Source organism: Salmo trutta, chromosome 36, assembly GCF_901001165.1.
Source record: "Salmo trutta chromosome 36, fSalTru1.1, whole genome shotgun sequence".
NCBI lineage: Eukaryota > Metazoa > Chordata > Actinopteri > Salmoniformes > Salmonidae > Salmo > Salmo trutta.
The window spans coordinates 35,074,463-35,202,243 of NC_042992.1; the positions used below are offsets into that span (position 1 = coordinate 35,074,463).

Sequence of the window (127,781 nt, forward strand, 5' to 3'; positions counted from 1 at the left end):
TGTTTTTTTTAAAGGCAGTAAATGAGGCTGAATGAACTGTTTCGCTGCCAGACAAGGCTCCACTGATAGCCAGATGTAATAGTGGTAAGATTTCACTCCATGGTGCTGAAAAGCAAGCTCTGCTGTTGGGATAGCTTTATTTAAACAGTTTGTGGGCACTGTTTGTCGCCGTTATAGTGCAATTCATGTATTGTTTAGTGTTGTGTAGTTGCTTTGCTGGCAGGCGTTTATTTATTTTTGCCCCACCAAGATTTACATGCTAAAATCGCCACTGCAGATCACACTTTAGTTTTTGTTGTCCTAGGCTACCTGGTTAAAATGCTTCCTCGCTAGCCTAGCTTCCTTTCATGGGCAACAACGCGACAGGCTAGTTTCTTAACATTAGCCTACTACATTTTACATTTACATTTAAGTCATTTAGCAGACGCTCTTATCCAGAGCGACTTACAAATTACATCTAGCTACATATTGAACTTCCATCCTCTCAGGCCAGGGGCACAATGTATGAATTTATGGTTAGATCAGAATCGCAGTTATAATCATTGGCCAGTACGGATAATTAAGTAAAACCACAAGTCCATATCCCTATCTCCATCCATGGCTAACTTAGGAAAGGGACAATTTTAGCAAGCTAGCTAGCCACCGGAGGACAACGACACAAGGAGATGCAACAAGTTTTTTCTGTAAATGATGTTTGGCTTGTGATTGGTGTAAAGCCAAATCCAAACTGGTTACCCTTGACACTTTGTTTTGGTGAGCCAGGACCATATACAGTTGAGCTCACTCAGTTTAGCTCAATGCTGATTGGCTATTATGTTATAAAAAAATATATAAATGGAAGCCAAATGTTCTCTGGTGTCCCTTGCATTCAATGTCATACTCTTTTTAACTAGACAGTATCAGATAGGTGGCCTACAGATACAGAAGGGCACTGTTTCGCTCGCTCTGATGTTTTCTCTGGTAAAATACATTCAGCCTCTTGCGAAATGGAGGAAAGTAATGAAACACAGAGATGAAAGATTTAAAAAATATATATTTCTTGGTAAAATAATTGCCTGGCTGCCCTTGGCATCCATGAATGCATGCCACTGAAAATAAATGGTGGGGAAATTATTGGAACCATTTCCTTGTTTAACCACTAGGTTGTTTGTGTATTATGACATACTGTGGTACTCTGTTCATCAGTTAGTCATCCATCTTAGTTATGCCATTACATTATTTTTGATTTCAGAAATTGCCATCACCTTTCCCGCCATACATTATTTATATAATATTTTTTACAGATTTTGGAAGGGCCTACCGTAAAACAGATTTCAACACCGACAGACCAGCAACTCTCTTATAGGACTGCAAGGAACAAGGATTTAATTTACACACACCATATTAGAAAATATAAGATCATACATGCAGGACAAGTGATACATAATAATGTTTATTTAAATGTTTGTCATGAAGTACAAGTATGAAGAACGTATGAAAATGTATGCACTACTGTAAGTCGCTCTGGATAAGAGCGTCTGTTAAATGACTAAAATGTAAATGTACATTGGAGTAGTGAACAGAAGTAGTTAACAATACATTGCGTAGCTACTATATTCTTGGTAATTTGCATAATTGTCAGTGCATTCGGAAAGTATTCAGACTATTCAGGAACAGTTTAGAATAAGGCTGCAACATAACAAAATGTGGAAAAAGGGAAGGGGTCTGAATACTTCCCGAATGCACTGTATATACAAATCCAATTTTTTAAACTTTTGGGCTAAATGTTTCATTGTGTTTGTCTAGAGCAAAGACATGATTTAGAGAGAAATACAAATCTGGAATCCTATCCTACGTTATACTGTTTCAAAATGGCGTACCATTTTCTACAGCTGCATGTCGTTTTACCACCATCTGCTGTAGATAGACTGTCTCTGCCACCTTCCTACCACCGATGGGCAGGACAGACACCTCTACAGGAGGTAAAAAACATAGACAAGAGCCACAACAAAAGCCACAATTTTGAATATTTGCGCAAAGGATTTCATCTCAACAACTTGGGGTGGCAGGATGACAGGATACTGGATAACAGGAGTCTGCTGTACAACAGGGGAAAGCTGGGGCTGGGAGTCACTGTGGGAGTGTACTGCCAGTGGTGGGGCAGGAGCCGGGGGCATTAAAAGGGGAAGCCCCTGTCTCCTCTGCTCCTCCAGAGCCTCAATCAGAAACACCAAAGCTTTGCGCGGGAAGGTTGGTGGGGCGAAGAGGTTGGAGGTGGGGACAAAGAAGTGGGGGAGCAGACCACTGCTTGCGTGGCCCTCCAGGGCCCTTAGGAGGTACATGAAGCAGGCAGGCAGCTGACGGGGCGTCCAGAGGGAGTCCTGGGCCCTGATGGAGAGGGTGTGTAGGAAGGCTGTCTTCCCGTGGTAGGAGCACAGAGCATCCAGCTCCTGAGGGTAGCGTTGCTTCAGTCCCTCGATCAGGCACTTAAGGAGCTTGAAGCACTGCTTACTAAAGGAGAGGAGGAGAGAAAGAGAGGCATTGTTCATAATATCGATCACTTCACATAAAGTTATTTGTTCGGTATTAGGGCTAAATGAGTCACAGGTGATAGTAAACGGTGTAGTCGAGTGAATTCTGACCGGCAACACTTGGTGGCAGAGCTCTCACAGCAGGTCCTCTTGTTCCCATGAGTCTTGATCAGTTCCTTTTCTATGTGAGAAAAGGAAATCCTCCAACTCTCTGCATGAGACAAAGCAGCAACATTTCAATCAAAGGGAAAATATCATTCACATTCAGTGTATCAATCATGTATCAGTCACAAAAACTATACAGAGTCATGCACCAATGGCTCTGACACAAAACAACAATGTTCCGCACACCTTTAGCTGCCTCACTAAGGTTTCGTCCCGGTGGTTTCTTGGGCACAAAGAAGCAAGTTTGGTGGGTGAGAGAGCGCCGGGTCTTCTTCCCCAGCCAGTTATCCACATCTGGGCCGGCGCGGGCAGCCAGAGGCCAGCCCTGTGAGGAGGGCACTTCCAGGGCGGGCACCACATCCACAGAAAGTAGTTCCTGTTTCCCATTATCCACTTCCAACAGGGAAAGGGTCACCGCTGGTGAGTTTGGACGCTTCCTATTCACAACCCAATGCCAGCTATTTCCAGGCACTGGTGATCAAAGAACACACAAAAGCATACAGGCAACGTTATATCCTGCCTGTTTGGCCCTGTCCGGGGGTATCATCGGATGGGGCCACAGTGTCTTCTGATCCCTCCTGTCTCAGCCTCCAGTATTTATGCTGCAGTAGTTTATGTGTCGGGGGGCTAGGGTCAGTCTGTTACATCTGGAGTATTCTCTTGTCTTATCCGGTGTCCTGTGTGAATGTAAATATGCTCTCTCTAATTCTCTCTTTCTTTCTTTCTTTCTTTCTCTCGGAGGACCTGAGCCCTAGGACTACCTGGCATGATGACTCCTTGCTGTCCCCAGTCCACCTGGCCATGCTGCTGCTCCAGTTTCAACTGTTCTGCCTGCGGCTACGGAACCCTGACCTGTTCACCGGACGTGCTTGTTGCACCCTCGACAATTACTATGATTATTATTATTTGACCATGCTGGTCATTTACGAACATTTTAACATCTTGACCATGTTCTGTTATAATATCCACCCGGCACAGCCAGAAGAGGACTGGCCACCCCTCATAGCCTGGTTCCTCTCTAGGTTTCTTCCTAGGTTTTTGGCCTTTCTCAGGAGTTTTTCCTAGGGAGTTTTTCCCAGCCACCGTGCTTCTTTCACATGCATTGCTTGCTGTTTGGGGTTTTAGGCTGGGTTTCTGTACAGCACTTTGAGATTTCAGCTGATGTACGAAGGGCTATATAAATAAATTTGATTTGATTTGATTTGGTCATGTCATATTTAGACAAAACAATGCCCCAGGTGGTTGGAGATGTGGACTACGACCACTGACCTCAAAAGCTCAAATAATCATATTGACCCCTCAACAACATAGCATCTACAGACAAACCAGTTGTACAAGATATACAGTATGGGTATGTGAGCATTTGTATGACTGCATTCATATACTCTCAGGTGAATATAGACCAGTTACCACACCTCTGTAGGTGCTGATGAACTTGCGGACCAGACGGTGCATTTCACTTATGATCTTGCTGGCTGAGATGGTGAGCCCATCGTCCAAAAGGAAAGACCGTATGTGGGAACGGGTCGGTCGGGATAGGGCGACTTCGTAGAAGAGGCCATGGTATTGGTCCAGCTCAGTCATTTTGAGGCGGGAAGGAGACTGGAGCTTCAGCATCATGTCAAACTCATTTGGGTTGAGTATCTGTTGGCACACAATGGCAATAAGTACTATTTACTATTTATATACAATTTAGTTTCATTCACAGGATTATAATAAAAGTAAAGTATACTCACTGAATGCAAAGGGCAGGTTTGACTGACCCAGATGAACTTAAAAACAGCAACACTTGACATTCAACACAAGAAGAACAAGGACCTCCATGTTTGCATGTCATATTTCCCTAGTATGTACAGTATGTGATACTACAGTTGAAGTCAGAAGTTTACATACACTTAGATTGGAGTCATTAAAACTCGTTTTTCAACCACTCCACAAATTTCTTGTTAACAAACTATAGTTTTGGCAAGTCGGTTAGGACATCTACTTTGTGCATGACACAAGTCATTTTTCCAAAAATTGTTTACAGACAGATTATTTCACTTATAATTCACTGTATCACAATTCCAGAGGCTCAGAAGTTTACATACACTAAGATGACTGTGCCTTTAAACAGCTTGGAAAATTCCTGAAAATTATGTCTTGGCTTTAGAAGCTTCTGATAGGCTAATTGACATAATTTGAGTCAATTGGAGGTGTACCTGTGGATGTATTTCAAGGCCTACCTTCAAACTCAATGCCTCTTTCCTTGAGATCATGGGAAAATCAAAAGAAATCAGCCAAGACCTCAGAAAAAACATTGTAGACCTCCACAAGTCTGGTTCATCCTTGGGAGCAATTTCCAAATGCCTGAAGGTACCACGTTCATCTGTACAAACAATAGTACGCAGGTATAAACACCATGGGACCACAGCCGTCATACCGCTCAGGAAGGAGACGCGTTCTGTCTCCTAGAGATGAACGTACTTTGGTGCGAAAAGTGCAAATCAATCCCAGAACAACAGCAAAGGACCTTGTGAATATGCTGGAGGAAACAGGTACAAAAGTATCTAAACTCAGCAAAAAAAAGAAACGTCCTCTCACTGTCAACTGCGTTTATTTTCAGCAAACTTAACATGTGTAAATATTTGTATGAGCATAACAAGATTCAACAACTGAGACATAAACTGAATAAGTTCCACAGACATGTGACTAACAGAAATGGAATAACGTGTCCCTGAACAAAGGGGGGTCAAAATCAAAAGTAACAGTCAGTATTTGGTGTGGCCACCAGCTGCATTAAGTACTGCAGTACTAAGTACTGACATTTCTAGGGGGAATGGCCCTAGCTCTCACCCTCCGATCCAACAGGTCCCAGACGTGCTCAATGGGATTGAGATACGGGCTCTTCGCTGGCCATGGCAGAACACTGACATTCCTGTCTTGCAGGAAATCACGCACAGAACGAGCAGTATGGCTGGTGGCATTGTCATGCTGGAGGGTCATCTCAGGATGAGCCTGCAGGAAGGGTACCACATGAGGCAGGAGGATATCTACCCTGTAACGCACAGCGTTGAGATTGTCTGCAATGACAACAGGCTCAGTCCGATGATGCTGTGACACACTGCCCCAGACCATGACGGACCCTCCAGTCCTGTCTGGTCCATCGACGGTGGGTTTGTGCCCATAGGCAACGTTGTTGCCAGTGATGTCTGGTGAGGACCTGCCTTACAACAGGCCTACAAGCCCTCAGTCCAGCCTCTCTCAGCCTATTGCGGACAGTCTGAGCCCTGATGGAGGGATTGTGCGTTCTTGGTGTAACTCGGGCAGTTGTTGTTGCCATCCTGTACCTGTCCCGCAGGTGTGATGTTCGGATGTACCGATCTTGTGCAGGTGTTGTTACCCGTGGTCTGCCATTGCGAGGACGATCAGCTGTCCATCCTGTTTACCTGTAGCTCTGTCTTAGGCTTCTCACAGTACGGACATTGCAATTTATTTCCCTGGCCACATCTGCAGTCCTCATGCCTCCCTGCAGCATGTCTAAGGCACGTTCACGCAGATGAGCAGGGACCCTGGGCATCTTTCTTTTCGTGTTTTTCAGAGTCAGCAGAAAGGCGTCTTTAGTGTCCTAAGTTTTCATAACTGTGACCTTAATTGCCTACCGTCTGTAAGCTGTTCCACAGGTGCATGTTCATTAATTGTTTATGGTTCATTGAACAAGGATGGGAAACAGTGTTTAATCCCTTTACAATGAAGATCTGTGAAGTTACTTGGATTTTTACGAATTATCTTTGAAAAACAGGGTCCTAAAAAAGGGACGTTTCTTATTTTGCTGAGTTTATAGCCACAGTAAAACGAGTCCTATATCGACATAACCAGAAAGGCCGCTCAGCAAGGAAGAAGCCACTGCTCCAAAACTGACATAAAAAAGCCAGACTACGGTTTGCAACTGCATATGGAGACAAAGATCGTGCTTTTTGGAGAAATGTCCTCTGGTCTGATGAAACAAAAATAGAACTGTTTGGCCATAATGACCATCATTATGTTTGGAGGAAAAAGGGGGAGGCTTGCAAGCCGAATAACACCATCCCAACCGTGAAGCACAGGGGTGGCAGGCAGCATCATGTTGTGGGGATGCTTTGCTGCAGGAGGGACTGGTGCACTTCACAAAATAGATGGCATCATGAGGTAGGAAAATGATGTGGATATATTGAAGCAACATCTCAAGACATCAGTCAGGAAGTTAAAGCTTGGTCTAAAATGGGTCTTCCAAATGGACAATGACCCCAAGCATACTTCCAAAGTTGTGGCAAAATGGCTCAAGGTATTGGAGTGGCCATCACAAAGCCCTGACCTCAATCCTATAGACAATTTGTGGGCAGAACTGAAAAAGCATGTCTGAGCAAGGAGGCCTACAAACCTGACTCCGTTACACCAGCTCTGCCAGGAGGAATGGGCCAAAATTCACCCAACTTATTGTGGGAAGCTTGTGGAAGGCTACCCAAAACGTTTGACCCAAGTTAAACAATTTAAAGGCAATGCTACCAAATACCCACTGGGAATGTGATGAAAGAAATAAAAGCTGAAATAAATCATTCTCTCTACTATTACTCTGACATTTCACATTCTTAAAATAAAGTGGTGATCCTAATTGACCTAACACTGGAATTTTTACTAGGATTAAATGTCAGGAATTTTGAAAAACTGAGTTTAAATGTATTTGGCTAAGGTGTATGTAAACTTCTTACTTCAACTGTATATGTTTGGGGGTGAGGATTTTTTATGTTGCTGTATATGTTTGTGGAAAGAATTTGTTGACGGACAGTAAACATTCCTATCAGTGTTAAGGTGTGGCATTGGTGAGGGGGTAAGAGATTTACCGGTAATGCAGGACAGGCAGCCATATTGCAGTATTGGCACATCGATACTGCCTAATCAGTCACTCAAGGTTAATCCATGTTTTTTAAAACACACCTTAAGTGGAAATGTGGATCATTTGTTCTCTTGTGTTTTAAATGAGCCGACAGCCAGAGACATATCCTGTCTCATTGTGTGAGTTACCTTGACCATCTCGTAGTATGAACCACTGCTCAGCACAGAGGCTGACTGGAAGTAGGGCTGCTCGTCACTGCTCTTGAGGAAGATCAGCAGGCTTTCCCGGAGATGGTTGACCAGGTCCACGGCCCACTGGCGGTCACTCTGGCGGAGCTTGAGGTCCTGGGCCCGAAGCCTGATCCAGCGGGCCAGCTCTGGGGAGATAGGGACCAGCTCGTCCCCTGGGTTGGGTTTCTCGGCTGTGGGCAGATTAATGTATTGGCTGGACTGTCTCAGATGAGCATAGTATTGAAGCATGAATGGTGTAATTTTCACCCTGTTTTACAGGATTATGCACATGTAACAGTGTAGGTTCCGTCCCTCTCTTCGCCCCAACCTGGGCTCGAACCAGGGACCCTTGCACACATCAACAACTGACACCCACGAAGCATCGTTACCCATTGCGCCACAAAAGCCGCAGCCCTTGCAACACAAGGGGAAACCCTACTTCAAGTCTCAGAACGAGTGACGTCACTGATTGAAATGCTATTAGCGCGCACCACCGCTAACTAACTAGCCATTTCACATTGGTTACACACACATGAACTTCATCTACAAAACATATTTCTGTCTCAGAGGCAAAAACTCACTCAACTCAGAATATCAATTCTGGCTAGATTTATGAATATAACATGTTACTGATTGTCTTTGCATCTTTGACATACACTGATACACACATCAGATGAGGACAATCAACAATAGCATTGAAGCGAGCAGGTCTACCATGCTATTACCTGCCAGGTGTGGTCTCTGCCTAGGGAGGTGTGAGGTGAGTGTGGCTGGGATACTGGCATTTCCATCATTCTGACCCAGCAATGCCCCAGTCTGAGAGTCCTCTATAGGGCTACCTCCAGCTCCATCCAGAAACCCACCCTCCTCTGCCTCTCTGCCCAGGCTAGGTTGGAGGTCAATAGGGGTGGATGGGGTCCTTCTGAGGGCCCGTGATGGAGTTGTCTGGTGCTCTCCAGAGGGTGTGGATGGAACTGAGCTCTGTCTCCTGGAGGATAATCCCCTCTGAGGTGTGCTTCTGTTCATCTTTCTACTTTGATCAACGCACACAAACACAAATCAATTCAGAGAAACTATATCTGCAAGTATGACATAAATATAATTTGAATATCCTCTTCCTTCTAGGTTGAATGTATATGGGATAGGACTGCACAATAATAAAAACTACCTCACTCAACCTTTAGTGGGTGCTTATAAACATAGCACCACAGAGATCAGAATAAATTACAAAATTATATGTAATTTTAGTACAATGAAAGTAATGCTGAGGTCCTGCCATGAGGAATGAACATAATTGTTGTTTCCAAGACCTTACCCGAACCACAATGACCCCAGCCCAGGCTACATGTTACTCAAGACATTTTATTCATCCCAGACTGATTGTTAAAGAATCATTCAACCATTGTGAAATGTTACACGGGTTGTGAAGATTTACCTGCTGTTGTCGTCTTTGTCACAAATATCAGCTTGGTAGGGTGACAGACAGACGTCGCTATTGCTCTTCTCCGTGTCAGCTCACTTACTGTGTTCCTTCTCTCTGTGACAGCACATCCCCGTTTCCTGCCACTATTCCCATTTTCGCTTTCTTTTCCCCAAGTATGATGTCAAATATGAAACAAAGATAAAAGAGCTTTGCCCCGCCTGTCTTTTTAGCAGTGGATTACGGGTCGCACAAATGCATTCCAGGTGACGGGTTGATACTGAACGTGAAACTGTAAGAAAGAGGGTTTCACCAGAGGATTGTATAGGTACCGTCATAAAAATGTTATGCTCTACTAGGTTCGTGAAAGCTTGCCATTTTGTGCGAAAGCTTTAATATTAAGAGAAAAAAAACCCACTGGCAATTAGTTTATCTTTCAGTCACAACCCCATAACTTAACAGTAGCCGATATTTACTGGTGTACAATTTCATACAGGGCAAACACTTTTCTGAAAGTATGCATCTACAGTATTGACATGTTTAGCAACATCACTTAACATTTCTGAAGTAACTCAAAGGAGAAAAACCGAGGCAGTGAATCATATCTATTGAATATTCCCCAAAGAAATGGATAGGTATTATTTTCTGTTTGTAGTCAATATTGTAAACCAATGGAACGTTTTCAGCAAATCAATCCAAAATCTGACAACTAGCTCGATGTTTCACAGCAACAGAAATCAGACTTTATTTTCATATTCTAACACAACATATAATTTCATGATAGATACCAGTATGTATCCAACAGTAACTGATTCAGCGTTTGGCTTATGAGAAACAAGAAACAGCAGCGTTTTGGCAGTTAATGTTCATGTTTTTTTATTTTTGGTTTTATCATAATTTTCCCTAAAGCATTATTCTTCGAACATTTGCTTTCCTTTCCTGCGAAAACTTTTGCGATGGGTTTTTATTAGCATTAGCCAGTCCTTGAGTAGAGAGCTCAGGTTCTGAGACACTGCAGGATGGGATGCCGGTGACACGCCTTGTTGTTGCTGGATGTCTGGAGCAGGAATTCATTTGGCTTTTGTGGCCTTAATGGCAGACTTGGTCACCTTGCCAGTGCTGGCAGCCTTCTTGTCGACGGCCTTGATGACACCAACGGCAACGGTCTGTCTCATGTCACGCACGGCAAAACGACCTGCAACAGCGAAGAGAAATGGTTACTGGACGGGGCTGAATGATTTTCTGTGTAGTTTTGCTAAATGGAGGTGTCAGCATATTCCAGAAGTCATTGAAGTTCCTACTTCACTGTTTTTGTAAGTGACATTGTAAGGTTGAGACTAGTAAGATCTCTTCACCATCTTACAAGCAATGCAACAGTAAATGTGTGGAGAATTCTTTCAACACCAAAAGGCTGCATTACTCAGATGGGTCCTATACAGTGATGGGAACCAACACGTAACATTCCGGTTTTCAATAGCACTGTATAAATAAAACCCACAATCGTCATCATTAGGCATTTGTGTGTGACTCACCAAGGGGAGGGTAGGCGGCAAAGCTCTCCACACACATGGGCTTTCCTGGCACCATGACAATGATGGCGGCGTCTCCAGACTTCAGGGCTTTGGGGTTGTCCTCAAGCTTCTTGCCGGAACGACGGTCGATCTTCTCCTTGAGCTCGCTGAACTTGCAGGCGATGTGAGCGGTGTGGCAATCCAGCACGGGGGCATAGCCCTGGGAGATCTGGCCAGGGTGGTTCAGGATGATGACCTGAAGATTGGGGTAAAGTTTGGGTAAGGATGGGCTGGACTCTAGAACTACAGTGAAAGGGGGTTGGGACGTGGCAAAACTGAATTCAGAAAGTGCACTTAAAAAAATATGTTTTTATGAAAGTTTATGGCCAGAAACGAGACATGTAGTAAAGTAGACTTAGAATATTAGTATTTTGTATAATCTTTCCAAAAACTACATTCAAAATCAGTTCCATCTCTCACCTGAGCGGTGAAGTTGCCGGCCTCCATTGGAGGGTCATTCTTGCTGTCTCCAGCCACGTTGCCACGACGGATATCCTTGACAGATACGTTCTTGACGTTGAAGCCGACATTGTCACCGGGGAGAGCCGCTTCCAGGGTCTCGTGGTGCATCTCCACAGACTTCACCTCAGTGGTGACATTAGCGGGGGCGAAGGTGACGATCATACCGGCCTTCAGGGTGCCTGTCTCCACACGGCCCACTGGTACTGTTCCAATACCTGATGGGAAACAAGTATTTAACCACAAGACACATACCCATTCATGTCTAAAGAAAATAACCAGTACATTCAAACATATTGATCTATGACTGGTTCTTACCGCCGATTTTGTAGACGTCCTGAAGGGGCAGACGGAGGGGCTTGTCAGTGGGGCGGGAGGGGGCCAGGATAGAGTCCAGAGCCTCCAGAAGGGTCACACCGCTAGCCCCACCCTCCTTACGCTCGACTTTCCATCCCTTGAACCAGCCCATCTGCAATGGGCAACAGAAGAAACAAGATCAAAATTACACAGACTTGCTTACCTGTCAGAGTTTATCCTTCTATAAAGTTCCAGCCCTGATCATTTATGCATATAACCACCTAGACCTACATTGCTGTGGTTTAGTGTACCGTGTGTGGATGGGCTACTCACGTTGGGGCTAGCCTCCAGCATGTTGTCCCCATGCCATCCAGAGATGGGCACAAAGGCGACGGTGGCAGGGTTGTAGCCAATCTTCTTGATGTAGGTGCTGACCTCCTTCTGGATCTCCTCAAACCGCTTCTGGCTGTAGGGGGGTTCAGTAGAGTCCATCTTGTTGACTCCAACAATGAGCTGCTTCACTCCCAGAGTGTAGGCGAGGAGAGCGTGCTCACGGGTCTGGCCGTTCTTGGAGATACCAGCCTCAAACTCACCCACACCACCAGCAACAATCAGCACAGCGCAATCAGCCTGAGAAGATGAAGTCATAGATATTGACACTCCAAACCTTGTGGTAAAATGCCACTACTGATATATCCTTTCAGTTAGGAAACAGATTGGACATTAAAGCTCGTCTTTACCTGAGAGGTACCAGTGATCATGTTCTTGATAAAGTCTCTGTGTCCAGGGGCATCAATGATGGTGACGTAGTACTTGGCAGTCTCGAACTTCCACAGGGAAATGTCGATGGTGATACCACGCTCCCTCTCAGCCTTCAGCTTGTCCAGCACCCAGGCATACTTGAAAGAGCCCTTGCCCATCTACACAACCAGAAAAAAAGTTTGCTTTTATTGCACTTAAGATGTCTACACAGTTCTGTAATGTTTTTTTGTTGATCAAATCGATCCAATTACACCTACTACAAAAGTATAGAATTTTGTACTAGTTTGTCAGTTAATGAAATGCAATCACAATAAGAATTTCATCCATTAACAGTATTACTCGTGAATTGCAAGTTGACAATCCATCCCATCAACAAAATTACTCCAAAAATGACTGCCTTATCAGATAAACTTCTGCTAGCTGAGCAATAAATCAGTCCCATTAACAAAATCCATATTTGTCTTGACTAAAGTCAAACTGATCACTCAATCCCATTTGCTAACATTCATGTGTGTGTTCCCCAATACTCTTCATAATGCACTGACAAAAAAATAGATTTAAGATTTTAATCAGTTAAATAACATCAATATATTCCATTTGCCTTTAGTGCACAATGGCCTTAACACATTTGGTACAGTAGATGGCGCTCGTGTCAAGGCAATCAGTTGAAGGATTTTCTGTTCTAGCCACACCCGTTATGGAACGTCGCAATTCATAGCAACATTAGCTAACTCAGAATCCCTGGAAAATGTCAGGGCTCCCAAACATACCTCAGCAGCCTCCTTCTCGAACTTCTCAATGGTTCTCTTGTCAATGCCTCCGCATTTGTAGATCAGATGACCTGTGGTGGTTGACTTGCCGGAGTCGACATGGCCAATGACCACGATGTTAATGTGGATCTTTTCCTTTCCCATGATTTACTGATGAAAAGGAAACTGACATAACTACCGATGTACAATTTTATTTACACAAAATACACACATGGCCGACATGGCTGCAGGAGTAGAAATTAATGGTGTAATCAATTGATGAATTCGACAGATTGCCGACAGGCGCCACTGACTCATGCACCATGTGCTATCCACAAATCATTCCCCTCCCACCGCCCTCCATGTTCAGTCATAAGACTAGCAAGCCGGCCATGTTGAGGCAAATCAACGACACCCGCTGTATGGCCGTGAAGGCAGTCGTGCACAGCCGACTAAAATTCTAGCTAGGCAATATTACAGCAATGCAGTTAAACTTCATTTCCATGAACGAATTTCAATTACCCACTAAACTTAGTGGTCTGCAATGAGACTGACCAATTTTTATAAAACAGTTAAGTCATCTTAAATCAAACCGGTCCTAAAAATCATGCGCCCCCTCCCAAAAAAAAGAGGCTGCCACAACACTTTCATAACCATGCCGCAATTTTAGTGTAGCAGTATTGAGGTATTTAGTTTAGCTACGTAACAATTACATCCTGAAATGAGCATTTTCTTCACTAACCTGAAACAATACAGATAACGGGTATTCCTGCTTTAGACCGGAGAAAAAGGACAGAATATGAGCCCACATCTCTTTTTATACCGGTGTAGTGGGAGGCGGGCGCTACAGCCCTGGTGTCACGAGAAATAAAGTGCCATTGGTTATGCCAGTGTAACCCCACCTAGGTGATTGGCTGGCAAAAACCATCACTGGGCACAGCCGTGCAGCAGTCAGGGATAGCTTGTGTCAAAACAGCTGCAAAGACCAAGTTAGATACAGTGCTGCACTTGTTCTATCCTATGGCACAGCTCCCACTCTACAACAAGAACAAGGAAAACGACAGAGCAAGCTTTTTGGTCAAGACATTTAAAGACCTTTATTAGTTACCAGCAGCTTTCTTCCAATTTAATTGTGGCATCAAACAGGTGCAGTTCTAAACCATTAACTCAAATGAAACTGACAGAGGCACTGTCAGTCATATGACAAAGTGTATCTGCGTTGGGTTCTTTTCCTGCGAAAACTTTTACGATGGGTTTTAATCAGCATTAACCAGTCCTTAAGTATAGAGCTCAGGTTTTGAGACTCCGCAGGATGTAGGGCTGCAGACCGCACCACCCGAGGGACGTCCTGTGGGAGGAGAATTCACTTTTTACCAGCCTTAACGGCGGATTTGGTGACCTTGCCGCTGGAGGCAGCCTTCTTGTCGACGGCCTTGATGACACCAACAGCAACAGTCTGCCTCATGTCACGCACAGCGAAACGACCTGAGGGAAAGAGAAAATTAGGAACGAGGCCTTCTCCAAGCATAGAAGATACTTAAAAATGGAACGTCTTTGGTAAGAGGGCTTGTGGATTACTTACCAAGAGGAGGGTATTCCTGGAAGCTCTCCACACACATGGGCTTGCCGGGGATCATGTCAACGATGGCAGCGTCTCCAGACTTCAGGAACTTGGGGGCATCCTCAAGTTTCTTGCCGGAACGACGGTCGATCTTCTCCTTGAGCTCGCTGAACTTGCAGGCGATGTGAGCAGTGTGGCAATCCAGCACGGGGGCATAGCCCTGGGAGATCTGGCCAGGGTGGTTCAGGATGATGACCTGTAAAAACAAGACATGGTCGATTAGAGCATGAAAACAATTAAATTGTCAAGGGAAGACAGCTCACCCACCCAACAATTTTAAACAGCATGCCTACCTGAGCGGTGAAGGTGCCGGCCTCCATTGGGGGGTCGTTTTTGCTGTCTCCAGCCACGTTGCCACGACGGATATCCTTGACGGACACGTTCTTGACGTTGAAGCCGACATTGTCACCGGGCATAGCCGATTCTAGGGTCTCGTGGTGCATCTCCACAGACTTCACCTCAGTGGTGACATTAGCGGGGGCGAAGGTGACGATCATACCGGCCTTCAGGGTGCCAGTCTCCACACGGCCCACGGGTACTGTTCCAATACCTGATGGGGAAACCAGGGGAGAATAGATTAACGATCAAGAGCAGAAGCAAGCCTTTGCAAGTATACAGTCCGTATACAAACACGAAGTGTAGGACTGGTTCTTACCGCCGATTTTGTAGACATCCTGGAGGGGCAGACGAAGGGGCTTATCTGTGGGGCGGGAGGGGGGCAGGATTGAGTCCAGGGCCTCCAGCAGAGTCACACCGTTGGCGTTACCATCCTTACGTTCGACCTTCCATCCCTTGAACCAGCCCATCTAGAATAGGAGAATTTCTGTTTATGTACAAGGCATGACATATGCAAGTGACAGGGTGAGACTTTCAATGTAGTAGAATGCACTGAGGATAGGCTACTCACATTGGCACTGGCTTCCAGCATGTTGTCCCCATGCCATCCAGAGATGGGCACAAAGGCAACAGTGGCAGGGTTGTAGCCAATCTTCTTGATGTAGGTGGTGACCTCCTTCTGGATCTCCTCAAACCGCTTCTGGCTGTAGGGGGGTTCAGTAGAGTCCATCTTGTTGACTCCAACAATGAGCTGCTTCACTCCCAGAGTGTAGGCGAGGAGAGCGTGCTCACGGGTCTGGCCGTTCTTGGAGATACCAGCCTCAAACTCACCCACACCACCAGCAACAATCAGCACAGCGCAATCAGCCTGGAGGGGGACAAGTCATGTCAGCCCAACACACTTGTTCATTTATCACCTTAATTTGTCAGGTTTACAGTATATTCTGATTGTACTGGGGGCCCAATTACCTGAGAGGTACCAGTGATCATGTTCTTGATGAAATCTCTGTGTCCAGGGGCATCAATGATTGTGACGTAGTACCTGCCGGTCTCGAACTTCCACAGGGAAATGTCGATGGTGATACCACGCTCCCTCTCAGCCTTCAGCTTGTCCAGCACCCAGGCATACTTGAAAGAGCCCTTGCCCATCTAAAATTAGAGGAAAGGCACATTGTTCAATAATTCATTTTACCAGTGAACTATGCTACACAGCAAAAATATATAGTGAGCAAGTAGCTCATTTAGGGTTATGCCTTAATTGGATTTGGGAAACAAGGCCCAACTCATTAACAGAATTTAACAGATTGATGTATGCAACAACTTTAGTGTAGAGAACGCATTATACGGGATAGCTTTTGTCTGTAGCAGGTTAATAAGTATGTCAAGGTTTAAGTTACAAATATATTTGAGATGTAAATATGTAAACTGTATCCCTCCTAGCCAAGACCGCTATAAAGTACTCAGCCGCCATTACACAAAGTGCATCGTCATTACCCGGACGCTAGGCCTGCGCAAGCACCCTGCGCGCACCCGTTACCCACACCCACACCAGTTTATAAAAAAAATGCTGTCGCCGCCATCTTTGATCCAAACTAACGTAACCAGAACAGAAAGCCCCAACAAACAGAAAAAAACCCGCTTACCTCAGCTGCTTCCTTCTCGAACTTTTCAATGGTTCTTTTGTCAATGCCTCCGCACTTGTAGATCAGATGACCTGTGGTGGTTGACTTGCCGGAGTCGACATGGCCAATGACCACGATGTTAATGTGGATCTTTTCCTTTCCCATGGTTGCTTAATTCGTTTCTGAAATAAAATGAGCAGAGATACCACTTAACTAGGCAACATTGACGTTAATGTAACAATTTGCTTGGGGAACAAGGGTGCAGCATTAAAACGCCGGGTCACTCAGACTATGCATTCGATCATTTTTGTCGATGGGCCATGAAAAAAATAAAATTTAAAGTCCACATCCCATTAAAATTATATTGAGAGAAAAAAAAAAAAAGTAAACTGACAGCTAACTACTCAGTCGTTAAACTCATCCGACTAAGGGTGAGCGAGCTACGATCACGTACTGTTGGGCCTCAGTCGGCCATGGGCCAAAAGCGACACGTGTTACTTCCAGGCCACATCGTATAGAGTTACAGAAAGAACTCCAAATATCCAGAAGGAATTTATCCCTACTAGACAACAGTCGCCTGGGTTTTCGTACAGTTGTTCAGATCATGGAATACATTCCATTTAGCTACCTACTCATCCTCACAGGCCACCGCTTTAGTATCCTTTGTCCCCCCCCCCCCCCCCCCAGTTCCCCCTCCCCAAGTTGAAAAACGTTCTCCCGGCAAAATATAACTTGGAAGTTCACTAAAAACCACATCGCCATTTTATAAGGTAACTTAAATGAACGTTAAATAATCCCTACACCATCCAATTCACTTTAATTGAAACATTGTCCACACCATTAAATACTATCGGAAATAGCTTACGTTTTCGCAATGTGTCTAACAAGTTACAAAAACAAACGTGCTAACATGTTAGGCCTGTTTTTGAAACCACTAGAGGCTAAATAGGATAAACGCGCTTACCGGTGTTACTGTGCGCTCACTCGACCACTGCTGATGCCCCTACCCAGGTAACAAAAAGAGAAAGAAAGCTGGTTGAGTTTGAGTTTTTATACACTGGGAGGTGGCTAGACTGGGTTGCGTCCCCGCTTCCCTTCCCCCTCCCTACTCGAACCCTCAAATCACACACAATTCAGCGAAAAACTATGCCCGTCCGTCGTGATACGTCATGATGTTTGAAACATTTTCCAATTTTGAACGAAATCCTTTCTGATTCAACCAAAAGGTCTAAAAACAATATAGCTAGGTAATTGATAAATTGATTAAATAACCACATGTGGTCAAGTACACTCTTTATTGGCACAAGAAAAAAATGACCAGAGACTCATTCAATAACTCAATTGACAAGAGTTTAACAAAAATCTGACAGTAGATTACCCCACTGTATGTTGAGTGTGGTTAGATATCTCAACAAACCAATCCCCATTGTCTCATAACCCTGAGTGAGATTATTAAAACCTGCTTTCTGGAAATGAAATGATATTATTTCATCAATTTGGTTTCAACATGAGTACATAGCATTTACAATTGTCATATCATATTTTTTATTTAGTCAGTTTACTGTAGACCTACAAGAGTATTCAAATTCAGAGATTTAGATTATACAGTTTTCTCAATGGACTATAAACTGTCTTGGATTATTGCCTTAGGAGCAGGCGTGTAGGAAATGGCCCGGTATTGATTCTAGGTGACCCAATCAGTATAACAAGAGTATTCAAATTCAGAGATTTGCACTCAAACAGTGTACTCAGAAGGGAGACCCAGACTCCTTGTTTCAATGACCTGGAGGGCACCTTCACACACATTCAGATTCAAAAAGAGGTTCAGACCAGGCCAAGGTGAGTGACTACAGTGATCAATAAGTGTGAGGGAGTCCTGATAGATTCTCCATTCACATTGTAATGCTGAGTGCTTTCTAAACCTCTCCTTGCTGTAGGCCTATGTGTTGCCCACCCAGTCCAAAAGCAATGTTACATTCAATAACACTGCAGCAAAGTTGGGTGATGTAACTGTGATTGCAGTTCTACATTCTACATTTCATTCTACAGTCTACATTTCCTTTTCCCCATACCCTAGTCAGTGACTGTGTTTTATGACAAATAGTGATAAAAATGACTCTGCGTGTTTTTTTTTTACAACATTTCAGTCAACCTTTTTCAAAAGAACAGTCGACAACAATGTAAACATTGATGTATCTCATCTCCAGCATCACAAAGATGTGGTGATGTGCATATTGCTATTTCCCAATAAATCAAATCAAATCAAATTTATTTATATAGCCCTTCGTACATCAGCTGATATCTCAAAGTGCTGTACAGAAACCCAGCCTAAAACCCCAAACAGCAAGCAATGCATGTGAAAGAAGCACGGTGGCTAGGAAAAACTCCCTAGGAAAAACTCCCTAGAAAGGCCAAAAACCTAGGAAGAAACCTAGAGAGGAACCAGGCTATGAGGGGTGGCCAGTCCTCTTCTGGCTGTGCCGGGTGGATATTATAACAGAACATGGTCAAGATGTTAAAATGTTCATAAATGACCAGCATGGTCAAATAATAATAATCATAGTAGTTGTCGAGGGTGCAACAAGCACGTCCGGTGAACAGGTCAGGGTTCCATAGCCGCAGGCAGAACAGTTGAAACTGGAGCAGCAGCATGGCCAGGTGGACTGGGGACAGCAAGGAGTCATCATGCCAGGTAGTCCTGAGGCATGGTCCTAGGGCTCAGGTCCTCCGAGAGAAAGAAAGAAAGAGAGAATTAGAGAGAGCATATTTAAATTCACACAGGACACCGGATAAGACAAGAGAAATACTCCAGATGTAACAGACTGACCCTAGCCCCCCGACACATAAACTACTGCAGCATAAATACTGGAGGCTGAGACAGGAGGGATCAGAAGACACTGTGGCCCCATCCGATGATACCCCCGGACAGGGCCAAACAGGCAGGATATAACCCCACCCACTTTGCCAAAGCACAGCCCCCACACCACTAGAGGGATGTCTCCAACCACCAACTTACAGTCCTAAGACAAGGCCGAGTATAGCCCACAAAGATCTCCGCCACGGCACAACCCAGGGGGGGGGGGGGGGGGGGGGGGGGCGCCAACCCAGACAGGAAGATCAATATATTCTAATCTATAGAGCCTGTTCCAAAGGATGTTGTGGAAGTCCATTCTGTGTTTTGGGTGCTGTGGAGAGGTCAGACTCAGGGCCTTGCAGTCTCCTTGCTGTCCCCATCACTGTTGAATTCCCGACATAGGACAGCTGTCATCCCTTGGCGCGTTGACGGCTCTCCCCAACTATCTCTTCCTCCCTCAGTTCAGGTAACAGCCACTAAGAAAGCAGCTGCTGCTTTCAATCAGCTCACAGCGCAGTGAGTGGGGGAGAGAGAGAGAGCAGGTGAGAGAGAGAAAGAGAGAGAGGGGGAGAGACTGAGTGCGAGGGTGAAGGGTACTCGCAAACCGTACCACAGATAGTGGGTGAATAATAATAATACATTTTATTTAAATTGCTTTTCACGACACCCAAAGTCACTTTACATACACAAGAAAATCATCAGGATTAAAAGCTATAAAATCACACATTAAAATAAGTAAGTATGTGAAAGTCCACTAAACATAAGGATAGACTAACCATGGAGGACACTAACATGATGGCAGACTAACCAAGGAAGTGAATTAGACATAGGAGAAAAGCTAAGACAACAGAGAATCCAGGTAAGCCTGTGTGAAGAGGTGTGTCTTATGTGTGGACTTGAATATGTGTATGGATTGTGAGGTTCTGACATGGAGAGGGAGGGAGTTCCAGAGTTGGGGAGGAGGCCAGTGTCAGAGTAGGGCAGCGAATAGGTGGGAGTGTAGGGGTGCAAAAGGTCAGTATGAACGCTGCCGCAACTGCACTGTGTCTGAGGAAGAGGGGAGATATAGGATGGGAAGCCAGGAGAGGTTAAAAAAACAGAGAAGGAAGCAAAGGAGAAAAGAAGCAGAGAGGCATTGGCCAGGAACAGGATTTCAGGAAGCCAGAAATAAACATCTTACCCCAGGTTAAAGATGACTATCCCAGAGAAGAAATTAGATATCAACATTGATCTTAAGGTTTATCCAGGGCAAACTAATAGGCTTACAATTCAGTGTGTTAGACGCCTTCCTCAGAGCTACAGAGACTTCTGGAGGGTCTGTTATAAAGTGTTGGCGTGATACATCGTAAAAATAGGACAAATGGTTTATTCTATAAAAGTTTCCCCATGACATTATACTGGCCCACATATTCGGCTGGGTTTTATGTGGAAAAAATGTTAAAGCACTTATCATAAATACACTAAACACAGGAAATGTGCACTGGTTGTCTCTAATCCCCAAAGATTATACAGTACTGTATTTTCCTTTTAGAATGAGGAAGGAGCTAGTATAGTGAAAAAGCCAACAAGTAAAGGGTGGTTGCAGCACTAAAACCAGAAGATCAAGCACATGTAACTGAACTACATAATTCTTTACAAAAGGGCTATTTGTTAAAGCTACAGCCTTGGGTTGTCTTGCTGACGTCCAATACCACCCAAACTTGTATAATTAAACCATTGCTAAACCACACCCAACAATGTTATGAAAAGATATTCTCTTGGGCTCCTAGATACAGTCCTGTTTGAATAAGGAAGCAGTGACAAAAATAAGCATGCAGCTTTAACATGTGACATAACAGTTATGATAATAAAATATGACAAATAACATGTTCCTATGTAGTATTATGAATATTTAGTTAAGTTTATTAGCACGTGTGACTGATAAAGAGGAACTAGGAGAAAATGATGCTGTAATAGACGTCCTCCAGTGATTTTTGAACTTTTCCTGTTGAAAAGCAATTTCCCAGGTATAAATACATTCAAGTACACACACTAAAGGGTAAAAAAATACATATTTTTAGCAAAATAGTGTATTTTAGATACAACTACAAACTTCAAGGAGTAGGGCATTCAAGGAGTTGGTTTGATGGGAAGTCGTGTTGTCATCGGCCTTCCCCCTTGCTTGAGGAACAATAGGGGAGCAATAGAGAACAAAAGAGGAAAGGTCCACCCCCCACTTGTGCTATGTCATAATTTACCTGGATCAGCTGTTGCGATTTGCCTTTGTTAAATGAGGTGAAACGAAGGCTGGAGTGCCACTTTAACGACAGGGTTTACCCCAAATAGACTACTTTTAGCTACTGTCATTTTGTCTTAGGGCCTCACTAAACTGACGCTAAAATGACAAGTTTTGCCTTATTTGTCTAATACATCATGTTGTATTTGTACATCATGTACATCACATTGACAAGGCAGATAACTGTTTAATTGGGGCAGAACCCTACTTTAACTGTTCTCTACAGCAAAAAACAGAAGTTGCCTGTAAGTCCAGTTACCAGTACAGCAGACTCAGAGAGAGAGAGAGGGAAATTAGTTTTACTGAGGGCTGAGCATTCCAAGTGGCCAGCAGAAGTGCTAGAGAGGTGGAGCGCAGACATTGGCAAAGACCCAAGTTGAGCTCAAGCACTCAAAGTGACACCCAGATAATGAACACGTCCGCAAACACAGTTACCCACACACCGACACACACACTCTCTCTCACACACACACACAGACACACAGACACACAGAAACACACACACTGAAGAGCAGTGGATAACTTAACTGAGGGAGATTGGATGCAGTTGAAGGGAATAACTGCAGCTGTCCGTGTGGCTGGCTAGAGAACACACACAGCCCTCCCCATTCCTAGACACATACTTGCGCTCACCAATTAGTCAGGATGTCCCTGAGTGGCTCACACCAGCATATAAATATCACACAACCTTTGTCCCCTGTCGGGTGCCACTGTCGATGAGAAACTCATGACTTTCCGGCCGCCTCACACACAGGCGACACTATTATAAGTCAACCTCAGACAGTGATTCCAATTCAGTGCTGAGGTTATGATTTGATTTAATGTCAGTAGCACACACAGCTACAACAAACGACAGCTGAGGTCTTATTTCACACACTAACTCAGGAAGAGAGAGTGGACGGTGTCTGGCAGAGTGTCAGTGAGGATGTCATGGTGCTAGCTGTGCCCTCTTCAGAGTTCCTGCTCACAGCGCAGGGTTGAACCTTCTGTTCCAGATGACTAAACAGGCAGTTAAGATTGTGACTGCTAGCAACAGTATTGTTATCTTAGTGTGGCTTATTAAGCAATAGACAGTATAGATTCCAATCTTAATGGAATGGAAACATTAGTTATGCAGTTACATAAGACTGGGTCATGCAGTTACATAAGTGTCAGCATAGAATGTTAGTGAAATAACAATCATGTTCTTCATATAGCCTACTGATAAAGCCATACACTTAAAGTATTGATATCTGAAATATATGTGTGAGGTACACATACACATTTTACCTTCAGGGGTCTAATTGCTAATGCAAATAGAATGTTTTGCAAGGCAGTGCCCTCCTGTCAATTCATTGGGCTTTATTGGCATGGGAAACATGTTTACATTGCCAAAGCCAGTGAAATAGATAAACAAAAGTGAAATGAACAGTAAAAAATGACACTCAGAATCGATCCAAAGGAATAGAGACCTTTCAAATGTCTTATTATGGCTATACACAGTGTTGTAACAATGTGCAAATAGTTAAAGTACAAAAGGAAAATAAATTAAAATATATATGGGTTGTACAGTTGAAGTCGGAAGTTTACATACACTTAGGTTGGAGTCATTAAAACTCGTTTTTCAACCACTCCACAAATGTCTTGTTAACAAACTATAGTTTTGGAAAGTCAGTTAGGACATCTACTTCGTGCATGACACAAGTAACGTTTCCAACAATTGTTTACAGACAGATTATTTCACTTATAATTCACTGACATTTAAAGCGTGTGCGATCAAGAAGGCCTTACAAACCTGACTCAGTTACACCAGCTCTGTCAGGAGGAATGGGCCAAAATTCACCCAACTTATTGTGGGAAGCTTGTGGAAGGCTACCTGAAACGTTTGACCCAAGTTAAACAATTTAAAGGCAATGCTACCAAGTACTAATTGAGTGAATGTAAACTTCTGACCCACTGGGAATGTGATGAAAGAAATAAAAGCTGAAATAAATAATTCTCTACTATTATTCTGACATTTCACATTCTTAAAATAAAGTGGTGATTCCAACTGACCTAAGACAGGGAATTTTTACTAGGATTAAATGTCAGGAATTGTGAAAAACTGAGTTTAAATGTATTTGGCTAAGGTGTATGTAAACTTCCGACTTCAACTGTATTTACAATGGTGTTTGTTCGTCACTGGTTGCCCTTTTCTTGTGGTTACATATCTTGCTGCTGTGATGGCACAATATGGTATTTCACCCAATAGATATGGGAGTTTATCAAAATTAGATTTTTTTCGAATGCTTTGTGGGTCTGTGTAATCTGAGGGAAATATGTGTCTCTAATATAGTCATGCACAGTAGCGATTTTAGCATGTAAATCTTGGTGAGGTAAACATTTTTTTTAATGCATTCCAGCAAAACGACAACACTAAACAATACATTCATTGCACTATAACGATAACAAACGGTGCTCACAAACTGTTAGGTAACAAACGGTAACCCCAAACAGCATGCAATGCAGATGTAGAAGCATGGTGGCTAGGAAAAACATCTTAGAAAGGCAGGAATTTAGGAAGAAACCTAGAGAGGATCCAGGCTCTGAGAGGTGGCCAGTCCTTTTCTGTTCGTGCCGGGTGGAGATTATAACAGTACATGGCCAAGATGTTGAAACGTTCATAGATGACCAGCAGGGTCAAATAATAATCACAGTGGTTGTAGAGGGTGCAACAGGAAAGCACCCTAGGAGTAAATGTCAGATGGCTTTTCATAGCCAAGCATTCAGAGGTCGAGACAGCAGGTGCGGTAGAGAGAGTTGTAAACAGCAGGTCCGGGACAGGGTAGCACATCCGGTGAACAGGTCAGGGTTCCCTAGCCACAGGCAGAACAGTTGAAACTGGAGCAGCAGCATGACCAGGTGGACTGGGGACAGCCAGGAGTCATCAGGCCAGGTAGTCCTGAGGCATGATCCTAGGGCTCAGGTCCTCCGGGAGGGGAGGGAGAGAGGAAGAGAGAGAGAATTAGAGGGAGCATACTTAAATTCACACAGGACACCAGATAAGACAGGAGAATTACACCAGATATAACAGAATGTGCCTAGCCCACGGGCACATAGTATCAGGTATGAAGGTAAGACCCAGATGCAGACAACGTCGAATTAACAAAATGTAATAATCCAACAGGGGCAGGAAGGGAGAGAGAATTAGAGGGAGCATACTTAAATTCACACAGGACACCAGATAAGACAGGAGAATTACACCAGATATAACAGACTGTGCCTAGCCCACCGGCACATAGTATCAGGTGTGAAGGTAAGACCCAGATGCAGACAACGTCGAATTAACAAAGTTTAATAATCCAACAGGGGCAGGCAATAGACAGGTCAAGGCAGGCAGACTCAGGTGGGGCAACGGTAGAGGACGGCAGGCAGGCTCAGGGTAGGCAGAGGTCAATAATCCAGAGGTAGGGGCAAGGTACAGGTTGTAGGCAGGCTCAGGGGCAGGCAGAGTGGTCAGGCAGGTGGGCTCAGAGTCAGGACAGGCAAGGGTCAAAACCAGGAGGGTGAGAAAAAGAGAGTCTGGGAACAGCAGGCACTGAGACACAAAAACGTTTGTTGACTTGACAAACAAGATGAACTGGCAACAGACAAACAGAGAACACAGAGACAATCACAAAGACAGGTGAAACAGATCAGGGTGTGACATATAGACAATTGCAGCATAGATACTGGAGACAGGGGTGGGTCAGGGGACACTGTGGCCCCGTGGGACGGCATGGAAGAGCACTAGTATGCCAGTGACTCAGCCCCCGTAATAGGGTCAGAGGCAGAGAATCCCAGTGGAGAGAGGGGAGCCGGCCAGGCAGAGACAGCAAGGGCAGTTCGTCACTCCAGTGCCTTGCTGTTCACCTTCGCACCCCTGGGCCAGACTACACTCAATCATAGGACCTACTGAACAGATGAGTCTTCAGTAAAGACTTAAAGATCGAGACCGAGTCTGAGTCTCTCACATGGATGTGCAGATATTTCCATAAAAATGTAGCTCTATAGGAGAAAGCCCTGCCTCCAGCTGTTTTATATGGCTGACTTGCTTAAGCAAATGTGGTTTCTACTGACAATTGAGATGCACAAACTATGGCATAAGGGAACGATAAGAGGCATTCCGTAATTTAGATTAAGACATTAATGAGTGATCTAGGACAAATGTACTCAATATAATAATTTGTTCAGCACTTATGGAATGTACAGCAACAGAATTCAGAACATGGGCCATTCTTACAGTATTCTCTCTGTACACCAAGTCAGAACCGTAGGATAAATAAAGGGGGCATATAAGCAGACAATGAAAGCTCTTAAAATATTAAATGATTACATTTCTCGAAAACAGGCTATAGGTTACATGTGCACCACCAAGTCAGAACAGTAGGCTAAGTTATGAGGGGGAAAGGGAGCAAATTATTAGCGTGAGGCATATGGCTACTTACAGCTTACTACATAATATACAATTATTATTACTTTCTGACTCACCTTGTTGTACTGTGCTCACTTCAAAAGGAAGGTGGCGTGGCAACCCTTCTTGTGGGCAAATGTTGTCATCAAACTTTGTCATCAAAGTCTGGCATTCTCTGGATTTATGGTGCTTTCAAGACAACTGGGAACTGGAAAAAAAACAAGCTAGAATCACAATGTCAGTGATCTTCAGGTTAGAGCTATAGAAAGAGGCCTGTGTTTCCGACTTGGAATTCTGAGTTGGATGACCATTCAAAAACTTATTTTCCCAGTAAGAGTTTGTTTTTTCCATAGTTCCCATTTGTCTTGAACTCACTGAAGTCTGAGATTTCCCAGTTCTGAGTTTCCAGTTGTTTTGAACACGGCAGAAGTCATGCTGGATTGACAGCATTGCCAAGGTATTCAACCTTTTTCTGGCCCATGGTGTTGCATATGAATGTTTATCCTTTTAAGCTTGAAAAAGAGACCCTTAAACCCAGACTCCACTGAATCGCAGGCTAGTGATTGCTTTGCAATGCTTGCAGTTAGCCACTGATTCCTTCCAAACCACTCATTGTTGAATTTGCGATTTCCAACTTGTTGTGTAATGTTTGTGTCCAATGGCCGATGAGCACCGATACGTTTTATCTATAATTTCTTTTCATGTAACAATTATTGAAAAGGATTTGCCAGTAGATTGTTGACTAGATTCACAATGATGACTGCTTGTCTAGCTTACTTGCTAATATTTTGAAAGTATGATGTTGACATGCTACGGTAGATATAATGTGATTTGACGTCATTTTATCTGTGGCCAATGACCTTGAGCTTTCTTGGATGGGCACTTCTAATGTAAATCTATGGCAGCACCCAAGAGGCTTTTATTTTCAAGCTCTCCCTGTAGATTTTACTGTGACGTAGTGTCCCCATGAGTGACAGAACACTGAGCCAATCACGTCGCAACTAGAGAACATTACCAACCCCTATGCTCCATATTTTCCACTGGCTGTCCCACCACCACAGAAAGCACTGAGCTAGACTGAAACACCTGCATTTTGGAGCTGCCTTACTCAAGAAAGCAAAAAAGAGACCATGTTTGTATGCGGCTTTATTAACTCAATTATTATTATTTTTATATTGTTTGCAAATCGCTATGTTTTTTTTTTAGTTAAACAGGTGGGGCTCAAAACAGGTGGGGCAGAGTGCACTGGATGACTGGTCGTCACTGAGTGCGCACATAGCCTGTCTTCTCTTGAGAGCCAGGTCTGTCTACGGCATCTTCTCTCAATAGCAAGAAAGGCTATGCTCACTGAGTCTGAGCAATCTGTACAGTCTGTCACCCTCTGGCAATATCAAGGAGTTGATTCACACATGCAAACAAAGTCCATTTGGTCAGCCTTTTCTTTTGTTTGGTCTCAGGCCAAGTGTGAAGGGTGAAAGTCTTAACACAGAACATACAGTGCATTTGGAAAGTATTCAGACCCCTTGACTTTTTACACATTTTGTTATGTTAAAGCCTTATTCTAAAATTGATGAAATAGTTTTTTTTACACACAATACCCCATAATCAAAAAGGGAAAAAAGGTTTTTAGAATTTTTTGAAAATGTATTAAAAATAAAAACGGAAATATGACATTTACATAAATATTCAGACCCTTTACTCATTACTTTGTTGAAGCACCTTTGGCAGCGATTACAGCCTTGAGTCTTCTTGGGTATGACACTACAAGCTTGGCACACCTGTATTTGGGGAGCTTCTCCCATTCTTCTCTGCAGATCCTTTCAAGTTCATGTTTCCCTCTATCCTGACTAGTCTTCCTGTCCCTGCCACTGAAAAACATCCCCACAGCGTAATGCTGCCACCACAATGCTTCACAGTGACCATCAGGTTATTGCATGGTGTTGGTGAAGCATGGTGGTGGAAGCATCATGCTGTGGGGAGATTTTTCAGCGGCAGGGACTGGGAAACTAGATGAACGGAGCAAAGTTCAGAGAGATCCTTGATGAAAACCTGATACAAAGTGCTCAGGACCTCAGACTGGGGAGAAGGTTCACCTTCCAACAGGACAACAACCCTGAGCACACAGCCAAGACAATGCAGGAGTGGCTTCGGAACAAGTCTCTGAATGTCCTTGACTGGCCCAGCCAGAGCCCAGACTTGAACTCGATCAAACATCTCTGGAGAAACCTGACGCTCCCCATTCAACCTGACAGAGCTTGAGTGGATGTGCAGAGAAGAATGGGAGAAACTCCCCAAATACAGGTGTGCCAAGCTTGTACCGTCTTACCCAAGAAGACTCAAGGCTGTAATCGCTGCCAAAGGTGCTTCAACAAAGTACTTAATAGAGGGTCTGAATACTTATGTAAATGTGATATTTCAGTTTTTAATTTTTTATAAATTAGCAAACATTTCTAAAAACCTGTTTTTGCTTTGTCATTGTGGAATATTGTGTGTAGATTGATGAGGGGGAAAAAACTATTGAATAAATTTTAGAATAAGGCTGCAACGTAACAAAATGTGGAAAAAGTGAAGGGGTCTGGATACTTTCCGAAGGCACTGTACATGTAGGTAGAGGTAGAAGTGACTAGGCAATCAGGATAGATAATAAACAGAGTAGCAGCAGCGTGTGTGAAAAGTGTGAAAGTGTGTATATGTGTGTGTGTGTGGCATCAATATGCATGTGTGTGTGTGTGTGTGTGTGTGTGTGTGTGTGTGTGTGTGTGAGAGAGTGTGTGTGTGTGGCATCAATATGCATGTGTGTGTGAGCATATGTAGTGTGTGTGTGTGTGTGTGTGTGTGTGTGTGTGTGTGTGTGTGTGTGTGTGTGTGTGTGTGTGTGTGTGTGTGTGTGTGTGTGTGTGTGTGTGTGTGTGTGTGTGTTGGAGTGTCAGTGTAGTATGTGTGAGTGTGTGGGTAGAGTCCAGTGAGTATGCCTACCGTAGAGCCAGCGCAGGAGAATCAGTGCAAAAAAAAGGGGGTCAATGCAAATTGTCCCTGTAGCCATTTGATTAACTGCTCAGCAGTCTTGCAGCTTGGGGGTAGAAGCTGTTCAGGAGCCTTTTGGTCCCAGACTTGGTGCTCTGGTGCCGCTTGGGCGGAGTAAATCCGGCCAAGCTTTGCCTCTTTCTCTCTGACCAAATGTAAAACGAGGCCAAATTAGGAAGTGCAGTCACCCTTTAAGTTATTACTGATTATGTCCATGTATCCATTTGACTGTAGTGAGAATCCGGTTTTATATAGGTTTTATAAGTGACAGCCAGGTCACAGAACAGTTAGGCCTACTCAAAGGGACAATTTTGGAAATAAATGAAGTTGTTGTCTCAGAGCACGAATGACACATTTTCCCCAATGACTTTGTGTCTGCAGACACATCAGCATGATCTAAAAAGGTATGGGCAGTGGGTGGTGTTGGGTCTACTGGTTTGTGTAGTCAGAGAGGAAGAGGCGAAGCGAGAGGGTTTACTCTGCTCAAAATCTGTCCACGAATTAACAAAAATAAGATCCCTAAGGTAGGAATTTTTGTATGGAGGTCAATCAGTGTCATGGTTGAATGAATAAAATATGCAGTTGAGAAGTTGCTAGGAGAGGCTTATTGATCGAGTAGATGCTTTGTAATGGTTAGGTTGTCACAAACACACTGATGTAAGTTGACAAACGTGGCATTTCTGCAACTTTGAAAAAATATACTTTATATTGGAGTTGTGCCTGTTGGTCACCCTCGTATCTGCCCTCTCATTGGCTACCATTGTCCCACTTGATCGCGCCTCCTTCCGCCTGCCTTCCATCTTTGAGGACACGGAATTTCCATTGTTAGAACAGTCACTCGAGTATCTTGTCAATATAATATAAAATCTGTGGCGTAACGTTTCTATACAGTGACGCAAATGAATAGTTTACGCAAGTTGACTTCTTATTATAGCTCAGTGACGTTTACGCACGACCGAGCCAGGCAATGTACATCCGGATCATTCACAATATCTGAGGCAAGCGCCTGACACACAGAATAGAAACGTCTTTATTCATTGCCCTCTTGTGGGAGTTTAAGCAACTGTCGCAATCTCAAAATGTAACTATTTTATAATTTGGTATTATTTATTGCAACAATAAAAACAATATTACAAATCAATACAGGGACATTCCTGTGAATGCAATGAAAAAATAAAACGAATCCCGACCAATTAAAAAAAAAAAGAATTCAGGACATAATTTATATGTGACAAAGCAATGAGACATTAACAGACATTCAGAGACATGACTTCTAATAATGTTCCCAACTTTTTAAGTTTTATAAAATTGTAACAGTTTTATGAAAAAAACTACAAAATAAGGCATTTTTCCACCCCATTTACATTTGTGAATATAATATTTTGCCAAGAGAATAATAATGTTAATTAAATAGTTATTTTCGGAATTACAAGGATAAGCATAATGCCATTTAACCTCATCAAAGGTAAACATAGGTCATTCTGGAGATTTGATACACAACCATTCATGAATTTCAAGCTATAGTTTACTAGAATGGCGGCATGAAAAAAAGAAATGCTCTATAGATTCTGAATCAGAGGAACAAAAAACGAACCCTTTTGTGCAAGAAACCATTAACAGGGTAGATAGAAGAAAATATTTTAAAATTAGTTTCTTTAACTTTTGGGATAACTGGACAATGAAGGTAAAAAGTTGTCGCTTTTGACCATAGCATGGGTTGGTCACTTCCATAGAAATATATTTAATTATAATCACAAAAAATTACTTCATTAACTGCCAATTGTATCCACTTCTTGTTTCAAGTCATTAAAAGTGGGAACAACCTCATAATATAGCAAAGTGTTCTTAATATGTTTAAGTAAAGGAAGTGGATTTGCTTTGCAAACCTTAATATACTCTGAGTAATATTAACCAGACATTTACCAATGAACTCATCAAACGGCAGAAACTCCCCAGTGTTGTCTAACAAATCACATACAAAATGAATACCCTTGTCAAACCAAAGGCCTTTGAAAATGGATTTCCAATTAATTTTAATTATATTCCAAATCAAGGTTTTATAAGGGGGAAAATTGTGCTTGAATATCTTTTTCCAGAATTATTTTTTTTTACTGGGGAAACTTTGGAGGGTCAAAATGGTAGTTGCTATCAGGGATTCCTGGGACAGCCCAACTCTGATGTCACCCATTGACGTTGACGTTTAAAATGGTTAGGTTAGCGTTAGATTAAGGATAGGTTAGAAGTTAAGGTTCCGAGTAGGTACGTCCCAAGAATAGCACTAACCATCTCAAAATTACGCACACAATTGAATTTGGAAAGACAGAAGCCTTGCTGCCCACCTTCAACATGTATAATTGATTGATTGCCCAAACTTTAATCTATTTATTTTAGCATGTGCAGTCAGTCAGAGTCCTATTTAGTTGTTCGGTGTTTATTTTGTCTCAAACGTTGTTTATTTTGGAGATTAAAATATTATTATTATTATTAATCCAAAGTAAGCTATAACACCTTTTATTTTACATGCGTAACCTTCATGCTTAACCTACATTTTGTTCACTCGTTTTGGTTACACATTACATACAGTCAGTACTTGTTTGTAAATTCAATGTAAACAACGACCACATAACTTCATCCATCATCAAACTCTGTAGCCTATACTTATATATTCATGAAGCTTTGCCCAGCTGATATGCTGCAGTCATGTTGAGGTAGTAGGCCACTTGCTTTGTATGTGATGAAAATGCAGCCAATGCATCAACATCTGTCTTCATAGTTCGTGCGCCATATTCCGTCCGTGTGGGCTTTTACGCATGCTGCAAACTTGGGGATTTTGGAAAGTGTCCTGCTACTAACATTTGTGGCAGACGATTATTTTCTTCGCTGTCTTCGCGCACTTTCCACAAACATGCAGTTGAAGTCTGAAGTTTACATACACTTAGGTTGGAGTCATTAAAACTTGTTTTTAACCACTCCACAAATGTCTTGTTAACAAACTATAGTTTTGGCAAGTCGGTTAGGACATCTACTTTGTGCATGGCACAAGTAATTTTTCCAACAATTGTTTACAGACAGATTATTTCACTTATAATTCACTGTATCACAATTCCAGTGGCTCAGAAGTTTACATACACTAAATTGACTGTACCTTTAAACAGCTTGGAAAATTTGAGAAAATGATGTCATGGCTTTAGAAGCCTGGTTCATCCTTGGGAGCAATTTCCAAATGCCTGAAGGTGCCACGTTCATCTGTACAAACAATAGTACGCAAGTATAAACACCATGGGACCATGCAGCCGTCTGTAACGGCAGTCGTCAGAATGAGACCAAGGTGCAGCGGAGGATGAGTTTATCTTAAATGATTTTAATGACCGAATGAACACTTGCAAAAGAAAACACGAAAATGACAGCCAAACAGTTCTGTCAGGAATAACAAAACACTAGACAGAAAACATTCACCCACAAACCCCAAAGGAAAAACAGGCTGCCTATGTATGACTCTCAATCAGCAACAACGATCTACACCTGTTCCTGATTGAGAGCCATACACGGCCGAAACAAAGAAAACCACCAACATAGAAAAAGAAACCTAGAACGCCCACCCATGTCACACCCTGGCCTAACCAAAAATAGAGAACAAAAAACCCTCTCTATGGCCAGGGCGTTACAGTACCCCCCCAAAGGTGCGGACTCCGGCTGCAAAACCTGACTCTAAAGGGGAAGGTCCGGGTGGGACTTCCTACGGCGGCGGCTCTGATGAGAGACGTGGACCCCGCTCCACCCTCGGCTTAGCCCACTTATGTGGCGTCCCTGGCTGCGCCGGAGGACTGGCGGCCGACCCTGGCTGCGCCGGAGGAATGGCGGCTGACCCTGGCTGCTTTGGACAGGCGGGCGACCCTGGCGGCTCCGGACAGTCGGGCGACCCTGGCGGCTCCGGACAGGCGGGCGGCCCTGGCGGCTCCGGACAGGCGGGCGGCCCTGGCGGCTCCGGACAGGCGGGCGGCTCTTGCGGCTCTGGCCAGGATTCACCAGGCTGGGGAGACATGCAAGAGGCCTGGCTCTGGGCGCAGGCACAGGACTCACCAGGCTGGGAAGACATACAGGAGGCCTGGTTCTGGGCGCAGGCTCAGGATTCCCCTGGCTGGGGAGACATGCAGGAGGCCTGGCTCTGGGCGTAGGCACAGGACTCACCAGGCTGGGGAGACATGCAGGAGGCCTGGCTCTGGGCGCAGGCACAAGATTCCCCCGGCTGGGGAGACATGCAGGAGGCCTGGCTCTGGGCGTAGGCACAGGATTCACCAGGCTGGGGAGACATGCAGGAGGCCTGGCTCTGGGCGTAGGCACAGGACTCACCAGGCTGGGGAGACATGCAGGAGGCCTGGCTCTGGGCGCAGGCACAGGACTCACCAGGCTGGGAAGACATGCAGGAGGCCTGGTTCTGGGCGCAGGCACAGGATTCCCCCGGCTGGGGAGACATGCAGGAGGCCTGGCTCTGGGCGTAGGCACAGGACTCACCAGGCTGGGGAGACATGCAGGAGGCCTGGCTCTGGGTGCAGGCACAGGACTCACCAGGCTGGGAAGACATGCAGGAGGCCTGGCTCTGGGCGCAGGCGCAGGATAGACCGGGTCCTGAAGACGCACTGGAGGTCTAGAGCGCACGGCCTGCACAACCCGTCCTGGCTCGATGCTCACTCTAGCATGGCACTTGCGGGGGGCTGGGATGTAGCGCACCGGGCTATGAGCGCGCACTGGAGACATCGTGCGCTCTACCGCATAACACGGTGCCTGACCAGTACCACACCGCTTCCGGTAAGCACGTGGAGTTGGCCCAGAATTCCATCCTGGCTCTGCCACACTCCCCGTGTGCCCCCCCTCCCCTGCCTCTCGTGCCTGTTGCGCTCCATTGCCTCATACCATCGCCTCTCCGCTCTCGCTACCTCGATCTCCCACTGCGGGCGAAAACCACCAACATAGAAAAAGAAACCTAGAACGCTCACCCATGTCACACCCTGGCCTAACCAAAAATAGAGAACAAAAAACCCTCTCTATGGCCAGGGCGTTACACCGTCATACCGCTCAGGAAGGAGACGCGTTCTGTCTCCTAGAGATTAACGTACTTTGGTGTGAAAAGTGCAGAACAACAACAAAGGACCTTGTGAAGATGCTGGAGGAAACAGGTACAAAAGTATCTATATCCACAGTAAAACGAGTCCTATATCGACATAACCTGAAAGGCCGCTCAGCAAGGAAGAAGCCACTGCTCCAAAACCGTTATAAAAAAAGCCAGACTACGGTTTGCAACTGCACATGGGGACAAAGATGGAACTTTTTGTTTAAATGTTCTCTGGTCTCATGAAACAAAAATATTACTGTTTGGCCATAATAACCATTGTTATGTTTGGAGGAAAAAGGGGGATGCTTGCAAGCCGAAGAACACCATCCCAACCATGAAGCACAGGGGTGGCAGCACCATGTTGTGGGGGTGCTTTTGCTGCAGGAGGGTCTGGTGCACTTCACAAAATAGATGGCATCATGAGGCAGGAAAATTATGTAGATATATTGAAGCAACATCTTAAGACATCAGTCAGGAAGTTAAAGCTTGGTTGCAAATGGGTCTTCCAAATGGACAATGACCCCAATCATATTTCCAAAGTTGTGGCAAAATGGCTTAAGGACAACAAATTCAAGGTATTGGAGTGGCCATCACAAGCCCTAACCTCAATCCTATAGAAAATTTGTGGGCAGAACTGGAAAAGCGTGTGCGAGCAAGGAGGCCTACAAACCTGACTCAGTTACACCAGCTCTGTCAGGAGGAATGGGCCAAAATTCCCCCAACTTATTGTGGGAAGCTTGTGGAAGGCTAACTGAAACGTTTGACCCAAGTTAAACAATTTAAAGGCAATGCTACCAAGTACTAATTGAGTGAATGTAAACTTCTGACCCACTGGGAATGTGATGAAAGAAATAAAAGCTGAAATAAACCATTCTCTCTACTATTATTCTGACATTTCACATTCTTAAAATAAAGTGGTAATCCTAACTGACCTAAGACAGGGAATTTTTACTTGGATTAAATATCAGGAATTGTGAAAAAATGAGTTTAAATGTTTTTGGCTAAGGTGTATGTAAACTTCCGGCTTCAACTGTATCTGCTACATTCCGAACATACCTCAAGAGTTCTGTTCCTACATTTAGTCCTAGCCCATTAATGTGGAGCTGGTCCCCCATTTGTATCTATAACAGCCTCCACTCTTCTGGGTAGCCTCCACTAGATATTGGAACATTGCTACAGGACTGATGTTGGGCGATTAGGCCTGGCTCTCAGTCAGCGTTCCAATTCATCCCAAAGGTTTTTGATGGGGTTGAGGTCAGGGCTCTGTGCAGGCCAGTCAAGTTCTTCCACACCAATCTCGACAATCATTTCTGTATGGACCTCGCTTTGTGCACGGGGGAATTGTCATGCTGAAACAGGAAAGGGGCTTCCCCAAACTGTTGCCACAAAGTTGAAAGCACAGAATCATCTACAATGTCATTGTATGCTGTAGCGTTAAGATTTCCCTTCATTGAAACGAAGGGGCCTAGCCTGAACCATGAAAAACAGCCGAAGACCATTATTCCTGCTCCACCAAACTTTTGTCCGCCAAACCCAGATTCGTCCGTCGGACTGCCAGATGGTGATGCGTGATTCATCACTCCAGAGAACGCGTTTCCACTGCTGCAGAGTCCAATGGCAGCAAGCTTTACATCCCTCCAGCCGACACTTGGCATTGTGCATGTTGATCTTAGACTTGTGTGAGGCTGCTCGGCCATGGAAACCCATATAATAAAGCTCCCGATGAACAGTACTTGTGCTTACATTGCTTCCAGAGGCAGTTTGGAACTCTGTAGTGAGTGTTGCAACCGAGGACAGACGATTTTTACTCGCTGCGCGCTTCAGCACTCGGAGGTCCCGTTCTGTGAGCTTGTGTGGCCTACCATTTCGCGTCTGAGCCGTTGTTGCTCCTAGACTTTTCCACTTCACAATAACAGCACTTACAGTTGACCGGGGCAGCTCTAGCAAGGCAGAAATTTAATGAACTGACTTGTTGGAAAGGTGGCATCCTAAGACGGTGCCACGTTGAAAGTGACTGAGCTCTTCAGTAAGGCCATTCAACTACCAATGTTTGTCTATGGAGATTGCATCGCTGTGTGCTCGATTTTATACACCTGTTAGCAACGGGTGTGGCTAAATTAGCCGAATCCACTGATTTGAAGGGGTGTCCACATACTTTTGTATATATAATGTAGTTTGCCCAAAGCTCTGATGCTAGCTTCAGGATAAACTCTCTCCTGGTATATCGCACAGTGTCCCACATGCTCTCTTTGTAAAGCACATAGGCATTGATGACTGTCAAGTACAGGAATTTGTAGAAGACGGCCATTGGCCATCGCTTGGAGCCCACCTTCACACTATACATGTGCGCATGTCTGTCCAACACATTCACCCGACTTGTAAAAAGTCAGAGTTTTGGCGGTTTTCTTTCTGCCGGTACTAGTGCCAACAGACAGGTGCAGGGTGCTGAGTCCACTGATGGTCTTCACTGGCTTACACCTGTACACAGTCAGCATTGCGTCATTGTGTTTCAGAACTGCACTTGAATAAAGCCCTGTTTCTTTGATTCTGCTGGCAGATGGTGGCAGCTCCCATCGGCATTTGTAAATCTTTCCAACCAGGGCGGTTTCTTATGCAGTAACTTATTTGCCAGTTCATGTGAAGTGGTCACATTTCTTCCTTAGGGATAGCCCTCTTTTCTTTTTATTCGCCTAAAAATGACATACCAAATCTAACTGCCTGTAGCTCAGGTCCTGAAGCAAGGATTTGCATATTCTTGGTACCATTTGAAAGGAAACACTTTTAAGTTTGTGGAAATGTGAATTTAATGTAGGAAAATATAACACAATAGATCTGGTAGAAGAAAATACAAAGAAAAAAAACCAACCATTTTTTTACCACCATCTTTGAAAGGCAAGAGAAAGGTCCCAGTTCTAGCTATCACTCTGGTTGTAATTCCGATGGTGTCCACAAGATGACAGCAGTGTATGCGCAAGGTTTCAGTTGGATAACTTGAAGAATGAGTGAACTACATGACATTTAGTGTGAAGTCACCCAGGTACATTTGGGCAAATCGTGAAGGAGACATTGGCATTCATATAACATTTTTTCTGCAAGAATATTGTCAAATCTGTGTACTTGGACTTCGATTTAGCTTTTCCAGTATTAGTAGCCATATTATAAGTTCAACATTTGCAAAACAACTTCATAACTCGGAATATTCTTATACTTTTTGTCCAAGAGGAAAAGGCATGCTGTCGCAAAAGGTTAGCACCTACATTTTGTGACAGAGACAGGGTTTCCGGATACTCCCGTAAAGCCCAGCTCATTGGCTATCTAGCTAACTTTGTTTGACCCCCATTGGTGCTTATTTGACAAAGATCAGTTGCTCAAATGAAGACCGACCGCGTCATTGGCGTGCCATGAAGGCGTCGCTCTATGACCAAATTTGATGTCCTATAGGATATATGACACCCCTAATGATATAGTGAAGTCTGGTTACATCCTAGGATCTCTGAGGAATACATACGAACGTGAATTGACTGGTTGAAACAAAGTTTAGGGTTAGATTTTCACAGATTCCTTTCTTTGCAAATTGAACGAGTGGAAATACAAAATCGATCGTGCATGCTATATGGACCTTTTTAGGATATGAAAAACAAAACGACACTTCACGTTATCTCTGGGACCCTTTGGATGATAAATCCGAGCAAGATTTCAGAATGTAAGTACACATTTCACCTTCAGAGGTGAATTTATCAAACCAATTGCGGTGAAAAAAGTGTTTTGTTGTTAGGAGCTCTCCTCAAACAATAGCATGGCATTTATTCGCAGTAATAGCTACTGTAAATTGGACAGTGCAGTTATATTAACAAGAATTTAAGCTTTCAGCTGATGAAGACACTTATATGTATCGACATTTGTTGTTTCTCTAAAATATGCGATGGTGACATAAGGCGCTGCATGATTTACAACTGTCCTGTTAACAGGACGCCTATCCCTAAGAAGTTTTTATCAAGACAAGGCTCCATCAGCTTCAGCACCACACTGGCACTGTCCAGCTGTCTGGCTGTCATCCATTTTCCCCAAGTCGGGTATTCACAATGTATTTGGAGTCAGCATCCACTGCCAGCCAGAACTTGATTCCATAACGGTCCAGCTTGTTTCTCATGAAATGTGAGAAAACGCACTACAAATCCACAGCAATATTCGGCCCTGGATTGTAGCAGGTGATGCTATTTTTGACAAACCTGTTCCAAACGTGTGACACGGGGGAAATGTGTCATTTTTTATACTTTGTCTCTTTATTTCTTTGTGGTCGAATCATAAATATTGCATGATATCTCTAAATCTGTTCCGTGGCATTGTTTGCCTAAAAAGATGACCCCCCCATTGGTCATTCCAAAAGCTCTCCATCTTAATGCAATTGCCACCACGAACGTACAGGAGCGCAATGAAGGCTTGAACCTCATCCAAAGACATGTCCAATGAACTGTCATCAGTGAATCAACATGTTGATGTCAAACAGGCAATGGAAGGCACTGAGTGGGCTGCTGTCTATGTCGCTTTTTGCATGCTCTATTGTCCCTGGAGTGGCCATGAAAACATGTTGAGTTGCTCTCTGGCCTACTGCCTCTCCAATGGGGTTTAACCTTTGCCAAAGGGAGCCATCTTTGCCAGTCTCCTGCACCCCATTTTCAAATTGTATTAGTCACATGCACCGAATACAACAATACGACCTTACAGTGAAATGCTTACTTACGAGCCCCTAACCAACAATGCAGTTTAAAAAAATACAGATAAGAATAAGAAATAAAAATAACATGTAATTAAAGAGCAGCAGTAAAATAACAATAGCGAGACTATATACAGGGTGGCACTAATTGCAGAGTCAATGTGCAGGGGCACCGGTTAGTTGAGGTAATATGTACATGTAGGTAGAGAGTTAAAGTGACTATGCATAGATGATAACAACAGAGAGTTGAAAAGGGGGGGGGGGGGGGGGGTGGCAATGCAAATAGTCTGGGTAGCCATTTGATTAGGTGTTCAGGAGTCTTATGGCTTGGGGTAGAAGCTGTTTAGAAGCCTCTTGGACCTATACTTGGCACTCTGGTACCGCTTGCCGTGCGGTAGCAGAGAGAACAGTCTATGACTAGGGTGGCTGAAGTCTTTGACAATTTGTAGGGACTTCCTCTGACACCGCCTGGTATAGAGCTCCTGGATGTCAGGAAGTTTGGCTCCAGTGATGTACTGGGCCGTTAGCACTACCCTCTGTAGTGCCTTGCGGTCGGAGGCTGAGCAGTTGCCATACCAGGCAGTGATGCAACCAGTCAGGATGCTCTCGATGGTGCAGCTGTAGAACCTTTTAAGGATCTGAGGACCCATGCCAATTCTTTTCAGTCTCCTGAGGGGAGACTCTTCACGACTGTCTTGGTGTGCTTGGACCATGTTAGTTTGTTGATGATGTGCACACCAAGGAACTTGAAGCTCTCAACCTGCTCCACTGCAGCCCTGTCGATGAGAATGGGGACGTGCTCGGTCCTCTTTTTCCTGTAGTCCACAATCATCTCCTTTGTCTTGATCACATTGAGGGAGAGGTTGTTGTCCTGGCACCACACGGCCAGGTCTCTGACCTCCAGGTCTCTGATTGATGAGCTTTGAGGGCACTATGGTGTTGAACGTTGAGCTGTAGTCAATGAATAGCATTCTCACATAGGTGTTCCTTTTGTCCAAGTGGGAAAGGGCAGTGTGGAGTGCATCATCTGTGGATCTGTTGGGGCGGTATGCAAATTGGAGTGGGTCTAGGGTTTCTGGGATAATGGTATTGATGTGAGTCATGACCAGCCTTTCGAAGCACTTCATGGCTACAGACGTGAGTGCTACAGATCGGTAGTCGTTTAGGCAGTTTACCTTAGTGTTCTTGGGCACAGGCCATATAGTGGTCTGCTTAAAACATGCTGGTATTACAGACTCGGACAGGGAGAGGTTGAAAATGTCAGTGAAGACTCTTGCCATTTGGTCAGCGCATGCTTGCAGTACACGTCCTGGTAATCCGTCTGGCCCTGCGGCCTTGTGAATGTTGACCTGTTTAAAGGTCTTACTCACATCGGCTGCGGAGAGCGTGATCACACAGTCTTCCAGAACAGCTGGTGCTCTCATACATGTTTCAATATTATTTGCCTCAAAGCGAGCATAGAACTAGTTTAGCTCATCTGGTAGTCTCGTGTCACTGGGCAGCTCTCGGCTGTGCTTCCCTTTGTAGTCTGTAATGGTTTGCAAGCCCTGACACAGGGGCTTGCAAACCCCTGTCACACCCCTGTTTTGCTAGCACAGACTGGCAAAGCATCAATACAGGGCTACACCGGTGTAGTACGATTCGATCTTAGTCCTGTATTGACGCTTTGCCTGTTTGATGGTTCGTCGGAGGGCATAGTGGTATTTCTTATAAGCTTCTGGGTTAGAGTCCCGCTCCTTGAAAGCGGCAGCTCTAGCCTTTAGCTCAGTGCGGATGTTGCCTGTAATCCATTGCTTCTGGTTGGGCTATGTACGTATGGTCACTGTGGGGACGACGTCATCGATGCACTTATTGATGAGCCCAATGACTGATGTGGTGTACTCCTCAATGCCATCGGAGGAATTCCAGAACATATTCCAGTCTGTGCTAGCAAAACAGTCCTTTAGCTCAGCATCTGCTTCATCTGACCACTTTTTTATTGACAGAGTCACTGGTGCTTCCTGCTTTAATTCTTGCGTGTAAGCAGGAATCAGGTGGATAGAATTATGTTCATCTTTGCCAAATGGAGGGCGAGGGAGAGCTTTGTATACGTCTTTGTGTGTGGAGTAAATGTGGTCCAGTTTTTTTCCCTCTGGTTGCACATTTAACATGCTGATAGAAATTTGGTAAAATGTATTTAAGTTTCCCTGCATTAAAGTCCCCGGCTACTAGGAGCGCCGCCGTTTTCTTGTTTGATTATGGCGGAATACAGCTCATTCAATGCTGTCTTAGTGCCAGCCTCTGACTGTGGTGGTACGTAAACAGCTATGAAAAATACAGATGAAAACTCTAGGTAGATAGCGTGGTCTACAGTTTATCATGAGATACTCTACCTCAGGCGAGCAATAGCTCGAGACTTCCTTAGATATCGTGCACCAGCTGTTATTTACAAAAATACATAGTCCGCCGCCCCTTGTCTTACCAGATGTCGCTGTTCTATCCTGCCGGTGCAGCGTACACCAATCTGTTGGAGAAAACAGTTTCCTGTTGGAGTGATTGGGTTCATGCGCCGTGGTTTCTTGGTTGGTGGCCCTTATGTGTCACTGTCCTCACTGGTTGCAACCCAGTCCTCACTATCAGTGGAAAATTCAAGAGGTTTAGTCCAGAATACATCACTGTCAGGCACAGATTCACTCCTTGAATCTCAATCGTCTTCAGTATTATGGGGCATTTCAAGAGCCTCAGTGGCGGGTTTTTGTTTAGCCATGTATAAAATGGCTCTACTCAGAGTAAGGTGATGCCTTTTTAAATGTTGGGGTTATCCTGAAAATTGTCTCCCCATAAAAACGTGCAGAAATGTTTTTCCCCTGCAGTCTGAAAATTGATAAGTGCTTGTTTCACACTGGTCAGTGCTATACTGGATCCTTGGGACGTCCACACCCTAAGCCAAATCAAATCAAATCAAATTTATTTATATAGCCCTTCGTATATCAGCTGAAATCTCAAAGTGCTGTACAGAAACCTAGCCTAAAACCCCAAACAGCAAGCAATGCATGTGAAAGAGGCACGGTGGCTAGGAAAAACTCCCTAGGAAAAACTCCCTAGAAAGGCCAAAAACCTAGGAAGAAACCTAGAGAGGAACCAGGCTATGAGGGGTGGCCAGTCCTCTTCTGGCTGTGCCGGGTGGATATTATAACAGAACATGGTCAAGATGTTAAAATGTTCATAAATGACCAGCATGGTCAAATAATAATAATCATTGTAGTTGTCGAGGGTGCAACAAGCACGTCCGGTGAACAGGTCAGGGTTCCGTAGCCGCAGGCAGAACAGTTGAAACTGGAGCAGCAGCATGGCCAGGTGGACTGGGGACAGCAAGGAGTCATCATGCCAGGTAGTCCCGAGGCATGGTCCTAGGGCTCAGGTCCTCCGAGAGAAAGAAAGAAAGAGAGAAAGAGAGAATTAGAGAGAGCATATTTAAATTCACACAGGACACCGGATAAGACAAGAGAATACTCCAGATGAAACAGACTGACCCTAGCCCCCCGGCACATAAACTACTGCAGCATAAATACTGGAGGCTGAGACAGGAGGGATCAGAAGACACTGTGGCCCCATCCGATGATACCCCCGGACAGGGCCAAACAGGCAGGATATAACCCCACCCACTTTGCCAAAGCACAGCCCCCACACCACTAGAGGGATGTCTACAACCACCAACTTACCGTCCGAAGACAAGGCCGAGTATAGCCCACAAAATCTCCGCCATGGCACAACCCAAGGGGGGGCGCCAACCCAGACAGGAAGACCACGTCAGTGACTCAACCCACTCAAGTGACGCACCCCTCCCATGGACGGCATGGAAGAACACCAGTAAGTCAGTGACTCAGCCCCTGTAATAGGGTTAGAGGCAGAGAATCCCAGTGGAAAGATGGGAACCGGCAAGGCAGAGACAGCAAGGGCGGTTCGTTGCTCCAGCCTTTCCGTTCACCTTCACACTCCTGGGCCAGACTACACTTAATCATAGGACCTACTGAAGAGATAAGTCTTCAGTAAAGACTTAAAGGTTGAGACTGAGTCTGCGTCTCTCACATGGGTAGGCAGACTATTCCATAAAAATGGAGCTCTATAGGAGAAAGCCCTACCTCCAGCCGTTTGCTTAGAAATTCTAGGGACAATTAGGAGGCCTGCGTCTTGTGACCGTAGCGTACGTGTAGGTATGTACGGCAGGACCAAATCGGAAAGATAGGTAGGAGCAAGCCCATGTAATGCTTTGTAGGTTAGCAGTAAAACCTTGAAATCAGCCCTTGCCTTAACAGGAAGCCAGTGTAGGGAGGCTAGCACTGGAGTAATATGATCAAATTTTTTGGTTCTAGTCAGGATTCTAGCAGCCGTATTTAGCACTAACTGAAGTTTGTTTAGTGCTTTATCCGGGTAGCCGGAGAGTAGAGCATTGCAGTAGTCCAGCCTAGAAGTAACAAAAGCATGGATTAATTTTTCTGCGTCATTTTTGGACAGAAAGTTTCTGATTTTTGCAATGTTACGTAGATGGAAAAAAGCTGTCCTTGAAACAGTCTTGATATGTTCTTCAAAAGAGAGATCAGGGTCCAGAGTAACACCGAGGTCCTTCACAGTTTTATTTGAGACGACTGTACAACCATCCAGATTAATTGTCAGATTGAACAGAAGATCTCTTTGTTTCTTGGGACCTAGAACAAGCATCTCTGTTTTGTCCGAGTTTAAAAGTAGAAAGTTTGCAGCCATCCACTTCCTTATGTCTGAAACACAGGCTTCTACTCTAACCTTAATCATAAACCTTACCTAACCCTAACCCGTATCTTAACCATTTTAAATGTAAACTTCAATGGGGTAGAGACCAGAGGAGGCTGGTGAGAGGAGCTATAGGAGGACAGGCTCATTGTTGTTACCATGTATTTGCTGTATTTGGTACCATTCCATTTATTCCATTCCAGCCATTACAATGAGCCCATCCTCCTATTGCTCCTCCCACCAGCCTCCACTGGTAGAGATATCCCAAGGAAACCGGAAAGCACAGAGCGTTTCACACTACCACTAGCAACTTGAAAACATTAAATGGACATTAAATGGAATCAGGTTATGAGCTTGAAAACTTCAAAATAAAAGTCCTAGTTTGACGCAATATAAATGTGAATAAAAATGTTATAATGCATTTAGAATAAAATTGCCACAAATACATTTCTTCAAAAGTACAAAAATGACAACACAAAAATTCACTATGCGAACATTTTGGTACATTATTTAACGGCAAGTTAAACCAGTAGGCTACTTCACAAATCAATGTGAATATTCATAACAGAAATAAATCAGTGAAATCAAAATGGTGTGCTATTTCTATTTCGCAGATTGTTTTCTGTTATGAATATTCACATTGATTTCTTTTTACGTAACACTTACAGAGAATATAACAAAATGTTCTTGCATGAATGTACATTTCCCAACAAAACATTCTTACATTAATGTACATTTCCCAAATTCACAATTTTGGGTGTCAACATTTTTTTTGTGCAGCAATGTCCTTGAGGGCACAGTGCATGTCATAGTGGTGGTAAAATAAGTTACGTTTGATGGTTTGTTCATTTCAATTGTTCAAGTTCTGTAAGTCAATCTGTCTGTCATTCAATTCAAGATATTCAAGGAACAAATGGTTTGGGGCAGTAATTGTTATATAGCCAACAGACTAGAACATTTCTAATTATAGGCTATGAAACCTGGGAAGAGCACAGGTATTTTATCAAATGTGGTAGATAAAAGTATAAGAGCACTTAAAAGTGATCAATGAAAAATTAATCTAGTTTATTAAGAGTTGTCTGTGTATTTCCTCTTAAGGATCGGACCCTTTTTTTCAATTTTATGCCTTAAATGACATACCCAAATATACCTTCCTGTAGCTCAGGACCTGAAGCAAGGATATGCATATTCTTGATACCATTTGAAAGGAAACACTTTGAAGTTTGTGGAAATGTGAAATTAATGTAGGAGAATATAACACATTAGATCTGGTAAAAGATAATACAAACAAAAAAACATTCATTTTCATTTTTTTTAGTTTTGTTCCATATACTTCAAAATGCAAAGTTTCAGATTGATCCAGTGAAGCATTGCAATACTGGACAATATTTTGTATCAGGTCTGCCCAAATGTGCCGAATTGGTAAATTGATACATTTTCAAGTACATAACTATAGAGAACATACAACAATGATATGGTAATACAACATTTGTTTACACACTCCCAGGAATGTCATACATGATGGATCATTAGCTTATACACTAACTTTCACACATCTAGATGTCCGGACGGGGTGGGTGTGGAGCCAGAGAAAGCAGGGTTTCAAACTGTAGAACCCAGTTACTACATTTGAATATAAAAATGGATTTTATCAAACAAAACAATGCTACATTTTATCTCTGGGACCCTCAGGATGACAAATCAGAGCAAGATTACTGAATGTAAGTACATTATTTATCTTCAGAGGTGAATGTATCAAACCAGTTGCCGTGATAAAAGTTTTTTGTTGTTGTGCACTCTCCTCAAACAATAGCATGGTCTTTTTTCACTGTAATAGCTACTGTAAATTGGACAGTGCAGTTAGATTAACAAGAATTTAAGCTTTATGCCCGTATAAGACATGTCTATGTCCTGGAAAGTTTGCTCTTACTTAAAACGTCATGCTATTCACATTAGCATATGTTAGCATAACCGTCCCGGAATAAGGACACTGATCCCGTAGAGGATTTATACCACTTAGGGTTAGTACCATTATTAATCCCCCCCCACTTAACATACTGCTAGACTAGTTGGGCCCAAGCTTGCTGTACAACATTAAAACCCATTCAGTCTGTCAACAAACAGGCCCAATAGCCATCATCACTGTTACATCCTCAGAAAGCATGAGCTCCTGAGTTGGGATAATCTTGTGCAATACACCGACACATGTCATTTTTATCTTTACAGGGACAGTGCACATTAATCAAGATGCATGTCTTGTATTCAAAATTCTAAATGGCCCCTCCCCACTTAGTACTCTTGTCAAACAGAAAAACCAAACCCTCTGCAGCAGATCCACAAGGTCTGCCATGAGAGGTGACTGTATAGTTCCCTTAAGGAAAAACATATTTAGTCAATCTGATTTCTCTGTGAGAGCTTCCCATGTCTGGAACACACTGCCATCAGACACACACAATTGAAACCACTTATCACACCGTCACAAAAAACATGAAGACATGGCTAAAGGCCAATCAAACTTGTGAAAACAATCCCTAGCTGTGTATTGCCACTTTCCATGTTATCTGTATCTTGTGAGGTATGGAAACACTTAGTTGCTTTTATGGATTTTGTTGTGTTGCTTTTTGTGCTGTTTCTCTGTCTGTATGCTACTTGTTCTATGTTGCTCTGCATGTGCTCACTGCTAATTGTTTGTCTGTATTGTTATTGGAATTGTTTTTAATAACCTGCCCAGGGACTGCAATAAAAAAAATTGCCGGCTGGCTAAAACCGGCACTTTAACTGAAACGTTGATTAATGTGCACTGTCCCTGTAAAGATAAAAAATGAACTCAAACTCAAACGCAAAGCTCTTTGATTTGAGTATAAAAGGCATACCAATTCATCCTGTATATACAGTTGAAGTCGGAAGTTTACATACACTTAGGTTGGAGTCATTAAAACTTGTTTTTCACCCACTCCACAAATTTCTTCTTAACAACCTATAGTTTTGGCAAGTTGGTTAGGACATCTACTTTGTGCATGACACAAGTCATGTTTCCAACAATTGTTTACAGACAGATTATTTCACTTATAATTCACTGTATCACAATTCCAGTGGCTCAGAAGTTTACATACACTAAGTTGACTGTGCCTTTAAACAGCTTAGAAAATTCCAGAAAATGATGTCATGGCTTTAGAAGCTTCTGATAGGCTAATTGACATCATTTGGGTCAATTGGAGGTGTACCTGTGGATGTATTTCAAGGCCTACCTTCAAACTCAGTGCCTCTTTGCTTGAGATCATGGGAAAATCAAAAGAAATCAGTCAAGACCTCAGAAAAAAAATTGTAGACCTCCACAAGTCAGGTTCATCCTTGGGAGCAATTTCCAAACGCCTGAAAATACCACGTTCATCTGTACAAACAATAGTACGCAAGTATAAACACCATGGGACCACGCAGCCGTCATACCGCTCAGGCAGGAGACACGTTCTGTCTCCTAGAGATGAACGTACTTTGGTGCAGAAAGTGCAAATCAATCCCAGAACAACAGCAAAGGACCTTGTGAAGATGTTGGAGGAAACAGGTACAAAAGTATCTATAGCCACAGTAAAACAAGTCCTATATCGACATAACCTGAAAGGCCGCTCAGCAAGGAAGAAGCCACTGCTCCAAAACCGCCATAAAAAAGCCAGACTGCGGTTTGCAACTGCACATGGGGACAAAGATGGAACTTTTTGGAGAAATTTCCTCTGGTCTCATGAAACAAAAATAGAACTGTTTGGCCATAATGACCATTGTTATGTTTGGAGGAAAAAGGGAGATGCTTGCAAGCTGAAGAACACCATCCCAACCGTGAAGCACGGGGGTGGCAGCATTATGTTGTGGGCGTGCTTTGCTGCAAGATGGACTGGTGCACTTCACAAGATAGATAGCATCATGGGGAAGGGAAAATGATGTGGATATATTGAAGCAACATCTCAAGACATCAGTCAGGAAGTTAAAGCTTGGTCGCAAATGGGTCTTCCAAATGGACAATGACCCCAAGCATACTTCCAAAGTTGTGGCAAAATGGCTTAAGGACAACAAAGTCAAGGTATTGGAGTGGCCATCACAAAGTCCTGACCTCAACCCTATAGAAAATTTGTGGGTAGAACTGAAAAAGCGTGTGCGAGCAAGGAGGCCTAGAAACCTGACTCCGTTACACCAGCTCTGTCAGGAGGAATGGGCCAAAATTCACCCAACTTATTGTGGGAAGCTTGTGGAAGGCTACCTGAAACATTTGACCGAAGTTAAACAATTTAAAGGCAATGCTACCAAATACTCATTGAGTGTATGTAAACTTCTGACCCACTGGGAATGTGATGAAAGAAATAAAAGCTGAAATAAATCATTCTCTCTACTATTATTCTGACATTTCACATTCTTAAAATAAAGTGGTGATCCTAACTGACCTAAGACAGGGAATTTTTACTAGGATAAAATGTCAGGAATTGTGAAAAACTGAGTTTAAATGTATTTGGCTAAGGTGTATGTAAACTTCCAACTTCAACTGTAAATACAAAACATGGTCAGAAACAGATAGTTGTAAACAATACTAAAGAAAGGCATTTGGAAAATAAAGAGGCCATTTTAAAAAGTCCCTTATCCTATCATGAATATGGTATTTGATAAAGGGTCCCATTCCCAACACAGTGTACTAAGAGAATGCACTGGCCCATCCTTTTTAAAACCATCTGATGGTGAGTTAAGTTAACCTGAGGTCAGTTTATATCTTATAGGGATCATCAACTAGATTCAGCCGAGGGCCAATTTTTTTATTGAGCGGATGGTCAGGGGGCCGGAACATCATTTGAAATCATTTGTAGACTGCAAATTGACCGCAAGAATCCCAAACAGATATATGACTAAAACATAATAATTTCAAACGATGCTTACATTTGTATATGATCATGTGCCTCTCGATTATGTGCAGAAATACCTGGAAACAGAATTCCCAAATGAAAATGACTCGGAGCTGATTTCTTGGTGTTTTTATATATATATATTTTTTATGTCCAACAATAAAAACATTTAAAATAAGTATAATATTGTTTTGTACATTTTTTGCTCAGAAAACATGGGGGGCAAAATAAAACCATCGTGGGCCATCAGTTGGGGAACCCTGCTTTATGTCTTTAGGTCTTGTCTGTCTGTCATGTAGGGATTAGATTAACCTGTCTCTCTTTGTTTCTGCCTGCTCCTGATCCTCCTCTACCAGGGCCCATTTCTGGACCTCCCCGGACCCAAACAAGGTGAAGATGAAAGCTCCTACGGCGCTGATCCCGGCCGACAGACAGAACACACTCCTCCATCCCGCCAGGGATTGCTGTTCCAGGAGGGAGGGGGGACATGGGTCATAGTCATATGTATAACAGTCTTCAAGAGTGCATTAACTTTTAGGAATGAGCCATTGGGAAGATCTCAATTGCATACTCCTCGCGTCAAGCAGCCCAATTCTGATGTTTCTTCCACTAATTGGTCTTTTGACCAATCACATCAGATCTTTTCACATCAACACTTTTCCAGAGCTGATCTGTTTGGTCAAAATACCAATAATTTTATTTAACTATCAGAATTATGCTGCCTGTGTCAAAACAGCCATGGTCTAATAATTTTTTACAGTATTTAAGAAGAGATATTACAAATATTTAATTATTTCTAAAAGTAGTACAGAATGAATACATTTGATTATGAAGGAAATGTCACCAGAAAGCTTACATCTTTGGTGAGGTAACCCGTGACAATTGGCGCGACCACACCTGGGATCGTCCCGAAAGTGTTGGTGATTCCTAAAAGCACCCCCGCATACCTGAGGAAGAGAGAGAGAAAAAATAGAGGTTCAAATACATCCCAACATCCAAACATCCCAACATCTAAACATCCAAAAGCAGTGAGTACGTGAGTGACTTCTTCAGTCTTCAGTGACTTAGAATGAGTGCAAGAGAGAGAAAGTTCAGTGAAGGTCCACAATATGCCAGAAAAGACTGGTGAGTAGGGAGAGAAGTGAAGAGAAACAAGTGAAGTGACGACCTCTCAAATCGATTTAACACCCACCGTGGAGCAATGTCTATCTGGTTGATGAAGACCCCGGCTGCACTGGTGCCTCCTACAGTTGAAGAGAGGGTGAGGAAGGTCACTGCCAACACACCACTGCAGCCGGAGTAGCCCACAGCAACCAGGAACGCTGCAGGCAGCAGCAGACCTGGGGGAGGAGCAGTCAACAATATACACCAATCACAAGATGTTGATGTCGCCTTAATTGGGGAGAACGGGCTTATGGTAATTAGTAGAACGAGCTCAAATACTACATAGTTTCCAGGCGTTTGATGCCATTCCATTTGCTCCGTTCCGGCCATTATTATGAGCCGTTCTCCCCTCAGCAGCCTCCTGTGACGTCAATATACATGGTCAATGTACAAAAGCTGCACTTAATAGAAACACATAGGTATGGCCATTCACACAATTAACAACAGCACATGTATACAGTTTATGTGATACTCTAACTATGAGTCGGTCTGGATAAGAGCGTCTTCTAAATAACTCAAATGTAATACTCTATTAGTTCATATTTTGTTACAAAACATATTACTACAGACTAAAATATCCACGGCATGAAATAGCATCCAAAGAATCCCGAAAAAACTGTTGCATGTTTTACCAGTCAATCAATCAAACATCTGGTAAAGTCCACAAGTAACCAGACCAGTTCCTTTCAAAATAAAAGTCCCCTCCTTGCCTGTGATAGTGAAGATCTTGCGGACCTCTGTGACACTCAACAGCTCCTTCTCCAGGAGGCTGTCTGCTACTACACCTGATATCACTGAGAAGGCCCAGCCACCCAGATAGGGCAGAGCTGAGAGAAAGGCATTCTATATATAGACAGTCAGAAAGAAATAGACAATATTAACCGACAACAAAAACAACAACAGAAAGGATTGCAACTGCATTGCAGGAATAAAATATCCCGATAACATGGCATCACTTTCACCAATGTTGTATTAAAGCAATGCTACAGCAGCACGGTATAGGCCTAGGTCACAACCCAACATGATTCAAGTCCCGAGACTCCTGTTCTATCCCTGTACACAGTGATATCTTAGTCATTTTCTAGTCCTACCGCCTGCCTGCAGAGCCTAATACCACCAGGTGGAGCTCTTACCATATTTCTTATACCTATCTGGCCTTTACAGCACTCTGGAATTGAGCATCTCACTCTCGTCTCTCTCCTCTTAATGCGTCATCCATAGAAATCATATGTCCATATATATCAATGATGTATGACTTAATATATGATTTCTTTGGGTCTCACCTGTCGGAGGTTAAAGTGAAGCACCGTGTCCATGTAGGTGGGTAGTGATGTGAGCAGAATGCAGTTACCCCAGTTGGCACACATCTGAGACACTATGATGGCCCACAGGGGAACAGAGAGCATCATGGGTAACAAAGGCACTGACCAGCCATGGCCACCACCCTGGGTTAGGAGCCAGAGAGAGAGAGAGAGCGAGAGAGAGAAGAGAGAAAGTTAGAGAGATAGAGAGAGGGGGTACTCTAATTTGGTATAGAGCAGACCTAACTCACTCCATTAAATTAGTCAAAACAGGAACATTTTACATTTGGCTAGAAATTCAAAAGGGAATGATCTTAACAGAGAAAAATGTCCTCCTGTGTGCTACCTACACTATATCCCCCCACTAGAATCCTCATAGGATTCTAGTGACAGCATTCCCTCCCCCATATAGCCCCCTAGGCACAACTATGACAACATAACCAACAAAAACGGGTCACAACTCCTGCAGCTCTGTCGCATGCAGGGTATGTACATAGTCAATGGTAGGCTTCGAGGGGACTCCTATGGTAGGTACACCTACAGTGAGAAAAAAGTATTTGATCCCCTGCTGATTTTGTACGTTTGCCCACTGACAAAGAAATGATCAGTCTATAATTGTAATGGTAGGTTTATTTGAACAGTGAGAGACAGAATAACAACTAAAAAATCCAGAAAAACGCATGTCAAAAATGTTATAAAATGATTTGCATTTTAATGAGGGAAATAAGTATTTGACCCCCTCTCAATCAGAAAGATTTCTGGCTCCCAGGTGTCTTTTGTACAGGTAACGAGCTGAGATTAGGAGCACACTCTTAAAGGGAGTGCTCCTAATCTCAGCTTGTTACCTGTATAAAAGACACCTGTCCACAGAAGCAATCAATCAATCAGATTCCAAACTCGGTATGGCTGCGTGGTCCCATGGTGTTTATACTTGCGTACTATTGTTTGTACAGATGAACATGAAGGTACTTCAGGCATTTGGAAATGGCTCCCAATGATGAACCAGACTTGTGGAGGTCTACAATTGTTTTCTGAGGTCTTGGCTGATTTCTTTTGATTTTCCCATGATGTCAAGCAAAGAGGCACTGAGGTTGAAGGTAGGCCTTGAAATACATCCACAGGTACACCTCCAATTGACTCAAATGATGCCAAGTAGCCTATCAGAAGCTTCTAAAGCCACAACATAAGTTTCTAGAATTTTCCAAGCTGTTTAAAGGCACAGTCAACTTAGTGTATGTAAACTTCTGAGCCACTGGAATTGTGATACAGTGAATTATAAGTGAAATAATCTGTCTGTAAACAATTGTTGGAAAAATTACTTGTGTCATGCACAAAGTAGATGTCCTAACCAACTTGCCAAACTGTAGTTTGTTAACAAGAAATTTGTGGAGTGGTTGAAAAATGAGTTTTAATGACTCCAACCTAAGTGTATGTAAACTTCCGACTTCAACTGTACATGATCTAATACAAATCTTAGAATCAACTATTAAAGACTACCAGAACCCACTGGATTCTCCAATTACCTTGAATGAACTACAGGATAAAATAAAAACCCTCCAACCCAAAAAAGCCTGTGGTCTTGATGGTATCCTCAATGAAATGATCAAATACACAGACAACAAATTCCAATTAGCTGCACTAAAACTCTCTAACATCATCCTTAGCTCTGGCATCTTCCCCAATATTTGGAACCGATCTGATCACCCCAATCCACAAAAGTGGAGACAAACTTGACCCCAATAACTACCGTGGGATATGCGTCAACAGCAACCTTGGGAAAATCCTCTGCATTATCATTAACAGCAGACTTGTACATTTCCTCAGTGAAAACATTGTACTAAGCAAATGTCAAATTAGCTTTTTACCAAATTATCGTACGATAGACCACGTATTCACCCTGCACACCCTAATTGACAAACAAACAAACCGAAACAAAGACAAAGTGTTCTCATGCTTTGTTGATTTAAAAAAAAAAAACTTTGACTCAATTTGGCATGAGAGTCTGCTATACAAATTGATGGAAAGTGGTATTGGGGGAAAAACACGACATTATAAAATCCATGTACACAAACAACAAGTGTGCTGTTAAAATAGGCAAAAAACACACACATTTCTTCCCACAGGGCTGTGGGGTGAGACAGGGATGCAGCTTAAGCCCCACCCTCTTCAACATATATATCAACAAATTGGCGAGGGCACTAGAACAGTTTGCAGCACCCGGCCTCACCTTACTAGAATCTGAAGTCAAATGTCTACTGTTTGCTGATGATCTGGTGCTTCTGTCACCAACCAAGGAGGGCCTACAGCAGCACCTGGATCTTCTGCACAGATTCTGCCAGACCTGGGCCCTGACAGTAAATCTCAGTAAGACCAAAATAATGGTGTTCCAAAAAAGGTCCAGTCGCCACGATCACAAATACAAATTCCATCTAGACACCGTTGCCCTAGAGCACACAAAAAACTATACATTCCTTGGCCTAAACATCAGTGCCACAGGTAACTTCCACAAAGCTGTGAACAATCTGAGTGACATGGCAAGAAGGGCATTCTATGCCATCAAAAGGAACACAAAATTTGACATACCAATTAGGATCTGGCTAAAAATACTTGAATCAGTTATAGAACCCATTGCCCTTTGTGGTTGTGAGGTCTGGGGTCCGCTCACCAACCAAGAATTCACAAAATGGGACAAACACCAAATTGAGACTCTACATGCAGAATTCTGCAAAAATATCCTCAGTGTACAACGTAAAACACCAAATAATGAATCAGTTATAGAACCCATTGCCCTTTATGGTTGTGAGGTCTGGGGTCTGCTCACCAACCAAGAATTCACAAAATGGGACAAACACCAAATTGAGACTGTGCATGCAGAATTCTGCAAAAATATCCTCAGTGTACAACGTAAAACAAAAAAGAAAACAAAAAGATAATTACTTGACACATTTGAAAGAATTAACAAAAAAACAGAGTAAACTAGAATGCTATTTGGCCCAAACAGAGAGTACACAGTGGCAGAATACCTGACCACTGTGACTGACCCAAACTTAAGGAAAGCTTTGACTATGTACAGACTCAGTGAGTATAGCCCTGCTATTGAGAAAGGCCGCTGTAGGCAGACCTGGCTCTCAAGAGAAGACAGGCTATGTGCACACTGCCCACAAAATGAGGTGGAAACTGAGCTGAACTTCCTAACCTCCTGCCAAATGTATGACCATATTAGAGACACATACTTCCCTCAGATTACACAGATCCACAAAGAATTCAAAAACAAACCCGATTTTGATAAACTCCCATATCTACTGGGTGAAATACCATAGTGTGCCATCACAGCAGCAATATTTGTGACCTGTTGCCACAAGAAAAGGGCAATTAGAGAAGAACAAACACCATTGTAAATACAACCCATATTTATGTTTATTTATTTTCCCTTTTGTACTTTAACCCTTTGCACATCGTTATAACACTGTATATATACATAATACGACATTTGTAATGTCTTTATTCTTTTGGAACTTCTGTGAGTGTAATGTTACCTGTTCATTTTTATTGTTTATTTCACTTTTGTATATTATCTACTTCACTTGCTTTGGCAATGTTAACATATGTTTCCCATGCCAATAAAGCCCCTTGAATTGAATTGAAATGAATTGAGAGGAAGGGGATTGACTGTGAACCGATTTATAAAATGTATGACAAAGGGTCACTAAGGACACCACAGATAGACTGTTGTTACCTCTTTTCCTATGGAGTTGATGATGTAATCTTTTTCTCTTGTGCTGATTCGTGGATGAGTGCCAGGCTGGTCCGACACCAGAATGAACCAGAACACTGCCCAAATGCAACCAGCACCCCCTGGTGATGAGAGAAATAGGGACAGAGAGAGAGACGGAGACAGAGGGACAGAATGAGAGACGGAGACAGAGGGACAGAGAGAGAGACGGAGACAGAGGGACAGAGAGAGAGACGGAGACAGAGGGACATAGAGAGAGACGGAGACAGAGGGACAGAGAGAGAGACGGAGACAGAGGGACATAGAGAGAGACGGAGACAGAGGGACAGAGTGAGAGACGGAGACAGAGGGACAGAGTGAGAGACGGAGACAGAGGGACAGAGAGAGAGACGGAGACAGATGGACAGAATGAGAGACGGAGACAGAGGGACAGAGTGAGAGACGGAGACAGAGGGACAGAGAGAGAGACGGAGACAGAGGGACAGAGTGAGAGAAAAGCCTGATTCTGTTGACATCTTCACAAAGAAAAAGGTTGTGCAGGTACAGTGTTTGTGCTGAACAAGAGAGTTTTCAGAGAAGAATTGTGAATGATCAACAAATTGGAAAGTATTATGTGTGTGAAAACTTCACAGGAGAACAAAATAAGAGCTGAAAATGTGGGTATGCAGAGACATGCAGACATGATGTGTGTAGGGGGAATGTATATGTTTGAGGGGTGTAATGAATGTATTATGTTTGAGGTGTGTAATGAATGTATTATGTTTGAGGGGTGTAATGAATGTATTATGTTTGAGGTGTGTAATGAATGTATTATGTTTGAGGGGTGTAATGAATGTATATGTTTGAGGGGTGTAATGAATGTATTATGCTTGAGGGGTGTAATGAATGTATTATGTTTGAGGGGTGTAATGAATGTATTATGTTTGAGGTGTGTAATGAATGTATTATGTTTGAGGGGTGTAATGAATGTATTATGTTTGAGGTGTGTAATGAATGTATTATGCTTGAGGGGTGTAATGAATGTATTATGCTTGAGGGGTGTAATGAATGTATTATGCTTGAGGGGTGTAATGAATGTATTATGTTTGAGGGGTGTAATGAATGTATTATGTTTGAGGGGTGTAATGAATGTATTATGTTTGAGGGGTGTAATGAATGTACTGTAATTTCCGGACTATTGAGCGCACCTAAATATAAGCCGCACTCACTGAATTAAAAAAAAAATATTATTTTGAACATAAATAAGCCGCACATGTCTATAAGCCGCAGGTGCCTACCGGTACATTGAAACAAATGAACTTTACACAGGCTTTAACGAAACACGGATTGTAACAAAAATAAATAGGCTTTAACGAAACACGGCTTGTAACAAAAATAAATAGGCTTTAATGAAGCACGGCTTGTAACAAAAATAAATAGGCTTTAACGAAACACGGCTTGTAACAAAAAATGTAAAATTAGCAGTAAACAGTAGCCTACCAAGAAAGTCATTGGTCACTATCTTCCTCCTCCTGTGCACTGAAACCACTGAAGTCATCTCCTTTGGTGTCGGAGTTGAATAACCTCAGAATTGCTTCATCCGATATTGGATCGTTTTCATTGTCGCTCTCGTCACTGTTTGACCTTAACCCGTTCGGCAATTTCATTGGTCTAATGAAAGCTTCATGCCGCCAAAAAACTGAGCAAGTTTTTTTTTTTAAACTTGAAAGCGGGAAAAATCCATATATTAGCCACGTCATTGTTTAAGCCGTGAGGTTCAAAGCGTGGGAAAAAAGTTGCGGCTTATAGTCCGGAATTTACGGTATATGTTTGGGGTGTGTAATGAATGTATTATGTTTGAGGGGTGTAATGAATGTATATGTTTGAGGTGTGTAATTCATGTATTATCTTTGAGGTGTGTAATTGCTATCCAACTCTCACCAAACATGTAGAAGACAGCGGGCCAGCCCAGACTGTGACAGATGAAGCCAGTGAGGGGCAGGGCTACAAAGGCCCCAAAGTTGGCCCCTGACCCCGACAGGGTCATAAGCCGAGACCTCTCTAGAGGGGGAGCCCAGCGAGCCCACATGGCCATCATGGCCGGGAACGTCACCCCCTGAGGACATACAAACACAGAGCGATACACACTGATTTAAATGATTAAATGAACCATTCTCATGGCACTGAAATGAACAATATACCTTGGTGTTTTGACCATAATAATGACCATATGGCTATATGTCTACGATTAATACGGTTGTTTAAACAGTCAAATGCTAATCCAGTTCATTGCTGATGACAGAATGAGATTGACCCCTACTCTACACACATGAAGCCTCTCACCTCCCCAAATCCCTCCAGTGCCCGTAAACCAAACAGCCAGTAGGGTCCTAGCTGCGCTGCCAGGGGGGTGAGGAGGGTGAGGGCTGCGGTGCCCAGCACTCCTCCCCCCAGGAAGATACTCCCCCCAAAGTGTCCGGCCAGGTAACCCCCGGGGATCTGCGTCACCAGGTAGCCAAAGAAGAACGCCCCCAGCAGCAGGCCCTGAGTCAGAGAATCCCAAGAGTACTGAGGTATCTGAGCGAGAGAGAGAGAGAGAGACGTAAATGAGCATTAGTGTTACGTATGAGTTTGTGAGTGTCTGCGCATGTGCAGTATGTCCAGTATGCATGGATCATGTTTGTGTGAAGCCTATTTATGTACTGTAATATATGAGCTATAATTAAGCAATAAGGGGTGTGGTATATGACCAATATACCACGGCTATGGGCTGTTCTTACGCACAATGCAACGAGGAGTGCCTGTACACAGCCTTTAGCTGTGGTATATTAGCCATATATCACAAATCTCCGAGGTGAATTATTGCTATTATAAACTGGTTACCAACGTAATTAGATAAGTCAAATAAATGTTTTGCCATACCATTGGTATACGGTCTGATATACCACGGCTGTCAGCCAATCAACATTCAGGTCTCGAACCACCCAGTTTATAATATATGCTATAATATGCATGTACAGTATACTACTATAGGTCTAGTTGTGGATACTTTGGAAGAGCTGGTACTTACCCCATCTGGCTGGTCTGGGGTTTGGCTGCCATTGCCATGGGAGGAAACTGGGCACTCATGTCCACCTGAGCTGTTGAGAGATGGTTGGCTTTTGGTCCCATTGACCATGGCGACCATGGCAACACTTAGATTGACACGGAGACCGTAGACGACGGAGAATCCAAAGAACATCAAGATGGCCAGATTGCAGCGTGCAGAGCAACATTGTGGAGGTACTGTTAGACACAATGACAACATGTGCCCAATCACACCTCACAGTCTATCTGAAAACACTTAAAGATGACTAAAGATGACACTTAAAGATGACTATTTAGACAGTGCTAGTAGTAAATCTACTCTAGCTAACAAGGATCACATGACACTTAAATGACATATTTCACTAGCATACTGTTAGTTATGATGTAATAAGCAAAATCATAGGGGCGAATCCGAACTTCCACGTAGGTCAAATGTTCACTTAGTGACCCACTGACATCAATGCCCAATACTGACAAAACACTTGATATGACTTCATTCGACTCTAAGAAGGTTGTCATTACATAATGAAGCACTTCTAGCACATCCACGCTGCTGAGTGCTGACGGCGCAAAAGAGCAACCAAAACAAGTTAAGACACCTGAATCATCAACATCCAGCACTTCTTTTTTAAGTAGGGGTGTTGTATCTCCACTCTCATCCAGTGGGGAGGTGTCGATGGAGTATCCATTTTGCAAAGCCATTGCAACCACCAGTCAGGTGACGGCCAGAGAGAGGAATGAAGTGAGGGTGATCTGAGGTCACCTAACCATAGTGTCCAAAGAAAATCTGCTAGGTAGAGAAACGGCAAGAGTCAGCATGAACAATTGCTAGACATTCAGCCTCATGCAAGTACGCACACACGCACACACACACACACACACACACACATACACACAGACGGGTTAAGACTACAGATACATGCTGGACAAGCATTTCGCTACACCCGCAATAACATTTGCTAAATATGTGTATGTGAGCAATCAAATTGGATCTGATTTCGATATGAGAATGACCATGACTAAGGCAGGTCGGTCAATGGTCCTTATGGTGTTCAATGTAATTGGCCGAGCATGCCAAGACAAAAAGTATTTAGTTCCTTAGCTACAATAGCCAGACGACAACAACTTACTGACTTTAAAGAAATCCATAGGAGATTGTGCAACAATTACAAAACACCTGACAAGTCAAAGAGATCCAACATAGACATGTATATAACATTATGCTTTGCTCTTTATAGCGAGGAATGTTTAGATAGAGAAAACGATTTGACCAATTACCACAAATTGGACTGGATGGACAAGCTAGTTATTCACTTGCGGTTATTGAGGTTCTAGACCTAGATCATAGGACTGGAGAGCATCATATATACATTCTTCTTCTTCAGATGATGATGATGATGAAGACGATGATGCTCCAAATAGTTTTCCGCTAGCTGGTGGTGTGGATTATCAATGTTGACCCTGCAGAAAAAAACAAGACGGAAACAAATACCAGACTGTGAGTTATGGCCTATGTAAAGTCAGTCACAGACGCATGATTTCAATGATTTTTCATAGCTACTTCTTTTAGTGCTGGACAAGTAGTACGCAATACATCTGATCTCAGAATATAGGTATTTTCACTTAATGAAGTAAAGTAGTAGACTTGGCCTCTCCTCCACTCTAACGGTGACTTGTGCAGACTGACCAAAAGCAGATGTGAACCTAGTGTATCTGCAGACAAACAAAACTTTCCCAGGTTACCATTGGAGGAACAGAGAATGTATGTTAAGCAGGTCAGCTGATGAGGGGGGTGGAATAGAATGATGTAATGTAATACCTCTCGACAGGGTGTAGGTGAAATTTAAGGTGAATAAAGTTTTTATTCAGTTTGGAGTGATTAACACAAATTTTTTATTTTACTAGGAAAGTAAGTTAAGAACAAATTCTTATTTTCAACAACAGCCTAGGAACAGTGAGTTAACTGCCTTGTTCAGGGGCAGAACAACAGATTTGTACTTAATCAGCTCAGGGATTTGATCTTGCAACCTTTCCGTTACTAGTCCAATGCTCTAACCACTAGGCTACACTGCCACCCCAATGCTTAGCATATTTATGTTTTTCCTTTTCTGTAATACACATTCAGATTCAAATTCAGAAAACTAGAATGTCCTCAGAGGCAATTCATCATGATGATTATCAATGTTCTATTTGTGACACATTTGTTCATAAGTTGATGGTCACTAGATTTGTGACTGAATGTTATGGATTCTTCTCATATCGTTTGATAGTGATTTACACCAGAGCTCCTGAAGGTACAAGGACACATTGATTATTATTGTATTGATGACATTATGCACGCTGTATGATTCAGTAGCAGCTGGCAAAGTCACTGTCTTTTGTTTTGACATCGTACAAGCCTCTCGGGATGAATTTTAGAGAACATTTGATACTGTCTGATTAGAATATAAAGGGCCAGTCTCCAAGAGGCATGTTAGACAATTTCTCTGCTTCTGTGCTGGAAGCTTCTTCCTGTTGCAATTTGTAATTAAACCAAAATGATTTTGATTGATGTGATCAACGACTGCTCTCCTTTTTGTTCACCATGAAATTCCCATTACACATGGATAGACTCAAAAATCTATGTGCAAAATCTATGTGCGTGTTTACGATTCTGAGAAACCGGTAGTCACATGACCAAAAAGTGTTTTTCTTCGGTGACGCGATTATGAATTTGCACAAGTCTACAGCACAAGATAAACGCAGCTAGTTGACACATTGCGCAACAAGCTGCTCCGTATGATTTGGAAATCGATGGTTATTTCCCAAGTTCCTTCCTGGTTGCATTAGTTTGTAATGTGACAAGTTATTGCGCTCAGTGGTGGTGATTCCTGAACAGTAAGTCGCAGTTTCCGTTTTTTTTCCTGTGAAACACAACCAGCCAGAAATGTAGATAAGGCCAACTGTCAAGCTATGCTGTTGTCAAATGTAGCAAAGTAACCTAGCTAGCTAGTTATGAAAGTAAGGTAGGTAGTTTATGTATTTAACTAGGCAAATTCTTATTCACAATGACGGCCTATGAACAGTGAACTGCCTTGTTCAGGGGCAGAATGTCGTTTTTTTACCTTGTTCGATCTTGCAACCTTTCGGTTACTGGCCCAACGCTCTAACCACTAGGCTACCTGCCTAGTGGTTAGTTACACATGATATGCAAAGACTCAGACCTTTTGGGAAAATGGGTAGTTGTTGTTCATTCTGGCTTTGTTTTGTTCTTGTGAAGCTCACACAGCCATATTTCATGATTTGACAACATGGAAAACCCCTACCAAATAAGAATCGCAGCTTTAAAGGCATGATCTGTCAGTCCATTGCTACGTCTATGCATCTGAGAGAAGATACGTTTCCCCAGCCCCATCACTCAGTTTAAACAACAAAGTGGCAGGGCCAGGCTGTTGAAATAACATATTTGAACACATGTCCAGCAAATAACATCACACTCACACTGTTTTATCGTTAGTTCACTAACTGTCTGGTCCTCTTCGTTACATTGATTTCAAGGTTCAAGATGACCGCACTTCTTAGCTTGCTCCTCGGGGCTGGTCCACTACTGTTACTTGCCCTAAACCCAGTACATGGATCCGACAATGCCACCCTCCCATTGGTTCTGTGGCACGGAATGGGTAAGCACTTGAGATGCATAATGCAACAACATCATGTTTCACATACAGCAGTGGTGTTTCTCAGTTTGGCAGAGTAGCAAAACAAGGAAGTGATGGCCACTTCCTATATTTTCATGTGGCCCTTAGATAAGTCATGATATGGCAGTTAGTGTATATGAATAGTTTTTCCCCCCCCAAAACTCAATATCAACCAATTTTTCACATTTTGTGTTTTTTCATCAGAAATGATTGCTTTTGAGTTCTCAGATTTTTAGATTCATCGTTTTTTTTGTTGCAAAAATGCTTGAAATGCATTGTTTAGCTGGGATGGAATGTTCATATCCTGTAATTTGACTGTGATATGTGGTTGTCTCACCTAGTTATCTTAAGATGAATGCACTTACTGTAAGTCACTCTGGATAAGAGCATCTGCTAAATGACTCAAATGTCAAATGAAAACGTTTTACATACAGGCTCATATTACTGTATTGAATAATACCAAAATATATTTTTCAAATATGTCACAAATGTATCAGTTCTTTGTAAAAAAAAAAGGAAGTTATTTGTTACATTTTACTGTGTAAATCCTAGTACTTCTTATTTTTCTGAGAGTGAGGTGGATATATAACATTTAGCAAAAAAACGATTTGTCTGTCATTGAACAACACCATGCAATGATTAGATAGTGAAAAAACACCCCAATCTCTTTCATAATTTCTTGAAACAATAAAAGCATATTTACCAACATTTCTGAAAATGGATATATAGTATTTTGTAATGAAACTCTTCATATAGAGACTCTGGGTTCTTGTTTCGGTGTGTACATAGGAGACAGCTGTTGCAACCCTCTCAGCATGGGCTCCATAAAGAAGATGATCGAGGAAACCATCCCTGGAATTGACGTCCTGTCACTAATGATTGGCAAGACTGTCAGTCAGGTACTTTCCAATCTGTGGTGGACAGCCATACCCTGTGGTGACCGGTGTGAATGCTTGCCTTTGCTCCAGCCAAGCCTGATTCTACTAATGAAAGCTTTGATTGAATTTCAAATCTGCAGATTTGATGTTGATTAAGGCACCCCCCGCACATCTCTGATTCAGAGATTAAATGCTGAAGACACATTTCAGTTGAATGCATTCAATTGTGCAACTGACTAGGTATCCCCTTTCCCTACTGTGTGGCTGGAGCAAAAGCCTGCATCCATGCCAGCCCTTGCAGGCTAAAATCCCTCCCCCTTGACCTATTTTTTTGAGATGTGGTGTTTCTGTTTGTCAACATTGTTACTGTCCCAACATGAACATCCTTGCCTCATATATATCTCTCAGGACACAGAGAATGGTTTCTTCATGGATGTCAATGAGCAGGTGTCCATGGTGTGTAGCCAGCTGGCCCAGGATCCCAAACTGAAGGATGGCTACAATGCCATGGGCTTCTCCCAGGGAGGACAGTTCCTGTAAGTAGTGTCTCTTGGTTCGTACTCACAAAGCCTCTCAGGATGCTGTAATTCTCAGATCTTCGCCTTTCTCCCCTCCCCAGGAGGGCAGTGGCGCAGCGCTGTCCATCTCCTCCAATGAAAACCCTGATCTCTGTTGGGGGACAACAACAAGGTAACGGCACCATGGCAACAGTGACATAACCCCTTGTCTTGTCTCTTTTCATTGTCTTTCATTCACTTCCTGACAGTTTTGAAATGATCCTATTCTCCATATTCTCAGGAGTGTATGGTCTCCCTAAATGCCCTGGAGAGAGCTCCCATATCTGTGACTGGATTCGCAAGGAACTCAACGCAGGAGCCTACACTGATATTGTGCAAAAACAGTAAGTGTAGAATTTATTTACAACTCAAAAACAGTGAGTGTAGACTTTATTTCAACTCATTCAGAGTGCAATTCTTATGTTTGAGACGAATCAGCAATATCCAGATCAACAGTATGTTATGACATAGTTACTGTACGTTTTGAGACGAGGCACAAAGAGAAAGGGCTTTGTGTATTGTGTGGTTGTTATCCAGTGAGTCATTTGGAATCCTTGTGTCTTTATCAGCTTGGTGCAGGCACAGTACTGGCACGACCCACTGAACGACGACCTGTACAAAAAACACAGCCTCTTCCTGGCTGATATCAATCAGGAGCGGGTTAGTATGGCTCTAGTATGGTGTTAGTATATATTTTTCCATCGCTGTATTCCAATCCAATTCCATTCATTTCATCTGCTGCCTTTTCACCCCACACAGGTGGTGAACGAGACTTACAAGAAGAACCTCCAGCTGCTGGACAAGTTTGTGATGGTCAAGTTCTTGCAGGACAGTGTTGTGGATCCAGCTGACACCGAGGTAAATACTGGACACACTGTGACAACCTCTCTTGATGTACTGTCCTCCTCCTACACTGTAATTACTGACGCTAATAGGCTAAACGTATGTTGTATGCAATCTATTTGTTATAGTGGTTTGGTTTTCTGAAAACGGGTCAGGCAAAAGAGACCGAGACGCTTCAGGAGAGTGTTCTCTATAAAGAGGTAAAAACCCCCATCATGTTTACTCATCTTCAAACACAGACATGTACACTATACAGTATATACAAAAGTATGTGGACAGCCCTTTAAATGAATGGATTCGGTTATTTCAGCCACACCTGTTGCTGACAAAAAAAAATAATCAAGCACACCGCCATGCAATCTCCATAGACAAACAGTGGCAGTAGAATGGCCTTCCTAAAGAGCTCAGTGACTTTCAACGTGGCACCGTCATAGGATGCCACCTTTCCACCAAGTCAGGTCGTCAAATGTATTGTTCAGTGGAAACGTCTAGGAGCAACAACAGTTCAGCCGCGAAGTGGTAGGCCACACAAACTCACAGAACAGGACCGCCATGTGATGAAGCACGTAGTGTGTAACAATCGTCTGTCCTCGGTTGCAACACTCGCTACAGAATTCCAAACTGCCCCTGGAAGCAATGTCAGCACAATAACTGTTTGTCAGGAGCTTCATGAAATGGGTTTCCATGGCCGAGCAGCCGTACACAAGCCTAAGATCACCATGCACAATGCCAAGTGTCGGCTGGAGTGGTTTAAAGCTCACCACCATTGGACTCTGGCAGTCCGACGGGCGAATCTGGGTTTGGCGGATGCCAGGAGAACACTACCTGCCCCAATGCATAGTGCCAACTGTAAAGTTTGGTGGAGGAGGAATATTGGTCTGGGCCTGTTTTTCATGGTTCGGGCTAAGCCCCTTAGTTCCAGTGAAGGGAAATCTTAATGCTACAGCATGCAATGACATTCTAGACGATTCTGTGCTTCCAACTTTGTGACAACAGTTTGGGGAAAGCCCTCTCCTGTTTCAGCCTGACAATGCCACTGTGCAGAAAGCAAGGTTCATACAAAAATGGTTTGTTGAGATCGGTGTGGAAGAACTTGACTGGCCTACAACCTCAACCCCATCGAACACCTTTGGGATGAATTGGAACGCCGACTGCGAGCCAGGCCTAATCAACCTAAAACATCAGTGTCCAACCTCACTAAGTCCCCACAGTCAGCAAGTCCCCACAGCAATTACATTTAAGTCATTTAGCAGACCCTCTTATCCAGAGCGACTTACAGTAGTGAATGCATACATTTCATTTCATGCATTTTTTTTTTTTTTGTACTGGTCCCCCTGTGGGAATCAAACCCACAACCCTGGCGTTGCACACACCATGCTGGCGTTGCAAACACCATGCTCTACCAACTGATCCACAGGGAAGATCCATGTGAGGATTTTTCATTGGAAAATTAACCTTTTCCTTTGAGACTTGGGATGACCAGAGTTCATGAAGGATTGAATATTATGCAAGAATACTGCAATATAGCAGTAGATTAAGACTTTTCTATACTGAAATTTGAAAATGAAGACATGACTGAATCATTATGCTGCTTATGGAGAACGTCAAGTAGTAACTGTCAGTGGAATGTATCCTGAACTTACAACCATAGGGCTAGTTCCATAACTTTCACTTTATCAAGACTTATCCGATGTTCCAACATCTTGTAGAAAGCCTTCCCAGAAGTGGGGACCAACTCCATATTAATGCCCATGACTTTGGAATGAGATGTACGACAAACAGGTGTCCACATACTTTTGGCCATGTGGAGTATTTTCATGTATTCGACTCATATTGTAATGTATGTGATATTGTTTTGATACATGGAGTTTATTTTCAGGATCGTCTGGGACTGGCAGCGATGGATGCAGCTGGAAAGCTGGATTTCCTGGGTACAGAAGGAGATCACCTCCAGTTCACCAGGGAGTGGTTCAATGCCAAACTAGTGCCTTACCTGCGCTAAATACACCTAGCTACCTTCGCTCTGACACTCAAGTTGGCATGCGCACAACTATTGCACTGATCATTCCTATCATAATCGATACCATCCTGCTGATGAATCTAATGTACAATATGATTTTTAAAACGCTGATTTTACCCAGTTAATGTACTACCACAGAAAATTAATTTAGTCTTAGTTGGTTCCCAGAGATGCATGGTGGTCTAATTGGGGATGTGTATTAAAGTTTACATTTGAGCTTTTTTGTTTAGCGCCATTTTGGAATAAGAATGTACATTATAACACTTAAAGGGTAGTGTGTGTAATGGTAAATGTTAGATAATCACTGGTTCTGGACTGGGCTAATTATTATCGTTAGTGTTGGTTTACCCAGCTCTCCTTGTGAAAAGTGGTAAACAACAGCTCTCTGGGAAAATTAGCCAAACATAAGGGCACATCACACGAATCCCCCCCTCATTCCATATTCAGCCTGAAGCAGATGGAGAAAAATCACCCAAGACTGATTTCTTATAATTATTTTATTGCAACATTTGTATTCCTCCAGTACTGATGAGCAAAATGTTGATTCTTGACCCAAATAAAGAGGCAAAAGAAACTCCACAGAGCATGTCCGCTACAACAGAATAACCACAGATGTAGACGAGTGGCTAGGTGGGTTGATGTGTAGGTGATGGCGACAGTGGAGTTAAGACAACTCTAGCATTAAAAAGAAATGTCTATACAGATCATTACAACAGTCATTCAGAGCTTAAGGGAGGTAACCCAAACTTAGTCAATAATGATTCTTCTAGAGTATGTTTGTCTCGTCTATCTTTTGAACCACTCACTTCCAGCTTGTGCTGAAGTGAAGTCACACTCACCACACACTTCCCTCTTTCTTTGCCATCATTCACCTCCATATGTCTCAATAATATGGAATGTTCATTTAAAATGCTAATGGGAATGTCTTGGGAACTAAACTTTTTTATTTTTCAATATTCTTTTCAGCATTTTGATTGTATTTCTTTTTTTTAAAGACAGTGATCCTGCACACAACTCGTCATTTCACCAATTTAAGAGCAATGACATGTCATAGTTAATCAATCCCTATGAAATGTTAATAACATCGTCAAAGTTGGAAGTGATAGCATTGTCATCTGTAAAGAGGGGTTGGTTGTACATGTGCTTCACGGATGAATTGCATAAATGAAACAAACCGCCGACCCCTAAAACACCTGCCCCCCCCGACCAGAGGGGAAACGGAAACCCTATTAAATGATTGGTTGAAGGAGACGGGAAGCATAGCCTGATTGGCATAGGAGTTAAAACCGCAGAGAAGGTGTGATAAACATAATAGCGGGAGCCAGGCTTCTATCATTTGCTGGAATGTACAGATCAAATCAGAAATGATCCTGGTTGTTGGCAAACTCATTTGAATGCGCTCACTGGCCATGAGGATAACCAAATGGAATAACATGCTGCTCCCTGCAATTGGCTGAAGGAACGCTCCAGATAAAGCAAGCAGTCCTCTCATTGGCTGAAGGAAGAAACAGCTAAAGCTGTGATTGGCAGATAGGGAAGAAAAAAAAAATGTGGGCTAGGTTGGCATCTCAGTCTACTTTGTGGTTTGGTTAGCTGGTTGGTCGGTCTATCAGTCAGGTAGGCATTTGCAAAGGGGAGGCTGTTACGAGTGCTGGCTGCCCCTCTATCCAGCGATCTCGGTACAAGTGGTGACTAGCTTCTTGCCGTCCCAGACAGTCTTGAACTGCTCAGGAACAGGGATCTCAGTCTGAGAGAGACAAAGGAGAAAATGTTAGTTTATCATCAACATTTCCACATAACACGTATTACTATGTTGTCATATAATGCCACTAGACACTCCAAATTTCACCATAGATGTACTCACATAGTCTCCGTCTTTACCAGGTACCAGCACGTTCATCTCTGAGCTCTTGGCGCTGACGATCTCACACTCCAGCGAATCTTTGCTCAGGTACACGTGGCAACCGTCAGTCTTGTTGATGGAGATGGTGGGCACCTTGCCCAAGACCTGAACACACCAGATAGGGTTAAAGCTGCAATATGTCATTTTTTGGGCAACCCAACCGTATTCACATAGAAATGTGAGTTATAGATATGTCATTCTCATCGAAAGAAAGTCTTTGCCGTATATCTGTTCTATGTATGCAATTTCTATGCTTCCCATTAAGTTATATTTTTGTGTCTTTTACTTTCGGTTTTGTACACCAGCGGTTTAGATGGTACAATGATTCTTTACACTATACTTGCTTGTTTCGTCACAAACTGAAATTAGAATTTTAGCAACCAGGAAATGGCAGAGCGATGTCTACATAGTGCATCTTTAAGAGTGAATCAACTGTGATTAAATAATCTCTGTTGGGTACTGTGCATAGATAACAGCCACAAGAGATTGCAAAGTAATCCGCAAAATGTCACGTCCACATAGTCACATTGGAGACTTAATATGTAAATGGTAATGAGACAAAAGCTGATATGATCTTCTGTTGTCACCGTTGTGCGATAACGCCATGTCTATTGCCTTTTAATGACCAGGCCTTTTCACAGCGTGTCCATTTCCGCATGAATCAAATTTTAGAAATACACACCTGGACCTTGACATCCCTGCAGTTGATAACCTCGATAATGCCCACAACATCGTCAAAGACCAGGCCCAGTTTCTTACAGTTGTCTGCAAGAAAGGAATCATATAAACAAATGCCCTTCGTTGACCTTTTCATTTGTTCACGCACTGGAACATGGGTCTGCCCTTACCTAAAGTGATGGAGTTTATCTTGCCCTTGATCTGCAGGGTGCTGTTGTTACACTTGAAGGCGTAGACCACTTGCTTGAGCTCTGTGTCGCTGATCACCAGGCCCTGGGCACCCTCCTGGTTCTCCTATAGGTCATCACACAGGAGGGAGAGTGGTTAGGGAGAAAATATACTGGCTTGGGGCTGCCGTGATCAGTGCGTGCTAAACCCGTGCATTCAGTTTTCAGCAGCAAACCAACAGTCCACTTATCATGAGTTCACTGTAGTGGAAACTCTGCTTATATAGTAGATATTTTGATAGTACACATATTTATAAACCACTGGCCTTACTATGACCCATATAAAGTCTTTAGAATTGGGTGCAGCAAGTAAACCACATGGAGTTATGCATACCACTGTTTGGAAACACTTCCATGTTGCATATGTTGGGAACATGGAAGTCCTTAATAAAGTAACTGTCCATTGTTTCCAGATTTGTATGAAAAATGACCAATCATTTATTAAAATATGATTCAAATAGTCTTCCAACAATGGTAATTAAGTACGTTAAAAAGAACCTTTCGGTGTTTGGATGTGTGGGCGTATCCCAAAAACAGAACGGTATGGGCGTATAACGGTGATAAAAATATTCATGCGAGTAGACCGCTGATTGGCCAGCTCATCCTCTGAGGAAATAGCATTTTTTTTAAAAAAGGTTTGTTTCAAATATTTAAATAATTTTTTCTCCAATTTATGCTTTGGCCACAGATACAAGTATAGGATGAGTCAACATTATTTGGATATGAATGAACAAAATAAGAACTTTTAAAAAAGTGAGATATTCACTGGACAGTTACTTTAAGGGGCTGTGGAGAGAGAACATAGCCTAGAATAACTTTTTTCCTATAGGAGGAACTGACTGTCAGAGAAGCAGATGTGGTGCACTGATGAAGCTCTCCGGGCCTGTTTGTCAGTCTCTGTTTCTCTCTGGCTCTACCATCCATGCCCCCACTGCTGAAGCTACACTACTTTTCCAATCCAGCTCACCACTTTCCACTTTTTGCCATCAAGCTCCAGAACGGGGGGCAGCTTGCGAGAGGCAGCGGCGGTGACAGCCGGCTTGGAGGTAGTGAAGGGCTTGGGCCCTGTGCGCACCGGGCCGGTCTGAGTCCTCAGGTTGGGGTTCTTGTGAGTCATCTGGTCTTTGGGCACGTGCTTCAGGCCTTGGGACATAAAGTAATAAAGGTACGAGAGGGGGAACACAAACATTTACATTTTAGTCATTTACCAGATGCTATTATCAGAGTAACATACAGTAAGATCGTTGAGACATTTAAAAAATATATAGATTTTACCTTTATTTAACTAGGCTAGTCAGTTAAGAACAAATTCTTATTTTCAATGACGGCCTAGGAACAGTGGGTTAACTGCCTTGTTCAGGGGCAGAACGACCGATTTCTTACCTTGTCAGCTCGGGGATTCGATCTTGCAACTTTTTCGGTTACTAGTCCAACGCTCTAACCACTAGGCTACCCTGCCGCCCACATGGTGGTACTGTGCTGGTAGACAAGGAGAAATGCCCTCCTGTACTCCCTGTTCACCCACGACTGCGTGGCCAAACACGACCCCAACACCATCATTAAGTTTGCTGATGACAACAGCGGGAGGCCTGATCACCGACAATGATGAGACAGCCTATAGGGAAGTCAGAGACCTGGCAGTGTGGTACGAGGACAACCTCTCCCTCAAATGTGAGCTGATCGTGGACTACAGGAAAAGGAGGGCCGAACAGGCCCCCATTAACGTCAACGGGGCTGAAGTGGAGCGGGTCGAGAGTTTCAAGTTCCTTGGTGTCCACATCACCAACAAACTACCATGGTCCAAACACATCAAGACAGTCGTGAAGCGGGCACGACAACACCTTTTCCCCCCTCAGGAGACTGAAAAGATTTGGCATGAGTCCCCAAATCCTCAAAAAGTTCTACATCCGCACCATCGAGAGCATCCTGACCGGTTGCAGCACCGCCTGGTATGACGACTGCTCGGCATCCGACCGTAAGGCGCTACAGAGGGTATTGCGTACGGCCCAGTACATCACTGGGGCAGAGCTTCCTGCCATCCAGGACCTATATAATAGGCGGTGTCAGAGGAAAGCCCATAAAATTGTCAGACACTTCAGTCACCCAAGTCCGACTGTTCTCTCTGCTACCACACGGCAAGCAGTACCGGAACACCAAGTCTAGGACCAAAAGGCTCCTTAACAGCTTCTACCCCCAAGCAATAAGACCTCTGAACAATTAATCAAATAGCCACCCGGACTATTTACATTGAGTCGCCCCCCTCCCTTTATTTTTACACTGCTGCTATAAGCTGTTTATTATTATCTATGCAAAGTCACTTTATAAATTACCTCTACTAACTTGTACCCCCGCACATTGACTCGGTACTGGTACACCCTGTATATAGCCTCGTTATTGTTATTGAGAGTAGGCTGTCATTGTAAATAAGAATTTGATCTTAACTGACTTGCCTAGTTAAATAAAAAAGTCATGTCCTTGTGATCGTATTTTTTAAATATTACACCTGTTCTATTCAGCTCATCAAATTTGGTTTACATAACAGGTGGCCCTGGACAATGAATCTAAGGGCTGGGGTTCTCAAAGTACTTCTTAATCAATTGAGCTTCTGATTCTTGAGAACTTTTGAGGATTCATTATTCAACACCTACCCTTGGTGACGTCAGCTCCCTTGTTGAGGGAGGCGAAGAGGGCGTTACGGGTGTCTGGTCCCTGGTCCCCGCCGCCGCCAGACGACCCGCTGAAGTCCACGGGAGGGGGAGGAGGTCCGGGGGGAGGAGGACCGGCACGGGGAGGAGGAGGAGCTGCAGAGGCCGAGGCTACTGGACCCTGGGATGGACAAAAACACACAGCACATTGGTTATACACATGCCTCGACATGGTCGTTTCCTGCTCTTAACAACTTGGTCTAATTCAATAAGGCACAATTGTTTGAATTGTGCAGATAGGAAAGGGCTGACGCGTAACAAACAGATTGGTGGTTTTACCTTCGCCCTCTTATCACACAGAGCCTTCTTGTTTAGTTCTGTGCTGATAGAAAAGTCAAACAGAGCCCAGTCTGACGATTCCATATTCCACATGACAGATCTTCATGCATGTTGGATAAACATAAGTAGAACCTTTCTATACGGAAACGTTCCACTTCCCTAAATAAGCCGTTGTCATTATTTTACTCGTATGGTAACGGTTAGGATCACCCCCCCCCCCCAGCACTACGTCTGTTGAAGCAGATGAAGTGTATCCGTCCTGTACTGACATGAGAGCGATAGTAAAGTTAAAAAGGACTTACACTCTTGCTCCAGGCCAGTCCGGTGGTGTGGTGCTGTTTGATGTAGTTCTGCAGCTCAGTCCAGATGGACAGGTAGGCCTTCACCCAGTCCACATGCTTCTGGTCCCTAAGGTGTAGGACACAAGGCAATTGAATTGAACACAACAGGAGGGAGACCAAAAGATGAAGAAAACATACAGTATCCAACTATGAGAGTGTGGAGCTTAACTACATAGGGGACTTGGCGGTCAGAAAAAAAGTTTAAGGACAGACAGCAGAGTCCTTACTTCTCCTTGTAGTCCTTGAGAACCCGGTTGGTGTAGAACTGGGCAGCATCCTGCATCTCCTTCACATAGGGACCTGGCTTTGGAGCCTGGAAGAGCAAGCGCATGATAAGAACATTGCAGGAGAGTTCTTGCTCTTCGAACAGAGCTTGTGTGGACACAGCTGGTGTGATGGCTTACAATGGATTTTAATGTTGATTCCACTGGCATACCAAAGTCTAGGTTTGCCTTTGTCTGTTATTCATCAGATCACAATGCAGAAGGTCTCATTAATATTCATTCATCAAAATGATAATTCCAGAGTTTTAACAATGATGCACTGTTGCTAGACGAACTTTGTTAAAATTTCACTGCCAAAACAACCGTCTCAGACTCCTACAGAATGAAAGACGTGTTTGTTTCCGGCAACTATACACTGCCCACACACACACACACACACACACACTGGTGGCGGTGGCAATATCAAGCCCCTCCTCTCCCTTCCCTCACCATGGCGACCCAGCCGAGGGCAGGCACGCTCTCGCTGACGGCCGAGAGGTGGTTGAAGAGGGGCGAGGAGCGGTTCTGCTCGCGGAACGTCTGCACCTGCTGGATCACTTTGGAGACGGGGGCCAGGAGAGCAGTCAAGGATGCCTATAGAGGGAAAATAACCATGACTTAAATCATAACATCCTAGAGATGCAAAGAAACAAATGTGTTTGTGCCTGATGACATAATATTATATAAATCGAAGTGTCAACCAGGGTGGAATAGCATGAGTAAAAAGGCAATTCATTACATGAGGCAAGAAACATTTAGGGAAACCATGCTATGGCATTGGAATTAGTTGACCCAATTGCTACACTGCTGATTCATTGCCAATTCATCCATTAATGAGACAATTACAGTATATCCACTGTTCAGTTGATCTAAGGACTTATTCTGCTGAGAAGTGTCATGTTGAGGGTCAAGGGGATTGATGATGGATGAACCAACTCACATCAGAGGGTTTCTGGGAGCAGGAGGAGGTGACCAGGAGCTGTCTCTGGCAGGAGAACGCCTGCTTCATCATGTCCGCCTGAGAGAGGCGGGGAGAAATTAGAAAAGATCCAGGTTTGGTTAATTGTATCCTACACGTCCACTGATAAGCATGACCGGAGACGTGATGAGCATTCCTAGCCAGCTTTTCCCTCTAGAGCAATTCAACTTACATGCTTCTGGACATCGCCCCCTATCTGCTGGCTGAGGGTCATGTACTGGCCAACAGATCCGGTGATGATGCCATCATAGGCCTCCACGTACGCTGCCACAACTGCAAGGAACGGGTGGCAACAGGGAGAAAAGTCAGATACCAACGTTTATGGGTTATGTTTGTTCTGCTTGTGAGTCATGTTTTAATTTTACCTCCATTATCTAAGACAAAACAAACTAATGATAACTGGTACTGTGGACGGTTCTTTAGCATTATTAGGACCTGGACTCGCAATTCCATCTCAGTCTTTCCATGATTTCTAGCATTCATGTTTGTGTAAAATGGGCTACAATATGGAAAACTCCAGGTTACCTCCATCGCCTCCAGCAGAGCCACCTCCATCGCCCGACACGGCCTCCAGACGACCCACAGCCACCTCCAGCCGCTGCACCAGACTTGCCAACTCTGCCATTCCTGGGGAGAGACGACACATCAGCTGAGGGGGTTCAGTGGTCACTGCTTGTTTACTGATAACGTATCACTAGCTGTCATTGACAGCAAGTGGGTTTGACTGCAGAATTAGTGAAGGGGACATTCTCCCCACCATTTGGCTGCTCATTTAAAGTTTAAGTTGCATTAGTAGGCCTACTTGCCTCGGCATGTTAGCCTATATCTTGTCATTCCGTCAAGTCATACACTGTGTATTAAAAATAGGCAGCCTACTGCAATTTTGCCAATAAAATCTGAGATTGTGGCCATAGATACAACTGAACAACAAAAAGGGGGATTTTTTATTCATTTTTTTAATTTAACCAAACTTGTGGTTATAAAAAAAAAAAAGAAAAAGAGGCCTGGAATGGGTTTGGGGGACATGTCAAGACCTGCTGAGTACAGGTATGCAGGTAATAAGACAGCCCTTCCCTTCCTGATATTCCCATTCCCCAATACCCGAGCCATATTACATGAAAGTAACCACTCATAACTATATATTCTCAACAACAGTCCTCTGTGTTGACAAAGTCGTAAGTGTTAGATCTCTACTGTTGTGAAATGCCCTTGCACGATTCCCCCACACCCCCAGGACTAGAGGCTGACATCGCATAACAGAAACCAGATCCCCTGTTCATCTGAGTGAGTGTCAGGTACTGTCACCTGAGTGGAAACACAAAAGACCTCACCTCATTAATGACAGTGGATCCATGTCGCTCTATTCTGCTGGGATAATCCCCTCACCAATCACTTTCCCAGTTTTCTTGTTCATGTTTGAGAAAAACATGCAGGCCCACTTGTTTTATGGGGAGCAAATGACAACGGCAATAAGCAGACACCATGACATTAACCATTAACTTCACTAGGGTAGGGGGCAGCATTCGGAATTCTGGATGAAAAGCGTGCCCAAATTAAACTGCCTGGTACTCGGGCCCAGAAGGTAGGATATGCATATTATTAGTAGATTTGGATAGAAAACACTGAAGTTTCTAAAACTGTTTGAATGATGTCTGTGAGTATAACAGAACTCATATGGCAGGCAAAAACCTGATAAAAATCCAACCAGGAAGTGGGAAATCTGAGGCTTGTAGTTTTTTCAAGTGATTGCCTTTACAGTATACAGTGACTTAGGGTTCATTTTGCACTTCCTAAGGCTTCCACTAGATGTCAACAGTCTTTAGAACGTTGTTTCAGGCTTCTACAGTTAACAGAGAGCGAACGAGAAGGCCGGGAAGTTGGTGACTCAGAAAATAATATGACTTCAGTGGCGCGCGTTCACGTGAGAGGTAGCTGTGTTCCACTACATTTCTGAAGACATTGGAATCGTCCGGTTGAAATATTATTGAAGATTTATGTTAAAAAGGCCCTAAAGATTAATGCTATACATCGTTTGACATGTTTATACGAACGTAAATAAAAAACATTTTTTTGACTTTGTCGTGAAATTTTCGGCACGCTTCCTACATTTGGAGTAGCATACTGAATGCGCAAACAAAAAGGAGGTATTTGGACAAATGATGGACTTTAACGAACAAAACAACATTTATTGTGGTCCTGGGATTCCTGGGAGTGCATTCTGATGAAGATCAAAGGTAAGTTAATATTTATAATGCTATTTATGATTTTAGATGACTCCAAAATGGCGGGTATCTGTATTGCCTGCTGTTTTCTGAGCGCCGTACTCAGATTATTGCAAAGTGTGCTTTCCCCGTGAAGCTTTTTTGAAATCTGTCACAGCGGTTGCATTAAGGAGAAGTGTATCTATAATTCTTTGAATAACAGTTTAATATTTTATCAACGTTTATGATGAGTATTTCTATAAATTGATGTGCTCATTCACTGGAAGTTTTGTAAGGAAAAACATTTCTGAACATTACGGGCCAATGTAAAAATGGGGTTTTTAGATATAAATATGAACTTTATCGAGCAAAACATACATGTATTGTGTAACATGAAGTCCTATGAGTGCCATCTGATGAAGAAGATCAAAGGTAAGTGCTTCATTTTAGCTGTATTTCTGGTTTTTGTGACGCCTCTCCTTGCTTGGAAAATGGCTGTGTGGTTTTTCTTGTCAAGGTGATGTGCTAACATAATCTAATGCTATGCTTTCTCCGTAAAGCCTTTTTGAAATCGGACAATGTGGTTGGATTAACGAGAATCTTATCTTTAAAATGGGATATAATAGTTCTATGTTTGAGAAATTTGAATTATGAGATTTTTCGTTTTGAATTTGGCGCCCTGCTATTTCACTGGCTGTTGAATAGTGTGTCCCGCAGGTGGGACGGTCACGTTTGGTTTCCCATCCGGTTACTTGCTTGTTACTTTGCAGATGTTTGTGGTGCCAAGCAGAGATGCATTTTGCTGCCTCAGAGACACTAACTCATGCTTTGGAAATAATTTAAGAAAAGTGGTTAGCTCTACTATTAAGGTGCTGGGGGTCAACCAGACAGGTGTGGAGGTCATTTATGATGTGTTTTTATGTATGCAGTCACAGCCAAAATGTCCCCATGGGGATAGACATCTCTACACACCATACCTATCCTTGACCTACATGTAGGTCCCGTGTGGCTCAGTTGGTAGAGCATGGTGTTTGCAACGCCAGGGTTGTGGGTTCGGTTCCCACGGGGGACCAGTATGAAAAAAAAAAAAAAAGGAAAAAAAGTATGAAATGTATGAATTCACTACTGTAAGTCGCTCTGGATAAGAGCGTCTGCTAAATGACTAAAATGTAAATGTATGGGCTAGGCCTGTGCTTGGAAGATTGGGTCCACCAGCCCTTGTATAGCCCGAGTTCAACTTTTCTTTTACTTCCTTGTTGCAATGTCAGTGCCATGCCTCAACCTAGGCCTGCTCCTGTGGTTAAAGTAGGAAGGGTTAACTTTTATTGCTTATATGGACAGTTAGAAAACAGTGCTTAAAGTGCACTTGGAAAGTAGGAAGTAGTCTTAGTGCAAACTGCAGCTAAACATCTGTTTTCCAAAGGCTGTGCACGTTTCAAGCGTATTGTATTATTCAAGGGCCCTCTAAGCACATTGGCAATGCCACATTGTTTCCCCTTTCAGCATGGATCAGGACCTATGAATGATGGATTGAAGTAGGTTAGCTACACATTTCGCCAACAGCCTCGGGGTCGCCAACCGCCTCGGCGTAGAGCGCGCTTAAGGTGCGTTCAGACATAAAGGGAAAAGGCACTTAGGCGCAGTCTGCTGTGTGTTCTAGTCTGGGATAAAAATAAATAATAGAAAAACAGGTCATTTCTGCTTTAGTAAGGAATAAGTAGGGCAAATATACCCCGGCGTCTTGCGCCTACCGGTATCCAGAGCCATACACCGTTTTTGGGCTGCCCAATGTTCCATCTAGCTAACATCGCTAGGTAGCTAACGAAGCACTGCTAATCTTTACAAGCCGATGACAATGATATTGGGACTCGGCCGAGGTAGTTAGTTATAGCTACCAAGCAACAACGAAACAGCTAAGGCTAGTTGTGGCGTATTCATTATGCCGATTCTGTTGCAAAACGTTTCTCAAACGGAAGCAAACGAAACGGGGATGAAATCTACCTGAATTTGTCCAATAGAAACTCGAGCTTTGTTTCGTTCGATTCTTAAACTGTAACGTGAACGGTTTATGTAATGAATACACCATTTTATATGAAAAGGGTTGGTTAGCAAAGTTAACAACTACCAGTTGACGATTTATTCAGGCAGATAGAGTCCCGAACTCGACCAAAATACTAATGGGCAAAAATACTCCCGTCCCTCTGTGTTTCGGCATTTCCTGTATTTTCTTGCACACCCCTCCCTTGTTGCACTAGTCTGCAAAAATGAATCAATTCACATCTGGATTGAAATATTAAATACATCAAAATACTGCAACCATGGAATAATGTCTTGTTACTACAAATTGACATCAGCCAGCAATCTACCTAGCATCACGCTAAATCATAATTTCTGAACGATCAATGCAATGGAGTCGGAGGCGCATTATGACACGGACTAGTGTGCACTTTAAGACAATTTAGGAGGAGTAATATAAGGTAGCATATGCCCGAAGAGTTATAAAACGTCATCCTTACCTGCTAACTTGGACAAGCAGCACTGATTAGGTATTTAATCACCGTCTATGGGAGAGTGCCGAGCTAGCGGACTGACTGCTCTGCCTATTCTTCCTGTATGAGTGTAGCAGTTCCCAGCTGTCACCGCGCGGCGTTTCCGCCCTTATTCGCGCAACCATTCCTTTCCCTTATAAGGAGAAGAGAGTGAAGATAACTGAAAGACAACACAAAACATCTTTCCTTCTTCCTCTTCTGAAGTAAACATGTCCTCCCACTTTCTGGTCTCAGTTGCAGTTCACAATATCTGTCATTGTTCCAAACACAGTATGTCCCGATGCCCTACAACTGTGATACATTGCTCACTATATCATACTGTATATCAGCGTCTGGTTGTAGGGTAGGCCTACTGATGTGACGTCCATACTCACTCTACCCCTCAACCTCACCACAACTTGACAGTCAGCACAATTTGGGGCCAGTTTTGAGTACCTATATAATGGCGGGGGTTCAGTCAACCACACTTGCTTGATTAATGATCTTGAGACCTGAAGGATTGTGCTAGCTCCCTGGCCAGAAGCAATGCCTAGGCTTTATATCAGCGGGCTAACACAGTCTTGTGGGGTACAGACAACCGAGTTCAAACCCAGACGGTCACATTGGTGCTGTGACCTGGATTCAGTCAGTTGATGCCGCCAATCACAGGTCATTGTGGAGAGGAGACCTGCAGAGTGATGACCAACCTTGTCTTTAACCTGAAGAGGTCAGGCCTAAACTCAGAAGGCATTGAGATAGTCAGCTTTATTTTGAAATGTTTTTTATTGGCCAACAGCCTTGTTGAACCCGGTTGCAAACCCAGTCAACCAGAAACACACATCCGGATTATAAATCCCCACTGCCCTTCTCAGCATAGGCTGCCATTAGTAATGGCCATCAAATATATTTATTCAGTGTCACAGCCAGTCACCTGACAGTGAAAGGCTGCCATTAATGAACTGATTTGCTTGGTGTTAGTATTTTCATGGGTGGCAAGCAATTGGTTAATAAACATTTGTTGCAAGTGGTGTGTGAAATAGTTAAACACAGTGTACCCCTAATTCTGGTCTGAACATGTCTCTGTTGAGTTGCTGTTTCAGATGAGGGGATCGCAACACACAACTGAAATAATGGCAGTGTTTCAGAGCATTACCCAGTGGTGGAAAAAGTACCCAATTGTCATAGTTAAAGTAAAGATACCTTAATAGAAAGTTACTCAAGTTAAAGTCAGCCAGTAAAATACTACTTCAGTAAGTCTAAAAGTATTTGGTTTTAAATATACTTAAGTATCAAAGTAAATGTAATTGCTAAAATATACTTAAATGTAAAGTATAAATCATTTAAAATTCCTTATATTAAGCAAAGCAGACAGCACCATTTTCTTGTTTTCAAAATGTATGGATAGCCAGAGGCACACACTCCAACACTCAGACATTATTAAAAACATATTCATGTGTTCTCTTGATTAGTGCTTGAATTTGACCATTTTCCTGTCCTGCTAAGCAATCAAAATGTAATGAGTACTTTTGGGTATCAGGGAAAATGTATGTAGAAAAAAGTACATTATTTTCTTTAGGAATTATTATTTAACTAGGCAAGTCAGAACAAGAACAAATTCTTATTTACAATGACGGCCAAACCCGGACGACGCTGGGCCAATTGTCCCCGTCCTATGGGACTCCCAATCACGGAGGATGTGATGTAGCGAAGTAAAAGTTGTCAAAAATATAAATAGTAAAGTACAGATACCCAAAAAAACTACTTAAGTAGAACTTGAAAGTATTTTTTACCCCACTGGCATTAGCGACTATGCAGACTGACTGATCTACAAATCCCCTTGCATCCAAATAACTCATTGTACATCAGTCAGTCCATCCATCCATTTAGTCAGTGATCAGACTGTGGCATTGATACTCTCAAGCACCAATGTTTGTTAGTCCGCCATTCAATCTCTGATGTGAGTTAGATTTAAAGACATGCATGCTCTGGAACTTTGGTAGCTACTTAAATTCAACCTCTGGGTTGAATGTGTCAATGTGAAGTTCCTACATGCATAATCTCTGAGCAGAATTACTGTTTTACCTTAATTTACCAAGAAATCCCTAGTTTGAAAGCAAATGTTTTTCTGGAAGCCGTTTCCCAACGTGGACCAGCCCCCTAGCAATTTGAGTTCTAGCTAATGAGCTTCAGACTCTCACCATTTGAGTGACAGCTAGTAAGATGCAGCAGAGTGAGAAATGTTGTGGTGCACACATCTGCACATACTGTACGTGACAGTACATTTTCGGGGACCACTTTTGGCTAGTGAGCGCTACATTCAGAACTACTGGCTAAAGAGTATACAAAAGTATTAGATCATCTCTATCGCATTACTGACTGGGTATTCAAAGCCGTTAAGTCAACACTTAGTGGTGAGGTGATTAGACAGACTTACACACTGCACCCGGTCTAGTCTATAGAGAGATCAAAGTCAAGCAGGCGGAATAACATTAACGAGACCAAAGGCGGCCATCATCATCTAAGATGGCTTCATCTCATCAATTAGTGTTATGGCGCACTAAAGGGGAACCACAGTCCGTAATGGTCAGCAGTAAAAGAGAATGAAATCTGTAAGTGGCAACAGAATAGATAGCTGTGTAGTAGTGTATGCCATTACAGCAGCATTTCCCAAACTCGATCCTCTGGACCCTAAGGGGTGCATGTTTTGGTTTTTGCCCTAACACTTCACAGCTGATTCAAATGAGCAAAGCTCGATGATTAGTTGATTATTTGAATCAGCCGTGTAGCGCAAGGGCAAAAAACAAAACGTGCACCGAGTTTGGGGAAACCCTGCATTACAGTGTTGTTTTCTCAATGGGTCACAGTTGATCTCTCCTGAGTCAGTGAGCTAAAGACTTATTTAGACTTGTTGTGACTGGAATAAACAGGATATGTTTAGGGTAGGTCACAAGACTTTTGCAGATGTTTTAGGTTATCCATAACCTAAAAGACAGTCTTGGCAACAAAAAAAGGTGGACAAATTAAAACATTTGATTTTAATTTACTGATAATCCAGTTTCATCAGGTCTGGTCACATATCGAGGGGAATCCTTCACAAAACAATATTGTTATTGAACAATTAAATTAACACGGAATCCCTTCATTTTGTTGCTGATCCCTGTCTGCCTTCACAGTGGACTCCATGTCCCAGAATGCACGCTACCAATCTTTTATAAAATGTGCTCGACTAGTGCAATGGAGAAACAGCATGAGAGCTTATTTCACAGAGCGTTCCTCTGATTAGATAGGGGCTTTCCTCTGAAAAACATTCAACAACTAAAACAGTAGCTAAAGTCAGACTGAAGGGTCAGGTTCACAGTAATCTACATGCAAAGTGACAACACCGTTCAAATTTGGAGGAGGTACATGCTGGGCAATGGAGTCGCACTCCGAATCTACAGCTGAACTGAAGGAAGTCCCAATCTGATCAATGTATGGATCAGCACTTGTTCAGTTAGCAGCCTGTGAGAGCAGTGGAGTTGCAGACAGAGCCACGGTGTGCATGAAAAACAAAGTGCATCAGAATCAAAATAAATCGGTCAAAAGGAATCTTAAAAACAGACAAGATGTTAAGTGGTCTTCCAGGTTCGAGCAGTCGTCTGAGGTGAGTGAGTAGGAAGCGCTGCCCCTTTCTTCCCCATGTGTCATTGGTGTCATTATCATGATCAACTCCCAGGAACACAGTCACAGGGTTAGGGGTGTCAATGTTGTGTAGTCCAGTGTGTCATCCAGTGAGTTCCTACAGTATGAGGCATGGCTCTCGTAAAACAGCATTTCCCAGGATCCTCTGACTGACCAACATGGCTGACAGCAGCAGTTTTGACTCTCAATGCTGGTTAAGTGTCAAACAAACACATAACCCTTTTCAGAAACAGGACATTCTGGCAAAATGGCCAAAAGCACGCATATTCTGATTTTAGACACATTCGGGCACACACAACATGGATAACTCATGCAGACCTAACCACCATTCAAACATTAATACATATACATACGACTGCAGCCGTACCGTCTCATGCACAGATATCTAGATTTGTTTTCATCTAGACAAGTCACTTGTCAATCATATTGTAACCCATGTCAGAGGAGTTGGCCAGCGTTGAGTTTTGCTTAACAGTACTTGGAAGTGTGTTGTGTCAAGCATCCTGGGAAGAGGTGTGTGTCTTAAAGGAACTCTCTGTGTGTATGTGAGACGGGCTCAGTTTCCATGTGGTTCACATGACATTGGAATGGAGTAAAGTTCCTGTCTGAAGGGAACAGGATCGTCTTGAATTGCAGTCTCCCGTTTTTTCCTTCTAGAAGTGAGGGGGAAGGGTACATTCCTGTCTCAGGGGTGAACAGCGCTCAACTTGACATTCGTTACCCTATCAACTCCCCCATTTTTCCATTAAATGGAGTGTCCTTCTCAAAGGTTAAACCTCATCTCCATCTTGGCTCAGTGTGTGCGCAGGGAAGTTAATACGGGGGTGTGTAGCTTGATCCCGTGTCTAACAGAGTACTCTCTCATTCTCCATGATCCATGTGTCTTAAGTGTCCTATGGGTGGAGGGGTGCACGGTTGGTGTGGTGGAGGAGAGCGAGAGAGAGAGGGGGTGGTGAGGGTTCCCCACCCTCTGTTGCTATAGCTGCTCCTCTCTTTGCTTTTTACTTCTGGTGGGACCCTGGCCGTTTTTCAGGGTTCCATTCTGGGGTCGGAGGAGGTGTCCTCGTTCCCGGTCCGTCCACGGGACCCCTCCCTGCCCGTCGTCACTGTCCAGGTCAGAGTCAGAGTGCATGAGGGCCGAGGAGGAGGGAGCGGGGGCTGGCTTCATTCTGCCTGGTGGGGGAGGGATTTGCGGTGTTCGACTTATTCAAAGATAATAGGGTACAGAGAGTAGGTAGTGTGTGTGTGTGTGTGTGTGTGTGTGTGTGTGTGTGTGTGTGTGTGTGTTACCAGCTCGGGGTGGGTGTAGCTCCAGGCCTTCCTGCTCTTCGCCATTAAGCATCTTATAGCGGCTTTTGCTCTTGTGGCGCACTTTACCCCTACGCCTGCTCAAAACACACAGTCCTGTCAGTCTGCTTATTCCACATTACTGAAGGGACAACAAGTATGTATTTAAACAGAGTAGTACGCCATGCAATGTAAACGAAGCAACAGAATATTACTATGTAAATCTCTTACCTGCGGTAACAACATACCATACCCCAGACAACGGTCGCAATGACAACCACAATCATGAAGGACGCTATGGTTACGTACAGCACACTCCATTCTGAAAGGGAGAGAGAGAATCAATTGAAGTCGCAGGTTGTCAGAATGAGAGAGCTCGAATTCCAGCACTTTCCGCACTAGATATTTCCACGACAACGCTCCCTACTGTGTGTCATACTCTGACGTAAAGTCGGCCGGTCGCATGACTCCTCACAGTGTCCTAATATACAATGTCATAATCCTCAATTCCGTGAGTGTCCGCTCCGCTCCTCACCACAGTTGCTCTCTTGGTCCCACAACTGTGCTTTGATAAAATTTTCCATCCAGAAGGGGTGGCAGACGCAGGTCCGCGTGAATGAGTCACAATCCCCGTGACTGGAGCAGTTCAGCTGGCAGACTGCAGGGGGAGAGAGACGTTAGAGACGTGAATTCCGTCAGGCCACAGGTTTTCTAGCGTCTTTCTTGACATCTTCTTGGTCAAAGACAACAAATCTATCCTAACTGTCTAGTAAGATTAGTCTCTCTCGCCTGGAGAACAATACAACAACAAAAATATTCAACTTGAAGTTGCAAGTTAGAAAATAAGGAAAAGTCAAAAGAAACTAAATTGCTCATATACTTTAACATATCACAAATATAAAAACAATATACGAAACAAATCATTTCATTCATAGAGCGTGTTTAATTTCCCAGCAAACTCTCTAAGTGCTTTTTATGTAACTCAACTAAGTTTCAATTCATTAGTCCTAATACATTACTCCATCCATGTATTCCTTTCCTCTTCTCTTGTGTCTTAATACTCACTGACTGTGTCCACCCGCCGTGCCTTGAAGATGAGGAAGTCGTTCTTCTGTTTGCGTAGTTTGTTGCGCAGCCCCAGAGCCACACTGTGACCGGACAGAGGGGGGCGACCCGGACCCCCAGACACCAAGAACACCAGACGAGTACTGAGAGGAGAGGAGACGGGAAGAAATGAACAGATTGGCTCAAGCTGAGGACAAATCAATAGATTCCCTCAACCAGCCTAATTATGACAAATTCTTAGTAATTCTAACTAATGCCTCTTATTTGTTACAAAAACGCTCTCATGTTCATACCCTGTAAGTGTTGTAAAAAAATTAATATATATATAAGTTACATTGTCCATACAACCCCATATAGTGTTATCAACTGATTTAAATCAGAGTCAGATGGACCAAAACAAAACATGCTAAAATATCATGTGGATGTCAGAGAAAGTGTATTCCTGTGTTCTTGCACTTGCATTGCAATATAATAACTTATTGTGCCAATAAAGTTGAGCGAGTTGAATTGACGAGACCGAATGTAGCGGAAAGGAGCTGACCTGTGCTCGTTGAAGGCGCTGACCTCCCGTACGATGATGTCACTGTCGAGCACGCCCAGCAGCACGCCCACCTGCCTGAGCAGCATGTCTCTCTGGCGGTGGGACACCTGGGACACAGACACCTCCAGCACCAGCTCCACCAGGTCACGCTGCCACACGTCTGACAGGAGAGAGAGGGAGGAGGACTGAGTAAGAGAAGACATTGGGATAACGATAGTGTGTGTAGGAGCCGTTCTGCTGTGTGTGTGTGTGTGTGTGTGTGTGTGATCCAGTCTTAAATAGATTATTGTTCCTACTTCCCATAGATCTGAATGGATTGGGTGTAAGGAATATGGTGGAAATATAATGCTATCGTAGCAAAAAGCTAGCTGAAGCTATAGCCACATCAATTTGATTCTTTCAGATCTAGTGTCTAGGGGATGATTTTGCACCGGGCATGTGTGTTTGTAGACCATGAGGAGCCCACTGACCTGGTTTGACCTCTACAGTCCCTCTGTCTGAGCTGCTCTGGCCCTTGCTGTCTGTCACAGTCAAAGTGAAGCTGTACTTTCCCTCCACTAGGTTAGTGAGAAACAGCACCGCCTGGTGGTCAGAGTTGTTCAGTACATCCTGGAGGATGGAACATAATTCATTCTTCAGACAAGATGCATTTTATTTGCATTTGATCAATTACAATGACATTTTGTCTAGTGCTGATGACACATTTCTTAATTCAAAGTCTGATTAAGACATTGAATAACGTGATAATGGCAGAATGTATTTTCTAGCTGCATGCAATGGCCTACACTACTGAAAAAATAAAATGTAGAAAAACTTGTCTGAGCAGAACATTCTTATTCCAAATATTTCCAAGTAGTAGGTCATTGTATGCAACTATTATTAAGCAGAATGTGAATCATGAGAAATGCAAGAGAATGATAAGAATGCTTTTACTTAATACAACATGAAGAGGGAAATGTTGCCTAGATTGTATTTGTTTGTTTACTTACTATGGGTTCATTGTGTTTGCCTGCCACAGTTCACCTAATACTTTATAATATTTTCTGTAAATATTTCTGTTATCCGTTATGGGACCACGGAGTGGACTCGGTCTCTCACCCCTGCTGCAGGGCTACTGTCGTCACGGGTCCACAAGTAGCCGACACCGCCCTTGTCGTCTGTGGAGTGGGAGCCGTCCAGGGCTGCAGTCCGCAGGGGCAGAGAGATGGCCGACCTGGACTGGACATGAGCTACTGGGGGCTGGTCCAACTCTGGTAGAGAGCAGACAAGACACATTTAAGGACATTGCAGTGCCAAAGAGTATTCTGAAATACTCTGTACGCGGTTTCCATGCATCTGGTAAAACTACAGGTGTGGGAGTTATACTTAGGTTATACTTCAAAGAGTACTGACATTCAGCTCGGCTAGACTTCAGTTGACGAAATATTTGAGTGCATCTCGTGTGAGACCATTACCTTGTCTAGCCTGTTTCTGAAAGCTTCATATAGTTCAGTCTCTGATACATTTCCTTGTAGGCAATTCTATATTAATAACTGTGTTTGTCTGCTAAAACTCATCTCAGCACCCAGAAGGAAAACAAAATCGGAGACTAAGGAAAACCTTACTCTTACGAAATCAGAAAACCGAATTTAAACAAAAACACAGAACAAACGCACACATAGATCACACAGAGGAGAGTTACCCTCTCGGACGATGACTGTGACCGTTTCGGTGCTCGCCAGATCCCTCTCGTCCGTCACGGTCAGGCTGAACTCGTACTCGCCCACCTGCAGCCCCGTCACCGTGGCAACGGCGCCATCTGCGTTCTCGATCTTCACTCCATCCGGGCCCCTGAGAGGAGAGAGACGACCGTCAGAGTCAGACAGGTGGGGAAACAGCAGTTCCACCATCGCCACAGAGCACTGAACTGCACCATGTAACATGAGAGAGCCACTCACCATATTGCCTCTGGTAGTTGAACTAAGTGTCCCTCAAGCACAGAGAACAGGGAGTGTGTAATTTGCCAAAGTGTGGTGTGTGTGTGTGTGTATGAGAGAAAGTGAGTGTGTGAGCTCAAACGTGAGCATGCATGTAGTTGAGTGTGTGTGTGCGCGTCTATTGTGTCCGTCTGTGCATACGTGTGTGAATACTGACTTGCTCTGTTTCCAGTGGTAGGTGGAGATATTCTGGTCGTCCGTGCTCTTGCTGCCGTCCAGAGTGGTTCGGTCCACAGGTAGGGTCAGCTCCTTCTCTGGGCCGGGGTCTGCTACTGGGGGCTTATTGTTCTCTGAGGATGGAACACAAGCAGGCTCGGGAGAACGTAGACTTTGGTGACATGAGGACAATATCCGTATAGAACTGTATTTTCATTTACCAGTCGTTTGTCTCTGTTCATCAAGGTTAAACCAACATCCGTTCAGATATGTTATATAAATGGCAATGAATGAGAGAAAATGTGTGGCTTATTTCTTGTAAATCAGGAATGATATTCAAGCAATTACCACTGCAGTGGTGTTGACATTAGCCATAGATACACATCTATATGCTGCTGATTTACCTGGCTGGACGATCACAGTGACCTGTGCCGTGTCTTGCTGTCCGGCTGTGTCTGTGACAGTGAGCTGGAAGGTGTAGTCTCCTTCCTGCATGGCAGATAGCTGGAGAGTGGGAGTCCGCACACCCTATAAGACGAAGAAAATAACTGTCAAGATGGGAGAGAAGAATTTCCCTTTTCTTGTTGGTGTCGAAATGAAGAATTTCCATTTGAAAACTACAAAAAAAGCAATAGTGGGGAAACTTTATTTTCAGAAAACAGACACCTCGAATCCCCTTGATTGCTAGGTAAGACATGTGCCTGACATGGCCACCCCTGGTGCTCCTCTCTCACCTGCATCTCCACCACCTTGCCCTTGCTCTCGGGGCTGAGCGACCACTCGTAGGACAGCGGCTCGTGGTCGTCCGCGCTCTGGTTGCCGTGCAGTGTGACAACGTTGCGCGGTAGCGTGATGACCTGGTTGGGCCCGGCGTTGGCCACCGGCCGGTAGTCCATGGCCTTGCTGACCGACAGCGTGGCCTGGGTGGAGCTCTGGGCCCCGTCTGAGTCCGTAACCGTCAGACTGAAGGGGAGAGAATAGGGGGAAAAGTTTGTGATAGACAAATTCCTAACGTCCTTGCTTTTGTCTAAGACCTAGCCTTCACCTATGGCTGAAATGGGGAGAGGGGGTGAGGGGCAAATGCTTGTGAAATGGTATGAGGAAAACAGCTGAACAAAGATAGATGGGGAATACAAGGAGAATACAAGATGGCATGCCCATAGAAACAACAAGGTATATTTAAGCAATATGGCCCGAGGGGGTGTGGTATATGGCTAAGGAGTGCCTGGATACAGCCCTTAGCCTCGGTATATTGACCATATACCACAAACCCTGAGGTGCCTTATTGCGATTAGAAACTGGTTACCAACATAATTAGAGCAGTAACAATAAATGTTTTGTCATACCCGGGGTATATGGTCTGATATACTACAGCTGTCAGCATTCAGGGCTCGAACCACCCAGTTTATTAAAAGCATTATAAATGCTCCGCGTCGCGCCTAAGAACAGCCCTTAGCTGTTGTACAGTGGCAAGAAAAAGTATGTGAGGTAAACCCTTTGGAATTACCTGGATTTCTGCGTAAATTGGTCATCAAATTTGATCTGATCTTCATCGAAGTCACAACAATAGACAAACAGTGTGCTTAAACTAATAACACACAAATTGTATTTGTATTGTCTATATTGAATACATCATTTAATCATTCACAGTGTAGGTTGGGAAAAGTATGTGAACCCCAAGGTTAATGACTTCTCCAAAAGCTAATTGGAGTCAAGAGTCAACTGACCTGGAGTCCAACCAATGAGACAAGATTGGAGATGCTGGTTAGAGGTGTCTAGCCCTATAAAAAAACACTCACAAAATTTGAGTTTGCTATTCACAAGAAGCATTGCCTGATGTGAACCATGCCTCGAACAAAAGAGATCTCAGAAGACCAATAAAAATTGTTGACTTGCATAAAGCTGGAAAGGGTTACAAAAGTATCTCTAAAAGTCAGTCCACGGTAAGACAAATCGTCTATAAATGGAGAAAGTTCAGCACTGTTGCTACTCTCCCTAGGAGTGGCCGTCCTGCAAAGATGATCGCAAGAGCACAGCAAAGAATGCTCAGTGAGGTTAAGAAGAATCCTAGAGTGTCAGCTAAAGACTTATAGAAATATCTGGAAGATGCTAACATCTCTGTTGATGAGTCTATGATACATAAAACACTAAACAAGAATGGTGTTCAAGGGAGGACACCACAGAAGAAGCCACTGCTGTCCAAAAAAACATTGCTGCATGTCTGAAGTTTGCAAAAGTGCACCTGGATGTTCCACAGCGCTACTGGCAAAATATTCTGTGGACAGATGAAACTACAGTTGAGTTGTTTGGAAGGAACACACAACACTATGTGTGGAGAAAAAAAAAGGCACAGCACACCAACATCAAAACCTCATCACAACTGTAAAGTATGGTGGAGGGAGCATCATGGTTTGGGGCTGCTTTGCTGCCTCAGGGCCTGGACAGCTTGTTATCAGACGGAAAAATGAATTCCCAAATTTATCAAGACATTTTGCAGGAGAATGTTAGGCTGTCTGCCAATTTAAGCTCAACAGAAGTTGGGTGATGCAACAGGACAACAACCTAAAACACAGAAGTAAATCAACAACAGAATGGCTTCAACAGAAGAAAATACGCCTTCTGGAGTGGCCAAGTCAGTCCTGACCTCAACCCCATTGAGATGCTGTGGCATGACCTCAAGAGAGCAGTTCACACCAGACATCCCAACAATATTGCTGAACTGAAATAGTTTTGTAAAGAGGAATGATCCAAAATTCCTCCTGATCCGCAACTACAGAAAACATTTGGTTGAGGTTATTGCTGCCAAAGGAGGGTCAACCAGTTATTAAATCCAAGGGTTCACATACTTCTTCCACCCTGCAGTGTGAATGTTTACATGGTGTGTTCAATAAAGACATGAAAACGTATAATTGTTTGCGTTATTAGTTTAATCAGACTGTGTTTGTCTATTGTTGTGACTTAGAAGATCAGATACAATTTTATGACCAATTTATGCAGAAATCCAGGTAATTCCAAAGGGTTCACATACTTTTTCTTGCCACTGTATATTGACCACATACCACACCCCCTCGTCTTTATTGCTGAAATATGTAGAGAAAATACAAGACCGTGCATGCCCATGGAGAAGACAAGGTGACAGCGCCGGGAGGTGTACAAAGGTAATGGAAGTGTAGGCACTAGGTAGAGAAACTACAAAGCACCACATACCCATTGAGAAGACAAGGGAATAGTACCTGAATGTGTAGTTCCCTGGGACCAGGCCGGTGAGGGTGAGGATTTGGGTGTCGGCCGAGACCTTCTCCTCCCTCAGCGGGCCCTTCACCTCCTCCCAATGCCACGCCACCACCTTGTCATCGTCTGTGCTCTCTGAGGGGCCGAAACACAGGGAGAGGAGGAAGACAGGACAGGAAGAAGAGGGGGAAAAGAACCGGTTAAAAACAAACAGTCCATAAATGTATAGGCCACCCTGCCTATACTTTTGCTCCTGTCTCAACCCTGACTACAAAAGTTTTTCTTCCCATTGTTTTATGGAAGAACTGCACAGGGTGTTGATGGAGGGCCTTTGTGCCAAACCAAAGATAAATATTTTGTATTCTAGGGTAAATACCGGTTCTTGACCTAAAACGGTCTATCTACAATTTCAATGTACGGCAGTAGAGCTATAATCTAAATAAAGACACCCTTGACAAAATCTGTCTTTTTTTGTAAGCAAAGATGAAAGATGCTACATAAAATCTCTTTTGACATCCACAGATGGTGCAATTCCAGTTTATCTGATTGTGACCAACGAGCCAGGTGAACTCACGGCTGCCGTCGATCACCGTGGAGCTGGTTGGCAAGGATATCTCCTGGAACTTTGGGGAAACCACAGCGACGGGCAGCTTGTTGATCCGCGGCTCTGTGAAGTGGAAGAGGTTAGCTAATTGGCTGAACGGTACAGTTGGGTCGTGTTCATTAGGGCACGAGTAGCAAGACAAAAATGTGGCATTTCTTATTGGCCAACTCCAGGTAACCCATCCCCGTTTCAGTCTGCTATCTTCCGTTCGGTTCTAACGAACACGACCCAGGTATGAGTCATTGTCGACATTTCAGGATAAGCCCATTAATGGGAGAGTCAGGGGAGGTGACCTTTAATAGGTTACAGTTTACACAGGTTCCTACTAAAGAGAACATCAAACACAGTCAATACAAGTCATGTTAGTTTAACCCCCCACCTGGTTTGACTGTGACGTGGACAAAGCCCTCTCCGTGTGCTCCGTCACCGTCCACGGTCACCTCAAACTCATACAGCCCCACCGTCAGCTGAACACAAGAGCCAGAGAGGTCGAACTGGAGTGACTACAATAATAATTGTTTCTCATAGTATTACAGTAATGTATAAATGGTTCTAGTCATAAATTCAATCTCAGTTAAGAGGCCTGAGTTTGAACAGAGAGAGAGAGAGAGGAGAGCGAGAGAGAGAGAGATGAGAGAGGAAACGGTTGAACTAATTAGCTGCACCTTGCTGAGTTTGAGTGTCTTGCTGTGTTTCCCCTCCATCTCTCCACTGTAGTCTTTGGGATGAGTTCTCAAGAGCCAGTCAAATACATAGTCGGTCCCTTTCGAGAAGTGAGAATGAGATCAATCAAAGCCGAGGACGTAAGCTATGACTCATGACATGCATGGATACAGAGCTCGCCTTAGCGCCAGTCTGTTTTCTACGTTGGCTCACTCCCTTGTCGTTGTCATGCCAAATGAAACAGATAAGCTTATACAGAACTCGGGCGAGGCGTGGACTACACGGGGTGTGTATAATACAGGTGTATGATACAGTATAACTAAGTAATAACGCAGGTAGGTTGAGTAGTAGTAGTACCTGGCTGGGGCGCTGGCACCACAAAGGCGTTGAGCTCCACCTCGTTGCGCGGCAGCGTGACCTCCACACTCTTGCCTGCCGACACCACCAATTCCCGCACTGTCATGGAAACCACAGAATTTGCATGGATTGAAACAGAGGGCGGAACACTGAAACAGAAGTTCATTCAAAGTGCAAACAGTAGACAGTACATCTGCAGTGGGTGCCAGTTTCTGAATGGGAGTAGATGTTTAGAGCCACACGTTTCTTCCTTCCATGAAGACATACCTCAACACATCCATTTTGTTATTAGCACGTTATTGACCAAACAGTTGTCGAGGGTGGGGTTTGAGGGATACTAGGTCAGAGTTCAGCGTCCACTGCCTTACCAGCCTGCGTTGGCGATGTAGTGATTGTAGGAGCAGTAGTGGGAAGCACAGAGGTGCTGTTGGAAGATGCTGTGTCTCTGGTGTCCTCTGACGTAGAGTTCTGCTGTGAGGGCGATGGAGCTTCTCCACTTCCATTGGTTAGCTGACTGTGATTCTTATCAGATGTTTGAGGGAAGGTTACGCCGCTGGTGATGCCGACTGTTGGAGCTGGACGCTCTGCATCCTTGGAAACCCGCTGCCAAGATATGGGTGAACTCAATGAACTTCAGATAAGAATGGAAAGATACCTAAGAACATTGGCTACATTGTGCAGTTTGCAATAGCCTTCGTGAAGTATCACTGCAGTTGCAGTGCATTCGGAAAGTATTCAGACTTTGTCACGTTGCAGCTTTAATCTAAAAAAGGGAATAAATAAGAAAATGTTCCTCAACAATCTACACACAATACCCCGTAATGACAAAGCGAAAACAGGTTTTTAGAAATGTCTGAACGTTTATAAAAATAAATAAAAAATACACCTACTCATTCAAGGGTTTTTCTTTATTTTGACTATTTTCAACATTGTAGAAGAGTAGTGAAGACATCAAAACTATGAATGAGCACATGTGGAATCATGTAGTAATCAAAAAAGGGTTAAACTAGTTCTTCAAATTGCCACCCTTTGCCTTGATGACAGCTTTGCACACTCTTGGCATTCTCTAAACCAGCTTTATGGAGGTAGTCACCTGGAATGCTTTTCAATTAACAGGTGTGTCTTCTTAAAAGTTAATTTGTGGAATTTCTTTCCTTTTTAATGCGTTTGAGCCAATCAGTTGTGTTGTGACAAGGTAGGGGTGGTATACAGGAAATAGCCCTATTTGGTAAAAGACCAAGTCCATAATATGGCAAGAACACCTGAAATAAGCAAAGAGAAACAAAAGTCCATCATTCCTTTAAGACATGAAGGTCAGTCAATACAGAACATTTCAAGAACTTTGAAAGTTTCTTCAAGTGCAGTTGCATAAACCATCAAGCGCTATGATGAAACTGGCTCTCATGAGGACTGCCACAGGAATGAAAGACCCAGAGTTAACTCTAATGAACTTATCCTCTGCAGCAGTTACCGGCCTCAGAAATTGCAGCCCATAACAATGGCTTCACAAAGTTCAAGTAACAGACATCTCAACATTAACTGTTCTGAGGACACAGTGTGAATCTGGCCTTCATGGTCGAATTGCTGCAAAGAAACCACTACTAAAGGACACCAATAAGAAGAAGAGACTTGCTTGGGCCAAGAAACATGAGCAAATGGACATTAGACCGGTGGAAATGTCCAAATTTGAGATGTTTTGGTACCAACCTCTGTTTTTGTGAGACGCGGTGTGGGTGAACGGATGATCTCCGCATGTGTATTTCCCACCGTAAAGCATGGAGGAGGAGGTGTTATGGCCTTGGGGTAGTTTGCTGGTGACACGGTCTATGATTTATTTAGAATTCAAGGCACACTTAACCAGCATGGCTACCACAGCACGTCATCCCACCTGGTTTGGGTTTAGTGTGACTATCATTTGTTTTTCAACAGGACAATGACCCAACACACCTCCAGGCTGTGTAAGGGCTATTTTACCAAGAAGGAGAGTGATGGAGTGCTGTATCAGATGACCTGGCCTCCACAATCCCCCGACCTCAACCAAATTGAGATGGTTTGGGATGAGTCGTACCGCAGAGTGAAGGAAAAGCAGCCAGGCAGTGCTCAGCATGCGTGGGAACTCCCGTTGGAGTTTGGAAAAGCATTCCAGGTGAAGCTAGTTGAGAGAATGCCAAGCGTGTGCAAAGCTGTCATCAAGGCAAAGGGTGGCTACTTGAAGAATTTCAAATATATAATATATTTTGATTTGTTTAACACTTTTTGATTACTACATGATTCCATATGTGTTATTTCATAGTTTTGATGTCTTATTCTACAATGTACATAATAGTGAAAATAAAGAAAAACCCTTGAATGAGTAGGTGTCCTAAAACTTTTTACCGGTAGTGTACCTTATTTACATAAGTATTCAGACCGTTTGCTATGGGACTCGAAATTGAGCTCAGGTGCATCCTGTTTCCGTTGATCATCCTTGATGTTTCTACAACTTGATTGGAGTCCACCTGTGGTAAATTCAATTGATTTGGAAAGGCACACACACCTGTCTATATAAGGTCCCACAGATCAAAAAACAAGCAATGAGGTCAAGGAATTGTCTGTAGAACGCAGAGACTGGATTGTGTCGAGGCACAGATCTGGGGAGGGGTACCAAAAAATGTATGCAGCATTGAAGGTCCCCAAGAACACAGTGGCCTCCATCATTCTTAAATGGAATATGTTTGGAACCACCAAGACTATTCCTAGAGCTGGCCGCCCGGCCAAACTGAGCAATCGGGGGAAAAGGGCCTTGGTCAGCGGGGTGACCAAGAACCCGATGTTCACTGACAGAGCTCCAGAGATCCTCTGTGGAGATGGGAGAACCTTCTAGAACAGGGGTTCTTAAACTTTTTAAGCCTGGGACCCAAATGAGAAATTCTGTGTTTTCCTGGGACCCAAGCTTATGAAAACATACAACTATATGTAAAAATTGGTACATTTCATTGGGTTTATAACTAAAACAAATGCAATATAGACAAATAACAATGAAATACCCATATAAATATAATATTCATGTTTCTTTTTCCTCATTAAAAACACTCTTACAGCCTCCTGAGTGGCGCAGCGGTCTAAGGCACTACATCGCAGCGCTAGCTGTGTTACTACAGATCCTGGTTCAATACCGAGCGGTGTCGCAGCCGGCCGTGCCCGGGAGACCCATGAGGCGACGCACAATTGGCCCAGCGTCGTCTGGTTTAGGGGAGGGTTTGGCCGGCCGGGATGTCCTTGTCCCATCATGCTCTAGCGACTCCTGTTGCGGGCTGGGCACATGCACGCTGACACGGTCGCCAAGTGTACAGTGTTTCCTCCGACACATTGGTGCGCCTGGCTTCCGGGTTAAGCGCGCATTGTGTGTCAAGAAGCAGTGTCGCTTGGCAAGGTTGTTTCAGAGGACGCATGGCTCTCAACCGTCGCCTATCCCGAGTCCGTACAGGAGTTGCAGCAATGGGACAAGACAGTAACTACCACTTGGATATCACGCAATTGGGGAGAAAGTGGTAAAAAAAGATAACAATAATAAAAAATGTATTAAATAAAAACAACTCTTAGATAACTGTTGCTGTTAAACTACAATAAATCATTTTAATTCTGAACTGGAATAAACTGATTGAAGCAAGATTCTTTTTGAGGCATCACACAGATGCCTCAAAAAGTAAACCAGAAAAAGTAAACCAGAAAACACACACAGTCCTAATGAGAGGTGTGTGACTGGTTGAAGTTTTCAACAAGCAGGTCTACTCAGTTTTGTTCAGTTCAATCCTGAGGTCATGCTCAGCAGTGAGACTGTTTCTGTACTTGTTTTTTAAGTATGTCAGAGTTGAGAACCCTGACTGACATAGGTATGTGGTGCCAAACCGGATCAGAACCTCTACTGCTTTCTCAGTCAGTCAGGAGACTGCTTCCTGCAGTAGATGAGCAACCCAGAACTGTGTGAGTGTGTTTGCCTCAAAAAGCATCTTGCATCAATCACTTTATTGGTTACTACATGATTCTGTGTGTTATGTCATAGTTTTAATGTCTTCACTATTATTCTCCAATGTAGAAAATAGTAAAAATTAAGAAAAACCCTTGAATTAATTGATGTCCAAACTTGACTGGTACTGTATGTATATGTGACAGTTTTTTAATTTGTATAAATGTGCAAACATTTCTCAATCTTTTTTTCTTTGTCATTATGGGGTAGTGTGTGTAGATTGATGAAGAGAAAAAATATATTTAATCAATTTTAGAATAAGGCTGTAACATAACAAAATGTGGAAAGTCAAGGGGTCTGAATACTTTCCGAATGCACTGTAAGAGATTGCACAGCTTATATTAACACATAAGTTAGGGAAATATGGTTGTCATCCATGGATAACTTTATAGGAGGGTATTTAGTCTGTTTTTAACTACTCCGTCCCAGTGATCCGAGAAGGAAGGGTAAACAGGCATCTGTGACTCAACTACAATACTATAACTTTCCGTTAACTCACAGTGCTAGAAAGTTGGTCCGACCCACTTCCCTTTCCTGTTGGTGCCCGCCTCTGCCTTCTCCGTCGAGCTGTGGTGGTGCCCTTTGAAAGCTGCTGCAGGAGCCCCAGGGACTCGATGTGGGGCTGGGGTAGAGACGTGACTTGACAGAGCCCTCTGTTGGAGCAGCTCAGTAGCACACAGCGCCCCCCCAGGCTCCACACGGCACTGCAGGCGGGCTCCAGGCAGCATGATTCCCAGCAGCTGGCGCTGTTCCTCCCCACGGCCAGGGGGCGCCAGCCTAAACCGACCACACTGCTCCAGTGGATCCCCAACACTCCCCCTGTCACCCGGCAGATCTCGGCAGATACACCTGGAGAGGGAAAGAGGATGAAAGAGTTGTTATAAAAAGTGTGTATTTTTATTTTATTTAAACTAGGCAAGTCAGTTAAGAACAAATTCTTATTTACAATGACAGCCTACCCCGGCCAAACCCAGATGACGCTGGGCCAATTGTGCGCCGCCCTATGGGATATAAAGAGGACGTGATCAGTGACTTTGCCATCTGGGACAAGGATGGGTATTTTCTGTGGGTCCTTGGGGCCAATGTTCCCTCTAAGCTGGGTGCTTGTGAGCAGTAGCCCCGTGACTGCTGTGTAGAAATATCAGCCCACAGAAAGAAGCACGAGATTGAACTTCACTACACTTTCTAGAGCAGTGGTCACCAACCGGTCGATCTCCAAGGCATTCCTAGTCAAACATTTCTGTAAAAACCAATGATAAAGCCTTGTGTTCCTATTTTGTTTTATTCGTCTCGGGCTGTTGGCGGTAGGTGCACCTGATTCACCAGCCCTGCACGCCGGGTAGGTGAACTGTTGCCATTTTTAACCATTTCATGTGTCTGAAGGTAAAAACTCTACCTTCCCGGCTGGCCCAGAGAGCAAATCAAGTGCACTATAGGTCTACCGCTGGCCATTTAGCTCAGATGACCGTGTCTGCAGTAACGTAGCAGACATAAAAGAAAACTACAGCAAAGTTGATACTGTGAGATTTCAAAACGTTTAAAACCATGACTAGAGAGAGACTGTCAACGAATACAGCACAGAGGTGATGTTATTATGACTGAGTTCATGCTTAAGCACTGTCAACACTTCGCATTCAACACTTTTATAAGGCCTAAAATGCACGTTCTTCTTATTTCCACTCAGCGCTACAACAAGCAGTAATGAATGAGTAGGAAAGTGCATCTATAAGCTTGCGTTGTTGTTTTTCTTATTAGTGGCTTGGGTCTTTTTTAATATCGATTTAATATTTCACTTTCTCCATTCTCCAGTAACATGAATTTGTGCATGAGGCAGTAATAATGCGGTGAGACGCGAGTCGCCCCATCAGCTGGAAGACGGTGTCCTTTTTGGTCAGTGGAGGAAAGGGAGAGTGGAGATTGACCATCAGATGAGATTGACCATCAGATGCAAGCACCACCAGCCCAGTAAAATACAAATAAAAAGCAAATGATTTAAATGTGTGCTCACTCAGCTGTGCCTCACAAGTAATACAACAACGGATCTATTACTGGTGTGATCATATAGCCTACCTCAAATTTTGAAATACAATAAAACAAAAATGGTCAACATTGCATTGGCAGGGAAATTCAAGCAAAGACAATATGCAGAACTAATGTACTTTGCCTATAGCTTACTTCACAAACCTCATTGCTACAGTACTGTTTTTAATTGGTTAATGTTGCAAAGGTTTACGTTTTTTAAGTCATGTAAAAAAATCTAAACGGTAGATCTCGGCTTGGATGTTGACACAGTGATCTTGACTCAGAAAAGGTTGGTGACCACTGTTCTAATGTTTCCCTTTACTGTGGCAAATATGATCGAATCAATGCAATATAAGCCACTTTCAATGCAACATACCAAAACAAAACCAACTACCCAAGATATTTGTTGTAGGCATAACGCATCTGAGTAGGAGTCTATTGCATTGACACACACTACTCAGTCCGTACTGTACACAGAGAGGTGTGGCATAAACAATCAGAGATGCAGTAGGCCTATATGCAAATAGACCATTGCCATATATGGATCTCTGCCATTTACTTTCAACTGGACTGTGTTTACAGCATGAGCGGTCGTGAGTAGATGTGCTTGTTTTGAGATCAAAGCGAGAGCTGCATGTACCGAGGTGTTCACATTTTGTTCAGATCCTTTGCTAGTTGAGTTATTAGCCCAGTTATAGATTATTTGTAGTCAGAAAAGGGGAATGATTGCTTTCTCCATGATCACAAAACATGTACATTTCTAGACATTTTTTAAAAGCAAGTGAGGTAAAGAGTGTTTATTTTATCTTAAAGGGACATTGTTGTATTTTGAGACAGGCTTGAATAAGCTAAGTAGCCAATAGGCAGAGGGTAGCATAATTTGCCTGATTCTCTATAATAAATGGTATAGGAATAATAATGCATTTTATTTTGTAAAGGGGTTTCTTGCATCAAACACATCAACATTTTCAGTCACCTTGTCTGAAGGACAAGTGGATAAACAGGTTAATGTCAAACCCTGGATGTTATTTTCAAAAGTCTCATGAATGTTGGCCTACATTGAACACCATATATTGGCTGCTACTGTAGACTGAATGATAGAATAGCCATTTCCATGTTCAAATATTATGGGATGCATTTTCTCCATTGTTTTTGATGGTAGGCAAACACTGGTAGGTCTCTTATGATCAAATAGCCACAGTAGTCTACATGGCCACTGTTAAAACTGTAACTTAAAGTGGGTACAGCCTCAGTGTTCACAGTAAACGCATGCTGGAAGTTGCACAGAATTTTCACAATGTTAAAGTTTGCGCTCAGCAGACCTGAAATTTGCTGAGTACCAAAAGAAATTAGAGGGAACATTGATTAGGGCCCTGAATGTTTAGATTTTAGTTTCTTCTTTCTTAGCTCTGGGAAGCCAGGTGTGTGCAGTCAGAGCAATCAGACATTAATGTGCTAGGCAGATGAGGAAAAACAGCCGACACTGGTTTTGCGCCCCACTGATTTAGGGCATGGGTGTTGTGTCATTGACAATTACCCTTTTCAACTTGTAACAAGCTTTAGCCTTCTATGTCATCTCTCTATAGCCATATGTACCTCGCAAATGCAATCTCTTAACATACAGTAACAGTCCAGACATGCATGAAGCTCAACTGCTCAATCAAGTCACAGCGGTAAAGGGAAATGAGACCTTTCCCTGACAAAACGGTGAGCTTTATTATCACCAAGGTCAAACGTCCTATCATCAGGACTTCAAGAACATAAACTACAAAGGCAGGATGAGTGTGTCTCTAGACAAGACATGGCACCAACCATCACCAACTCAGACACTCACTGACAGCGCAGCCATTCCCATGGCGATTGTTGCCATAGCTCCGGAGCTGAATATTATGGGATGTGGGTGTAACCTAAACTCTGTGTAACACTGCTTGCAGCGATTGGGCCCCTTTGCTTTCTTTTAGAGAATGGAGCCCTTCGCCTCTGTTTAGTCATTCCCCTCACTGACTCACAGAGGACCGATTGTCCGGCCTACATTGTAACTCACCATGCCTTGTGGCATCCACACTGTAAAAACAGCCATTCGGAGTGAGCCACCACCGAAATATGCATGCACGCCTCAGAACCAACAGATAGTATAAACAATTACTAATAAACACAGAAAGTAAAGACGCACACAAAGTAAAGATATGCCAAGGTATAAGACACACCCAAAGTAATAAAGGCAAGCATCTATTGTTAGACAATGGTATTCATGTTTTAATGTCTTAGATTCAATAAAGTGTATGGTAAGTACAACAAAACAATCAAATCAATGAATATATCTCATTCATTCTTACATCCTGGACAACCATGACACCGTGAACATTTCCAGAGGAATGTATTGGTGCATTTTACCTGTGGGAGGAGCTAAGTAGCACAAGAAGCCCAGTAATAGGAAGAGGAGATGAGTCAACCTCGATTGACACGACCGCATCCAGCTGAACAGGTTCTGATATGCATAGGACATTCTCCAAGAGGACCAAAGACCTGGACAGAACAGAAACAGTTGTCAGGATGGTGTAACATTACTAACCTGAAAATCCAGACTGAATTCCTCTCAACAGTGAAACAATAGTAAAGCGTAGCATGCTTCGGTCTTGATTTCCAGGCTATAACATTACACTACCTTGATGTAATTCAACACCAGCACAAAGGCGGCGCTATGAAGGGATTGACGTTTAAAGCCTGAACGGCACTTTGCCCATCGGGCAAGTCAGAAGTATTTTTGGGCTGCCCCGAAGATTATGATTATTTGCACGAAAATGTAAATTGGTCATTTCCACGCAGAAGTGCCATTCATCGCCTGCCTTTCACCTAAACATAGCGGAGGAATCAGAACGATCAGTACTGAAATTCTTTATTTTTGGTCGTTTTCAGTAAACAGAATCTCAGAGCAGGCTCTGCTGGCATAAATTGTCTGTCTTTTACTTAAACAATGGGGAGGAACCAGAAAGATAAGTTTAAGCTACTGGAATTCTTGATAGGTGGTTTTCACGTGTATTTTTTCGCCACCTGCTCAAAGGGGCAACATTTAGAGCAGGCTCAACTTGTGTGACTGCTCAGTTCACTTATCCCAAGCAATACGACAACCCTTAATGTCAATCCTAGCTAAGACTATTGTACACATTGTATCATTTCCAGACATGAATGAGTCAGACAGTACAACAGGTGATCAAATACAAATTGGGTGCGCTAAGGTCACCTACGATTTTACAGTACAGTATATTTACCTTTCTCCGGGCCAAGTGGTGGAAGAGGGTGGAGACTGAGAGCAGATGGAGTTAGCTTACGTTGGAAGGGAGGTACAGTGAGGTGAATGGTGAAGGCAGGTCAACACCAGCACTTTGTGGAAGAGCAGCTTCAACATGACACTCCCCCTGGCCCTGGCAGACTAGAGAGCAACCTGGCGGAGGTAGGGGGGAGAAAGCGGTTTCACCTGAGATGTTTTAGAATGTAGTAACGAGCGGCTGTTCTAAGGTAGTGAACAGGCTTCGGTTTAACAGAAATTCTGTTTAAGAGATTAAAGAGCATTGTTAAATATTTGAGTGACAGGTGTTGTCTGTGTTATTTCTATATGTCAACTATTCACCCACTGGCATACGTTTTCACTTTCATGCACTCTTCTTCCGAACATTGTTTATTGTAAAGGGTGAGGTGGACTGCATTTTATAATGGTTATTAGTACTTAAGCTGAAAACAAAAAAGAAACATCCCTTTTCAGAACCCTGCCTTGTAAAAATCCAAATAACTTCACAGATCTTCATTGTAAAGGGTTTAAACACTGTTTCCCATGCTTGTTCAATGAACCATAAACAATTAATGAACATGCACCTGTGGAATGGTCGTTAAAACACTACAGTGAGGGAAAAAAGTATTTGATCCCCTGCTGATTTTGTACGTTTGCCCACTGACAAAGAAATGATCAGTCTATAATTTTAATGGTAGGTTTATTTCAACAGTGAGAGACAGAATAACAACAAAAAAATCCAGAAAAACACATGTCAAAAATGTTATAAAATGATTTGCATTTTAATGAGAGAAATAAGTATTTGACCCCTCTGCAAAACATGACTTAGTACTTGGTGGCAAAACCCTTGTTGGCAATCAAAGGTCAGACGTTTCTTGTAGTTGGCCACCAGGTTTGCACACATTTCAGGAGAGATTTTGTCCCACTCCTCTTTGCAGATCTTCTCCAAGTCATTAAGGTTTCGAGGCTGACGTTTGGCAACTCGAACCTTCAGCTCCCTCCACAGATTTTCTATGGGATTAAGGTCTGGAGACTGGCTAGGCCACTCCAGGACCTTAATGTGCTTCTTCTTGAGCCACTCCTTTGTTGTCTTGGCCATGTTTTGGGTCATTGTCATGCTGGAATACCCATCCACGACCCATTTTCAATGCCCTGGCTGAGGGAAGGAGGTTCTCACCCAAGATTTGATGGTACATGGCCCCGTTCATCGTCCCTTTGATGCGGTGAAGTTGTCCTGTCCCCATAGCAGAAAAAAACTCCCAAAGCATAATGTTTCCACCTCCATGTTTGACGGTGGGGATGGTGTTCTTGGGGTCATAGGCAGCATTCCTCCTCCTCCAAACACGGCGAGTTGAGTTGATGCCAAAGAGCTCACTTTTGGTCTTATCTGACCACAACACTCTCACCCAGTTGTCCTCTGAATCATTCAGATGCTCATTGGCAAACTTCAGATGGGCATGTATATGTGCTTTCTTGAGCAGGGGACCTTGCGGGCACTGCAGGATTTCAGTCCTTCACGGTGTAGTGTGTTACCAATTGTTTTCTTGGTGACTATGGTCCCAGCTGCCTTGAGATCATTGACAAGATCCTCCCGTGTAGTTCTGGGCTGATTCCTCACCGTTCTCATGATCATTGCAACTCCACGAGGTGAGATCTTGCATGGAGCCCCAGGCCGAGGGAGATTGACAGTTATTTTGTGTTTCTTCCATTTGCGAATAATCGCACCAACTGTTGTCACCTTCTCACCAAGCTGCTTGGCGATGGTCTTGTAGCCCATTCCAGCCAAGTGTAGGTCTACAATCTTGTCCCTGACATCCTTGGAGAGCTCTTTGGTCTTGGCCATGGTGGAGAGTTTGGAATCTGATTGATTGATTGCTTCTGTGGACAGGTGTCTTTTATACAGGTAACAAACTGAGATTAGGAGCACTCCCTTTAAGAGTGTGCTCCTAATCTCTGCTCGTTACCTGTATAAAAGACACCTGGGAGCCAGAAATCTTTCTGATTGAGAGGGGGGTCAAATACTTATTTCCCTCATTAAAATGCAAATCAATTTATAACATTTTTGATATGCGTTATTCTGAATTTTTTTGTTGTTATTCTGTCTCTCACTGTTCAAATAAACCTACCATTAAAATTATAGACTGATCCTTTCTTTGTCAGTGGGCAAACGTACAAAAACAGCAGGGGATCAAATACTTTTTTCCCCTCACTGTAACAGTTTACAGACGGTAGGCAATTTATTTTATTTATTTATTTTATTTCACCTTTATTTAACCAGGTAGGCAAGTTGAGAACAAGTTCTCATTTACAATTGCGACCTGGCCAAGATAAAGCAAAGCAGTTCGACAACATACAAAAACAGAGTTACACATGGAGTAACAACATACAATCAATGATACAGTAGAAAAAAATAAGACTATATACAATGTGAGCAAATGATGTGAGATAAGGGAGGTAAAGGCAAAAAAGGCCATGGTGGCAAAGTAAATAAAGTATAGCAAGTAAAACACTGGAATGGTAGATTTGTAATTTGAAGAAAGTTCAAAGTTAAAATATAAATAATATGGTACAAAGGAGCAAAATAAAATAAATAAATACAGTAGGGGAAGAGGTAGTAGTTTGGCCTAAATTATAGATGGGCTATGTACAGGTGCAGTGATCTGGGAGCTGCTCTGATAGCTGGTGCTTAAAGCTAGTGAGGGAGATAAGTGTTTCCAGTTTCAGAGATTTTTGTAGTTCGTTCCAGTCATTGGCAGCAGAGAACTGGAAGGAGAGACGACCAAAGGAGGAGTTGGCTTTAGGGGTGACCAGAGAGATATACCTGCTTGAGCGCGTGCTGCTATGGTGACCAGTGAGCGGAGACTTTACCTAGCAGGGTCTTGTAGATGACCTGGAGCCAATGTGTCTGGCGACGATTATGAAGCGGAGGCCAGCCAACGAGAGCGTACAGGTCGCAGTGGTGGGTAGTATATGGGACTTTGGTGACAAAACGGATGGCACTGTGATAGACTGCATCCAGCTTGTTGAGTAGGGTATTGAAGGCTATTTTGTAAATGACATCGCCGAAGTCGAGGATTGGTAGGATGGTCAGTTTTACGAGGGTATGTTTGGCAGCATGAGTGAAGGATGCTTTGTTTTGCGAAATAGGAAGCCAATTCTAGATTTAACTTTGGATTGGAGATGATTGATGTGAGTCTGAGTTTACAGTCTAACCAGACACCTAGGTATTTGTAGTTGTCCACAAATTCTAAGTCAGAACCGTCCAGAGAAGTGATGCTGGACAGGCGGGCAGGTGCAGGCAGCGATCGGTTGAAGAGCTTGCATTTAGTTTTACTTGTATTTAGAAGCAGTTGGAGACCACGGAAGGAGAGTTGTATGGCATTGAAGCTCGTCTGGAGGGTTGTTAACACAGTGTCCAAAGAAGGGCCAGAAGTTTACAGAATGGTGTCGTCTGCGTAGAGGTGGATCAGAGATTCACCAGCAGCAAGAGCGACATCATTGATGTATACAGAGAAAAGAGTTGGCCCAAGAATTGAACCCTGTGGTACCCCCATAGAGACTGCCAGAGATCCGGACAGCAGGCCCTCCGATTTGACACGCTGAACTCTGTCAGAGAAGTAGTTGGTGAACCAGGCGACGCAATCGTTTGAGAAACCAAGGCTACTGAGTCTGCCGATGAGGATGTGGTGATTAACAGAGTCAAAAGCTTTGGCCAGGTCAATGAATACGGCAGCACAGTATTGTTTCTTATCGATGGCGGTTACGATGTCGTTTAGGACCTTGAGCGTGGCTGAGGTGCACCCATGACCAGCTCTGAAACCAGATTGCATAGCGGAGAGGGTGCGGTGGTCACAGTTATGAATAAGGTCACAGTTATGAAAACTTAGGACACTAAAGAGGCCTTTCTGACAGGGGGGGTCCCTGTTCATCTGCGTGAACGTGCCTTGGGCATGCTGCAAGGAGGCACGAGGACTGCAGATGTGGCCAGGGCAATAAATTGCAATGGCCGTAACTATGAGATGCTTAAGACAACGCAACAGGGAGACAGGACGGACAGCTGATCGTTCTCGCAGTGGCAGACCACATGTAACAACACCTGCACAGGATTGGTACATCCGAACATCACACCTGCGGGACGGGTACAGGATGGCAACAACTGCCCGAGTTACACCAGGAACGCACAATCCCTCCATCAGTGCTCAGACTGTCCTCAATAATGCTGAGAGAGGCTGGACTGAGGGCTTGTAGGCCTGTTGTAAGGCAGGTCCTCACCAGACATCACTGCCGCCTATGGGCACAAACCCACCGTCGCTGGGCCAGACAGGACTGGCAAAAATTTCTCTTCACTGACGAGTCGCGGTTTTGTCTCACCAGGGGTGATGGCCGGATTCGCGTTTATCGTCGAAGGAATGAGCATTACACCGAGGCCTGTACTCTAGAGCGGGATCGATTTGGAGGTGGAGGGTCCGTCACAGTCTGGGGCGGTGTGTGAGCATCATCGGACTGAGCTTGTCGTCATTGCAGGCAATCTCAACGCTGTGCGTTACATGTGGTACCCTTCCTGCAGGCTCATCCTGACATGACCCTCCAGAATGACAATGCCAGCAGCCATAGTACTCGTTTTGTGTGTGATTTCCTGCAAGACAGGAATGTCAGTGTTCTGCCATGGCCAGCGAAGAGCCCGGATCTCAATCCCATTGAGCACGTCTGGGACCTGTTGGATCGGAGGGTGAGAGCTAGGGCCATTGCCCCCAGAAATGTCAGGTAACTTGCAGGTGCCTTGGTGGAAGAGTGGGGTAACATCTCACAGCAAGAACTGGCAAATCTGGTGCAGTCCATGAAGAGGAGATGCACTGCAGTACTTAATGCAGCTGGTGGCCACACCAGATACTGACTGTTACTTTTGATTTTGACCCCCAATTTGTTCAGGGACACGTTATTCCATTTCTGTTAGTCACATGTCTGTGGAACTTGTTCAGTTTATGTCTCAGTTGTTGAATCTTATGTTCCTACAAATATTTACACATGTTAAGTTTGCTTAAAATAAACGCAGTTGACAGTGAGAGGACGTTTCTTTTTTTGCTGAGTTTATTGCATCTTGCCTATGCCGCTCGGTTATCCATATATTTACACGTACATATTCTTATTCCATCCCTTTCGATGTGTGTATTAGGTAGTTGTGGAATTGTTAGATCACTTGTTAGATATTACTGCACTGTCGGGAAGTAGAAGCACAAGCATTTCTCTACACTCGCATTAACATCTGCAAACCATGTGTATGTGACCAATAACATTTGATTAGATTTTTGTAACTGGTCATTTCCATGTAAAAAAAAATATGAGCAGCAACATATGAATTTCATAGGAGCATATCAAACTGGGTGTCAAATGAAAGCCAAGAGTCTATATTTTTGAGAAATTAAGGCATATATACATTTTTCAACCGTTTTCCATCCTACAAATTAGGAATATGCAAAGGCTTTGATTTAATCTACCAGAAAAAGTTGCTACATATAATTTGGGATTTCTAAATAAATTGTATGTACCCATTGATTCTTATAGAATACATCACAAATGCCTCATGAGCTTCGTTCAACTGTACTCCATCAGAACCCAAAATATAATCTTGTTTTACAAATGAAATATGTTTGTCACATGCAGTGAATAAAACAGGTGTAGACTTTACCGTGAAATGCTAGCTTATGATCTTACGAGCCCTTCCCAATGACGCAGACTTAGATAATAATGTTAACACAAGAGGAATAAAATACACAAGAATGAAGCTATATACAGGGAGTACCAGATCAATGTGCAGGGGTACGAGCTGTTTGTAAACAAAGTAAATGTAAACAAACACTGACTCAAAACAAGGTTAAAACTATCATTTTGATAACATGGATGGTCAGTCCTTACCTCTGCATCCATAACTCTGTCTATGAATTTGAGAGTGGTTACATTTCTCCAGCCCCACCTCTCAACTTTTTACAGAAACAGGGGCGTGGAAAATGCTTTGTTATTGTTTCAACTGCTGATTACCGCTTTAAAAAAGGTATTAGAAATACATCAAAAACACATTAATGTTGAAGTAAAGACCACTATCAAAACGTATATTTAAAAAACATTGCTCTGTGCCTTGAAATTCCATTACCAAAAACTGTACTCCGCTGCAGGGGTATTCAACCGGGGGTCCGCGGCACCCTGGGGGTTTCGCAGAGGTACTGCAGTGGGTCCGCAAAAATAATGTTTTTAGGAATATCACCAGCAACGGAATAAACAGGTATTTAATTACAATGTCGCGTTAATTCAGTACTGAGAGAGATTTGGTAATTTCTTCAAACAATCATCTTTATTTAATTTCGATTAATTATTGCAATAATGAGGCTGGTCGACCCCCCCATCCTTGAGTGTTGGACCGAGTAACCTAACCTTTACACAAATGCAGAGTACTATATATAGCTGACACTAACAATGCTCAGTCATGGTTGGTTCAACCCCTCTCATGCAGACCAAGGGGCATCATAAGCAACTCCGGGTTCATCCTGTCGTTACCTGCACGTGGGTATTGTCTTAATCCCTCCCTGGCTTAGTTTCCCAGGTGCAAGGATTATTTAGAGACAATGAGGAATTGATCTCCTGGCTATCTCTATCTCGGTTACACCCACCACATCTTGCCTATGTAATGCAGTCTAACTCATTTGTCAGCTCAAGCCATCTCTAGTGACTATACGCCCAGATTAGCTGCAGGGAACTAGAGTGGAGACCATAAAAAAAACAGCATTAGTAAGACAGAAATATGCTACTGTTGGTTAAGTAAATAATCGTTTACTATTAATAGAAAAAATATTTGTTTGATATCACAACATACCTACAGTAGAAGAGGAGAATCCTATTTACAATGATGTCAACTTTACTCCTAATATTGAGCAAATTACACTCACTGGAGTATCTGACACAGGTTTTGAAAAAGCACCCAGTGTGGCAAGTTCTACTGGCTGCCGATACGTTTTCTTGACTTAAACATGAATTTTTGACAACACATGGCTAACCAAAACAGCTGTTCTTAAAATGTGAAAATGTGTTTGGAGTAACCTAACTAATAGGCTATGTTAGAGTTTACACTTCCTCTTCCAATCCTAATGTGGGGAGGTCAAAATAATGAAAAATGATCTACCAAATCGATGCATTTTTAATTGTTGATTACTTCTCCTTGCCATCATCATTCACCTGCTCAAAATTCTTTTTCTAACGTATGATGGGGGTCCCTGGGTTGCCGGTTTGCCTGGGAGGGGGTCCCTGGGCAAAAAAAGGTTTAAGACCCCTGCTCTATATTCTACCGAGCTCTACTTTGATGTCCAAACTTGAAAAACAGACGTCTATGATCATTCAAATAATAGCCAGTGGTAGAATAATACTCAAATATGCAAAGGAGGATATTTTATATTTATACCTATTCAGGATACATCACCATGAAGAGAATGATATTCACACCCATAATTATGCATTTCTGTGTAGCCCAGATCTGGAACCCATGATGAAATTCCATTACCGCAATTCTGTTACCGAGTGTAAATCCACTTCACTTAATGTCGTCACATAAAAAAAAAACATAGGAAGATTTTATTGAAATTCTGTTACCAAAGTCAATGTGTTTTTGTAAAATGTTCTGTGTAAATTGATAAAAGTTGTCCTTGCGCATAGAGTTGTATGGTTTGTTAAACTTTGAAATCAATGGTTTTGATTTGGCATACATTTTAAGTGAAAAATCTTAGTGTCAGCGAAATTCCATTATTGTGGAATTGCCCAACTACAGTAGGCAGTCTTTCTGGAGTCCACAGAATTTCAAATGAGCTGACGGGAAAGTGCATTTCAGATAAGTTAAGATAGACAACGACTTTGCGGTAGTTGACACAAAAGTACGAGCATCCTCAAAACGTTCAGCTGCCGCTTTAAGACGGCGCTGGCTTATCTGACCAAAATAACACAGCATTTTCATACCCGTCTTCTTGCTTTGGAAGAGAGTTCCAGCTCTTATTGTGGCCTTCTCCTAATAAGTACAAAGCTATGCTTGAGACACAATAACAAGTATATTAGAATAACATGGCAGCAGCAGTTGGTCCCACAGGTTTGCCTGGTGGGACTGAAAACGTTTGCCTTATGAGAATGGATTCATTCCAGCAACTGAAAGCTGTGTAGAATTATATATCTACTCTGCTGCTATAGAATTATAGAAGGCGGAATGCTTGCCACATGCTGAAAATCTACCCCATGGAGAATAGCAGTAGACTATTTTTTCCTTCACAATTCCTCAAAAAGTTCTTGCAGGAGGTCCAGGGAAAAAACTAAACAGATCAGCATGAGAACATTTTGTTCGGGTTGGAGTAGAGTGCATTGCCATGGCATTGGACATAGGGCTCTCTCACATTCACAGCCGTTTCTGACTGATTATCTAAGTGAGAGTATGTGACAACTGATGAGCTATTCAGTCATTTAATATTAACCGTCCACTTACTAAGCATGACAAACAAACCTGCATGATATAGGTCAATTCCTAGTCCGATCCGCATTCCAGCACGCAGATCATGCCACACTTCCATCCGCCTCGGTCTTATCAACTGTTGTAACGTTATCCTGATAAAGAAGCCGACTGCAATGACGGATGTCACAAAAGCTGTTGTTTACTGCGTTTAGAAGACCAATTGGCTTTGTTTACAGTTAATTTAAGTTCCTTTCATATAAGATAAACAGGTGAAAGTTAAACAAAACAACAAATTAAAAAAAAAAAACTTGGTTGTCAGTTATTCTAAATTATAAGCGTGTTTGCATTTTGGCAGCGCAGTGGCTTGAGACCAGTCGTGACGCGGTGCCCGCACAACTGCGCTCGCTCTGCCATGTGACGTGGTCACTGGAATGCCACCGTCGTCACCGTTTTTTAGAAGCAAGTTCCAACGAGAAAAAAAATGCAGATCTGCGACGGTAAACTTCAGATCCGAGAAAGGTTTCCCCGGGGTTTTCTTCCTCTTCTCTCAGCAAGGCTAATCAAAAACACACTAGTAAATCCTCTGTTGGCTGCTGTAGACAGACAGTTCAGAGGAGCACTTTCTCAGATTACTGAATGCCCCCCAGTCTTTGGCACTACCTCGTTTCAAATGAAGACACATTCAGATATTTAATTGACATTTCCATTTGAAACCCTGCAAATGAAAAACAAATTATAATACTCATGAAGATGCATGAGTAACCTAGATTTATGGCCCATAAGAAAGGTAGCCAAGTTTGTTTTTTTAACAAGCTGAACATAGCCATAGGCTAAACAAGCAAATCAGCTCTAAAACCCGTCCTCACAGTCGACATCAGTAGGCAAGGTTGCGCAGTGGACACACTGACGATGATTTATGCCATTCTAATCATACTTAAATACATATGTTATTGATATTCAACATGACAGGTGTAAAATGCCATACATCTCGGTATAATCCTGGAATGATCACCTCGTCCAGGCACCAGCTGTTTATACTGGTGTTGCTTTGGAACCTGGTATCATCAGCACAAACACTGATCGAATGCATGCAGTTTATCGTGCCTGTCACGCCACTGTATGAGCGCCGAAAATCATACACTCACCAGTCGTCGTATTAAATGTTTCGGTTTCTGTGTTTTGAGCTAGGGTACGTCGTCGTTGCTCGCCGTTCACTATTTAGGTCAGCGCTTCCTCACACCGCTGTCAAACAGGCAAGAATAACTAAGTACTTCCGGGTCGCGGATTTTTGGAATCCTTCAGAATAAGATACCCTTCCTTAGTAAATGAATAATTAGGGCGAAAATAATAGAACATTGGTTATTGTGGCAAATAATCTTAAATCCAATATTTTTTCATATTGGACTTACATATTGCACATTACACAAATGTTGTGTAGCCGATGTGTCTCAATAAAAGGGGGGTCCATTCTACTCAAGAGCACTTCTAGTTTCCAAATCTACACCCAGAGGAACAGCTCTGCTCATTTTGCAGCCAGGTCACCCGCGATGCAAGTCAGTATTAGACATCCATCATCCATGTCTGAGGACATCAGAGATGACGTGGAATCCGGCCAATAGGGGCAACAGTGAGCGCTAGCCATAGAAGGTTGTTTTTGATATTTTTGTATTAAGCCTATTACAAACTTTAACCTTTACCGTAATCTTTTCACACATGAGTTCCGAATACATCTAACGGTTGCCCCAGCATTTAGTTTTAATGCATGTGATGTGAGAATGCACTCACTGTTCCAACATGTGATTGTTATGCTACAGGACAGTTAACCTACGCTGCCCTCAAACCAAACTTGTCAATTTCTAATTATTTTCTAACAAGTTTTATTTTCTAACAACGGTTTGAATTGAGCTGTGTTCAGTCTCATTAATTCACATAATAAGTAGCCCATTTCACTGTTGTGGACAATTTATGTTTGAGGCTTAACTGAACCAAACAAACTTCCCTCTTTGACGAGAGCCCAAGCACTTCCTCAGTGTTTTCCGGATCTAGTATGCAGACATTTGCACATCTCTTGGCAGAACAGGCCTTGTACTAACTTTTTCCCCATGGCCCATTTTCTGGCTGGCGACTGCATTGCCGTCATTGTTGTTTTCCTTATGTAACAGTATAGCTTCCGTCCCTCTCCTTGCCCCTACCTGGGCTCGACCCAGGGACCCTCTGCACACATCTACAAATGCCTCCCACGAAGCATCATTACCCCTCTGCAAGGGGAACAACTGCTTCAAGGTCTCAGAGTGAGTGACGTCACCGATTGAAACGCTATTAGAGCGTACCCCGCAAACTAGCTAGCAATTTCACATCGGTTACACTTACAAATAATAAGTGCCTTATTTTCTGTATATCGTGTTGTCGTTTCTACTGTAGCATACTGTATGTATGTTTGTATGTATGTACAGTACCAGTCAAAAGTTGACACCTACTCATTCAAGGGTTTTTATTTTTTCTATTTTCTACATTGTAAAAACTATGAAACCAACAAAGCACCCGCACACCTCCTCCATGCTTCACGGTGGGAACCACACATGCAGAGATCATCCATTCACCTACTCTGCGTCTCACAAAGACCCGGCGGTTGCAACCAAAAATCTAAAATTTGGATCAAAGGACTGATTTCCATCGGTCTATTGTCCATTGCTCTTGTTTCTTGGCCAATTCGAGCAATTCGACCATGAAGGCATGATTCACGCAGTCTCCTCTGAAGAGTTGATGTTGAGATGTGTCTGTTACCTGAACTCTGTGAAGCATTTTTTTGGCCTGCAATCTGAGGTGCAGTTAACTTTAATGAACTTATCCTCTCACTCGACTGACTTATGGTGTGACATTAATGCTAGTATGAACTCGGACCCAGGCACAGAGACACACAACAGACGGCGGTAAGGATAAATCCAGAATATTTACTTAAGCTCTTCATAGCAAAGCAAGTGAACACTGAACAAACCATGAGACCTGAGCAACTGACCCAGTCCACAGAGGAACCTAAATAGTCATCCAGCAGGTGATCCCAATAAACCGAATCAGGGTCACCTGGATACTGGAAGTAACCCAAGGGTGCTCTCCAGTGGCAACCTCGGGTAGTACACTCAAGGGAGAAAACCTGACCAGTGACATATGGTACTTAAGCCAACTAGGAACTCAGAAAAATAGGTAAAATCATGAAGTCAGCTATCTTGTTGGAATTCCGAGTTGGATGACCGTTCAAAGCAATTTTTCCCAGTCAGAGCTGGTTTTTTTCAGAGTTCCCAGTTGTTTTGAACGCAGCATCAGATTGTAACTATGGTACCTCAGGGTTGCTAGCTCAGACCCCCCTTTCCAGGGGTTTTATTTTTATTTAACTTGTAAACTTCTCCTGTGTTTGCCCCCCATTTATTAATAAATCCCCATCATAGTAATATTTCCTGTATCATATCCCCCACGATACCTTCCCCCATTTTTACCCAACCATGGACTTGAACCCCCGCCCCCCAAAGAAATTAAATTAACCCCCTCACAAACTCCCCTAAAATGGTTTCATCCAATCCTGGCAATGTTGTTTAGCTTTCGCGCGGTTAGGCTAGGCAGTAGGATTGTATTTGGGGTGATGATATGTGAGGTGATAACATTTTATTTGCTTTGTGATTTGTCAAAAACTGTAAACGACTTGTCAAGTCATGTGCTCCGGTTCTTGTAACAAGTAAAGTGCATTCAGAAAGTATTCAGACCTCTTTTTCCACATTTTGTTACATTACAGACATTTTCTAAAATGGATTAAATACATTTTCCCTCATCAATCTACAAACAATACCCCATAATGACGAAGCGAAAACAGGTTTAGAAGTGTTTGCAAATTTATGCAAAATTAAAAACATACTTTATTTATCTAAGTATTCAGACCCTTTGCTACAAGACTCAAAATTGAGCTCAGGTGCATCCTGTTTCCATTGATTATCCTTGAGATGTTTTTACAACTTGATTAGAGTACACCTGTGGTAAATCCAATTGATTGGACATGATTTGGAAAGCCACACACCTGTCTATATAAGGTCCCACAATTGACAGTGCATGTCAGAGCAAAAACCAAGCCATGAGGTTGAATGAATTGTCCGTAGAGCACCGAGACAGGAATGTGTCGAGGCACAGATCTGTAGAAGTGTACCAACCAATGTCTGCAGCATTAAAGTTCCCCAAGTGTAATGAATACGATGGGAGACAGAGTGCTGGTTTCAAGCGCAGCAGGGTTTATTAGCAAAGGACCACAGGAGGAGGCAGGTAGCTGGGTCCAGGGACAGGCAGAAGGTCATACACAGGGACTCCAAAAAGGTAACAGTACAGGCAGAGAAAAGGCTAATGACATAGTCCGAGAGATCAGGCAAGTGGTTGACGACAGGAAATCTGATAGGCAAAAGTACAGACCCGGGAATAGGCAAAAAGGCATCGTTAGTGAGGATGGCCAAAAACTACGATACACGGGAGGACTAATACAGAAATAAACAGAGCTCCGAATAGACCGTGTAACAAAACAAACAATACCTCACAATGATGGTGTGCAAAGAACTGAACTAAATAGTGTGTGTAAATGATATACAGGTGTGTGAACATGTGATCAGAATTCAGGTGATTGGGATCTGGAGAGTGAGTTGCATTCAGGGAATCTATGTGTTTGAGAGTGTGAGCTGGAAAGTGGGCTGGAAAGTGAGCTGCGTTCAGGGGATCTACGTGTTTGAGAGTGAGTTGGAAGCAGACGTTACACCAAGAACACAGTGGAATAAGTTTCAATAGAATAAGTTTGGAACCACCAAGATTCTTCCTAGAGCTGGCTACCCGGCCAAACTGGGCAATCGAGGGAGATGGGCCTTAGTCAGTGAGGTGACCAAGAACCCGATGGTCACTCTGACAGAGCTCCAGAGTTCTTCTTCTGGTCACTCTGCAGCACTCCACCAATCAGGCCTTTATGGTAGAGTGGCCACATGACAGCCTGCTTCGAGTTTTCCAAAAGGCCTGAATACCAAGCGTCACGTCTGGAGGAAACCTGGAACCATCCCTACATTGAAGCATGGTGGTGGCAGCATCATGCTGTGGGGATGTTTTTCAGCGACAGGGACTGGGAGACTAGATAGGATCGAGGGAAATATGAATGGAGCAAAGTACAGAGATCCTTAATGAAAACCTGCTCCAGAACGCTCAGTACCTTAGACTGCGGCAAAGGTTCACCTAAGCACACAGCCAAGACAACGCAGGAGTGGCTTCGGGACAAGTCTCTGAATGTCCTTGAGTGACCCAGCCAGAGCCCGGACTTGAACCCGATCCAACATCTCTGGAGAGACCTGAAAATAGCTGTGCAGTGACGCTCCCCATCCAACCTGACAGAGCTTGAGAGGATCTGCAGAGAAGAATGGGAGAAACTCCCCAAATACAGTTGTGCCAAGCTTGTAGAATCATACACAAGAAGACTCGAGGCTGTAATCACTGCCAAACGTGCTTCAACAAAGCACTGAGGGAAGGGTCTGAATAATTATGTTAATGTGATATTTCAGTCTTTTATTTTTTATAACTTGTCCCCCCAAAAATGTTAAACTGTTTTTCCACTGGATACGCAACAAATATGGTACAAATATACCACTGTACAGGAAAAACTATAGATTCAGTCCATAAAATCAGGGTCCAGTCTACACTTTTGTACTGTCACTCTAACTTTCTGCTGACTGACTAACTCAGGAATAAAGTAACTATTTTAAGCTTACTCTTGGTTAGCTTCCAGTGTGAAATAAAACATCATTCCATACCAGACTTGCCCTCTTGGCTTGCCCTATAATGGAGGTGCCAAATTCCGACCATTTAGCAGGTGATTATGTGAAAAACTAACTTCTAAAATGAAACAATGGAAACAATGTGATCAGTAGATGGAATGTTAACTGACTGGCATACCTGTAAATTACCAACATTATCCAAATGATGATGAGAAGGCTGCAGATTTTACACATTTAAATCAGCCCAAGGCCAGCCTTATGTTCCAAAACATGCATCAGGTCAAACGTTTTGGCTAGACAACTCAAATATATTTCTTGAGGCAGTATGATAGTCAAATCATGTTGCTTAAGGTAAGTATCACCCAAATCATCACATCATTTTAATTGTATTTTAAATAACGTAAAAACATTGTTGATTCAACCAGTTTGTGCCCAGTGGTCTGACTCGATGTGATAAAGAGCATATTATTTAAAACTTCTGTGTTGCTGTTGATAATACATTTCTCAAAGTATTTGATTGAATAACCTCATCATGATATTTGTTATCAATAAAGTATGCTCTTTTAGATAAATTGACTTGCATCTCTCTTGACTTTTTGAATAAAAATTGTTTCTTGTATATTTTCCAAAGTGGCCACCAGAAGGAAGATTGCAAGATATTTGCTTTTACATTGTAAGCTATGTTGTGGAAATTCACCACTAAGGACTCAAATTCAAAGTAAATGAAGCAATCTTTATTATCACGGCCGTAGTGGTTCACTAACTCATTACAAGCCTGATGAAACTCTGAAAAGGGCCGTTCCCTTCTCAGTCCCTTTATATTGCTACACAAACAAGTCATATAAGCATGGTTGGTTCCTGCATGAGACTGACTGATACCACACCAGGACTCTTACCTTGAAACTAAATTGCTAATCAGTCTTGGTTAGCTTCCAGTGTGAAATAAAACGTCATTCCATACCAGACTTGCCCTCCCTATAATGGAGGTGCCAAATTCCGACTATTAGCAGGTGATTATGTGAAAAGCTAACTTCTAAAACGAAACAATAGAAACAATGTGATCAGTAGATGAAATGTTAACTGACTGGCATACCTGTAAATTACCAACCTTATCCAAATGATGATGAGAAGGCTGCAGATTTTACACATTTAAATCAGCCCTAAATCTGGATTCCTTCTTTGTACAATCAATCAGTCACTCGCATGAACCCATCCAAGTTGGTTTTTAGAAAAGCAGCATTGTGCTAAACATACGTTCATACACACAGAAAACCTTTCCATCACAGCTATTTTGGTATGCAGTACATCCTATGACGCAGGTTTTTGTTCAAACTCATCTATTTTGTATTCTAGTGAGTACAGTAGCTTGCGAAAGTATTCACCTCCCTTGGCATTTTTCCTATTTTGTTGCCTTATTAAAACCTGGAATTAAAATAAATTTTTCGGGGGGTTTTATCATTTGATTTACACAATATGCCTACCACTTTGAAGATGCTAAATATTTTGTGTGTGTGGAACAAACAAGAAATAAGACAACAAAACAGAAAACTTGAGCGTGCACAACTATTCACCCCCCCAAAGTCAATACTTTGTAGAGCCACCTTTTGCAGCAATTACAGCTGCAAGTCTCTTGGGGTATGTCTCTATAAGTTTGGCACATCTAGCCACTGGGGTTTTTGCCCATTCTTCAAGGCAAAACTGCTCCAGCTCTTTCAAGTTGGATGGGTTCCTCTGGTGTACAGCAATCTTTAAGTCATACCACAGATTCTTAATTGGATTGAGGTCTGGGCTTTCACTAGGCCATTCCAAGACATTTAAATGTTTCTGTTGGTGCTGACATCTTCAGGACAGGAATACCGGTTTACTTAACGGAGGAATAAACACACATGTTCATCATTGGTGTTTTAACCAGAATGGGGGAAATGCACTTTATTTATTTTCGCACATGCGCAGTCATACATCTCTCATAGGGCATGACTGTACCAGTGTAAGAACACAACTCAACAACATATTAGTCCACATGCCAACACCCCCACTTGCTCTTATACTGTACAAGTCGTATTCAACCTAACTTTGTCAACACATTTAGCTTACAGTTATTCATCTCACAAATGACAGTTTATATTCCAAACATGTAACCCAAGATCTTTCATCTTAAATTTTTCACTTAACATTTCTTTTACACTTGTGAGTGAGTCACTATCACTAGCAGCGATAATTAGATCATCCACCCAAATTATCAAAATGATCCTTTCTGTTGCAGTTTGTTTGTTATAAACACAGTGATCAGCTGGGTTCTGTGTAAAACCATTTTCACTAAGGTGATCATGCATCATTTTGTTCCAGTTCCTTCCTGACTGTTTCAGGCCGTACAGTGACTTGTTCAGTTTGCAGACTAGTTGCTCACCTGTATCTGACCTGACTTCAAAACCCTCTGGTTGCTCCATGTACACTTCACAGTCAATAGGAGCATGTAGATATGCTGTTTTGACATCCATCTGATGTAACTCTAAGTCATACTGAGCTGCTAGCTGCATCAAACAGCGTACTGATGTCATATTTCCAGTTGGAGAAAAAGTCTCCTGAGAGTCTATTCCTGCCACTTGACTATACCCCTTTGCAACATATCTTGCCTTGTATGTCTCAGTCTCATCTGAATTGTTTTTGACCGCATAGACCCACCTGCCTCCCACTGCATTTTTACCCTCTGGCAGTGTGGTTAATGTGAATGTATCATTTTCCCTAAGGGAATCCATCTCCTCCTTCATAGCAGTAGCCCAAATCTCTGATTTTGGTGAAATCATTGCTTCTTTGAAGGTTTGTGGTGCATTGCACATTACTCTGTAGCAGTAGTCAACACCAGGTGGTATCTGGTCATCACATTTCACTTTACACTCATAGTCTTTTAAGTACTGGGGTTTCTTCCTCGCTCTGTCTGGATAGCGTGGAGTCTGACCATCTGAAGTCTCAATTTGCACATCTTGTGTCTCTTCTGAGTTTTGATCTGCCATCTTGGCTTTCGGCATGGGGTTTTCAAATCTCTCCCCATGAAGATCATCACTGATTTCCAAATCTGTCTGAGTTTGGTGTTCAACTACACCTTTTGTAACACACTTGAGTAATCTGTTTTTAAGAACTTTCCCAGTGTCTGGGTAGTAGACTAGGTATGCTGGACTATTTTTATCATACCCGACAAAAATACCCTTTTCACATCTTGAGTCTAACTTTTTCTTGTTCTGTCTATATGCATAGCAAAAAGTTTCCAAATTCTTTCATCTTTGAAAGATCAGGCTTTCTCCCAGTAAACATGTAGTGTGGAGTCTGTCCTACACGCTTATTGTAACACCTATTGCGAATTACTGCAGCAGTCATTACAGCATATGTCCACAAGTTCTTTGGTAGGTTGCTTTCAAGTAGCATGCATCTTGCCATTTCGAACAGTGTTCTCCAATTTCTCTCAGCGGTCCCATTTTGATGGGGTGAGTAAGGGGCTGAAGTTTCATGTCTTATGGCGTTCTTACTGAGCAGTGACTGGAACTCTTTGGCTGTGAACTCTGTGCCATTATCTGACCTGACACACTTTATTTTCCCATAAGGGGCCACATCAGCAATAAACTTCTCAGTAGCTTTTACAGTATCACTCTTTGCTTTTAGGAAATACACAAAAACTGCCCCTGAATAATCATCCGTAAATGCTAGAGTATATCTGAACCCATCTTTCGCCTCTGGCTCAATAGGGCCAGCCAAATCAGTGAGCACAAGCTCAAGAGCCGCTTTTGCCTTTTCATCAGGCTCTTTGTTTCTGCTCTGAACAAATTTTCCCTGAGTGCAGATTTCACAGTTGAGGGTAGATTTGTCAATCTTACCTGTGATTTTCATTCCCTCTGTCACATTTTCTAACTTTGACACATCCTCAAAATTACAGTGGCCAAGAATTTTGTGCCATGTGTGAATATCATAGCACCCATGACATCCATCATCATTTTCATCACTTACAGTGTTACGATAGTAAAGTCTATCGTACTCCTCGATGTCAAAAGTGGTACCGTTCTTGTGGATGAGCTTGTTACACCCCTGTCGAAAGTTGACTGAAGCTCTGTTGGCTGTCGCTGCTTTAACAGAGAAAATGTCCTGTGGAAACGACGGCACGTACAGCGCCTTCGTCAGCGTTGTTTTTACCCGACGACCCGTGTTGTCTCTCAGGTAAACCTCCGCTGCACCTCTCCTCTCCGCGACACCATTCGTTCTTGTTCCGTCAGCCAGCTCCACGGAATGTTTTTCCGGTTTGAAAGTTTCGTCAAACTCCTTAAACTTCCCGATGTCCGTGACTATATGTGACGTTGCTCCCGTATCAACCATCAGCCCTTTCTGTTTCAGTCCACTAACCTGACAGTCACTTATTCTGAATGCAAATGTGTGGCTTTCAGCATCTGTTGCTTGTTTCACATTGTCTCTTCTTTTTCGTCTGCAATTTGCGTCAGTATGAGTGGAGCTCTTGCAAAAACTACACCACTGTCTCCGTTCTTTGCGCTCTCCAGTAACGGTACATTCCCGGGCCTTGTGCCCTTTCTGGCCACAGTTGAAGCAGGTTATCTCGGTCCCTTTATCTCTCCCTCTTGGCCAGCTAACTTTAATGTTACTTGCCTTCATCACGTTGTCATCAGTGGAAATGGCGCTAAACTTCTCGGTGCTTTCATAGCTCCTCAACTTGGTTTTGAACTTGCCAAAAGTTGTCGGCTCGTCACTCTGCGTTATGTGGATGGCAAACGGCTTAAATGATTCGGGAAAACCTTTCAGAATCATTGCAATCAACAGCCCGTCACTTAAAGTCTCTTCAGCATTTCTCAGTGCTGTAATAGCCGTCTCAGCACGAATTATATAGTCCGTAACACTTTCGTCAGCGGCTTTCTGAAGAGAAGTTAGTTCAGTGTAGAGGCTAATCACACGTGGCTTCCCTTTACCTGCATAATGTTCCCTCAATATCTTCAACGCTTTTCTCCCATCATCTGCTGCTTCTCTCATTATCAGGGAAAGACTTTTATCATCCAAAACCTGTATCAATTCGGCGTAGGCTTCTTCATTTTTCTCTCTGTCTTCTTCATCTTCATCCACGCTCAATATGGCGGCCTTTAGCCCAAGCAAACGCAAGTGCCCCAAAAACTTTGTCTCCCATAACTCGTAGTTTTTTTCTTCTCCGTCGAAATATAATCTATTCCATCGGCTTCCATGTTCCCTCCTGGGCCCATAACCTGTTGGTGCTGACATCTTCAGGACAGGAATACCGGTTTACTTAACGGAGGAATAAACACACATGTTCATCATTGGTGTTTTAACCAGAATGGGGGAAATGCACTTTATTTATTTTCGCACATGCGCAGTCATACATCTCTCATAGGGCATGACTGTACCAGTGTAAGAACACAACTCAACAACATATTAGTCCACATGCCAACAGTTTCCCATTATACCACCGAGTATTGCTTTGGCAGTAGGCTTAGGGACATTGTCCTGTTGGAAGGTGAACCTCTGTCCCAGTCTCAAATCTCTGGATGACAAACAGGTTTCCCTCAAGAATTTCCCTGTATTTAGCGCCATCCATCATTCTTTCAATTCTGACCAGTTTCTCAGTCCCTGCCAATGAAAAACATTCCCACAGCCTGATGCTGCCACCACCATGCTTCACTGTGGGGATGGTGTTCTCGGGGTGATGAGAGGTGTTGGGAGGTGTTGGGTTTGAGCCAGACATAGGGTTTTCCTTGATGGCAAAAAGCTACATTTTAGTCTCACCTGACCAGAGTACCTTCTTCCATATGTTTGGGGAGTCTCCAACATGCCTTTTGGCGAACACCAAATGTTTTTGCTTATTTTTTCTTTAAGCAATGGCTTTTTTCTGGCCACTCTTCTGTAAAGCCCAGCTCTGTGGAGTGTACAGCTTAAAGTGGTCCTATGGACAGATACTCCAAACTCCGCTGTGGAGCTTTGCAGCTCCTTCAGGGTTATATTTGGTCTCTTTGTTGCCTCTCTGATTAATGTGAGTTTTGGTGGGCGGCCTTCTCTTGGCAGGTTTGTTGTGGTGCCATATTCTTTCCATTTTTTAATTATGGATTTAACGATGCTCCGTTGTGCTCCGTGGGATGTTCAAAGTTTTGGATATTTTTTTATAACCCAACCCGTCTCCACAACTTTGTCCCTGAACTGTTTGGATAGCTCCTTGGTCTTCATGGTGCCGCTTGCTTGGTGGTGCCCCTTGCTTAGGGGTGTTGCAGACTCTGGGGGCTTTCAGAACAGGTGCATATATACTGTCATCATGTGACAAATCATGTGACACTTAGATTGCACACAGGTGGACTTTATTTTAACTAATTATGTGACTTCTGAAGGTAATTGGTTGCACCAGAACTTATTTAGGGGCTTCTTAGCAAAGGGGGTGAATACATATGTACGCACCATTTTCCGTTTTTTATTTTGTAGAATTTTTTGAAACAAGTTATTTTTTAACTTTCACTTCACCAATTTGGACTATTTTGTGTATGTCCATTACATGAAATCCAAATAAAACTCAAATTAAATTACGTAATAAAAATACAAGAATTAAGAAATATGGTATTAGAATGAGCTTTGTCAGAGTCCGAAATATAAATATACAGTGCCTTCAGAAAGTATTCACATTTTGTTGTTACAGCCTGATTTCAAAATGGATTACATGGATTTTGTTCCTCACCCATCAACATATGATATCCCATAATGACAAAGTGAAATAATTTTTTTTGCATTTTCTTGCAAACTTATTGAAAATGAAATACAGAAATATCAAATTACCATAATTATTCACACCCCTGAGTCAATACATGTTAAAATCACCTTTGGCATGTGTGTCTAAGAGCTTTGCACACATTTATTGTACAATAATTGCACATTATTATTAAAATAATTCTTCAAGCTCTGTCAAGTTGGTTGTTGATCTTCGCAAGACAGGCATTTTCAAGTATTGCCTTAGATTTTCAAGACGATTTAAGTCAAAACTGTAACTAGGCCACTCAATAACATTCAATGACGTCTTGGTCAGCAAATCCAGTGTAAATACTGTATATACAGTTGAAGTCGGAAGTTTACATTCGCCTCAGCCAAATACATTTAAACTCAGTTTTCACAATTCCTGAAATTTAATCCTAGTAAAAATTCACTGTCTTAGGTCAGTTAGGATCACCACTTCATTTTAAGAATGTGAAATGTCAGAATAATAGTAGAGAGAATGATTTATTTCAGCTTTTATTTCTTTCATCACATTCCCAGTGGGTCAGAAGTTTACATACACTCAATTAGTATTTGGTAGCATTGCCTTTAAATTGTTTAACTTGGGTCAAACGTTTTGGGCAGCCTTCCACAAGCTTCCCACAATAAGTTGGGTGAATTTTGGCCCATTCCTCCTGACAGAGCTGGTGTAACGGAGTCAGGTTTGAAGGCCTCCTTGCTCGCACACAGTTCTGCCCACAAATTTTCTATAGGATTGAGGTCAGGGCTTTGTGATGGCCACTCCAATACCTTGACTTTGTTGTCCTTAAGCCATTTTGCCACAACTTTGGAAGTATGCTTGGGGTCATTGTCCATTTGGAAGACCCATTTGCGACCAAGCTTCAACTTCCTGACTGATGTCTTGAGATGTTGCTTCAATATATCCACATACTTTTCCCTTCCTCGTGATGCCATCTATTTTGTGAAGTGCACCAGTCCCTCCTGCATCAAAGCACCCCCACAACATGATGCTGCCACCCCCGTGCTTCATGGTTGGGATGGTGTTCTTCGGTTTGCAAGCCTCCCCCTTTTTCCTCCAAACATAACGATGGTCATTATGGCCAAACAGTTCTATTTTTGTTTCATCAGACCAGAGGACATTTCTCCAAAAAGTGCAATCTTTGTCCCCATGTGCAGTTGCAAACCATAGTCTGGCTTTTTTATGGCGGGTTTGGAGCAGTGGCTTCTTCCTTGCTGAGTGGTCTTTCAGGTTATGTTGATATAGGACTCGTTTTACTGTGGATATAGATCATTTTGTACCTGTTTCCTCCAGCATCTTTACAAGGTCCTTTGCTGTTGTTCTGGGATTGATTTGCACTTTTCGCACCAAAGTACGTTCATCTCTAGGAGACAGAACGCGTCTCCTTCCTGAGCGGTATGATGGCTGCGTGGTCCCATGGTGTTCATACTTGCGTGCTATTGCTTGTACAGATAAACGTGGTACCTTCAGGCGTTTGGAAATTGCTCCCAAGGATGAACCAGACTTGTGGAGGTCTACAATTTTTTTCAGAGGTCTTGGCTGATTTCTTTTGATTTTACCATGATGTCAAGCAAAGAGGCACTGAGTTTGAAGGTAGGCCTTGAAATACATCCACAGGTACACCTACAATTCACTCAAATGATGTCAATTAGCCTATCAGAAGCTTCTAAAGCCATGACATAATTTTCTGGAATTTTCCAAGCTGTTTAAAGGCACAGTCAACTTAGTGTATGTAAACTTCTGACCCACTGGAATTGTAATACAGTGAATTATAAGTGAAATAATCTGTCTGTAAACAATTGTTGGAAAATTACTTGTGTCATGCCCAAAGTAGATGTCCTAACCGACTTGTCAAAACTATAGTGTGTTAACAAGAAATTTGTGGAGTGGTTGAAAAATGAGTTTTAATGACTCCAACCTAAGTGTATGTAAACTTCCGACTTCAACTGTATATATTGTGTTTTAGGTTATTGTCCTGCTGAAAGGTAAGTTTGTCTCCCAGTGTCTGTTGGAAAGCAGACTGAACCAGGTTTTCCTCTAAGATTTTGCCTGTGCTTAGCTCTATTGTGTCTCTTTTTATCCCCCAAAAACTCCCTAGTCCTTGCCGATGACCAGCATACCCATAACATGATGCAGCCACCACTATGCTTGAAATTATGAAGTGTGGTACTCAGTGATGTGTTGTGTTGAATTTTCCCCAAACATAACACTTTCTATTCAGGACATAAAGTTCATAATTTCTTTGCCACATTTTGCAGTTTTACTTTAGTTCCTTATTGCAAACAGAATGGATGTTGGGAATGTTTTTATTCTGTACAAGCTTCCTTCTTTTCACTCTGTCATTTAGGTTAGTGTTTTGGAGTAACTACCATGTTGTTGATCCATCCTCAGTTTTCTCCTATCACAGCCATTAAACTCTGTAACTGTTTTAAAGTCACCATTGGCCTCATGGTGAAATCCCTGAGCGGTTTCCTTCCTCTCCTGCAACTGAGTTAGGAAGGATGCCTGTATCTTTATAGTGATTGGGTGTATTGATACATCATCCAAAGTGCAATTAATAACTTCACCATGCTCAAAGGGATATTCAATGTCTGCTTTTTTTTTACCGATCTATCAATAGGTGCCCTTCTTTGCGAGGCATTGGTTGAATCGGTGTTTGAAATTCACTACTCGACTGAGGGACCTTACAGATAATTGTACATGTGGGGTACAGAGATAAGGTAGTCATTCAGAAATCATGTTAAACACTCTTATTGCACACAGAGTGAGTCCATGCAAGTTATTATGTGACTTGTTAAGCACATTTTTACTCCTAAACTTATTTAGGCTTGCCATAACAAAGGGGTTGAATACTTACTGACTCAAGACATTTCAGCTTTTCATTTTTAATTCAGTTGTAAAAATGTCTAAAAACATAATTCAACTTTGACATAATGGGGTATTGTGTGACACAAAATCAAAATTTCATCCATTTTAAATTCAGACTAACACAACAAAATGTATAAAAAGTCTAGGGGGTTAATTCTTTCTGAAGACACTGTATATGTACAGTATATGATGGTGTGTATAGACATTATGGACAGTATATGAATAGAAAAAGTGTGTACAGCAGTAGTTAGGCTGAGCCTTGACCAGTACACAGTATATACTCTACATATGAAGTGGGTAAAACAGTATGTAAACATTATTAAAGTGACCCGTTTTCAATGACTATGTAGATAAGTAACATAGTACATTTAAATCTGGGACACTGAAATTAGTATGATATGTTACGTTTGGTATGGTTACATAAGAAAGATGGCTACTTGAGGCAAAAATTTAAGTAGGGTGATTGGTCGCGTTGGATGAGTGGGCGTATAACGCCAACGTCTAGCAACTCAGAGGTTGCGAGTTTGAATCTAATCACAGACAACTTTAGCATTTTAGCTAATTAGAAACTTTTCAAATACTTACTACTTTTTAGCTACTTTGCTAGTGTAACCGATGTGAAATGGCTAGTTAGTTAGCGGTGGTGCGCGCTAATAGCGTTTCAATCGGTGACGTCACTCGCTCTGAGACCTGAAGTGGTTGTTCCCCTTGCGTTGCAAGGGCCGCGGCTTTTGTGGCGCGATGGGTAACGATGCTTTGTGGGTGTCAGTTGTTGATGTGTGCAAGGGTCCCTGGTTCGAGCCCAGGTTGGGGCGAAGAGAGGGACGGAACCTACACTGTTACGCTACTACTTAGCATATTAGCTAACCCTTCCCTAACTTTTAACCTAAATCCTAAACTTAACCCTAAACCCTAACACCCAGCCTAACTAACGTTAGCCACCTAGCTAGAACTCATAACATATGTTTCGCAAATTCGTAACATATAGTACATTTTGCAAATTCCATTTATAATACGAATTCTAATTCGTAACATACCATACGAAACGTAACATAATGCTCCTGAGCCATGGCCTGTTCACCCCGCTACCATCTAGAACGCAGAGACAATACAGCTGCATTAAAGCTGGGAGGTCCTTGATGATCTTCTTGGCCTTCCTGTGACACTGGGTGCTGTATATTTTGTACCATATAGTGTCCAAGCACCCAAATTGAACATGTTTGACCACAGTAAGGGCTCTACTCAATCAGTGTCGTGGAAGTTCAGTGTTACAGCGTGATTGAAATATAATAACGCTTCTGCGATACAGATTGAATAAAGCCCTGAAGCTCCAGCAACACTTCCTATTACCTAGCTTTTTGTTTAAAGTCATCTGTTTTGTACAGATAAGTGTGTATGGTGCAATATGTAGACCTATGTCCAATATGAAAACTAGAAGTGCTGCTTAGTAGAATGGACCCCCCTTTTACTGCAACACAATGTACAAGCAATTATGTAAGGTGCAATATGCATGTCCAATATGAAAAGACATACTGAACCATCGTCCAATACAAATGGGCTAAATAACAATGTAACAAATAAAAGTAACAAATCATTAAAGAGCAGCAGTAAAATAACAATAGCGAGGCTATATACAGGGGGTACCTCTTAGTTGAGGTAATTGAGGTAATATGTACATGTAGGTAGAGTTATTAAAGTGACTATGCATAGATAACAGAGAGTAGCAGCAGCGTGGAGGGGGGGGCAATGAAAATAGTCTGGGTAGAGTTCCTGGATGGCAGGAAGCTTGGCCCTGGTGATTTACTGGGCCGTACGCACTACCCTCTGTAGTGCCTTGCGGTCGGAGGCCGAGCAGTTGCCATACCAGGCAGTGATGCAACCTGTCAGGATGCTCTCGATGGTGCAGCTGTAGAACCTTTTGAGGATCTGAACCCATGCCAAATATTTTCAGTCTCCTGAGGGGGAATAGGTTTTGTTGTGCCCTCTTCTCGACTGTCTTGTTGTGCTTAGACCATGTTAGTATGTTGGTGATGTGGACACCAAGGAACTTGAAGCTCTCAGCCTGCTCCACTACAGCCCTGTCGATGAGAATGGGGGCGTGCTCAGTCCTCCTTTTCCTGTAGTCCACAATCATCTCCTTTGTCTTGATCACGTTGAGGGAGAGGTTGTTGTCCTTGCACCACACGGTCAGGTCTCTGACCTCCTCCCTATAGGCTGTCTCGTTGTTGTCGGTGATCAGGCCTACTCCTGTTGTGTCATCGGCAAACGTAATGATGGTGTTGGAGTCGTGCCTGGCCATGCAGTCTTGAGTGAACAGGGAGAACAGGGGGGGACTGAGCACGCACCCCTGAGGGGCCCCCGAGTTGAGGATCAGCGTGGCGTATGTGTTGTTACGTCCCCTTACCACCTGGGGGCGGCCCGTCAGGAAGTCCAGGATCCAGTTGCAGAGGGAGGTATTTAGTCCCCAGGGTCCTTAGCTTAGTGATGAGCTTTGAAGGCACTATGGTGTTGAACGCTGAGCTGTAGTCAATGAATAGCATTCTCACATAGGTGTTCCTTTTGTCCAAGTGTGAAAGGGCAGTGTAGAGTGCAATAGAGATAGCATCATCTGTGGATCTGTTGAGGCGGTAGGCAAATTGGAGTGGATCTAGGGTTTCTGGGATAATGGTGTTGATGTGAGCCATGACCAGCCTTTCAAAGCACTTCATGGCTACAGACGTGAGTGCTACAGGTCGGTAGTCATTTAGGCAGGTTACCTCAGTGTTCTTGGGCACAGGGACTATGGTGGTCTGCTTGAAACATGTTGGTATTACAGACTCAGACAGGGAGAAGTTGAAAATATCAGTGTAGACACTTGCCAGTTGGTCAGCGCATGCTTGGAGCATACGTCCTGGTAATCCATCTGGCCCTGCGGCCTTGTGAATGTTTACCTGTTTAAAGGTCTTACTCACATCGACTGTGGAGAGCATGATCACACAGTCGTCCGGAACAGCTAATGCTCGTCTGGTAGGCTCGAGTCACTGGGCGGCTCGAGTCACTGGGCAGCTCTCGGCTGTGCT

At 43.1% G+C, this 127,781-nt stretch overlaps 7 protein-coding genes across 13 annotated transcripts; 1 reads left to right on the plus strand and 6 right to left on the minus strand.

Moving 5' to 3' along the window:
* Nucleotides 1-1,412: 1,412 nt before the first annotated feature.
* Nucleotides 1,413-9,554, minus strand: LOC115175959 (cyclic GMP-AMP synthase). The gene is made up of 7 exons (XM_029735644.1): nt 9,193-9,554; nt 8,483-8,790; nt 7,716-7,948; nt 4,091-4,319; nt 2,862-3,146; nt 2,622-2,721; nt 1,413-2,490 (listed from the first exon to the last, which is right to left on the minus strand). Exons 2-7 carry the CDS (start codon nt 8,781-8,783, stop codon nt 1,953-1,955), a joined length of 1,686 nt encoding a protein of 561 aa, XP_029591504.1. The 5' UTR covers nt 8,784-8,790; nt 9,193-9,554; the 3' UTR covers nt 1,413-1,952.
* Nucleotides 9,555-9,903: 349 nt separating this feature from the next.
* Nucleotides 9,904-13,948, minus strand: LOC115175960 (elongation factor 1-alpha). The gene is made up of 8 exons (XM_029735646.1): nt 13,758-13,948; nt 13,037-13,186; nt 12,245-12,424; nt 11,838-12,134; nt 11,526-11,676; nt 11,169-11,425; nt 10,710-10,944; nt 9,904-10,372 (listed from the first exon to the last, which is right to left on the minus strand). The coding sequence occupies exons 2-8, from the start codon at nt 13,178-13,180 to the stop codon at nt 10,248-10,250; spliced, it is 1,389 nt and encodes a 462-aa protein (XP_029591506.1). The 5' UTR covers nt 13,181-13,186; nt 13,758-13,948; the 3' UTR covers nt 9,904-10,247.
* A 138-nt stretch (nt 13,949-14,086) lies between these two features.
* On the minus strand, nt 14,087-17,705 carry LOC115175961 (elongation factor 1-alpha, oocyte form). Its single transcript, XM_029735647.1, has 8 exons — nt 17,559-17,705; nt 16,616-16,776; nt 15,942-16,121; nt 15,544-15,840; nt 15,292-15,442; nt 14,930-15,186; nt 14,598-14,832; nt 14,087-14,500 (listed from the first exon to the last, which is right to left on the minus strand). The coding sequence occupies exons 2-8, from the start codon at nt 16,757-16,759 to the stop codon at nt 14,379-14,381; spliced, it is 1,386 nt and encodes a 461-aa protein (XP_029591507.1). The 5' UTR covers nt 16,760-16,776; nt 17,559-17,705; the 3' UTR covers nt 14,087-14,378.
* Nucleotides 17,706-48,733: 31,028 nt separating this feature from the next.
* On the minus strand, nt 48,734-61,463 carry LOC115175963 (sialin). 5 transcript variants are annotated; one of them, XM_029735653.1, is made up of 12 exons: nt 61,353-61,463; nt 59,243-59,333; nt 58,472-58,659; nt 57,856-58,070; nt 57,129-57,362; nt 56,727-56,901; nt 54,810-54,928; nt 51,056-51,217; nt 50,483-50,615; nt 49,801-49,948; nt 49,465-49,555; nt 48,734-49,072 (listed from the first exon to the last, which is right to left on the minus strand). In XM_029735653.1, the coding sequence occupies exons 3-12, from the start codon at nt 58,572-58,574 to the stop codon at nt 48,911-48,913; spliced, it is 1,542 nt and encodes a 513-aa protein (XP_029591513.1). In that variant the 5' UTR covers nt 58,575-58,659; nt 59,243-59,333; nt 61,353-61,463; the 3' UTR covers nt 48,734-48,910. The 5 variants fall into 5 exon arrangements, with proteins under 5 accessions (XP_029591513.1, XP_029591512.1, XP_029591511.1 ...); XM_029735652.1 differs by having other exon boundaries at nt 58,472-58,662; XM_029735651.1 differs by having other exon boundaries at nt 59,151-59,333.
* Nucleotides 60,646-66,151, plus strand: ppt1 (palmitoyl-protein thioesterase 1 (ceroid-lipofuscinosis, neuronal 1, infantile)). Of its 2 annotated transcripts, none has more exons than XM_029735657.1 (10): nt 60,646-60,749; nt 61,410-61,531; nt 62,339-62,448; nt 62,836-62,963; nt 63,047-63,117; nt 63,226-63,328; nt 63,554-63,644; nt 63,744-63,842; nt 63,956-64,027; nt 65,707-66,151. In XM_029735657.1, exons 2-10 carry the CDS (start codon nt 61,417-61,419, stop codon nt 65,827-65,829), a joined length of 912 nt encoding a protein of 303 aa, XP_029591517.1. In that variant the 5' UTR covers nt 60,646-60,749; nt 61,410-61,416; the 3' UTR covers nt 65,830-66,151. The 2 variants fall into 2 exon arrangements, with proteins under 2 accessions (XP_029591517.1, XP_029591516.1); XM_029735656.1 differs by lacking the exon at nt 60,646-60,749 and adding an exon at nt 60,779-60,877.
* A 182-nt stretch (nt 66,152-66,333) lies between these two features.
* cap1 (CAP, adenylate cyclase-associated protein 1 (yeast)) lies at nt 66,334-78,087 on the minus strand. Its single transcript, XM_029735655.1, has 13 exons — nt 77,940-78,087; nt 73,748-73,849; nt 73,395-73,495; nt 73,184-73,261; nt 72,694-72,837; nt 72,208-72,293; nt 71,942-72,047; nt 71,304-71,481; nt 69,623-69,798; nt 68,599-68,722; nt 68,433-68,515; nt 67,712-67,855; nt 66,334-67,594 (listed from the first exon to the last, which is right to left on the minus strand). Exons 2-13 carry the CDS (start codon nt 73,845-73,847, stop codon nt 67,511-67,513), a joined length of 1,404 nt encoding a protein of 467 aa, XP_029591515.1. The 5' UTR covers nt 73,848-73,849; nt 77,940-78,087; the 3' UTR covers nt 66,334-67,510.
* Nucleotides 78,088-80,971: 2,884 nt separating this feature from the next.
* On the minus strand, nt 80,972-110,558 carry kiaa0319l (KIAA0319-like ortholog). Of its 2 annotated transcripts, XM_029735659.1 has the most exons (23): nt 110,448-110,558; nt 109,354-110,017; nt 100,810-100,982; nt 99,935-100,066; nt 96,018-96,367; nt 91,881-92,115; nt 91,513-91,611; nt 91,158-91,255; nt 90,872-90,959; nt 90,463-90,555; nt 89,891-90,023; nt 87,392-87,620; nt 87,062-87,185; nt 86,659-86,791; nt 86,207-86,355; nt 85,624-85,775; nt 84,996-85,134; nt 84,526-84,685; nt 83,985-84,127; nt 83,455-83,577; nt 83,151-83,241; nt 82,923-83,017; nt 82,578-82,805 (listed from the first exon to the last, which is right to left on the minus strand). In XM_029735659.1, exons 4-23 carry the CDS (start codon nt 100,044-100,046, stop codon nt 82,609-82,611), a joined length of 2,943 nt encoding a protein of 980 aa, XP_029591519.1. In that variant the 5' UTR covers nt 100,047-100,066; nt 100,810-100,982; nt 109,354-110,017; nt 110,448-110,558; the 3' UTR covers nt 82,578-82,608. The 2 variants fall into 2 exon arrangements, with proteins under 2 accessions (XP_029591518.1, XP_029591519.1); XM_029735658.1 differs by lacking the exon at nt 109,354-110,017 and having other exon boundaries at nt 80,972-82,805.
* Between the last annotated feature and the right edge of the window lie 17,223 nt (nt 110,559-127,781).

Coding starts and splice junctions, on each gene's coding strand:
- LOC115175959 (XM_029735644.1), bottom strand. CDS start 8,783: ATGAACAGAAGCACACCTCAGAGGGGATTATCCTCCAGGAGACAGAGC. Junction 3,147..4,090: donor GTTCATCAGCACCTACAGAG/GTGTGGTAACTG, acceptor TTTGATCACCAG/TGCCTGGAAATAGCTGGCAT. Junction 2,722..2,861: donor CCTTAGTGAGGCAGCTAAAG/GTGTGCGGAACA, acceptor TGTCTCATGCAG/AGAGTTGGAGGATTTCCTTT.
- LOC115175960 (XM_029735646.1), bottom strand. CDS start 13,180: ATGGGAAAGGAAAAGATCCACATTAACATCGTGGTCATTGGCCATGTC. Junction 11,426..11,525: donor GGACGTCTACAAAATCGGCG/GTAAGAACCAGT, acceptor GTTTCCCATCAG/GTATTGGAACAGTACCAGTG. Junction 10,373..10,709: donor TGCCGCCTACCCTCCCCTTG/GTGAGTCACACA, acceptor TCGCTGTTGCAG/GTCGTTTTGCCGTGCGTGAC.
- LOC115175961 (XM_029735647.1), bottom strand. CDS start 16,759: ATGGGAAAGGAAAAGATCCACATTAACATCGTGGTCATTGGCCATGTC. Junction 15,187..15,291: donor GGATGTCTACAAAATCGGCG/GTAAGAACCAGT, acceptor TTTCCCCATCAG/GTATTGGAACAGTACCCGTG. Junction 14,833..14,929: donor CCGGCACCTTCACCGCTCAG/GTAGGCATGCTG, acceptor TTGTTTTTACAG/GTCATCATCCTGAACCACCC.
- LOC115175963 (XM_029735653.1), bottom strand. CDS start 58,574: ATGGCTTTGCAAAATGGATACTCCATCGACACCTCCCCACTGGATGAG. Junction 50,616..51,055: donor TTCACTTTAACCTCCGACAG/GTGAGACCCAAA, acceptor GTCTATATATAG/AATGCCTTTCTCTCAGCTCT. Junction 49,073..49,464: donor CGGGTTACCTCACCAAAGAT/GTAAGCTTTCTG, acceptor CTCCTGGAACAG/CAATCCCTGGCGGGATGGAG.
- ppt1 (XM_029735656.1), top strand. Junction 63,118..63,225: donor TGTTGGGGGACAACAACAAG/GTAACGGCACCA, acceptor CCATATTCTCAG/GAGTGTATGGTCTCCCTAAA. Junction 63,329..63,553: donor ACTGATATTGTGCAAAAACA/GTAAGTGTAGAA, acceptor TGTCTTTATCAG/CTTGGTGCAGGCACAGTACT.
- cap1 (XM_029735655.1), bottom strand. CDS start 73,847: ATGGCAGAGTTGGCAAGTCTGGTGCAGCGGCTGGAGGTGGCTGTGGGT. Junction 72,048..72,207: donor CTCAAGGACTACAAGGAGAA/GTAAGGACTCTG, acceptor CCTACACCTTAG/GGACCAGAAGCATGTGGACT. Junction 68,516..68,598: donor GATAAACTCCATCACTTTAG/GTAAGGGCAGAC, acceptor CCTTTCTTGCAG/ACAACTGTAAGAAACTGGGC.
- kiaa0319l (XM_029735658.1), bottom strand. CDS start 100,046: ATGTCCTATGCATATCAGAACCTGTTCAGCTGGATGCGGTCGTGTCAA. Junction 90,556..90,871: donor CCACGTCACAGTCAAACCAG/GTGGGGGGTTAA, acceptor TCCACTTCACAG/AGCCGCGGATCAACAAGCTG. Junction 84,128..84,525: donor AGCGCCTTCAACGAGCACAG/GTCAGCTCCTTT, acceptor CTCTCCTCTCAG/TACTCGTCTGGTGTTCTTGG.